Source organism: Rosa chinensis, chromosome 6 (genome assembly GCF_002994745.2).
Source record: "Rosa chinensis cultivar Old Blush chromosome 6, RchiOBHm-V2, whole genome shotgun sequence".
Taxonomy (NCBI): Eukaryota; Viridiplantae; Streptophyta; class Magnoliopsida; order Rosales; family Rosaceae; genus Rosa; species Rosa chinensis.
In genome coordinates this window covers 50,925,639-51,063,405 of record NC_037093.1, presented here as the reverse complement: position 1 = coordinate 51,063,405, position 137,767 = coordinate 50,925,639, and the positions used below count along the sequence as shown (strand labels likewise).

Sequence of the window (137,767 nt, the reverse complement as noted above, 5' to 3'; positions counted from 1 at the left end):
TACCAAAAATGTTGGATTCCAAGTGGTCTCGGACACAAACTTTTAAGCTCATACATAATTGGAAGAGAAAATGTTACAAACAGTACCCGAACTAAGGCCGACTCCTAACTTCAGTACCCAATTATGCAAAACTATCACTTTGGTACCCCAAGTTTGAAGTTCGACCCAAGAATGGTACACGCCGTCCATCACGGCGTTAACTAGCTAACCACGTGACATATTTTGAGGGCCCTCATGGTTTGCCACGTAGCAAAGGCTTAACGTTATGATGGACGGTGTGTACCATTCTCGGGTCGAGCTTCAAACTTGGGGTACCAAAGTGATAGTTTTGCATAGTCGGGTACTGAAGTTAGGAGTTGGCCTTAGTTCGGGTACTGTTTGAAATATTTTCTCTAATTGGAATGAGAAAAGTGTACCATGTCTGTCCGTATTTGCTTACAAATATGGGTGATCTATCACATCATTTGTGTTTCATTTCATAATTTCGCTTCTTTTTTCAAATTTAAATGTATGTCAAAGAATATATTTTAATTATTTTTCATGAAACGAATATCATATTACTGATCTTGCAGATTCTTCGTACCTCATTATTCTCCACCCTACAAAAATTATACGCGCCATGCCAAATACACCATTAAAATTACTCGTATAATATATGCCAATTAGGAATCATCATCTACATTGGTGTGTATGGTATATTTGGCAACATGTATAGTGAAAACTAGCCAATAATGCCCTATATTCTTTATCAGCAATCCGACAAACAACTCAACTCTAGGAGGGTCTGCAATGGAGTTGACAACAGTCCTCTGCTTCCTCTTCTTCTTCATCATCCACACCATCACAGCCTCACCATCACCTCTCCTCCCAAAACAAGCCCTCCCCACCAAGTCAGGCTACCTCCCAGTCAACCCCACCACATCCTCTGCAATATTCTACACCTTCTATGAAGCCCAGAACCCAACTTCACCTCTCTCCCAAACCCCACTCCTCATTTGGCTCCAGGGCGGCCCCGGCTGCTCCTCCATGGTCGGCAACTTCTTCGAGCTCGGTCCCTGGCGCGTCAATTTCCACAAACACCCCTCTGATCCCCTCACCTTGGAACCCAACTCCAGTTCCTGGAACCGCATCTTCGGCTTGGTTTTTCTCGACAATCCCATCGGAACCGAGTTCAGTATAGCTTCCACACCCAAAGAGATTCCGAGAAACCAGTTTGCGGTGGCACAACACCTGTTCGCTGCAATTACCGAGTTCATTGAGCTTGATCCTGTGTTTAGGTCGAGGCCTGTTTACATCACTGGGGAGAGCTATGCAGGCAAGTATATTCCGGCAATTTGGTACTACATTTTGCAGAAGAATATTGATGCTGAGAGTTCTGGGTCCGATCGGCATGTGAATTTAGCTGGGGTTGCTATAGGAAATGGGGAGACAGACCCGGTGATCCAAGTGAAAACTCATGCTGTAAATGCTTACTTTTCGGGTTTGATCAATGAGAGGCAGAAGAGGGAGGTAAAGGAGCTTCAATTTGAGGCAGTGGATTTGTCTAGAGCTGGGAAATAGAGCGAGGCGAAAATTGCAAGAAGCAGAGTGTTGGATAGGTTGCAAGACATGACCGGGTTGCCCACTTTGTATGATATCAGAAGGAATGCTAGCTATGAAACGCATTTGGTTGGGGAGTTATTGAGGAATGAGGAGGTGAGGGAGGCTTTGGGGGTGTCGAATGAGTCCATAGTTTTCGAGGAATGTAGCCATTTAGTAGGGGAGGTATTGCATGAGGATATGATGAAGAGTGTGAAGTACATGGTGGAGGAGTTGGTGAGGAAGAGCAAGGTTTTGTTGTACCAGGGGCAGTTTGATATGAGATGTGGCGTGGTTGCGAATGAGGCTTGGGTGAAGACCATGAAATGGGAGGGGATAGAGAGGTTTCTGTCGGCGGATAGGAGAGTTTGGGGATTGGGTGGAGAGGTTGCTGGTTATGTTCAGAAATGGGGGAGTCTGAGCTTTGTTTTGGTCTCAGGGGCTGGTCATCTTGTGCCTGCTGACCAGCCATTAAGAGCTCAAGCAATGATTGAAGACTGGGTTTTGGGTAAAGGGTTGTTTGCCAATGTGGAGGAGGATAACCTGTCATCAATATGAACCAAAAACAATATTCGTTATTGTTGTATTATACAGTAATCAGGTTAAGCTGTTCAATATCATATATGTTAGTGTTTTTACAAGATGGAACAAATATTGTAGGGTTTGAATGCTGACCCTATTCTAGCACACAATTAGAATAACACAAACACAAAAATTGCTGACGCAGTGTAAACCTCTCCATTGAGGAAACTTCACTGCGTGGCTTTTTACGTAGCCAACATGAATAATCAATCCAATATGAAATAATCAAGTTTACAGTATACAAGTAATGTTTGTTCACAACAAACACTTTCACTTAGCAACAAATGCTAACTTGTTTTACTACTGTTCTAACTTCTAACTTATTCAACATCAACTACTAGCCAATCTGTATTCAATCATCCTCGTACTCAATCTTCTCACTGATCTTGAGAATGAATTATGCAAGTAATTGATTAAGCAATGGAATACATGAAACAAAAATACTGAGAGTTTTCAAAGACCGATTTGAACAACAAAACCAGTAGTTCAAGCAAAAACCAATTTTATGCAAAACAAAACTCTCATCGATAAATCAGTTTGAAAACCTTTTTATAGGAGCAGGACTCCCCCTCAAACAAATCGTATCTTAATCACAGAATAAGATAAACATGGAAAGGTTTTAAAACTGATTTGAACATCTAATCGGATATGCATATATAAAGAGATTTTGAGATCAATTAAAATCAATGCATATCAATTTAGAATCATGTAAATATGATATGTATTAAAGAGACCTTTATCTCAAGATCAGTGAGATAGCTTCCTTGAAATTCTCTTCATGCGATCTTCCTTTATTTCCTTTGTTTCTACGAGCAATTAGGAGAGATACGCTCCTAATTCTTTGCATATCTGTTGTCCTTGAGATCTTGGGAAAGTCATGTGTTGAAGGGAGTAGTCCAAGTACTTACAGTTAGTCCTAGAGTCCTAGATTGATTTTGCTAATTCATTGCTAGAATGATTAGGTTTTCTAGCTAGTTTGGTTTAGTAATATCATTATTATGGTAACCTACATATATGTACACCTCCCATCTAGAAAGCAGAACTTAATGAATACCGAGTTTATTGCCTCTCTCATAATTTCTACGGAATGGAAACTGGAGCTAGTTTTTTGGCTATAGCTGATGAAAGTATTCTAGTAGAAATTCTCTTAAGATTGCCTCTCAAGTCTATATGTAGGTTTAGGTGTGTATCAAAAGAGTGGGATGGTCTCACCAAAACTAGTTATTTCCTGGACAGACATCGTCTTCACAGCTCTCACCGTCTTCTCCTCATCTCCTCGTCCTCTCTTGCTGCCGGAATTAGTAATAAGAAAGGAGTTGGAATCTCATTACTTGCTGACGAAGAAACGGCAGTTTCAAGTTTGAGTGTACCTTTCCTCCCCAACGATGCAAGATGGGGTTTAGAATTTGTGGGATCTAGTAATGGGTTACTTTGTTGCGTTACCCTGCTTAAGGGTACTCGAATAGCCACAGTAGTATGGAACCCAGCAACAGACCAATTTAATTATTTTTCTATTGGTTTGGAGAAAAGAGTTGAGAATGCTACTTACTATCGTCTAATCATAGGTTTTGATTTCATGCATAGCATTAGTGCATATATACAAGTTGGTGACAGTTCACCCTTGTGTTAATCCCATTAATGATCCGAACCAACTTACTTTTCAAGCCAGAGTGTTCAATCCTAGTAGAAATTCTTGGAGAGTAGTTGAACCGGAACTTGAACTTACATCGTGTAGAAGGTTTAATATTCACTCTATTACTGTGAATGGAGTGTTGTATTGGTTGGTAGAGAAACAAACAGCTGGGGTGGCTCTCGTTTCGTTCAGTTTACATGATGAGGCCTTCAAGGATACATGGAAACCACTACCAGGAGAAATAGTACGCTATCTTACTAAGGGTATTTACTCCATACTCATCCAAATTTGTTTATGGCCTTTTCAATTATCATCGTTTATTTAATCATTGGTGAGTAAGTATTAATCCAAAGCCATAAGAAATCCTCACCCACTTTAGCCTAGAGAAGAGTATAAACTGAATAGAGGCATTTACATTCTCGTAACCTTGAAAGTTTTCCATTGGAAGAACATATAGAGCGAAACATAAATGAATTTGATGTGATGGAGTTAAGGACAGTTTGTGCACAATACCAGTTAAAATTACATAAGCTGATTTGGCCTCTTTAGTTACCATTGGATTAATTAAATGTTTAAGATCGATTTTATGAAATTTATATAACTTCACACAATCCTCACTTTTAGAGGAGCCAAATCCTATTTTGCCAGTCTTAGTTATGTTTCCTACTCCTAGATGGATTGGGTTTTCTAGTTTGATCTGGTAATCACTATAACATCTATATATAAACTCCAGACTCGCTCTCTCTTTCTATCTCTCTCTCGCCAACAAGTTGTTTTCTTTCGATTGCCAAAAACCAATCCTCCGGTTCGTTTCAAAAAAAAAATTCTCTGACTTATAAGTCTCGTTTCTTCTCTACAACCTCAAATGGCTACCGGGTGGTGCGATTCTCTTCCGAATTACCTTGTCTCTCTCGGCGAAAGGCTGGCAGTTTTCTGGAACAAGTTTATCACTGCAGTGCGGAAATCATTCGGCGCTGATCAGGTTCCTCTTCTTATGCTTCCAAAGAGGATTGATGCAGCCATGGTTCAGTTTTACACCCTCGCAAAAGGTGAGATCTACAACGCCAATCTCCCAGAAATCAGTGGTAAGGCCTGCTTTGCTTCCCTGGGATGGCTGCTTACTGTAACTAGTGATCAAGGGGAATTGAAATTTAATATGCTCCACCCATCAAATCATCATGCCCAAATTCAACTTCCTGGTTTGCTGCGCTGTCCGCTCGAGAATATTTGGAAGTTTGCTTTGTCGTCCAATCCTCGTTCCACATTGGATTATATAGTCATGTTTCAGACAGCTACTAGTTTGGGATTTTGCAGACCAGGACTGGGCGGCCAAGGTTGGAAACATCTCGGATTTCAGAGCCACAATATCATTAGGGATCTCACACACTATCAAGGAAGTTTCTACGTTGTGGACCAGACTGGCCGTGTTTCTGTTGTTTGTGAAATTGAAGACCCTAAGCGAGCACATTTGAGTGTTGTTGCTCCAGAGATTCCGAGTGAGGAGCAACTTCTAGGTCCTAATAAGGGCATTAAACAGCTATATCTGGTGGAATCTGCAGGGTCCCTATTGGTGGTTTTGTGTACTTCCTACCATAATCATTATGAATCAACTATTGGCTGCAGGGTTTTCAAGGTCCCATTCAGTAATGGCAATTCATGGTCCGACTCAGAGGTGAAGGATTTGGGTAATAGAGCCCTCTTCTTGAGTAACAGCAGTTCTTCATTCTCTATTGAGGGCTCAGGCAATTCCGGATGCAAGCCCAATTGCATATATTTCCTGAACAGCAAAATGGTCTCTCCATTCGTTGACTTAGATGTTGGTATTTTTAATATGGAGGATGGGACAATTGATCGAGACTTCAGCAATTCCTTCAATACCGGGTTTGAAGAAATAAGAGAATCCCATCTGTGGATTCAACCGAGTTTCTGAAGTGATGTCCTCTTGAAAGAACATGGTCCAGAATAGCTATGCTTGTTTTGTAATCTCTTATGCCTTATTTATGCTTTCTTCTTTGGATATCCATCGTTTATGTATAAAATGTTCAATGTAATGTTTGAATGCTCTGAACTATTTCCTGTTGAACTTGTAATGGTGCTGTTTCTCTTATAAATCCAAGTTTATTCATTATGGAAGCAATGGTTGATTCAGCAGTTCTCATTAATTCTATGTTGCAAGTCCGATTGATTATTGGATTTCATGACAGATTTTTATTTTAGGCTTTAGAACAGGATATCACTTGAGCTCATGTGAAACATATCCCTTACAGAACTTATCAAGCTCCCTGGAAAAAAAGACTTGCAATTAATTTAAAAATCACCCTAGTATTTCCAAAAATCAAATGAAATAACAAACAGGGATCTCAGTGGAATTAGGCCCTCTAAAACAACTAGAAAGATGACTAAAATATGAATTGTTTCCTCAATTCCAGTGCAGAAGATAAAGCCATTACTCTCTCTCATTTTACTAGGAAGCTTGTGTGTTTGAGCGAATATATGTGAGCTCCACTAGTCCTAAAGTTCTAGAAGATAATAAGCGAATGATTTAGCAAATTTATAGAAATCAAGACTTTAAAAAACTTGACAACAATAAGCAGTCTGCAACCATCTGTAGTACTACTACTATATTAAAGTGTCCCTAAAGCAAATTTCGATCAAGATAACACGCTATGAAGTGATAGACACTTCCAACTGCCGGGTGAAACACCAAAGACATGAATGCAGCTGACTGGATCAAGCCTGTGAAGTGTTTAATACTTGTCACCAGGGAAGAAGCGGCCAAGCTGTAATTTGATAAAGGAGAACGAATCAAGCAACAAAAAGAACCAGGGACCCTTTTAATGAACTAGTGAGCAGATTAGGGACTCATATCATTAGAGCTAGAGATTCTCATCAGTACACACTTTAATTTTATCTCAAAATTTCAAGTCCATCGACCCAAACAGAAAAAAAAAAAAAATTTAAAAATAATAATAATAAAAGAAACACCATATATATTATGTGGTGCCCATCTCATACATCATTAGATACTCATCTAAAAAGCACTGTCCCACTCACAAACCCACACCAAAGGGACACGTTATAGCATATTCAGATCGATATATATATATATATATATATATATATATACACATACTGTTCAAGTAAACCCTAATTTGTGTTTGACCCAAACTTTAGGTTACTTGACTTAGTGGTAATAGAGTTAAATTAGAAAGATCTAGATTCCTATTCAATGTACGATTACTTTCCTTGTGTGCTTGAGATTCTATACATTGTAATCCTCTATATAAAGATGCCCCTATTATCAATGAGAATACACAGCGATTTCCTCTCAATTTCAGTTTCTCTACAACACGTTATCAGCACGAAGCTCTAACCCTGAAACAAATAGTCAAACCCTGATTAAAGAAGCTAAAAACCTTGAATCCGAATACAAAACCTTGAAACTTTTCTGCCTCCACTGTACACCTTGAAGAACTCGATCCTAGGAGTCCAGAACCGGAGGCCCCACCACAAGAACCGGCCGGAAACCAACTGAACTTGCCACCGAAAGCTCCATGCAACTCGCAGTAAATATTCCACCGGTTCACCATAATCCGGACCTCCAATTTCTACCAACTTTTAGTAGTGGAAGCCTATCAAGCCAAATATTCAGGAACCAGAAGAAAAAGCACAAAAATCGACCTAAAAGTGGGTGAACTGGCCGACTAAATCTTTTACATAAAACCGGCAGAAAAGAGAAGAAAAGAAAGAAAAAAAAAAGGAAAGAAACAAGCCCAAAAGCCCTAAAGCCCAGAGGCCCACTGCCACATCAGCATCAGACCCCTCATGGTTTGCCACGTAGATGGTTAACAAAATGACATAATTACCCCTCATGGTTTGCCACGTAGCAAGAGACTTAACCCTGTGATAGATGGTGTGTACCATTCTTGGGTCGGGCTTCAAACTTGGGGTACCAAAGTGATAGTTTTGCATAGTCGGGTACTGAAGTTAGGAGTCAGCCTAAGTTCGGATACTGTTTGAAATATTTTCTCTTTTGTATTATACGCTAATAAAACACGTACTTACATTTAAAAAAAAAAAAACTTCAGTACTTCATATTTTTGAAAGGACTCGTTAAATTTCCCGTATTTTTGAAACCAAAAGTATTATATACGTACTATACACGATTTTTACCTTTTTCAGTATTTTACACATATTATTGAACAAAAATGAATATAAATTAATAGTTTTAATTAAAAAAAATAATTATTTAATTAATTAAAAATATTTTGCCGAACTTTTCAACGAACTATTTGATAAAATGTCCGAATAATACATGTACGTATTTTTCGCGTACTATACACGTTCCGGTTTTTACTAACTATAATCATGACATAATACTATATGTAATGAAAATAATAGAGAGTTTGAATGTTCGAAGATGATGAGGGTAAGTGATAATCGGAATTGCACATCCGCAGCGTGATTGGGAGCTTTGAAAGTAACTAACTTCTCCAATGGCATCAAATATGATATCGATTTCAATAGACTTTCAAGTTCACATGTGCTTTGGGAGAATGACCTTCAACCTACATCTACCTGTGTTTCTTCACTTCTTGAGTTCTTGGGAACTACCAAAAATGTTGGATTCCAAGTGGACTCGGACACAAACTTTTAAGCTCATACATAATTGGAAGAGAAAATGTTACAAACAGTACCCGAACTAAGGCTCATTCTTAACTTCAGTACCCGACTATGCAAAACTATCACTTTGGTACCCCAAGTTTGAAGTTCGACCCAAGAATGGTACACGCCGTCCATCACGGCGTTAACTAGCTAACCACGTGACATATTTTGAGGGCCCTCATGGTTTGCCACGTAGCAAAAACTTAACGTTGTGATGGACGGCGTGTACCATTCTTGGGTCGAGCTTTAAACTTGGGGTACCAAAGTGATAGTTTTGCATAGTCGGGTACTAAAGTTAGGAGTCGGCCTTAGTTCGGGTACTGTTTGAAATATTTTCTCTAATCGGAATGAGAAAAGTGTACCATTTCTGTCCGTATTTGCTAGGAAAGGGAAATGAAGGGTTTTCATGACTAACTGATACACAATTTGCTTACAAATATGGGTGATCTATCACATCATTTGTGTTTCATTTCATAATTTTGCTTCTTTTTTTAAATTTAAAAAGAATATATTTTAATTATTTTTCATGAAACGAATATCATATTACTGATCTTGCAGATTCTTCGCACCTCATTATTCTCCACCCTACAAAAATTATACACTCCATGCCAAATACACCATTAAAATTACTCGTTAGGTATATGGCAATTAGGAATCATCATCTTCATCTACATTGGTGTGTATGGTATACTTGGCAACATGTATAGTGAAAAGTAGCCAATAATGCCCTCTATAATCTTTATCAGCAATCCGACAAACAACTCAACTCTAGGAGGGTCTGCAATGGAGTCAACAACAGTCCTCTGCTTCCTCTTCTTCTTCATCATCCACACCATCACAGCCTCACCACCACCTCTCCTCCCAAAACAAGCCCTCCCCACCAAGTCAGGCTACCTCCCAGTCAACCCCACCACATCCTCTGCAATATTCTACACCTTCTATGAAGCCCAGAACCCAACTTCACCTCTCTCCCAAACCCCACTCCTCATTTGGCTCCAGGGCGGCCCCGGCTGCTCCTCCATGGTCGGCAACTTCTTCGAGCTCGGTCCCTGGCGCGTTAATTTCCACAAACACCCCTCTGATTCCCTCACCTTGGAACCCAACTCTGGTTCCTGGAACCGCATGTTCGGCTTGGTTTTTCTCGACAATCCCGTCGGAACCGGGTTCAGTATAGCTTCCACACCCGAAGAGATTCCGAGAAACCAGTTTGCGGTTGCACAACACCTGTTCGCTGCAATTACCGAGTTCATTGAGCTTGATCCTGTGTTTAGGTCGAGGCCTCTTTACATCACTGGGGAGAGCTATGCAGGCAAGTATATTCCGGCAATTGGGTACTACATTTTGCAGAGGAATATTGATGCTGAGAGTTCTGGGTCTGATCGGCATGTGAATTTAGCTGGGGTTGCTATAGGAAATGGGGAGACAGACCCGGTGATCCAAGTGAAAACTCATGCTGTAAATGCTTACTTTTCGGGTTTGATCAATGAGAGGCAGAAGAGGGAGGTAGAGGAGCTTCAATTTGAGGCAGTGGATTTGTCTAGAGCTGGGAAATGGAGCGAGGCGAAAATTGCAAGAAGCAGAGTGTTGGATAGGTTGCAAGACATGACCGGGTTGCCCACTTTGTATGATATCAGAAGGAATGCTAGCTATGAAACGCATTTGGTTGGGGAGTTATTGAGGAATGAGGAGGTGAGGAAGGCTTTGGGGGTGTCGAATGAGTCCATAGTTTTCGAGGAATGTAGCCATTTGGTGGGGGAGGTATTGCATGAGGATATGATGAAGAGTGTGAAGTACATGGTGGAAGAGTTGGTGAGGAAGAGCAAGGTTTTGTTGTACCAGGGGCAGTTTGATATGAGATGTGGCGTGGTTGCGAATGAGGCTTGGGTGAAGACCATGAAATGGGAGGGGATAGAGAGGTTTCTGTCGGTGGATAGGAGAGTTTGGAGATTGGGTGGAGAGGTTGCTGGTTATGTTCAGAAATGGGGGAGTCTGAGCTTTGTTTTGGTCTCAGGGGCTGGTCATCTTGTGCCTGCTGACCAGCCATTAAGAGCTCAAGCAATGATTGAAGACTGGGTTTTGGGTAAAGGGTTGTTTGCCAATGTGGAGGAGGATAACCTGTCATCAATATGAACCAAAAACAATATTGTTTATTGTTGTATTAGACAGTAATCAGGTTAAGCTGTTCAGCATATCATATATGTTAGTCCTAGACTCCTAGATTGATTTTGCTAATTCATTGCTGGAATGATTAGGTTTTCTAGCTAGTTTGGATAAGTAAGATCATTATTATGGTAACCTACATATATGTACACCTCCATCTAGAAAGAAAAACTTAATGAACACCGAGTTTATTGCCTCTCTCATAGTTTCTACGGAATGGAAACTGGAGCTAGTTTTTTTGCTATAGCTGATGAAAGTATTCTAGTAGAAATTCTCTTAAGATTGCCTCTCAAGTCTATATGTAGGTTTAGGTGTGTATCAAAAGAGTGGGATTATCTCACCAAAACTAGTAATTTCCTGGACAGACATCGTCTTCACAGCTCTCGCCGTCTTCTCCTCATCTCCTCATCCTCTCTTGCTGCCGGAATTGGTAATAAGAAAGTTGGAATCTCATTACTTGCTGACGAAAAAACGGCAGTTTCAAGTTTGAGTGTACCTTTCCTCCCCAACGATGCAAGATGGGATTTAAAATTTGTGGGATCTAGTAATGGGTTAGTTTGTTGCGTTACCTTGCTTAAGGGTACTCGAATAGCCACAGTAGTATGGAACCCAGCAACAGACCAATTTAATTATTTTCCTATTGTTTTGGAGAAAAGAGTTGAGAATGCTACTTATTACTATCGTCTGATTGTAGGTTTTGATTTCATGCATAGCATTAGTGCATACAAGTTGGTGACAGTTCGCCCTTATGTTAATCCCATTAATGATCCGAACCAACTTACTTTTCAAGCCAGAGTGTTCAATCCTAATAGAAATTCTTGGAGAGTAGTTGAACCGATGAACCGGAACTTGGACTTACATCATGTAAAGGGTTTAATACTCACTCAATAACTGTGAATGGAGTGCTGTATTGGTTGGTAGAGAATAAACCAGTTGGGGTGGCTCTCGTTTCGTTCAGTTTACATGATGAGGCCTTCAAGGATACATGGAAACCATTACCAGGAGAAATACGCCATCTTAGTAAGGATATTTTGTTGCATATGCAATTAAGTCGATGGAAAAATTCACTTACAGTTGTAGGCTACCTTCCGGTGGAGGAGGACGACCAATTAAGTTGTGACTTGGGTGGATACTACTACTGATCAAGAAACTAACACTAGTTCTTGGATTCTACAACTAAGAATCAGACGGCCGGCCATCTTTCTTATTCTACATTGAGTTTGGAAGGATCAACTGTTTTCACCAAAAATGAAGTTGAAGCTGGTGATCTTTTGCGCGGTTCAATTTATGTTTATATATTGCTCATTATTGATGTTCTTGCATAAATTAAACGAAGTGGATCAGATTCGAATGGGTTTCATGCTGACCTCAAGTGGCATACATACTGTATAGTATTCTCTCTTCGACTTGCCCTTTGTATACACTCCGCCCATCGCTCCTACCGATGAAAATTCATTAAATTGAGGGACTGGGTACTACTTATACTCTTTTTACCAGGTATGCATATGGGGAAAAATGAGAGTGGGTTGTTCCTCAAGTGTGTGAATCCATCCATCCGACAATACGTGCGGAGATTCAAAGATGAAATGATATTTTTGAGCCTTGTTTAATGTACTCGAAAGTGGTATGAATTTTAAACCCCTCCCCATATATATGTGTTTGTGTGGATTCCGCTCCTCTAAAATGAGGATTGTATGAAGTTAGTAAATTTCATAAAATCTTAACTCTTTAGGTAATCCAATGGTTACAAGAGTCCACATCATCTTTTTATACCCTAAACTATTTAACATTGCCGTTAATCTAACCTTTTTGGTTTTTCCCGTAAACATAACAGCCTCCTCTCATGAGTTGGGAAGTTTGATCGATCATTTGTGAACAACTCCTAACTATTCTCATTTCCTCCTATCTTCCCCAATATCAGATTTCAATTGTTATTTCAATTTCATTATGAATTATAGTTTTCAGTTTTGGAATCTAGAGGCTTTCACGTGAAGACACTTTCAGTATTGTTGTGAATAGTAAAGGACTATCAGCTGTCTTATTCAGTATTCAAAGACATTGCAAAGTAAATAACTGACCAGGTAATTTCCAACCTCTGCCCTTTGATGAATGGTTGCTTTAATTTACTCCATACTCATCCAATTATGGCCTTTTCAATTATCATCGTTTATTTAATCATTGGTGAGTAATTATTAATCCAAACCCATAAGAAATCCTCACCCACTTTAGCCTAGAGAAGAGTATAAAATGAATATAGAGGCAATATTAACTTATTTGATTTACATTCTCTTAACCTTGAAAGTTTTCCATTGGAAGAACATATAGAGCGAAACATAAATGAATTTGATGTGATGGAGTTAAGGACAGTTTGTGCACAATACCAGTTAAAATTACATGAGCTGATTTGGCCACTTTAGTTACCATTGGATTAATTAAATGATTAAGATTTTATGAAATTTATATAACTTCACACAATCCTCACTTTTAGAGGAGCCAAATCCTATTCTGCCAGTTCTTAGTTCTATGTTTCCTACTCCTAGATGGATTGGGTTTTCTAGTTTGATCTGGTAATCACTATAACATCTATATATAAACTCCAGACTCGCTCTCTCTTTCTATCTCTCTCTCGCCAACAAGTTGTTTTCTTTCGATTGCCAAAAACCAATCCTCTGGTCTGACTTATAAATCTCGTTTCTTCTCTACAACCTCAAATGGCTACCGGGTGGTGCGATTCTCTTCAGAATTACCTTGTCTCTCTCGGCGAAAGGCTGGCAGTTTTCTGGAACAAGTTTATCACTGCAGTGCGGAAATCATTCGGCGCTGATCAAGTTCCTCTTCTTATGCTTCCAAAGAGGATTGATGACGCCATGGTTCAGTTTTACACCCTCGCAAAAGGTGAGATCTACAACGCCAATCTCCCAGAAATCAGTGGTAAGGCCTGCTTTGCTTCCCTGGGATGGCTGCTTACTGTAACTAGTGATCAAGGGGAATTGAAATTCAATATGCTCCACCCATCAAATCATCATGCCCAAATTCAACTTCCTGGTTTGCTGCGCTGTCCGCTCGAGAATATTTGGAAGTTTGCTTTGTCGTCCAATCCTCGTTCCACATTGGATTATATAGTCATGTTTCAGACAGCTACTACTTTGGGATTTTGCAGACCCGGACTGGGCGGCCAAGGTTGGAAACATCTCGGATTTGAGGCCCACAATATCATTAGGGATCTCACACACTATCAAGGAAGTTTCTACGTTGTGGACCAGTCTGGCCGTGTTTCTGTTGTTTGTGAAATTGATGACCCTAAGCGAGCACATCTGAGTGTTGTTGCTCCAGAGATTCCGAGTAAGGAGCAACTTCTAGGTCCTAAGAAGGGCATTAAACAGCTATATCTGGTGGAATCTGCAGGGTCCCTATTGGTGGTTTTGTGTACTTCCTACCATAATCAGTATGAATCAACTATTGGCTGCAGGGTTTTCAAGGTCCCATTCAGTAATGGCAATTCATGGTCCGACTCAGAGGTAAAGGATTTGGGTAATAGAGCCCTCTTCTTGAGTAACAGCAGTTCTTCATTCTCTATTGAGGGCTCAGGCAATTCCGGATGCAAGCCCAATTGCATATATTTCCTGAACAGCAAAAGGGTCTCTCCATTCGTTGACTTAGATGTTGGTATTTTTAATATGGAGGATGGGACAATTAATCGAGACTTCAGCAATTCCTTCAATACCGGGTTTGAAGAAATCAGAGAATCCCATCTGTGGATTCAACCGAGTTTCTGAAGTGATGTCCTCTTGAAAGAACATGGTCCAGAATAGCTATGCTTGTTTTGTAATCGCTTATGCCTTATTTATGCTTTCTTCTTTGGATATCCATCGTTTTATGTATAAAATGTTCAATGTAATGTTTGAATGCTTTGAACTATTTCCTGTTGAACTTGTAATGGTGCTGTTTCTCTTATAAATCCAAGTTTATTCATTATGGAAGCAATGGTTGATTCAGCAGTTTTCATTACCAATTCTATGTTGCAAGTCAGATTGATTATTGGATTTTTATTTTAGGCTTTACCGTGCAGAACTAAATCACAACTGTAACAGGATATCTGTTAAGCTCATGTGCATTTCCCGTTCTCTCACTACAACATAACTGACCGGGATGTACATTGTTTTTTTTCCATCATTGGGAATTACTTTAAAAGCTTCATTTTACTTCACCACAAAAATAGTTAAAAAAAGTTGAAGATGCAATTAATTCGATGGAAAAATTCAGTTGCGGTTGGAGGCTATCTTTCAGTGCAGGAGGGCGACCAATTTGTGATGTGGGTGGATACTACTGCTGATCAATATACTAACACTTGTTCTTGGATTCAACAAATAAGAATCAGACGACCATCTTCGTTATTCTACATCGGAGTTTGGAAGGATCAACTTGTTTTCACCAAAAAAGAAGATGAAGCTGGTGCAGATAATGAACCGGGGGACCTGTTTATGTATGACCCTATAACCCAGGCATTGAGAAAGGTACATGGAGAAAGAAACGATTACTTTCATTCAGTAGTAGGTTATGCAGAGAGCAACGTCCAGCTAGAGTAAACAGTACTTTATTAATATTTAGAAGATCAAAGTTGTGAGTGGATTAAGTGCCCTGGCCAGTTTAATGGAAGTTCAAAATCTTCTTTTCATTGCAGATGTAAATGAAAATCAAACTTTCAACTAGTATTAATTACACTTTCATTTCTCTTATATTGACCTAATTCCAATGCTTTCTATTTTTGTTAGCAGACTTGATTCAAATTTAAACATGCTTCAGATCATTGGATCTCTGGATTTACTCTCACATGCTAAATGTTTAATTATCCTACCATGACATAACTGATTCAAATTGCAGTCGTATATGTATGTTGAAGTGCTCTGGAATATTGAAAGCAGTGCTGTGTTAAACGAGTCTGGAGTGAAGAGATATTGAACTCAAGGTGATGTGTAATGGTTTATACAACGCAATGTATGATCTTCTGCGTGTTTCAATTTATATTTATATGTGCTCAATTATTGATGTTCTTGCATCAATTAAACGAAGTGGATCAGATTCGAATGGTTCTCATGCTGAACTCAAGTGGGATGCATACTGTATGATATTTGGTAAGCAATACCAGTCTATCAATACTAACATTCTTCCAATAAGCAATTCCTAAATGTTCTACTGTCCTAGAGATTACTGTAAATACCAAAGAGAAGCTTGTGTGTTTGAGCGCATATGTAAGCTCCACAAGTCCTAAAGTTGTAGAAGATAATAAGCGAGTGATTTAGCAAATTTATAGAAATCAAGACTTTAAAAGCTTGACAACAATAAGCAGTCTGCAACCATCTTTACTATATTACGGAGTCCCTAAAGCAAATTTCGAACAATATAACACTCTATGAAGTGATAGCTAGACACTTCCAATTGCCGGGTGAAACACCAAAGACATGAATGCAGCTGATCAAGCCTGTGAAGTGTTTAATACTTGTCACCAGGGAAGAAGCGGCCAAGCTGTAATTTAATAAGAACGAAACTAGCAACAAACAGAACCAGGGACCCTCTTAATGAACTAGTGAGAGGATTAAGGAAACATAACATTAGAGCTAGAGAATATCATCAATACACATTCTAATATCATCTCAAATTTCAAGACTTCAAGTCCATATATATTATGGTGCCCATCTCATACATCATTAGATAAAACATCTAAAAAGTGTTGTCCTTCTCACAAGCCCACACCAAAGGGACACATTATAATAGATACACACACACACACACACACACACACACACACACTATCAGGGATTCAATTTGGAAATACGCCTGAAATTATATATATAAATAAGTTCCAGCAAGCAACAAAAGTTTTATTTTGCTACTTCTTGGGTTGAGTATATTATGTTTCCTACTCCTAGATGGAATAGGTTTTCTAGTTTGATATCGAGTTTGGCTGGTAATACCACTATAATATCTAAAAATACAAGAACAGACCAAGTTAATTATTGTTGTGTTTATTGCCTCTCTCATAGTTTCAACAGAATGGATGCTGGAAGCTCTAATTTTCTGGCTGTAGCTGATGAAAGTGTTCTAGTAGAAATTCTCTCAAAACTGCCTCTCAAGTCTATATATAGGTTTAGGTGTGTATCGAAAGAGTGGAATGCTTTCACTAGAACTTCATATTTCCTGGACAGACATCGTCTTCACAGCTCTCGCCGCCTCCTCCTCATCTCCTCCTCTTCTCTTGCTGATCAGAAACCAGCTGGAATCTCATTACTTGCCGACGAAGAAACGGCACTTTCAAGTTTGAATATACCTTTCCTCCCCAACGATGCAAGATGGGATTTAGATTTTGTGGGATCTAGTAATGGGTTAGTTTGCTGTAATAAGTTTCTTGATGGTAATGTATTAGCCATAATAGTATGGAACCCAGCAACAACACAATTTAGTTATCATCGTCATTCCTTTGAGAAGGAACTTGAGAATGCTACTTCCTATCCTCTTATAGGTTTTGATTTCATGCATAGCACCAATGTGTACAAAATGGTGGAAGTTTTCCCATATGGTAGTGATGATCCGGATGATCCCCTAAAACTTGGTTTTGGAGCCGCAGTCTTCACCCAGAATACACCTTCTTGGAGAGTAGTTGAGTCGAGAATTGGACTTGCATCATGTAAAATGTGTTATACAAATCAGTCTACTACCTTGAATGGAGTGCTGTATTGGTTGGTAGAGCATACATCCAATGGATTTGCTGTCGTTTCGTTTAGTTTACATGATGAGGCCTTCAAGGATATATGTAAATCACTACCAGAAGAAATATGCTATGTCAGTGACAATAGCATCCTCCCAACATTAGTTTCATGGAGAAATTCACTTGCAGTTGTAGGTGTGGATCAGGGTGACAACTTAGTGCTTTGGGTGGACAGTACTGCTGATCAGGAATCTGATTGGATTGAACAAATGAGAATCAGATGGCCGTCGCTATGTGAAGGAAGTTGGTTGTTATTGAGAGGAGTTTGGAAGGATCAATTTGTTTTCAGCAAAAAAGGATATGAAGTTGGTGCACATAATGAACCGGACAACCTGTTTTTGTATAACCCTATAACCGAGGCATTGAGAAAGGTACACGGAGAAAGAAACAATTTTTTTAGATTTGCAGTAAGTTATGCAGAGAGCAATGTCCAGCCATAGTAAATAGGTCATGTATAGATGATCGAAGTTGTAAGTGGATCAAGTCAAAATGGTTATCAGTTCAATGAAAGTTCGAAGTCTTCTTTTTGTAACAGATATAAGTCAAAATTAAAGTTTCAACTAGGATTAATGCATCTTCATTGCTCTTATATCAGTCCATTGATCCCGAATCCTACTATTTTTGTTAGACTTGATTCCAATTTAAATATGGTTCAGATCATTCGACCTCTGGACTTGCTCTCACACTCTAGATGTTTAATGATCCTACCATGACCTAATTGGTTGTTGTAACATGCAGAGGTCTGGTATACCGCAGTTGTATATGTAGGCTGCAGATTTCAATCGTTGCTGCAAAAGCATGAGGCCGTTGAAGATGCTTTTGGAATGAGAGCTTCTGGAGTGAAGAGTGGTTGATAGAATGCAATGTATGACCTTCTGCGCGGTCTAATTTGTATATGCATATTCATTGATGATGTTCTTGTTTGAAGGAAACGTACTGTTCTATAAATCTACAAATGGAGTTGAGTACTCTGATATTCCAATTTCTAAATCCCTCAAGTGAACCTGTCTTGTTTGTAGGAAGTAAGGTACTGTACCTTCTGTATGAATTATTATGTTTAACAAGCTAAAAGCCTAGAAGTAGCCCTATCATCCTCATCAAAAACAAGTGACCCCATCATTCCCAAAGTCTGATCAAATGAATCAAATCTCTACATTTCTCAAAAGACATTTCCTATTAGAAGATTCAATTCTGGCGGTTTACCATATGAATGCACCCGTGAGTCTGAGCTCAAATATTATTTAAACCTATAATCCTAGAGATTAGTAGATAAAAACCTAGAGCTTTGCAAAAAGTATTTATGGAATCAAGTACGCTTAAGATAACAACAAGCAGTCTATAACGATCTGTGCTACTACTACATTACAGTCCCAAAAGCAAATGTTCAACAAGATAACATTCCTATCAAGTCATACACAGTTCCAGTTCCAAAGGAAGACTTTTCAGACCGGTGGAAACACCATATAGAAGACATGAATGCAGCTGACCGGCCCCTGTGAAATCTTCAGTATTTGAGAGGAGACTGCTGGGTTGGCAACAATCCAAAGCGCTTCTTCAGAAGATATCTTTGCCTTGAATACTTGTCATCAGGGGAGAAGCGGGCTGCAATTGATAAAGGAGACTGAAGCAGGTTAGAAACAAAAAGGAACCAGGAACCTTTTTCATGAAACAGTCAGCAGATAGAGAACTTTCTCCCTGAGCCAACCATCTCAAATTAAAAAATTAGATCAATGAAAAGAAACAACTATTGTGGCCCAATCCGGTGCCAATCTAAAAACTGTAATGAAAAATCAACTAAATTATCAGCAGTGGAATTCATCTCAAAAGCATTTTCCTTCTAAGAAACCTACACCAAATGTATACAGTATGCAGTCGCTTAGATCATATCATACTACAGGCATTATTTGAACTCCATAAAGAATACAAAGTTCCAGCAACTGTATATGCTGAATTAGACTAGCAACAAACTAAAAAAAGCCCATAGGGAAATTTCAATTTGAAGGATCTAGAAACTTTGAATGGAATAAAAGGTGATCAGCTAGGAATTTAGAACTAGAGTGTGTTTCAGCTGTCTGTAATGATACTGTTAGCAGATTCAGGATCCTACGACTGCATTGTTTACCAAACACGAGGTCATTTTCACACAAAACAGAAGCATAAAAACAAACAGAAACAGAAAAAGGAAAAATATACCTCAATGGACCTTATTATCCAAGAACAGCAGCAAGACACAATAAAAATTCCGGAAAAACCTATTCAGACTACTACATCAACAACAAATGCAGTTGAGCGGAATAAAAACAACTATCTTACCAGGGTGGGCAGATTGCGTAGCAAGCCCCAGTGGTGATTCTTTCTGCATTCAGAAAAAGCAATAAAAGCTAAGTGATAGCAGAAACCAATGGAGAAAAAATCCAAAGGCCAACAACCCAACATATAATCCATGTAAACCAATAATAGTCACATTCAGCCGGTCTTCCCCATTGTACTAAAAATTAAGTACTAGTACATGTTTATTAGCTAATGTGTTATAAAAAGCGCTACAACATTGACAATCATCACAAACCTTGGTGGTGTAGACTTTATCACCATTCTCGTTGATGTAGAACTGAAGATACATGGTAACTCTTTCTTATTCAACCTCCTGAAAAATTCAAACCAATATCACATTAACCCAACACACGATTCTTGCTATGAAACCTCAATAATCCGCCCAACAATTCCATCATCAAACTTATAACCCCTAAACATGAAAATCACATCATTGATTTCAGACCCAGAAAAAACCTTCGCAAACATAATCTTACAGATTTCCACGAATAAAATTCATAAACCCTAAACAAAAAGAAAACCCTAAATTCATACCTGAGAAGCTCAAATGTAGGCGCGGAGGAGGGTTCTCTCTAGGGTTTAAGAAGAGGAATATATACGCCTTTTTTTGGGAAATTCCAAAATTGCCCTAATATCGGATCCTCCAATCGGATCTGAAACCGGCCCAATAGTATAGGGGCAAAAACGTAATAATAGCACAGAGAGAATGTTTTGACATTTCAAGCACCTCTTCTTCTTCAAACCCACGTCTCCTTCACACCTAGCAAAGCAAAGCTGAGACCTTCCCCTCACCTTCTTCCCATTACTTCAAATCCACGTGAAACCCACCTCTAAATTTCAATTCTCTCAGCCTCCGGCCACAATTCAGTTTCCAAAAGCTACATTCTTTCCTTACTAGCTAATTACCAGAGCCACCGCATTTGGTCACCGGAATCCGATAAAGGTCCGAAACGATGTCGTTTGAGGACGAGGAGGAGTCGTTCGAGCACACGCTGCTGGTGGTGCGCGAGGTCGCCGTCTACAAAATCCCGCCGCGGTCGACGTCCGGCGGGTACAAGTGCGGCGAGTGGCTCCAGTCCGACAAGATCTGGACGGGTCGCCTCCGGGTCGTGTCCTGCAAGGACCGCTGCGAGATCCGGCTCGAGGATCCCAACTCCAGCGAGCTCTTCGCCGCCTGCTTCGTCCCGCCGGGGCAGCGCGAGACCTCCGTCGAGACCGTCCTCGACTCCTCCCGCTACTTCGTCCTCAAGATCGAGGACGGCACCGGCAAGCACGCCTTCATCGGCCTCGGGTTCGCCGAGCGCAACGAGGCCTTCGATTTCAACGTCGCGCTCTCCGATCACGACAAGTACGTCAAGCGAGAGACTGATAATGACGTCGGCGGCGGCGGCGACGACGACAGTCACATTGAGGTTCACCCGGCGGTGAATCACAGATTGAAGGTAGCAAAGTTCAAATCTTCCAAACTTCAGTTTTTTGAACATTTTCGTAGGATTAAGAAATTTGGTTGGGATCTGTAGGAAGGTGAGACGATAAGGATAAATGTGAAGCCGAAGCCGACGAGTGGGACCGGGATGCTGTCAGCAGCTGGGCTATCCGGGTCGGCAAAGCCCAAATCGCCGGCTTTAAGCCTGGCCCCGCCACCCGGGTCCGGGAAACTCAGGTCACCTCTGCCGCCGCCTCCAAATGATCCTGTTGCTGCTAGGATCAGCTCTGGTGGTGTCAAACCTCCACAGGATAATGCAAGAAAGAGCTCCGACCCGTTTTCGGATCTTTCTCAAATTGAGGTATGGAAATGTAGCTAACTCTCAGTGTTGCTTTTGAGTTAAGATGCTTGCTAGTTGCTGGAATTGTTAGCTCATAGTGATTAAAGCATGGAGTTTGGAACTTATAGCATGTTTTGATAATCATTAGCTATAGCATGATTGCTTCCATGGGAATTGTGAATCGTGCAGCAATTTTCTGGTGTTTATACATGTTATATTGCATTTAGATCTTAGAATTGGTGTACTATAGTGAATGGAAATCTGGAAGGCTGTTTTTCACACATGCTTACATTTTTTGCCTATATATGGCGTATGCTTATCATCAATGTTTCGGCAAGGAAAAGGATAACCTCTTCTTCTACAAATGAGTGCGGCTGATACACATTTGCTATGCAGTTTCTTAACCTTGTATGCAAATGTGTGATTTATGGTATATTTACTTATTATCATTTTCAGAGGAATCTGCCTCCAGCAAATGGATCAGGATCATCCACAAAGACAAATGCAGTAGGATGGGCAGCTTTCTGATGGAGTGAGCATTTGTTAATTATAATCAAAGTCTTCATTTTATTGGTTTTTTTCTTCTTCTTTTTCTTTTTTTCTGTGAGGAAAAAGGGAGAAAGGAAAATGTGAGAAGAGAAAGAAAGAACAAAGTACCAAATACTTGAGATATGGAAAATTGTTATTCTGCGATGTATTTTCTTTTGTCTTGTTATCAATGTTCTTTTCTGCAGCCGGCACTGCAACTTGAAATTTGAGCTTTTGACTTGTATATAATAGAGAGGTGTTTTATCTGTTTAGTTGCTATTTGCTCTGTGTAGTTATTGTTAGTTGGATGATAATGCACACCTCTTCAAATTTGACTCTGTTGACAAAAAAAAAAGGACGGATTGCCATTTTGTTTTGACTTTTTTGTCTCTTTCTCTTACTATCTTCTTTCTCAACTTATTCACTGGTTAAGGCCAGGGCTTAACTTTTGCCTCATTTTGAATTTTGTATGGCCTCTTAACTTTTGCCATATCTATTGTATTTGCTATTTTCACATATAAAAGTCATAGATGTCCTAAAGTATTAGCATGTTTTCCTCCCCAACCTACTACTAGTTCAAAGGAAGAATGATTCAGATTTCTATGGCTTGGAATTCTAGATATGTTTATTATTTCATAGTTGTTGTGCCTGCATTTTCTGCTAAAGAATCAAGTGTGACACAGACAAGAAGTCATTTTGATATTACTCTCATTCTTGTGTAGATCATATCCCCAACCATGACACGGCCAAAGGAGGGCATGTTACAAAAGTATCGTTGCCTTCCTTTTGGAAACGAAAATAGGCACAAAACCAAAATGCTTTGGTTTGGTCCTGCAGTGCTGATTCATTGCAGGAAGATAAATGTTGATGAGTTTGTATTGGTCAAGCTTTCTCATCCAATCTCCTCCAAAATGGTAGGAGACTTGGCCACCGACCACAAAGTCACCTGCGTAATTGATAACACTGCTAGCTAGGCCAAGGATTTGCTCAGCTACGCTAATTGAACATTAGGTTTTGAACAATTCATATGATAACACTGGTAGCTAGGTCAAGGGTTTGCTCAGCTACGCTAATTGAACATTAGGTTTTGAACAATTCACATGTAACTGAGTTCTTACTCCTTCGTCATTTATTAGTTTAAGCATAAAGAAAAGATTGAAAGAAAGTTGAGTTTATAAATTATGAATTAACTATGCTCGGTTTGTCTATAGTATATTATCGTATTAATACATCAAATAGACTATTGGTAGACTATTTGAGACTATTCTATTTTTGTATTAACTAGTTTACCTCTACCGAATCAAGCCTAATTGATGTACAACGTTCATGCTAAGAGTTGGCAACAAGTAGTGACATTGATCAAGACAGGCAGTGGATATGCATGCAGGGTTGCATTGTGTATGCGGAAGAATCCCTCTAACCAAATAAACAAATTCTCAGTCCTTAACAATGGCAAACATATGAGCTACCGTATTATACTCCCTCGGTTTATGGAAAACTTGAGGGACATTCACTCGAGCTAAGCGGGCATGAACTTAATTGTCTTGAATTGTTGGGTATTCCACTGTTGTTTTCCTACACCTAGCAAACAACGGGAACGATTCCTTTCGTTTCTAAGACGTGATATTTTGTTTGTACCACAGTTGTACTGATTCAGTGTTTTTTTCCATAGTTTGTAGGTTCACTTCAAGCAAGCTTCATTGTTTTATAATGATTTGACGGGCGACCTAAGTTGTAGAAACCAGATGCATTCAATATTTTTTTTTTTTTGAGAACGCATATGCATTCAATATTAAGTACAGTAGTGGCAAAGAAACCTAAATGCAACCCGATCGAATGAACTCTAATAAGAAACCTTCTATCGTGTCATTTATGAAAGAGAAGATTCTCACAGTTTACAAATTCCTGTACAGATAAAATATATCTATTCAGTGTGGTCATGATCAAAATGGTGTCAAAACCCACCAAAGAACTGAGATTCCTTGCCCTACAAAAAGATATTCACAACAATGATTTGACTAAGGAAACTCCAGTTCTTTAAGACTGACTTTGGAGTTTTGTGTGGCTAATAAGCTCTGCAGAACTCAAAATCCACCAACTAATCAGCACTCTCAAGTAATGAATCAATTACTGTTGATGAAACTCTGGCTTTAGAACCCAAACTGATCCGCTCGGGGTTTTCTCTAGCTTTGCTATTTCCTTCAAAAGATTCTTAAACAAGGGAAGATCTTTTGAGGGTATTCTATCCTTAAAATGCTGCACTATTGTGGCAGAATTCGTACTTCCACCTCTTTCTCGGAGGAATGTACAGATCTTACGAATCAGTACTTCAGGTGGCACTCCACCCAAGTTCTGTGACTGCCTAGAAGGCCCAGCATCCACGGCTTTTCCTCTGCTAGAAGAACTAGAAGCCATCCCAAACTGTTGCTCAATTCCAGCTTCAACAGCTTTTTCCTGGTTTCCTCGAATTCTTGCTAGTAATTCAGCAGAAGATAATGCCTTCCCGGCAGACGCCCCAGCCACGAACCCATTTGTTCTACTGTTGGAAACTTCAGCGGAGGGTTTGGTATTACTTATCAATCGGGAATTCACAGTAGAACCAAATTTCCCACGGACAGCTGATGGTGCACCTGCCATTCCTGATTTCCCAGTCCATGTGGGGACAGATACACTGTCACGGCTCCGAAGCATTCGTGACTGGCGCAATGCTTCTGCTGCTCTTTGTGCAACTTGGGAAGCTTGCTCCTCAAGCCTCATCTTCTCTTCATCATGGGCATTCATGATCACATCATGGTTCATAGCACTCTGTAGTGAAAATGAACACCAAGTTAAAGAAAAAACGAAAAGAAACTGTAAGAGGAAGATGGAAGTCTGACTTGAGCATTTAAAAATGTCAATAATTTGGAATATATATTATCTCCAACAAACCAGACTTTATAATACATCTAGATATGTGAAATATATCTCTCTTTCTCCAACAAAACCAGAATCCATACCAATGACAACCAAGACTTATTCCAAAACTCTAGTCACCAAAAAGTGACTGCAATCATTTCAGTATTTTACTGAAGACAACTAAACAACTTCTGGACTATTTCGTAAAGAAAAATGACAATCTCACCTCACAATAAGTACCACAGTTAACAAATACATCCAAATAGGCAAATATTATAATTGAACGATATGTATATAGAAGCACAGAGAAGAAACTTACATGGATCCCTTGCGTGTCAAAAAGACACTTCAGAATATTTGTTTCTTCGTCCACATCGCCCTCACTGTGATCAGCTTTTTCTTTTCCATTTCTCCTTGATGATTCAATCTCAGAGTTCCTTCTTTTGCCAGCAGAAGCATTGGTATATGGTACAGTAACTTTCTTAGACTCTCGCGTACTGTGGTCATCTTTCTGAGCACAAACAACATTGGCATCTTCAGATAACTGCCCAAATATATTAGCTGTTTCAGTAGCCCCACTGTCTCCCTCATCATTCAGAATGAAGAGATCCTTCATATCTCGAGCTTTAAAGAACCTTCTCTGCTGGGGGTTTTTCAATATCTTATTCGTGAGAAAATGTTTGTAAATCTGTCTATGATACACCTTCTCTTCTATAGTTCCACGAGTAATCAATCTATATATAGTTACGTCCCGCTTCTGACCAATACGCCAAGCACGCTCCCTGGCCTATTATTAAGATTACAAAAGTATGTTTCACCAGACAGAAAGATTTCAAGTTTTTCAAACAAGGTTAAAAGAATGCTGTAAATATTATTTTAATCAGAAACACAACAGAAGAATTTGTTCTGCTGAATGCTGATAAGGTCTCACAAGGAAACATATCTATCAAAACTAACAAATATAGTAACCTTTGCAATGGACAAAACTAGTTTAGAAATTCCAACATCTGCATCCAACCTTCAAATTGAAAGAATAATCAAGCCAAAAAGAAAAAATATGAAAAAATACCTGCATGTCAGTTGAAGGGTTCCAGTCAGGGTCAAAGATGAGCACCCTATTTGCACCTGTCAAATTTGTCCCTAGACCTCCTACTTTAGTCGTAAGGATGAAAATAAACACATCATTTGAGTTGTTAAATTCATCTATTAAGGCCATTCTGTGTTTGATGGCAGTCAGACCGTCCATCCTTCTGTAGCTATATTCACCAGCGACCAGAAAACTTTCAATAATGTCAAGCATTTGTTGGGTTTGCATAAATAGAAGAACACGATGACCTTGCTCCTTCCAAGCTTTAAGAACTTGGGCAATAACTTTCATTTTCCCACTGCGCTCAGGATTCCCATAATCAGGATTCTGGCCAGCATGTTCCCTCTCAAGCAGATCAGGGTGGTTGCAAATTTTACGCATCACATCAATTCCATAAAGTGAATTCCTATTGCCGTCCAAAATCTGTTCCACATCAGAGCTGGCAAGAAAAGCTCTATATGCAGATCGTTGCTCAGTGGTGAGGCTGCAAAAGATGACATGTTCAGTCTTCTTAGGAAGATGTGCATTCACATCAGCCTTCATGCGCCGGAGGAGATACGGCATGATCAGATCTCGCAGAACCACAGCACACCTGCACAATATAAAATTGTAGATTATGTATATAACTCTGAACAATTTGGGAAAATAGAGTTAAGAAAAGAGCATTTCACAATTATGTGTAATTTTTTTTTCTTTAATGGCTGAATTCCAAATAACTCAAATAGTCAAAAAATCTTCCAATAATTGTTGCATAAAAGTAATAATTCAGTTCTGCACATTGCACAGTGAAAAAGTAGCCATCGTCTGATCCTTTTCTAAATGTAAAAGATATCAAATGTGAACCTGTAAGCTGTCGATACTTGTAACGGTGAAGCATTCGCATAACCGCCAACAGATATGGGAACGGCAAACTCAGCCTCAAATATGGGCAAAACCCCCAACTTTCCAGGGAAGACAAAATCAAACAAGGACCACAGTTCAGTCAGCTTGTTCTGAATTGGGGCACCCGTCATGATAATACGGTGTACTGTTTGTAACTGTTTACAAACTAGAGTAATTTCTGCGTTTGGATTCCGAATTCGGTGTCCTTCATCCAAAACTGCATAACCCCAGTCAACGTCCAGCAATTTTTCCCCAACGATACGAAGTTGCTCATAAGTTGTAATAAGCAACCCAGATTCTGACCTCAAAACACGATTTATCAAGGCATCCCATTTTCTGGCACCTTTGGATGATACAGGTCTCTCATAATCACTATCCAGTGAACCTTCACTATCAGAATCACTTCCAGAAGATTTATATTGTTTTTTTCTATTACTTGAGTCCTGAGCAGAATCATGAAGTAACTCCACATGAAAGCTTGGGTACCATTTCTTAGCCTCCCTTCTCCATTGTCGCAATAGTGTAACCGGGCATACAATAATGCTTGGTTTGTACATACGACTGAAATGCAGTGCACCAAGGAAAGATAAGACCTGGATGGTTTTACCAAGACCCATCTCATCTCCAATGATTCCACCTGCTTTTTGGCAATGCAATTCCCAGAGCCACTGGACCCCTACTTTTTGATAGTCAAAGAGTTGTTCAAAAATGTACTCAGGGATTTTCAAGCCCCCTTCAAGGGTAACATGAGGATACTCATCATCATCTATATCTCCAGTATCTTCCTGGTTTTCTTCTTCCCTAGGGGTGCTCACCTCTGCAAGTAAAACAACATGTCTCATCATCAAAGTCCACCAACATGTCTGATCTTTAAACCTCAAGCGTTATTTAATTATAAATGTTAAATGCTAAACTGTAGACATGACATAACATACTAATAAATCCAAGTCAAAATGTGTAAAGAAACCCTGTCATACACTGTTATTGACACCAGGCCAAGTCGTAGGCATGCTATAAAATAACTTACTTGTAGAGAATAGATATAACAATGCTACAACAACTTTCTTTTAGAACATTCCTCTCTGTCATACAACTACCAAACACCACAAGTCGTAGGAGATTACTGAACATACCGTTTCCGTTCAAATTCATTTCCTCAAGAGAAATGCGATTTCTCCATCGCTTCTCAGGCAAAGGACGCTTCCTTCTTGTTCCTGATTTTTTGTTCTTCTGTGTATCATTTTCAAGGGATTGGGGGATTTTCAGAGGTTTCCTTAGCCTCTGGAAAGAATAGGTGGCTGCCTCAAGCCTTGGTAGAGCTTCCGAATCAAGTAGCTTTGTAGTTGGGCGGGCTTGTGCAGCCTTTGATATTGATTGGGCTGCTCTAGCAACACTGGCTGAAAATAAATCATCATTTCTGTCTTCTTCTGCGGGATCATTATGCCTCTGAGATGGCCCTCCATCTTGAAGGCGGCGTTCAAAGCCCTTTAGTTTATGGAAAGGAGTTAAGATCCCTTTTCGAACTAATTCATCTCTTTCCTGGCATATCAACAGCTTAAGGTTAGCTATCCTGTTCTCTCTTCCTTTTTTTCAACAATAAACAGTTTAGAACTTATCATTTCTACAAACTTACTAGTAATTCCTTAATTACTCGTATTCCCAGAACAAAATTTTGAACAAGGTAAGGTGAAAAGGATTAAACTGTGTTCAGTTGAACTCACCGTTTCAACAAACCCTGTGGAGGCTGCATCCAACACGGCATCAAAATCATCATCCTCATCAAATGAGACTGTTTTAACCCGCTTTTCTTGTTTTTTGCCAGACTTCTGAACCTGTTTCAACTTCCTCTTGGGTGCAGGCTTTTCCTTGACAATATTAGACAAGACTCTGTCAAGCTCAATACCCTTAGAAGGTCTTTGCTTGCCCAAGTCCGAAAGCTCTTTCTCAAGTTGAGCCTTTGTTTTCTTCAGACTCCGTAGTCTATCAGTGGCCAAAGCATGCTGAAGGTTATCAGAAGCCTCAACATCATCCTCCTTATCCCCCCGTTCCTCGCCATCATCACCATCACGAATGCCATCTTCATTCCCGCCTTGTTCATGCTCGACAGTGGATGCCACCGCATCGATTTCAAACTCAACTGCCCTCAATTTGTTATAGAGTTTGGCGTGGCTGGCCACGGATGGATCAACACTCTCCGGTTTCTCCCCCAACTCCTCCTCCTCATTGCTCCCTCCAGCCTCACCAATGTCACCGGCATTGCCATTATTCTTAACCTACAGTCAAGTACTAACTACAGTCAATTCCTAAACTTCCATTACCAAATCCATTATCTTTTAGCAGCTAAAAATCATGGTTTCGATTAAAGTGGCATACAAAGCAAAGCAATGCAATTGGAATTCGATTATTGGCATACCTCAGATAAAATGTGCCTCTCAATATCTTCGGGATTGGCCGACGTGACGCCCAAACTGCTCAGCAAAATCCTGTCTTCGTCTTCCTCCATGCTACTGTATCATATATTTAATCTTCCAATTAGAGGCGATTAGGGCATCAGTCCAATTCCAATAGAGAATTAAGCGTGAATACCAAAGCAATTAAGGAAAATTCTTACCTTACGATTCACGCTTTGGTGTTTGGGATTCACTGGTTTTGGGGTTTTGAGAAATCGAAATAAAGATTAGTAATTTAATTTGATTGGGGACTCCTTCTGTGTGGAGGGTTTTGCAGCTTCTTATGTTGAAACTTGAACAGAGGGGGTCAGGGATGTTATACTTTCACCGAGACGGTTGTTTCTATGGCGCGCGAGAGGCGCACGCTTACTAACATGCGCACCTTTGACCAGGTGAGTTTGGGCCCAAGTCAATGCGTCTTGTTTGGTAATCTCTCTTTAGATTTTTTTTTTTTTTTTTTGAGAATGGATTCTCTCTTCAGATTGATCTAGATGATTAGATGATATGACTGTGAAGTACAAGTAATCTTGTTTTTTTATCAATTGGGTTCATTATAGTGAATATCGAAAGTACAATTATCCATAAATTACCCATAAAATTATGCTCAATTATCATTGACCGTAAATTTAAGAGTAGAAAAAATATTTTTAATTTGAATTATTTTGTTTTTCCAGTATTATATTCAATGTTCTAAAAAAGGGCCTAGGCGCTAGGTGGTAAGGAACCGATCGGATTTTGGCCTAAGCGGGAACTAGGCGGCCCTAAACCCTAATTTATTCTATATTTTGACTATTTTTATATTTATAATTACTTTTTAGATTTTAAATATTTTTATTTTTATTATTATAGGTCATAAAAATAATTTAAAAATTAAAAAAATAAAAACCGCCTAGGCCCTTAGGCTCTAGTCTCCGGGTCACAGCCCAACTAGTGCCTAGCGTTTTTCAGAACCTTGGTTATATTTACATTCAATGATAATTGAGCATAATTTCTTTGATTAGTTACTGACTAAATATACACAACTGATTGTAAGTAACATAATTGTGGACAAAATATGTTATGCATTTTTCTTTTTAATTCTTCCTTTAAAATGTGTTATCCATTTACAAGCCGAGTTTCAACGAACTAAAATAGAATCGAACTTACAAACTCAAGTTGTATTTTTTTTTTAATCAACGAAATAACTTCATATATTAGAACTCAATAAAGTTGATTACAATCATATCGAAACACGTCCAGAAAACATTATGGAGCATTATCAAACCACAAGGAACGTCCGTTAGCCTCAAGCTAGAATGATTATTGCATACCCTTCCATTGCCATCTACAGATAAAACAAGAAGATGTGATAGTATCCAAAGTGTTACATAGAGATAGGTCCCTCATTGAACATTCAAAGCTCACTTATTAAAAAATAGCTTGAATCATCATTCAGTACTACTCTAGAAGAATCGATAGTGCCACATATGTCAAACATAATCGAATTTTGTTCCCAAATACGAAACCCTAGAGAATTAGTACTTTTGGTCCATAAAAGAGACCGAATCCAACTTAGAACCTGCAGTTGAACCCACTTTCAAACTCATTCTCCAATTAGGCCGCCAATCTGAGTTACGTTTGGACACCCAGATTGGGCAAACTCAAGCTATTGTCGAGTCTATTTACTTATTTGGCCCCCTAACAATAAGAATAAGATTTTTAATCAAAAAGAAGAAGAAGGAGAAGAAAATTCATATCACCTACCCTCCTCAGTTTTTTTTTTGAAAGAAACTACTTGGCTACTTCCATGTTCTTGAACTCTGATGGCCTCATATATGGCCACGTTTCAAAAACTATGTAAGTGGGACTTTCCAACCAGTAATTGACCAAACTCAGTTGGCCCATTACTCCAAGACTCGTGGCCGCTTCTACACCGGATCTCCACCCCGGGTAACCATCTTACGTGGCCTCCTAGTTATCCACCACGTCACCGTCCGCGCCCTATATATTCTTATCCAACTCTGACTCATAATTTGACCGACGAAATCACCATCGTCTCCGTACTACCGGACGAGCAACCATGGCGGAACAAGAAGCAGAGACCTCGAGCGGTATCAGAGTCAGTGGCATGCAATTCGCGTACGACGCGCAACCTCCGCTCTTCTACGACTTCAGCCTCAACATTGCTCCCGGATCACGGTGCCTTCTCGTCGGCGCCAACGGATCCGGTAGCCGAAAACCCTAACCTAATTCATCGACCTAACATTTCTGTTAGGTCCTTTCAGAAGCTAATTGAAAGAGTATTGAGTGGTTTTGCAGGGAAGACTACTCTGCTGAAGATTTTGGCGGGGAAGCAAATGGTGGGAGGGAGGGACGTGGTGCGGGTGTTGAATGGTTCGGCTTTTCATGACACTCATTTGGTCTGTAGCGGCGACTTGGCCTATTTGGGAGGCTCCTGGAGCAAAACTGTTGGCTGTGCTGTGAGTATTCTGCTCCTAATATTATGAAAATCATCTCATTTGTAAATTTATGGTGCAATTTGATTAGGGCTGGCTCATGAATTTAATCATTTTAGGCCTTGTGGCTAGCTGAGTGCACAATGCAAGCTAAGATAGTCATAATGCAATCCAGGTGCTATGAACCAAATGAATTTGAATAGGCTTGTCTTTGAAAACTTTCAGGGAGAGCTGCCCCTCCAAGGAGACTTCTCTGCTGAACATATGATATTTGGAGGTGGGTTATTTTATCTAGCATGCTACATTATCCCAGTTTTATCAGGAAGAAAAGTAAAGTCAGAGCATACTGTATTTAATAATATTTACTGTGCGATTTTTGGAGTGTTTATTCGTGTTGCTACCTTTTTGTCATGTTTGTTTCATTGAATTGGATATATTAGATCTTTCTCATCACAAATATTGTTGAAATTAACTTGTGGCAGTGGAAGGAACTGATCCGGTTAGGAGAGAAAAGTTGATTGAGCTGCTTGATATAGATCTCAAGTGGCGAATGCATAAAGTATCTGATGGGCAGCGACGCCGAGTGCAAATCTGCATGGGACTTCTTCATCCTTTCAAGGTATCATAGGATCTCATATATATGGGTTTGTAATTCAAAAATGAAACGCCCTGCACTCTTAAGAAGATCCTAAGATGATTTTAAATTTTAACTTCATTTTGCATCTTTCTAAGGATAATTGTGTATGGTATAGAATTATATGAGTGCTTCATGTTTCATTCCATGCTTGGGGTACATCCTGCACATTTTAGAATCTCCACCTATTGACTTTATAATTTTGTCCTTGGACTCTGGTAGGCTAAAATGTGGTAGATTTTCTTTTGGCATATTAAAAAGTGGAAGCATTCTCATTTTCTTCCAGGTTCTCTTGCTTGATGAGGTAACAGTCGACTTGGATGTTGTTGCTAGGATGGACTTACTAGATTTCTTCAAGGAAGAATGTGAGCAGGTATGGCTTTGTATCATTTATCTCTTTTTGTTAAAGTTATAACACATATACACACTCCACATCTGAGATCTGGAAGAGCTTTGAATGGGGAAATGACACATGTCATTTGATAACAAAAACTTTTGTTTTCTGGTCAATTAGCATGACTCATATCTATCTCTCTTAATTGGACCCATCTTAATTATGATTCATCCTGCGTTTCATATAGAGAGGAGCTACAATTGTATACGCAACTCATATCTTTGATGGCTTGGAAACATGGGCAACCCATTTAGCTTACATCCAAGATGGTGAGCTAAAGAGAGCTCAGAAGTTATTGGAGGTTGAAGAGTTGAAGAGTTCAGTCAATCTGCTTTCTGTTGTCGAATCCTGGCTTCGTGCTGAAACCAAGCAGGAGAAAAAGAAACCCAAAAATCCTGCCCAAACGTCATCTCCTTTTGGTATGTCATCAAGACACATGGCGTATTACCGCTGATATGTTGATGAAGTTAAGATAAAATCCAAATTCAAGGCAAATTCTTAAATTCATTTTTCACCAATCCTTGGTTTACCCACACATGGAGTGTTTCCCTTCTTAGACTGTAGAAATAAGGATGGCATTAAAATGGGATCCACTAGGTCAAGCATTTGTGTTGTTGGCTATACGGTGAAGCAGCTCCGATGGCCTTTTGTAGGCCAATATGTTATACTGACATTGGTCATATAAGAAAACTTGCAACTAGGTAGTGTGCCATGCCCTTTCCTGGTGGGGGTTATACCATGAAGCACGCGTATGGCTTTTTATAGGATGATAAATTGTACTGACTTGGTTATCTAAGAAGTCTTGCAACAAGAGTAGTCTGCAATCTCTTTCCCACTGTTGCTTTGTTTGATTATATAGAAAAGAAGATTCTTGTGATGAGGGGACCATATGATAGGAGCATCAAACATGTGAATAGCACATGATTTTACATGGCTTGGTTGAGTACATTGAATGAAACAGATTGGAAAAACTTGTAACAGCGAATGTGATGTACAATCCTATATTTTACAGTAACAGAGATAAATTTTCATATGAGCTAGTCTCAGTTCGACTCTGATTTGTTGCTTGTTTCTGCCTTATGTCTGGAACATCATGATCTTGTGCTTTCAAATGGCCTGGAATTATGTACTCTTTTAGGTTTTCCAGATTGCAAAAATAGTCTGCAGAAAATGTTGCCTGTTGCTTCAGTAGTTTCATCTTCGTTTTATGAAAAGATAATGTTGGACCATCTCACGCATTTGATGCCATTTGAATCAAGACTCTTATAGGCTAGGTTTCCATTATGGTTGATATGATGTTACTTGCAGCATCGAGTTACTGTCCTAAGTTGGTAGAGATATCTCCTTTTCATTTGAATTTAGTAGGATTAAGGCACACAATTTCTTTCTTCCTCTTCACTCCAAGGAAGCAGTGCAAGGTTGCAATCACTTTCTGATGGCAATGCTTCTCCAAACTGTCTTCCTCGGACCAAAGCAACAATTTCACTTTAACCGAGTCTGGGTTTGGCTTCATGCGCAGAGGTTGTAAGATAAAGGAGCATTGTCTTAGCTTTTGGAATCTGCTCTTCTTTCTGGTTGATGTATTCTCAAAGGGACTGGGGAGTGGGGATCCATGGTCCCATGATTGCCCTAGATGCAAGAAATCTTCCCTTGTTGAACCTCAGAGTTTATTGCTTTGTGCAAAAGAAATGATCCTAGGCGCAGAAAGATACGCCCGCTATTCCCATTGATAAATAGCTTCTAGATTTATACAATTATACAACATTAGTTTACACTAGGAACAAGAGTTTACCACTAAAAATAATTCACGAAGTCATGCAATTATTTAGTTGCTCCCCTGAGTTTCATTCAATCCAAGTTTAACACCAGATAGAGTGTCGCTGACATGGATTCTATTTCTAGACTCGACAAATAAAAATAATAACAAAAAACATTAACAGCATTGACAATGAAGTTATTGTTAGTCTCACCGAAAATATATCAAAAGAAACTAACTTCAAAACTTGAAAGCAAAAATCTTTACCATCACTTATCACCGATGCAGTCTTGGAATCACAATATCGTAACGCTGAAGATATATACATTGAACAAAACACTTGGAGGTGCTTTGAAAAACAAAACGGATGTGTTGCCAATGTGGAGCGCGCGCGCAAAGGTCAACATCAGAACGTGGAGACCACCGCCCACCCGATTCTTCTCGGATCAATTTCTCGCGAGATCCAACGTGCCAAGAAATAACAAATCTAACGGTCCTATTTTCTTATTTATTTATTTTTTCTTAGGAAAATTCGAAATATATAAAATATAAAATAAAAAAAAGGAGGGAGGGGGTGGTGGTGTGTGTCTCTCCGAGCTGCGCACAACGCATAGAAGGATAGCGAACAAAGCGGATAACACAAAGAAAAGAGGAGTCGTGAGACGTCGGAGTTTGTAACGGAGCTCCAGACCCGAAGCCCAGGCCCAATTCCCCACCGATAATGGCGGACTTTGGTTAAGGGGTACTTTCACGGATCAAATTTTGCGCGGTAATCCGAAATCCTAGGCCCCCCGCTCTCATCTTCCTAAACTTTGTTTCCCACCATGGTTGTTTCTGTCTTCTTCTTCCGACTGTCCTTTTGATTCCGCAATTGCTTGATTTGCACGCAACCCGATCGATTGTGATTCTGTGTATATTTTGATATAACAATAGAAAAAAGAAAAAAAAAATGCAGATGCATTGCTGTTGAATACGGTGCGTTTTGGGGGGCATGGTTTGGGGTGCCACATTGGGGGGGTAGGAAATGGATTCGGCAAGGCAATGGTTCCAGAAGCTTCAGCCGCGCGATAAAGTGAGGAGCTACGGAAGGAAGAAGGACACCGCCGGCGGCGACGACGGCTCCAATACCGACGATGAAGCGCTTTCGAATGTCACCAAGCAGAAGGCCGCCGCGGCCAAGCAGTACATTGAGAACCATTACAAGGAGCAGATGAAGAATCTCCATGAGAGGAGAGAAAGGTAAGAAAAAGATATATCAACTTTGGGTTCCTTAATGAAAAATTTGAATTGGGGTCTCATTTAGTATTGCATTGATCCTGTGGCGGCAGACGAAATATGTTGGAGAAGAAGTTGGCTGATGCTGATGTGTCTGAGGAGGATCAGAACAACCTTCTTAAGTTCTTGGAGAAGAAAGAAACCGAATACATGCGGCTTCAGAGGCATAAAATGGGTGTCGATGATTTTGAGTTGCTGACTATGATTGGCAAGGGTGCATTTGGTGAGGTACGTATTTTTATACAACATTGTGTTTGAATTCAGATCGTTGCATAAAACATGATTTGTAGCTAGGACTTGTCACTTTCCCTGTTCCGCAACCTAGCTGGAATACCAATATGTACCAGACTTAGTTTTGAATTTGTATTTGTATAAGGCTGTATATAGTGGACCAGTATGAAATCATAAAGATATCTTAGGTATTTATTCCTGAAGGTGAATTATAAATTTCAGTTCAGTAAAATGCCTTCATGGTGCAGGTTCGTGTCTGCAGGGAAAAGACAACAGGTTCTGTATATGCCATGAAAAAGCTTAAGAAATCAGAAATGCTTCGTAGAGGCCAGGTATTTCAGTAAACTGGCCTGCTAGTTCATATTACTGAGGTAGATGAAACTTGAAATGTATTTACTGTCAGTTGCCCTATATTCCTTTCAGGTTGAGCATGTAAAAGCTGAAAGGAATCTGCTTGCTGAGGTGGACAGCAATTGCATTGTCAAGCTCTATTGTTCTTTTCAAGACGATGACTATCTTTATCTTATAATGGAATACTTACCTGGAGGAGATATGATGACTTTACTTATGAGAAAGGATATTTTGACCGAAGATGAGGCTAGATTTTATGTCGCTGAAACAGTTTTGGCTATTGAGTCTATCCATAAGCACCATTATATTCATAGGTTAGTGTTACAATTTCATCATTATCAAAGTTCTTTAAACCATATATTAAGTATGCACCTTTGTACTACAAAATAAGGGTTTAACTTGTTTGTTTTGCATAAGACAGGGATATTAAGCCTGATAATTTACTACTCGATAGATATGGACACTTGAGACTGTCAGATTTTGGATTATGCAAACCTTTAGACTGCAGTACAATTCATGAAGACTTTTCAATAAATAATGCCAATGGTTCTGGACACAATGATGAACGTCCGGCAGCTCCAAAACGCACACAACAAGAGCAACTGCAACATTGGCAGAAGAATAGGAGAATGCTTGTGAGTTATATAGTCTATTGTTAATAATCTCTCTCTCTCTCTCTCTCTCTCTCTCTCTCTCTCACTCTCACTCCCTCATGCCATTACTTTGAAGGTAGATAAAAGAGGGACTGCTAGTTTGGTAGGATGGTGTGGTGTAGTGTTTCTCTAACTATTGATATATGGTATTGCAGGCTTATTCAACTGTTGGTACACCTGATTATATTGCTCCAGAAGTTCTACTGAAAAAAGGCTATGGAATGGAATGTGATTGGTGAGTACTTATGCCTTTTAGTGATAGGTACTTGGGTCTGCAATTCAAATGAATAATTCCCCTGCTCTTTGGACATCAATTAAGATCCCTTTACCATAGACTCGGAGTTGAAACGAAAAATATGATCTTAAGTAGTCATTATTTTTTGCACCTTTCATGTTGTAATGGAACTTTGTTTCAAGTACTAGGGGAATCTATGTGCCATAAACTGAAAAACTACCTTGTTTTGGCGAAGTTATGCTTTTATTTTTGGTCTAAGCAAAGTTATGATTTTGATTAATGCACAGGTGGTCACTTGGGGCAATTATGTATGAAATGCTAGTCGGTTACCCGCCCTTCTATTCTGATGATCCAATGTCAACATGCAGGAAGGTAAATTCTAGAACTACTTTAAATTTATTTAAGCATCTTTCTTGTAGGAAGTCTCGGGTGGAGCTGGGTCTCTCGTGGCATCTCATTTCAACATATAAAAGTACATATTTCTGAAAGTAAACCTATCTGCATCCTCCACTTGTAGATTCCACTGCATCAGTCTTTTTCTATTTTAACTCTGAACTGGTTCCTGGATTGTTTCTACAGTTGATAATTTGTGATTAATTACTCTGACATAACAATTTAATCATTGTGATCAATATTACATGCATCCCACGTTGATGTCCATGTTTAAGCTGAAACTTTGATCCTACCACTTGTTTAACTGCACCCAATCATAACTATCCCCAAACCCTCAATAGGGATGACAAGTTGTACTTATTGCTTGATAACATCGTCAATATGGCTTGTCTTGCTTGTTGCAGATAGTAAACTGGAAAACTCATTTGAAATTTCCAGAAGAAGCAAAGCTATCTCCAGAGGCAAAAGATCTTATTAGTAATCTCTTGTGTCATGTCGACCAAAGGTTGGGAACAAATGGCGCAAGTGAAATAAAGGTGTTGTATGGTGTGTCCTGTTCTAAATTGCTTGGATCTGTTAATGAACCTGTTGCATATAATGATAATTACCTTACTGATGATTCCTTTTTCAGGTTCATCCTTGGTTTGAAGGTACTGAATGGGAAAAGCTTTATCAAATGGATGCTGCATTTATTCCTGAGGTCAATGATGATCTGGATACTCAAAATTTCGAAAAGTTTGAAGAGGTATAGATGTTTCTCCATTTTTGTGGATTGCTTGAAGAAAATTTTGTTCAGGATAATATGTTGGTCCTGAGTTTGTTTATGCTAATTTTTGGTCTGCAGGCTGACAACCAAGCTCAGTCTTCAGCCAAAACGGGTCCCTGGAGAAAGGTAAGCTTTGGAATTTAATTGCTACCAAGTTATTTTCACTTATAAAGAAAATTGCTGTCTCCACTGCCAGATTTAAAATCAAAATGAATTGCTGTCTCTGCCATATGGTATAATAGCATTACAAGATATAGTCTGTTTCATTAACTCTATTTTTCTTAATAATATACAATCTTTTCTATGGATAAGCATCTAAGCATTCTTTCTTTGTACTATAAGAGTCTGTTTAATGTGTATTGAGCTGGTTTGGTATTTCAAAGAGTTACTAAGAATCCTCATTCTATATCAAAGAATTTTTGAGAGCAAGTTTTCAGTTTCTTTCTCTTTGTATATCAAACGAGTGGTTGGCTGGGATGTTATTTTTGGCTTATATGTAGTACTGGATTATTTGGTTTTTGTTCTAGTACAAACTAGGGGAAACCTTGTTGATGGGCATTTAATCTTAATAAACTTTGTTGCGTTAGTGTTCAAGGAACTTTTGAATTCTCAGACCTAATAGATCTTATTTTCTTTTGTGTATCTTTGGCATTGAGAGAAATTGGGGGCAACTTTGTAGCAATTACATACATGGCTTTTGAATGCAATAGAGCTCTTTCCAAGGCTTAATAATAAATTGTATACATTCAGGTTTAAAGCTCAAAATTCTGAAATTGAGGTATCTGTTGGTCATAGAAAAGTCTAAGTTCCAGGGTGTAGAACTGAGATTACGTTCCTAAACTTCCTGGAAGCTTAAGTTCATTTATTTTTTAGTAATTGGTTTAGTCAGAGAGTTTCTTTTCATTTTCAATGCTTTTAGGAATTAGTTTGAACTTGAAGTTTTACAAAATTAGAAAGAGAGATATCTAGTAGCTACCCTGCTCTACCCAGCAAATCTTTCCCAGTTTTCACTTATTTTCTCCTCATATTTTCCCTGTTCTTTTGCAGATGCTCTCCTCCAAGGACATCAATTTTGTGGGCTACACATATAAAAACTTTGAAATCGTTAATGATTATCAAGTACCTGGGATGGGTATCTCTCTCTCTCTCTCTCGCTCTCTCCCCCTCCCCCCTTCATGAACTTTTAGAGTTTTATCTTTTATTACGTATTGGTATTGGTTCAAAGTAGGTTTTATCTGCTCTCACACACACCATATGTACATATATAACTAATTTACAGTGAAATCTGAAAACTGTTGATGGTTGTCAGAATAGCAGGTACCATCCAAAGTTGTAGTTTTTCTTGTAGTTACCAGTACTGGTCAACTGGCCAAAGTATCTGGAATACAGAGCAAGTATCTACCAACTAGCTGATTTTGAATTGTTTGGGGGTTATATTATCCTGTTTAGTTTGTATGGATAGATCACCCATCCATTTTGATGTGTTGTTTGGAAGAATAATGTTTAATTAGCTATCTTCCGGTGTCCTTTTTTTCTTTTTTTTTTTCCTATTGTTTTCTCTCTAACGACTGAGTTGGTATCTTCTCTCTGTGTAGCCTCGTTGAAGAAGAAGACCAACACATCAAAACGGCCATCCGTAAAAACTCTTTTTGGTAGGCTTATATCTTTCTCTTAATCAATCTATTATGTGTCTTCAAACGTTTTTTGTGTTCTTATAATAGTACAGTGTATCTTTGTACACATATTGTTAATGTTTCACTATGGATATATAGAGGAGATGTCTTTTACTTCCTAACCTGTTTCTGTTTGCTCGAGACAGATGCTGAGTCAGAATCATCGGAGTCATCTGACACACCTGGAAGTGAACAACCTGTGAAAGGCAGCTTTTTGAACATGTTGCCTCCCGAATTAGAAGTATCTGAACGTCGGAGTGACTCTACCTAATTTGGCCAATCCATCTGATGGACTTGGAGCTTGTCCACCAACTGTATTTCGATTTTCAAGTAATTAGATGCAAGTCTCAATGCTGCCTTCTGTGCCGGTATTTTTTTCATGGTTCTGTCAGCTGGAGAGCTTCGAGGTTTGATGAAAATCCAAGTCTCCAAGGTCTGAAGGAGGGTGGCGGATCTTGACAAAGCAACCAATATTGAGCCTTCTCGGATAAGCTAGCGGCCTGTAATTTTCTCTGCTATCAACATGTTAAAGGGTAATACCAGTTCCTTTACAACCACTAATTTGTAATCTTCTTTCCTTCCTTTCTTGTTGTCCATTGTTGTCAAATACCAAATACTGTACAAAGATACACTCAAACTCATACACTGTATACATGTTAATTCGCTGTATTATTCAAAGCAATACAATTTGTTCACTCTCCTTCTCAATCTCTTTCCAGTTTTTATTTTTTTCTGTTCTTATTTCTTTGGCTACAAGCCAATCGATCAAATTCGTTGTAGTAAGTGATGACAGCTAAACGTCATGCTTACGCGATTTTATATATATCATGCATTGATAATTGAGTAAAACCCACCACTAGGGTCAAAACTTTTCTCCACTGGACAAAATGATACCCAACTTTCAAAAGTGATCAAAATGATACCTAAATTTTTAAAAGTGATCAAAATGATACCTAAATTTTTAAAAACAAATCAACTTGATACCCAACTTTCAAAAGTGATCAAAATGATACCTGAAGTTTTAAAAAACAAATCAATTTGATACCTCAGTTTATTTTTTTTAGGGCTAAATACTGATTACTACTCTGTGGTTTAGGTCCAAAATCAATTCAGTTCCTGGACTTCTAATTTCATAAAAAAACACCCATGTACTTTCAATTTTGATCTAATAGGTCCAATTCATTAATATTCTGTTATGGGTTCAAGTTATAGTTGGATTATTTGTTGAAAAACTATTTATTTGATAGATTTCTAATAGTGGGACTCACTCCAAAATTGATTATGCAGGCCACCTCAACACCACATCATAAAACATAGATCATATATGAGCCACGTCAACAAGTTAAATGACTCAATTGTCAGAAGACTAACAAATTTGACCTATTAGATCAAAATTGAAAGTGCAGGGGTGTTCTTGATGAAATTAGAAGTTTAGGGACTGAATTGATTTTGGACCCAAACTACATAGTATAATGTATTTAGCCCTTTTTTTGTTTTGTTTTACTTCTTTGTTAAATCAAATGCAAAATCAAGCACAAAAATTGAAGTGATTTATGGTCAAAGGGTCATTAATCATCTATAACCCAATCTTCTTCTTCTATAGAATTTATATAAAAAAATATTCCGTTCAATTTCAATTCTACCATCGATCGTAGAAACAAATAAAGTTCGGATGTTTCCTAACTTCTAAAGAAACAAAGAAAAATGGGAAGAGAGAGAGAGAGGCAGAGATAGAAGAAGAAGAAGAGAATTAACAAAGTAAAATAAAAAATAATTGAAAAATAGTTTTTTGTGTAAAATATTATTATAACCCCATAAAATACTGAACCACACGTGATTTGATCACTTTTGAAAGTTGGGTATCAAGTTGATTTGTTTTTAAAAATTTAGGTATCATTTTGATCACTTTTAAAAATTTAGGTATCATTTTGATCACTTTTAAAAGTTGGGTATCATTTTGTCCGGTGGAGAAAAGTTTTGACCCTAGTGGTGGGTTTTACTCTTGATAATTCTAGATAATACATCATCAAGGACACTCAAATCACCAAAATACAAAATGTGTGACTGTGTCATGTATTTTCTTTCTTTTATTTTCCCAGTTGAAAACAGAAGCGAACAAAGATTTTATAGGAATCTGATTGAAGCCAAAGAGACATACCGAATGATCCCAAAGGTATTCTCCGATGTGGGTCTGTGTTTACGATAGAAGTGCCATATGGCATGAAGTTTGGACAATATAGTCTCCATCGATCATTGAGAAATCATTTTCTGTGGGGAAATTTTCATGTTAGTTTAATATAAATTTGGTGATTACATTCTAAATTGACTGGAAAAAATGGCACATATGTTGAAGTATTCAGACAAACGAAGCCTTCTGAATACGGCAAATAAAACTAAAGCTACTACAGTTATTCTTGTCTCCAATACTTCAGCAATTGGACATAAACACTCAACTGTGGACCGGTTAGTTCAAATTCTTTCAGACGTGTAATTTGTTGTGTAGTCAACATCGGACACGAGAAGTGAAAAGCAAATCGTAAAACGAAAGTTCAGTTATCGGTTCTTTCTCAACTAAAGTTTACCGGTGGTTTCTGAGCTTTGATTAGATTCTTAGTGCCGTAACTGCTTAACTAAGCATTCCTTGGACGTCTCCTCAAGTTCTTTTTATCGCTATATATATTGTGGCATATCAACTTCGTTCATACTCTTTATAGAGACAGTTAGGAGCTTTTATGGATGAAACTTTGGTGGGATGACCGGGAAAGATCGAGGGAAAGGTTCGGGGAGGGAAACTTCGGGTTGAAGTGGCTAGTTAGTAGCAAAATGAAATTATGAAAATGCTCATCAATTAAGAAGTTGACAAACTTGAAAACAGAGGAGGCAGAGGCTAGGGGAGATATGAAAACTTCAGACTAAATATATAGTTAGTTAAGCTGATTGTTAAACTTCAAGATAGTCTATGGTGCTTCCTTGCACCAGTGCTTCTCACCCTATGTGCGGTCACAGTACGGTATAACAGCCAAAACTAAAATAATGCCAGTACTTCAGAGCACTAAAGAACTTTCGGATGAACTTAATTTGAGTGTTTTTATTTTTAACCCGGACTTGGACCCTGTTGACAAGTTTGTTTGATTTTGAGTCTTTCATATCGTCCATTGTTAACGTTGTGTGTGGGGAAAGCAAGGTTGACTATTTGACATCAGAAACGAGGTTCTCCAAAACCTGTGGGTTGGCTGAGTTCTAATTCCAAATCTATGCAGCAAAAGCTGGCACCTGGAGGATTAAGTGATTAACTATGCTGGCCAAATTGCTCAAATTATTAAGGCCAGCAATATTATGTTATCATGACCTAATGGATTTGCTAGATCTTAACAAATCACAGGAATGCCTTCCAAATTAGCTGAGTCAAGTTATTAGAAATCGTCCAATTAAGCCACTCGGATTAATTAATTAGCATAGAGATGAATTGATTAGATCAGAAGCAAAGAGCTTGAACCATTCACATTTGGAGGAAGTATTTTATTTTGGTTTGTCGCCAAAAATGTCTTTTCTGATGGGTCAATGATAACAACAACAAACAAAATCTATCAAGCATAACTCCAAATTTCACAAACCTACATTATACATCATCATTATAATTTTTGTATACATAAGCATTTTTAGAAATGAAATGAAAGCAGTTGATATTAATCTCAACTAATTTTTATTCAAAGCAGCCATGCATCACTATGATGTATTTAGTGGATTAGTTGTTCTTTTCTCATCTTCATGAATTCTTATCAATATATACATGGACTTACGTTCTAAGTTCAAAAGATGTGATTATATGTTGATTTCCAATTAATGAAGTTATTACAATACTTTGCCGATTTATTAGGCCACCCTGGCTCAAAATCTTGAGGCAAATTATCGAAAATCTTAGTACGTAGAAATAAGAAAATAATTGATAAGAAATTTGAAACTCAAATTTAAAACGGTGTTGTTACCGGCCTGAAGAAAGAAACGACAGACCCTCTACTTTGATTGAAAGACTAGTTTAGGGTAAGTACTTCGAAATCATAGAGCAAGCTGTTCCTCTTGGGATTTAGGGTTCTTGAGTCTGTTACGTACCTCATTAGATACTACTTAATTTTGTCCAGCCTTAGCTCACTTGCATTTTCCTTAAAGCATTGTAATTTCGTCTATGTTTGGATCATTCGGAGATCTTCCTTCTGATAATTTGATACTAGTTGTTGGTGTATGTTGATGAATTACAACTAAAAATAATTATATAGAGATGCATCCAAAAAAATCTCAAAAATTTGAATATATATTTGTTGAGAATATATACATCCCACATGGGAAAAATGAGACATTGTCTATGTGTTTATAAGGGTTTGATCAATTGGTTGTGAACCCCAAATTACTTTATCAATATTAACAATCGCAAAATCGCTACCTTTCCGACGTGGTATCTTTGGCTTGTAGCATGTTAACTTCTTTTATATGTCCTGGATATGCCGGCCATCCTTCTCTGTAATATCTTAAAAATGCCAAAATTCTATGTCATTCCCTCACCTTTTCCTTAGACATCACTTACCTTTAAAAATGACCTCCACCAACAACTACCTCCCCTCTCCTCTCTCTCTCTCTCAACACCATCTGGTTCTATTCTCTGTCTTAATTCATCTGTGATCATTTCAAATAATGAAAGCAGAATTTGAAATGGTTCATGGGACTGTGAATATGATCCAACCCCATGAAACTAATTGGATTAACAATTCGACCTCCGTTAATCCATTCCCAAAGCCTGTAAGCGATCTCTCTCAGTGGGTAGAGCACATAACGAAGCAACTCATCGATGACTTGCCGGAAACAGCCACCACCACCGCAGACACTTTGCACACTGCAGCAACATCCGGGGATCAGTACTTCATCCCACCGTCACATTCCGGAGAGTTTAGTCCGAGAAAAGCCCCCAGGAAAAACTACGGCGACGACACAAGTGCTGATCGTGCAGATTACGACTTGCAGTGGGGAAATGAGCTGCAACTCCATGCAGAAAACAACAGGAGAGATAGAGGGTTGAGTAAGCTTGACCAGCATGGCTTAACACTAATTACTCTTCTGTTCGAATGTGCGGTTGCAATCTCCGTGGAGAACCCCGGCGAGGCACATCGGATGCTACTCGAGCTCACCCAGATGGCCTCGCCGTATGGGCCATCCTGCGCGGAGCGCGTGGTGGCATATTTTGCCAAGGCCATGTCGAGTAGGGTTTTGAACTCGTGGCTAGGCATTTGCTCTCCTTTGGTCAACTACAAAAGCATTCATGGTGCTTTTCAAGTCTTTAACACTATCTCGCCTTTCATCAAATTCGCTCACTTCACCTCCAACCAAGCCATCCTCGAAGCCTTTCACCGCCGTGACAGGGTGCACATTATCGACCTCGATATCATGCAGGTATAGCCTAAAATTTCGATAGTATCGCAATATTCTCTGTCATTATTTTGAACTAGAGTTTCAAATTTCTAGATGTTAATTACAAGTAATTAATAGTATTGGATTGTTTTTGGCTCGTTGATATACACTTTCTCTGGCAATACATTGTTGTCACTTTCAATTTGCCATTTTGCATTTCAAATTTCATCTTTGTACTCACATGTGTACGTGTAAGATGATGATAAACTATTCTTTCAGTAATTTTGATTTCAAAATGATTCGCGTACGTATTTTTACTCTTGATAGTAATAATCGATCATTATTTTTGGTACCATTTTTAAATACCTGAAAATATTTCTGTTAACATCGATATTGAATTCCTTGCATGCAGGGTTTGCAATGGCCAGCCCTTTTTCACATCCTCGCCACACGCATGGAAGGGCCTCCACACGTACGAATGACCGGTTTCGGCGCCTCATCTGAGGTATTGCTCGAGACCGGAAAGCAACTTTCAAATTTTGCCAGGCGACTGGGCTTGTCATTTGAGTTTCATCCAATCACGAGGAAATTTGGTGACCACCTAGACACTTCAATGGTGCAAGTGCGGAGGGGAGAGACTGTAGCAGTGCATTGGCTACAGCACTCGCTCTACGATGCAACAGGACCCGACTGGAGAACAATGAAACTCATCGAAGAACTATCCCCGAGAATCGTCACATTGGTGGAGCAAGACATGTCGCACAACGGGGGCTCGTTTTTGGACCGTTTTGTCGGGTCTTTGCACTACTATTCAACTATGTTTGATTCTCTTGAAGCCTATTTGCCCAGTGATAACCCTAACAGGCATTTAGTTGAACACAGCTTGATGTATAGGGAAATCAACAACATATTGGCAGTAGGCGGGCCAGCAAGGAGCGGAGAAGACAAGTTTAGGCATTGGAGGAGTGAGCTCGGGGCTAGTAATAGCTTCATGCAAGTAGGTATGAGTGGAAATTCGATGGCTCAAGCGCAGTTGATATTGAACATGTTTCCTCCTAGTAATGGTTATAACCTTGTGCAAGGAGATGGGACGATTAGGCTTGGGTGGAAGGATACTAGTTTGTATGTTGCCTCAGCATGGACTTGTTCTCATGCTTCATCAAGATAAGGATATGTTAATCCGTACACTAATTGTGTGCTTTCTTTTTGGGAGTGAATTGGTCATAGCTAATTGTATTGATTAGGGATTGAATGTTCTATATATAATCCAACCTTAATTTAGCTGTATATTAACGACGGTGATTAATAAGCAAGATAAAATATATAATTGTTGAGCCACATCTTTAGAGACACTATATGTTCTATAATCAAGGTTCCAAGCTATTATGAGGGACAGTATTATGATGTGGTGGATCTTTCTTGCCGTGTTTCAGTTGTTTGTGATATTGAAGACCCTAATCGAGCACAACTGAGGGTTATTGCTCCACAGATTAATCCAAGTGAACTTCTTGGTCCTATGATGCACATCAAGGAACCATACTTGGTGGATTGCGCAGGAGTTCTGTTGGTTTTTTTGTGCCTGTTCGCCAATGAAACCCTGAGAGGCTGAGACCACCACTGGCTGTAGGGTTTTCAAGGTCTTATTTAGTAAGGGCAAATCATGGATCGACTCCGAGGTACATAACTTGGGGAATAGAGCCATCTTCTTGTGTCGAAGTAGTTCTTCCTTCTCTATTGAGGTCGATCAGCAATTATTTCGGATCTAAGGCCAATTGCATAAACTACATTAACAATAAGAGCAGATGCGGGTATTTTTGATATGGAGGATGAGGGAAAATTATAAAATAGTCCCGGATCATAGTACAGGTAGTGGTTTATGGTGATATATATTATTAGTTCATGTGACTCGTAGTGATTTCTGATTGGTCTCTTAAATTAATTTTTCTTTTATTTTTTAGCCCCTGCATGGTTCCCACCACATTCAAGTGTTATTATTGGTTGGGACCACCACATGGCGGGCAATGCCACGTGGTACTTCGGGACCACATAGTAATTCCTCGGGGGATCGATGAGTCCGTACTCGATCGACAGAGACTTTGGCAAATCGTTCAATTATGATTTAAAATATAACAGCGGATCACATTTATGGATTCAGCCGAGTTTTTGAACACGCTCTGCTGTTTCCTCCCTTTATCATTGAACCACCATTTTCATTCTGTACAAGTATGTACAAGCCATAGTTATTGGCCTTGTGCTCTAACGCCGTAAGTTTATTCATCGATGGGCGCTATTATACATTTCTTTCTTGGTCTCCTATTATAATATATAGTCTTTGCTTGGTTTTTACATCTGTGTGTAAACTGGTATATATATACGAATTCGGGAGGGGAAATTACTGGTCACTCCCTGTCACACCCCGAATTTTGAAATAAGGATTCAAACCCGGAACATGACTAATAACAATACAAATAACGTTCTGAATTTTTCTCTCAGAAACAACCACTCCTTACACCTCTTAATATTACATAAACCAAATCCTCAAGCTACTTATTACAGCACACTCTCACCAAATCAAATTGTAAAACTCAAATGAGTATAATTCTCCTCACAAAACAAATGCTTTAAATCCAATACTAATACTCTAAACCGCACGATCACTGCCCTGATTCTCCTGACCTGTGAGATTACCCGCTACACAATTTGAATAGTGTACCGGGAATTGCAACAACACAAAACCCGGTAAGCTTTTGACAGCTCGTGAGTAAACAAGAAAGAACTGTTGATTTATTATGTTACAATTATTATAACTCAGGTAAACAATCAACACACTCACAAGGTAACTCCAAAAATCACATACACATAAAAGTAAGTATTTTTCGATACTCTCTTTTAAAACTCAACCAACAAATATTGCATCATTAATATGTGAAATAACATTAAAGCAATGCATGCTTGATTTTCTTTTTACCAACACCTTCACATATTCAAACTATATCATGGATAGATATTTGATCAATATAACACAAGTACACTTCTCTTTTTAGTGAATTTTCGGATTAACTGGTAACAAATCACAGATCCACGTGTTAGGGTCCATAATACCAAAACACGGGAAAACCAGGTTGACTGGTAACAAATCATAAATCCGCGTGCTAGGGTCCATAATACCAAAGCACGGGAATCCACATGCTAGGGTCCATAATACCAAAGCATGGGTAAGCCGCAGCATACCAAGGACACCCTCCAAAGTATGTATACTCAAAGTACCACCCTTCCTAAGAGTATAATAGTGCACTATCTGAAGGGACTAGGGCCCACAGCTTAATGTCATCATAACATCAAAACACATTTACCAGTAATTCACATAAGCACGGGGTTGTTGTAATCACCCGGCTTCATAATTGTACTTTTCAGACATAATCAATTTCACAACATACAATCTTTATAATTTTTAGATTGTATAAATGTATATGTACACCCATATAAAGAGTCATATTATTTCAAGACAAATCTTTACTTCTTAAAATAATTTCCACATATTCACAATTGGGCATATAAAATAGCTTTCACAGCACATGATCAACATTTCATTATTCAACAATTAAATGGGAGATTAATAGCTTGAATAATATCCAATCCATTCTCAATCATTTCATCATACCAATCACACATCAACCAAAATATATATTCCACGTAAATATATATATACGTAATCATCCGCTCAGGAATGACTACTAATACCAACTATAGTTCAAGTATAAAAACCGTGAAATTCATTTGTATAATAAAATCATTTTACTTACCTATGGACCGTAGTTGATCAAGTCCATATGATTTAAAACAAATATTTGTTCCACAAATATTTTCACATAATTGCGATATTTTCACACAATTGCGACAAAAATAAAGTAATTAAATTTATTCGGTTTGTAATATGAACCACGTGAGGTTTACTCACCTCTAATCCAGCTGCGTCTTCTAAAAAGTCAAATATAACAATATTCCAAACGCTCGTCAACTCAAACCGTCAAGTACCTAATCAAGTACGGTCTTTGCTTAGTAAACGAAACACGAAATAAACTTAAACGACGATCCAAGGGTCAAATTCTAAAATAAAGATGATCCAACGGTCGGATTGAAATTATATGATGATCCAACGGTCGGATCCTCACGGATCGCCCTTAGTATCATCCTCCAAAATTATCACGAAGATCCAACAGTCGGATCTTCCTGAATCGTCCTTACAAACATCTCCACAAAATTTCATGAAAATCCGACGGTCGGATTCTCACGAATCGCCTTCCGAATCACTACTTCACAATTATACGAAGATCCAACGGTCAGATCCTCGCCCGTGACCTCACAAAGTCATCGGGACAGTCATACGATCAACATATTAAAATTTGAAGTAAAACCGATGGTCTGATCTTCACAGATCGTAAACCGAAGATAAAACGTAAAAACGTTAAATAGTAAAGTCAAAACGTAAATCCACTATTTATCAACTTTTTCAAAAATAACCTTGTAATATATCAAAACGCTCGTATGGATGCGTAGATCATCGTCCAGATAATATAAACTCAAAATATGGTCCGACGCGCCGCCACAAGCGGCGGTCAGACGGCGGTCAACGCGGCGGTCAACCACCTCCGATGCAAAAGTTGTCAACTACAAACTTCTTCAAAATGAAGGGTTGATGAACTTTCATACCTGGAGCTAAGTCTGGTTCGGCCTAGATCGTCCTAGATCAAGCTTTGAAGTTGGATTAAATCTCGGACGCACGATCAGATCCTAGATCAAATCAGGGACGTCGAAAAATTCAAACCTTGATCTAGCTTTCTACACACAAAATCGTGATGAAAGACTTACATGGGGATGATCAGAGGGAGGAGGAGATCACGAAAATGGGAAGGATCGGCCCATGCATCGCCGGAAAAGTAGTTTTCCGGCCGGGTCCGATCGCACGAACTGAGCTTCTTCGATCCGGCTTTCGGGGCAGCGCCGGAGCAAAGAGACACCAGAGGGAGGCTGGGCTTGGAGCGGCGATCACGGAGAGGTCCGGGTCGTGGCCGGAGGAGAAGCGACGGCGCCGCTGGGGCAGGGTCGGGTCGGCGAAAACCCGAGGGTTCTGAAGAGAGAGAACAGAGAGAACTAGGGCTGGGCATTTAAGCCCGAAAACCCGCAAACCCGGACCGGCCTGTCAAAGCCCGACCCGTTCGGGCCGGGCCCTATTTTTTTTGCCACCAAAACGGTTCGGGCCGGGCTTGCACTTTCAAAGATACGGTTCGGGCCGGGCCCTGCCATTCAAAGTTAAGAAAGCCCGTTTAGGCCCGTCTAAGTTAAAAGGATACATATGTCCATATATTATTGGACCTCATATAAGGCTCAGAATTTCTACTATAGGATCAGATACACCAAATTCTTCCTCACTCATATACCTAATGTCCAATACGACTAACCTAATCAATCTCAGCCTTTTCTTCAAACCCGATCTGAATCTCTAGGTTAGAGGCCGCCTCCTTCACCTTCAGTCACAGTCCTTCCCAAACGGTCAAACCCGATCCACCAACGCCGAGACAGCGAGACTCACTCTCTCTCTCTCTCTCTCTCCACTTCACTTGCACTGCGAGACGCCGAGAGCCCGCGAACCCAATCTGAACCTAGAGAGTAGAGAGGCCGCCTGATCTGGACCCAGCGCCGAGAGCCCGCAAACCCGATGTGAACCCAGCGCCTCCGCCTCGGCCATATCCACCAACGACGAGACTCACTCTTTCTCTCTCTCTCTCTCCTCTTCACCTGCACTGCGAGACGCCGAGACTCACTCTCTCTCTCTCTGTCTCTCTCTCTCTTTTCACATCAAGCTGTGAGTTTTTGAAGGTGTTCTTCTTCGAACTAGTGGCTCCGGAGGTGTTCTCCTTCGAACTGATAATCTGATTCCTTCTCCTCCGAAGGTAAAAATTCATCTTCCTTCTTCTCGTCCTTTTTCTCAAATATACAAACTTGTTTGTCAATGTATAATAACTATGGCTCGTAAATCTGTAACTCTGTAAGCCTAAGTTCTATGCACACCAAGTGTTTGATGAAATGTCTGAGTAGCTGCTGAACCCTTTTTTTTTTTCCCTGATTTGTTTAGGTCTGATATTGCTTCTGCTGCTGGCTGGGATTCTAGGGTCTGCTTCCAAGTTGGAGATTATATCACTTACTGTATGTGGTCACTACTTCAATGTGTTTCTTGCATTTACTATATTATGTCATTGGAACTCTCTACTTGGCTACTACTTGTCTCTGTTTCCGATTTTTTGTTTAGATGCAAGCATAGAATGTAGCTATGTTAATGAGTTGGGAAAATTGAAGATGATATAACTACATTGGCCAGGATTTGAATAGTATCAAATGCCATAAGGACAGAGAACTGTACTAGCTAATATGGAACTGATGATTTTTCTGAAAAGACGAAAGTGGAAAGTTTCAAGCTGAACCTAAAATGCATACTGGCCAGTTTGAGCTGTTGTTTGTGCATTGGGTTGAGTGTTATTGTGGCTTGTTCTGTGCAAAAGATTCATTCTTTTACAGTGATAACAAAAACTGCACTTTGATGAGTTTGATCTTTATTTTGGAATTTATCCTTTGCTCGAAGCTGTTCATATTGTGACTAATCTAATAACTAATATTCTAAGCATGTATGCGAAGGAGAAATCCAGTGAAATGGCAGATTATGCGAAGGAGAAATCGAGTGAACAATCAGCAAAAAAGGCTGCTAGTAAGGCAAAAAAATCGAAGCTGGCTGAGCAGTCAGGTGATATTATCAATATTCTGACAAACTGATTATTATGTTCTCTGCGATATTATCATAAACTGATGTCAAGATTAATTTGTCTTCACTTTATTTTAAACTTCTGCTCTAGTTCTGGGATGCTCCAGTTTTGATCTGTCTTCACTCTATTGAGTCACTGGTTGATAGTTTTTGACTTTTTGTATATTGGCTGGTGTAGGGATCTTGATTGCCAATTGATGGAAGGCTTTGCTGAATAGCTGCTGAATGCCTAGAAGACTGGAGAAAAGAAAAACTGCTGAATTGCTTCTTCCAATTTGGACTTTCTATTTCAATTGTAACTTTGTATTTGAATTGGGACTTTGTACTTGAATTGGGACATTGTATTTGAATTGGGAATGTGAGTGCTTTGTATTTGAATTGGGACTGTGTGTTGAATTGGGACCGTGTAATTCAATCAATATTCTTGCCTTGTATTTTAATTTGGATAATGAACTCTACATATTTGGATATTTGAATGTGCAGGTTGAATTTTGGATATGGATAGTGTGTTGAACTTCAACTTGTTGAAATCATGAAATTAATGGAATGTGGATTATATATGTGGGCAGAGACTCAGAGAGTAAAGAAAAAACTCAAAAAAGCTGGTATTTGGGCCCGAAAGCCCGGAAACCCGGCCCGAAAGTAAACGGGCCGGTCCCTGTAAGTGTCAAAACGGGCTTTAGGCCCGAACCGTAAAAAACGGGCCGGTTTCGGGCCCAGTGAAATAATAGGTGGGCCCGGCCCGTGCCCAGCCCTAGAGAGAACCGGGGGCCAAAATGCAAAAATCTGATTTTTTTTGTCCTTAATGAAATAAATCTGAATTTTCTGATATTTATAGAAAATTTTCAAATTTCAAATATTCATAACTTATTCATACGAACTCCGAATATTGCGTTCCACATATGCACGCGATCGTATCGACGAGCTCTACAACTTTCATGAATGAAATTTTCCCAAATTCCATACGTATAAAAAGTCACTTTTTGAGATCCCCTAAATAACGTTCGATTTCGAAAATAAAATCGTTCGAACTACTTCCACAACTTCTCCAAGCTTCGTACTCGCTCCTAATACCGAGAAATCAATTCTAAAAATCCACGGAATTTAATTTGGATTTTTCGGGGTATTACACTCCCTATTCTTTTAGGGCGTCAACAGTTAAATCTCTACTATCTTAATTTCAACAAATTACTCCTCAGACATTCAAATCTCACACAATATGGGCCAAAATGACTATTTTACCTCTCACTTTTTTTTCTCTCTCTTTTTTTTATTATGTTTTATGCTTCTTTCTCACGTTTTATGCTTCTTTCTCACCCCCCCCCCCCAATGATAGCTCCCTTCACACCCACAAAGCTCAAGCTTCACCAACCTCCTGCACCCCTTAGCCAAAATCGTCAACCCAATATCCGAAATATGCGCACTGTAAAACCCATCCACGCACTCAATCAACTTCACAATCGGCAAGTTCCTAAACCCACTAATCCTCTTCAACGCCAACTCCCCACAGCAATGCAGCTCCAACTCTTGCAGTGTCTGACACTCCTTTGCAATGCTCAACATCCCATCAACCCCGACATCTATCACCGCAATCCGCCGCAGATTCAGGTTTGCAATCAATCTCAGCCCATCATCCACCACACTTTGCTTCAACACATCCATTTCTTCAATAAACCCACCCGAAGTGAACAGCGAGTCCACATGCACCGACAAACCCCTCCTTGTCACAATAATCCTTGAAATCCTCGACGACCTAATGCAAGCATGAACAATGTCCACCTCAGCCAGATTCGGGAACTGGGAGAAAAAACCTACCCGAGTCCAGAAACCCTTAATCCAACACCTTCAGCGACTGCACCAGCGTGCTATGCAGGTACAGCCAGTGCCGACAGACGAGGGAGTTGAGAAGGTACTACTATTCCAAGAGCTTGGCGAATAGCAACAATAGGAGCTCGTCCGAGAGCAGTGAGGTGGAATTGGGTATAGGGTAAGGGCCCGAAAAGTGGAGAGGTTTGGCTCGGAGATAGGAGTAATGGGTGCAGTGAAAGACAGAGAACAAGAGTCATTGCGAAGATGCATCTTGAAGATAACATGCTTGAGAACTTGGTCTAGGAGGCTCTAAGTTCTTGGCCTCTTCTTCTTCTTCTTCAAAGATGGCGACTTTGGGGAATAGGAGGACAGTCCCTCCGGGGTCGGTGCGAACGAGGAGAGAATGAGGAGATTTAGGGGGGGGGGGGAGAGAGAGAGAGAGAGAGAGAGAGAGAGAGAGAGAGAGAGAGAGAGAGAGAGAGAGAGAGAGAGAGGAAGTGAGGGGTAAAATAGTTATTTTGGATCATATTATGTGAGATTTGAATGTCTGAGGAGTAATATGTTAAAATTAGGATAGTAGGGATTGAACTGTTGACGCCCTAAAGAGAGAGAGAGAGGAAGTGAGGGGTAAAATAGTTATTTTGGACCATATTATGTGAGATTTGAATGTCTGAGGAGTAATATGTTAAAATTAGGATAGTAGGGACTGAACTATTGACGCCCTAAAAGTATAGGAAGTGACCAGTAATTTTCCCTAAGAATAACAAGTTACGTATAAAAGCAAAAGCATAAACTGGTGGCTGGCTCCTTGATTAATTAACAGAATTGGGCACATTGTTAGCTAGATGAGTTATTGTATATTCATCCTTTCACTTGAATTTGGTGTTTGTCAAGTACTGAAGGTTAAAGTCGGCTACTTTTGCTTCCTTTCCTCAAGACATTAAACATTTAACAATGTTTATTTTATTTTTGCTTCCTTCGCTTAAGACATTAACCATTTAATCATGTTTATTTTATTATGTAGTAATTTTTTTCTTTAATAAATCATCACATGAATTTTCATTGATAAAAAGGTTATGTCAGAATAATCATTACATACCCTTCTGCTGCCATCTATAGACAGACAAGAAATTGTTGTGATACCACTGTGGTACATAGGATAGGTATGATATGTCCATTCATTAGACCTGTCTTGCTTACTTATTTAAAGTAAGCCTATTTAACTATGAGCTAGACAATGCATAATAATTGGATAAGTTGAAACAGAGACTAGCAAAAAAATGGTGTAAAAAATCCAATAGTCCTTCTGAATGCAAGACAACAAGGCCCAAAAGCTATCTTCAAGGCTCCATGCCCAGCTATCAGCCCATTCAGGCCATGTAAATATTAATACTTATAACTTTTTATTTTTAAGAAAGTTATAATGCTTGATCAGCATATTTGCCTAGAGATAACGTACCCCAGGCCCGGCCTTGCTGCTGGGCAGCATTGGCGATAGCCCAGGGCCTCAGATCCAAGGGGGCACCAATTTAAAATCCCAATTTATTTGTGTGTGTGTGTGTGTGTGTGTGTGTGTGTGATATGATGCCATTTTTGCAATGACAGAGACATGAAAAACAAAAAAACTGATCAAGAACCAAGGAAACTCTAATTAAAATAGGTTCTCTCTTCTAGGCATTTTTCTTTTTCTTCACAACCTCTTTTTCTCTTCCATAAAATAAGAAAATACTTTCTCTTTTCTCAATTTTTCCCTCCATATCTCTCTCAATCCCTCTTCCCTCACAAGTTCATCGAGTCATTGCCTCATCATATATTCTTTCCTATTGTTTTTTCTTCTGATTTTTTTAATTCTCTCTTTAATGCAATCTCTAGAAATTAGGGTTTTTGAAATAATAATAATAAGAGATATGTCTTCTACTTTTCTAGAAAGAGATTATGTTTTTTTTTTGATGAGTTTGGTTAACCCTCCATACTAATGCACATTTTGTTTATAATTTTGCTGAGTTTTGCAGTAGAGATTTTTTTGGTTGCTGAAATTTTGCAGTAGGGTCTGATACTTCCATTGAAGTATATATTTTCATTTATATATAGTTGTGTTAATCCTCATTAATTTTGAAACATGAATTTATATAGATCTTATTGCGCTCGATTTCTGACAAGTCTTGTTTGTGAATCAAAGACTATTTACAAGACTTATATTAATATGCAAGTTAGGGGCCCCGAGATAATTATCGCCCGAGGTCTTAAAAGACTCAGGACCGGCCCTGACATACCCTAACATGCATTTAATCGAACACTGCTTAATGTATATAGGGAGGTCAACAACTTATTGGCAATAGGCCAGCCGGCGAGGAGTGATTGGAGAAGACAAATTCAGGCATTGGAGTAGTGACTTTAGGACTTTGGTGTCAGAAGAGCTTCATGTAGGGTGAGTAATGAGTGGGAATTCAATGGTTCAGGGCTTCAGACCAGCGCAGTTGAGATCACCTTGTGTAACTATTCTGCATGGACTTGTTTCATCGAGATAACGAATTGATACACTGTGTTTTTTTTTTGGCGGTGAAGTGGCCGGCCGGCCGGTCGGGCATAATAAATTCCAATCGATCAATCCTATATATATTATCTCTCATCAAATGAATAACTAGACATGGTAATAATGACAAAAATATCAAAGATCATGAAAATATCGATAGTTAAAAAAAAAAAAATTCCCAATGGAAATTTTACCAAATTTTAAATAAAAGTTGTATCATCAACTAAAAATAACATATCAGAAAAATGTTAAAATTAATATAAAAAATTACTCATAAGTGTCATTCTAAAACTTTAATTAGCCATAAGGCCACCTAACATTTTTTATCTTCATAAGGCCACTTTAGAGCCTAAAAACGTCAGCTTCTCTTTAGCATATACCTATTTTGCCCTCACCTCTTCCTCTCTCTCTCAGCTTCTTCGGTAGAGCTTATCTGTTTCAAAAACAAATCACATCCTCATCTCCTCTCTCTCTCTCTCTCTCTCTCTCTCTCTCTCTCTCTCTCTCTCTCTCTCTCTCTCTCTCTCTCTCTCTCTCTCTCTCTCTCTCTCTCTCTCTCGAATCTTAACTCAATCTTGTCGAACAACGGCGACCTTCGTCACAGTTCCCGTCGACTCGGTGGACCCGCTCGTCGGTGTTCGTCAAGATGCCGGTTGATTTCTAAAGCACAGCGCCTACCGGAACTGCATCTCCTCTCCTCTCCTCTTCCTTTCTTTTGCGTTGTGAAAAGCTAGGGTTTTTGAAGATGACGACGACAGAGAGCTGAACGGATCTCGTCGAACATTTGAAATCGAAGGAGAAGAGCTACACGTCAGTTTGAACATTCCAGAGCTTTGCGGCGTAGTCGCCGCTACCAATCATGAGGCGTGAGGAGTCTCTGGAGACATCGCAACACCAAACGGCGCCACGGCAGCTGAGGGCCTTCATTGTGGAGCTCGACATCGGCACCGATGGCTCTGTTATTTAGAAGTTTGTGCAGAAGGCTTGGGATGCCTTTGCTAGCGTCGATTTCAGCCGGCAAGGAGAGAGAGATAGTGAGCTATGATGAGCAAGAAAGATAGACTGGAAGGTGAATTTTGAGCTTTGGATTTGAAATTGTGTATGGATTGAAATTGCTTGATTAGGTAAAGCATTTGTAATTTGACGTGGTTGGATATATGGCTTGTTTCTTATCATTGTGGTCAAATTTCATGGTTCTCCAACTCTCTTTCTACTCTCTATTTAAATGAATCACTTTGCTTCTTAATATAGGAATCACATGCATGTGGTTTATTTCCTTTTCCTAATGTATTGATCATGTGTCTCATATTCCTTGTTGGCTTAACAGGTAGAAAAGGCGAAGCTAGATGATGGACTATCAGATTTAAGTTATTTGTTGGGAGAGCTAAAAGATATGGCCTTTGACAGGGGTCTGAAATCGATAGGTGGGTTATGATGATTGATAGGAGCATTTTAATGCGACGTTTTAACTGCATTTCCCTACATTTTCTGCGTTATTTCCTTAATAAAACCCTGTTTAGGAAAGTTTCCATTCTTTGATTGGGAAAATTCCTATTTGTAGAAAGTTTCTATTTTCGGTAGTTTCTATTTTTCATTTTTAGAAAGTTTCCCATTTTCAGTTTAGGAAAGTTGCCATTTTTCATTTTAGGAAAGTTTCTATTTTTCTTACTAGTTTCTATTTTCAGGTCCTTGTCACAAATGAGCTGAAACGAGCTCACAAATGGAGAGAGAAGCTAGCCAACGTTGGAGGGAGACAAGATGAAGTACAAAGGGAAGCACAAATGAGCAGAAATGAAGAAAAGAAGTTTTCCTGGTCCAACCAGGAAACCCTGTCCAAAAAAGGAAAGCTTGCCAAAACAAGACTCTTGAGCTAACCATGAATGGAGATCGAATTAATGAAGTGACATGGCATGAGAGAGGCTTCTTGAAGACTCTAAATGATGACATGGCATAGAGGTGACGCATGGAGGCCCAAAAACTCTCAAGACTTGTTGGATTTTCGGCTAATTGGATAAAAGCCCACAAGAGCCCATGGAACTAGGGTTTGTGACGCAAACCCTAGCCCTAAAGATGTTTTGCCGTGAATTTGCAAGAGAGAAACAAGGAGGTGACGTGGAAAATCAGAAATTAAAAGGAGATTTTCTAGGGAGATTTTCTAGGGCTATTTTTATGGAAATAAATCAAGAGATAAACCCTAGAAGACTCCTAGCCGTCCAAGCCAAGAGGAAAACAAGGGAATGCCGTGCAAACCCTAGGGAATTCGGCCAAGAGATAATGAAGAGAGAAATTAGGGTTTTTGCCGTGAGGAAAAATCAGAAAAATAAAGAGATTTCGTGGAGATTTCTTAGGGAGCTTTTAAAGGAAAGAGAATATGTGTAGAACACAAAAAGCTCTCAAAGGAGTCTAGGTTCATCCCCCTTTATTCTCTAAATATATTGTTGCCGAAATTGGTGTATAAAATCAGAAATTATCTACATATTTCGGCAAGAATTATTTAGGGAATTAATATTGGAATTTTGTGATTGGTTGCACCACTTCATAGGGCTTATCTGGCAAGAATTCATTGGAGGAAAATATGTGGACAAAGCAAGCAATAGCCGTGAGCTTTTCTAGGGTTTTTGACGGCATGGAGACCTAGGGGCCGTCCCCTATATATTCCTCTCTTCTCTCAACGTCAAGGAGTTCCCCACTTTTGCGTTTACACTTTGAAAAAAATCAGAAAAACTCTCTCTAGCTAGCCGTGTTCATCTCCATCCTCTAGGGCAACCACGAAGTGCAATCAAGGCCAAGGAAGAAGAAGACAAGCCGTGCAGTACCTCCATCACCATCCTTGAAGATTGCTTTCGAAATTCAAGAGACCATTCATCACTTCATTCATCTCATCTTCATCACGGTGTAATCCGATTCTCCTTGTACCTTTGCTTTGTATTTTCGTTGGTTTTGCCTTAGTTGACACATATGTATGAACAAGTGTTGTTTTCTGAAATTTTATGATTAATTGTTAATTTTCAGATTCATATATTGCGATTTATGGTTGCTTTTGTGTGAGTGTTTGATTAAATTTGCATGATAGAAATCTTTTGTATGATAATCTTGAATGGTTCGAAACATTTAGGGTTTTTATGTGAATGTTGCTACGAATTCGAGAACATGGATCAACTTTTTGGTTTTGTGTTCTTGAATCGATAAGTAGTAAAGGTTTTGTACAAAAACCGAGTTTAATCAAAGAAGATTGCAATTAGGTGGACTTTTCCATACTAAGTTGCACATTTGGGTTGATAGCCTTTCTAGGTGCTTAATGCATTAAACATGACATGATTGACTAGCTTTCTAGGGTTTGATTGCATGTTTGATAGAATTAATCTAGGTGCTTTCGCTTAGGTTAATTAGCATTGAAAGTAAAATATGGGAAATTGTTTGCTTTTGAACGTTTCACATGATCAACTCCTCTTGCATGACTATGATGAACAATGATGAACTTGAATCAATTTTAATCATGAGTTTCGACTTTGATCTTTGTTCTTGCATCCCATTTATATTTTTTATGTTTTTGCATTTTAATTATTTTCTTAACTTAGTTTAATTTTCGAAAACCAAAAACCAAAAATATTCCCCCCTTTTTCGTAAATATGTCTATATTGTGTAAATAATATACTTTGTTTTAATTTTAATTGTTTAATTGTTTGACAATGACAGGTGTACCCTCAATCCCCGGAATAGAACGATCCCTACTTGCTTATACTACTAATGACATTTCAGGGTTAAATTGGTCGCTTCCCAAAAGCGACATCAATTTTTGGCGCCGTTGCCGGGGACTGAAAAATCATTTGCCATATTGTGAATATTTGTTTTGTATATTGTGACCGAAAAAAAAAAAAAAAAAATTACTTGTTAATTATTTTGTAATTGTCGAAAATTAGTAGATTAATTACTTAGGTTGTTATTTTTATTATTGAATACGAATTTTTATTGTGAGTTGTAAATTAAAGAAGGAATAGGTGAAGTCGTGTTTATTAATATTGGCCTAAACCCCTTATTGGTACCTAGTCCAGGTCCCTTAAGGTTGAGGGCGGCCTTTATTAACATTCATTGAACTGTCTTCACACTTAGGACCTTTTATATCCAAGTAAGTATAGCCTATGTGGGATGGTGTCTAGGAAGGGGACAACGCTCATGACTGGTTCTTGGATTCAGAAGTGCTTACAAAAGGGCGTAAACCTCAATGAGGGAGTAGCCTATGCCAAAATGGATCCTACCTCTTGTGTTCGTCCTCCCCTACCTGGCCATTTCAGTAAGGTTGCCCAAAGGATGTAAGAGGGACTTAGTGTCTTGACGACTATACTTGGGCCGCACGTTCTCTTGATTTACCGCTTGGAATTGAATTTGAAATCAATGATATATATAACAAATGAAAATATTGTGATTCACTAAGGTATATTGGATTAAACATAGTCTTGAAAAGGGTAGCTGTTTCAGTCCCATTGCACATCGAGACTCCCTGTTCCCGTACCTAAGTGTTGAAAATAATTGTAAAGAAAAGGAAGAAAAACAAATATTTGTAAGTATTTTCAAAAAAAAAAAAAAAAAAAAAAAAAAAAAAAGAAGAAGAAGAAGAAAAAAAAAAAAAAAAGTGTACAAAGTGTGACGTTTTGTTGTGTAAAAGTTGTGTTTACAATGTGTCTAATCTTGTTATACAAAAGAAATTTAAAGAATTAATTGTAAATATTGTTAAATTCTTGATTGTTATAAGTGTGTAAAATCGTATGAGTAGATAAGGGCCCTTTTGTTAATATTGGCCTTAACCCTTCATTAGTGCCTCTCTAAGGTCTTTTGAAGTTGAGGGCGGCTTTTATTAACATTTGGAGAACTGTCTAACACATGAGTTCTTTTCAAGCTGAGTAAGGGGCATATAGGTGGTGTCTTAGGTTGAGACCCTGGGTGATGGGTTCAAATTGGATCTCAGAGACACTATAGACTGTGCGTAAACCACAATGTGGGAGTAGCCAATAGGGGCCTAAACCTCAATGAGGGAGTAGCCTCCGTAGTGTCACCAAAATGAGTCCTCCCTCTCACTTACCTCTTAATCTGGCCATCTAGCCTTCTGAAACAAAGGAAAGTGACTTATGTCTAGGCGACTATCCCTAGATCGTATCTCACCAATAGTAGTGGTTTCTATTGGGCTCGACTTACAACTTGTAATCAACTGAGATATTAACTTTATTTTGTAAAGATAATAAGATACTTGAACATGACCTCCACTTGTAAATTGTGTTGTTTTGTACATTTTATACTTGTATAAACTTCTTACGTGGTTTATTTGTGAAAAGATTGTGGATAGTTTGTAATTTATACTCTCTTTATACTTGTATAAATCATTAATAGTAAAGTCGTGAATAGTAACTTGTGAATAGTGACTCGTGAATAGTAACGTTGATGTATAAACCACTAATTTGTAATTAGTTTACTTTATACTTTGCTAACTTCTGTGAATTTTGATGATGTTCAGGAATCCTATGAATGACCGAGCCTTTTAGACCATCTACAATAAAGGAAATTGAAGCAAGGCTCGCTCGTTTGAAGGGTCCTTCACTCCTTGAGTTCACAAGCCCTTCTCCTTCAACATACAAAGAGTACACATTTAACGAGCAAGGGAAGAGGACCTACTGTTCTGAGGAGTCTACATCACCTACACCGAGTCCATCTCCTCCTTCACGTTCACCTTCACCTATGGTTTCGTCCAACTCTACACCACCTTCACCACCACCTGAAGAAGTCGAAGAAGAGAGAATGGCATCTATTAGGGAACTCTCCACCGCAACTGTTGAAGGAGGACCCCCTACAGGCATAGTATACCCTGCCCCTGCAGCTGGAAGACAGGCAGAGTTCGAGCTTAAGAGTGGATTGTTGCACAAGCTCCCTATCTTCCATGGACTTAATATGGAGGATGCTAACAAGCACGTACGAGAATTCCAATCTGTTTGTGCAAACATGCAACCACAAGGAGCGGATGAAAACCTTCTTAAGATGAGAGCATTTCCATTCTCTCTAGCTGATAGAGCCAAGGATTGGCTATATGAACTTCCTGCAGGACGTATCACATCATGGGAAACAATGAGAAAGGCCTTCTTGGAGAAATACTTCCCAGCTTCAAAGGTCATCACACTTAGGAAGAAGCTTAGTGGAATAGAGCAAGCACATGATGAGTCATATGCTACGTACTATGAGAGGTTCAACTCCCTACTTGCACAGTATCCTCAACATCAGATGAAGGATGAGACCCTACTTACATGTTTCTACGAAGGACTCTTACCCTTGGAAAGGCAAATGTTGGATGCTGCAGCTGGTGGAGCTTTTGTGGATAAGTCACCTGCGGTTGGGAGGGAACTTATAGCTAATCGTGCCCTAAACTCCCAACAGTATGAGGGTGTGAGACAACCCACTCGTAGGGTAAATGAGGTGAGCACTAGTCCTGCCATTGCTGATCAATTGAGCAAACTCACCCTTCTTGTGAACAAGGTGGCGACTACTCAAGGCCATGGAGGACCCTCTGCTTGTGGGGTATGCTTTACTCAAGGACATCCTACGGATCAATGTCCTCAACTAAGTGAGAATGGTGGTTGGGAATCTGTGAATGCTATAGGAGGCTATCAAGGGAACCAAGGGGGTCCCCCACGTCCAAGGTATGATCCATATTCGAATACCTATAACCCTGGATGGAGGGACCACCCAACTTCAAGTGGACCAACAATGATCAGAACCCTCTTGGTGGCAGTGTCCAACGTCCTCAAGGACCTCCCTATCAAAGACCTTACATGCCTCCTCAACACAATGTAGGGAATCCCAATTCTCACTATGATAAGACGATAGAGGCATTGACTAATTCCACTCAGGCATTGACTAGTGCCACACAGACTTTGCTTCAAGGACAACAGACCAATGCCAAGGACATTGCAGAGCTCAAGAAGCAAATGGGACAAGTGGTGGACTTCATGACCAAGTTTCATGAGAGTGGTAAGCTTCCGAGCAACACAATTCCAAACCCAAAGGGAGGCTTTGAAGGTTCCACCAACTGAGGAGAAGAGGAAACCACGTCTAGGCTGAGAAGACGTTAAAACCAAGCGCTACTTGGGAGGCAACCCATGCAAATCAGATTTGCTTTCTTTATCCTTATCTTTTATTTTTCGTTTTTGCTTTTTGAATTTAGTATTATTTTCCTAAATTTCATCCCTATATGCTTAAGTGTTTCATTGCATGCTTTTAATTGATTACATTGAGGACAATGCAATATTTAAGTGTGGGGGAAGGGATTTATATTGAGTCATATATTGAAAAATACAAAAAAAAAGTGAAAAATGTCAAAAATTTAAAAATTTTCGTTGCTTTTGTTTTTGTTTTGAGTCTTAGGATGCCCTTTCAACTGTCTAGGATGATTCTATATCTCTGAAATCATGATTAAAAGAGGATCACAAAATTGAGATGAATTTTTAAACATGGTATTCTTTGGTTAATTGAGATATATGAAAAATATGTGCCTTGTAGTGGATATGGATTTCGAAACTTTGGTACAGAGAATATGAGCATGTTAAGATGAGTTTTGATTCATAAAGCCATGTGAGATATTTGAGCCATGTCCCTTTTTCTTGGAGTGAATCGAAAATATATTCTTATTTTCTTGGCGATGTTTTGATGATCTCATTATTCTTTCATCTTGATTGACTCCTTGCCATAGATTAAGTTTGATGGACTAGAGAATGCTAGAATTCGCTCTTGTGCTTGTTGAGACGTATATCAATACATGGCCCTGATTCTGGAAGGGATAGAGGCATCCTAGGAATTACCACCATTGCCATATAAACTTGTGTCCCCATTTGTACCCGTCGTGGGACTCCCCTGGATAAGCCCCTTTGAGCCTACACTAAGCCTTTTCGTTCATCACCCTAAAATCCTTAACCATGAAGCTTAGTATAGTTACAACCCTACCCTTTGTTCTAAGAACTTAGTGGAGCTATCTTTTGAGACATACTACGTGAGTTTGGTGCTAAAGATGAAAATTGAGAAGAGGTGAAAGTTCAAGTGTGGGGGTAGACTTGTCCATAAAGAAAAAAAAATATGTGAAAGCCGTGAAAAATAAAAAGAAAAGAAAATAGTGTACGGCATAAAAAGAAAAGAAAAGAAAGAAATATTTATGGATTTTAGTCCCCCATACTTAGTAATTTTGGAGTCTGCTTTGAAATGAAGGCCCACTAAAAGAAAAATTTGGCCTTTGTCCATTCACTATAGTTCAGGGGAAGTTTACAATGAAGATTGGGCCCAACATGAAGACATTAGGCCCTTTTATGTTACCTCTAGGGAAAGTGACGTTTTTGCAATGCCTTGGTGGATTTCTTGAGGTCTCTACATCTACATATGCTCTACTAGGTTTTTAGGACACATTGATAAATCCTTACCTTTCAGTTCTTTAACCTTGAGCCTTAACCCATTACAACCCTTGAAAAGACCTTCTTGATCCTTAAGATGGGACAGCCCTTGATGTGGAGATGAGTTACAAGAGTTGAACCTATGGCTTGGGTCCATCTGTGCAAGTAGTTGGTATCCTTCATGAGATCTTTAAAGAAAATTATACATGTGCTTTCGTTTATTACATTATGTGATATACTTGCTATCTTTCACATATACTTGAGTGTATAAGCTTTTAAGCATTGCCTTGAATTCTGAGAGAAGAAAGAGTGGATATGCCTTGTGAGGATTGAATCATACTTGTCTGAAACATGCTTAACAGAACCCATCACCATTGTTACAACCAAGTCCTACTTGTGTATGTGAAGATTATGTGTTTCAATTAACTCTCGAATGCCTAAACATTTATTCTTGGTGAAGTGCTAATCTTGGTGTTGTGAAAGTAAGAGATTGCTGAGACAAAAAGTTGAAGGGCTATAGAGTCTGTTTCGTGTCAAGTCTTTAATTTTCGTTGAGTCTTAGTGTGTGTCTTAGTGTGATTTTGCTAAGGGACTAGCAAAAGCTAAGTGTGGGGGAATTTGATAGGAGCATTTTAATGCGACGTTTTAACTGCATTTCCCTACATTTTCTGCGTTATTTCCTTAATAAAACCCTGTTTAGGAAAGTTTCCATTCTTTGATTGGGAAAATTCCTATTTGTAGAAAGTTTCTATTTTCGGTAGTTTCTATTTTTCATTTTTAGAAAGTTTCCCATTTTCAGTTTAGGAAAGTTGCCATTTTTCATTTTAGGAAAGTTTCTATTTTTCTTACTAGTTTCTATTTTCAGGTCCTTGTCACAAATGAGCTGAAACGAGCTCACAAATGGAGAGAGAAGCTAGCCAACGTTGGAGGGAGACAAGATGAAGTACAAAGGGAAGCACAAATGAGCAGAAATGAAGAAAAGAAGTTTTCCTGGTCCAACCAGGAAACCCTGTCCAAAAAAGGAAAGCTTGCCAAAACAAGACTCTTGAGCTAACCATGAATGGAGATCGAATTAATGAAGTGACATGGCATGAGAGAGGCTTCTTGAAGACTCTAAATGATGACATGGCATAGAGGTGACGCATGGAGGCCCAAAAACTCTCAAGACTTGTTGGATTTTCGGCTAATTGGATAAAAGCCCACAAGAGCCCATGGAACTAGGGTTTGTGACGCAAACCCTAGCCCTAAAGATGTTTTGCCGTGAATTTGCAAGAGAGAAACAAGGAGGTGACGTGGAAAATCAGAAATTAAAAGGAGATTTTCTAGGGAGATTTTCTAGGGCTATTTTTATGGAAATAAATCAAGAGATAAACCCTAGAAGACTCCTAGCCGTCCAAGCCAAGAGGAAAACAAGGGAATGCCGTGCAAACCCTAGGGAATTCGGCCAAGAGATAATGAAGAGAGAAATTAGGGTTTTTGCCGTGAGGAAAAATCAGAAAAATAAAGAGATTTCGTGGAGATTTCTTAGGGAGCTTTTAAAGGAAAGAGAATATGTGTAGAACACAAAAAGCTCTCAAAGGAGTCTAGGTTCATCCCCCTTTATTCTCTAAATATATTGTTGCCGAAATTGGTGTATAAAATCAGAAATTATCTACATATTTCGGCAAGAATTATTTAGGGAATTAATATTGGAATTTTGTGATTGGTTGCACCACTTCATAGGGCTTATCTGGCAAGAATTCATTGGAGGAAAATATGTGGACAAAGCAAGCAATAGCCGTGAGCTTTTCTAGGGTTTTTGACGGCATGGAGACCTAGGGGCCGTCCCCTATATATTCCTCTCTTCTCTCAACGTCAAGGAGTTCCCCACTTTTGCGTTTACACTTTGAAAAAAATCAGAAAAACTCTCTCTAGCTAGCCGTGTTCATCTCCATCCTCTAGGGCAACCACGAAGTGCAATCAAGGCCAAGGAAGAAGAAGACAAGCCGTGCAGTACCTCCATCACCATCCTTGAAGATTGCTTTCGAAATTCAAGAGACCATTCATCACTTCATTCATCTCATCTTCATCACGGTGTAATCCGATTCTCCTTGTACCTTTGCTTTGTATTTTCGTTGGTTTTGCCTTAGTTGACACATATGTATGAACAAGTGTTGTTTTCTGAAATTTTATGATTAATTGTTAATTTTCAGATTCATATATTGCGATTTATGGTTGCTTTTGTGTGAGTGTTTGATTAAATTTGCATGATAGAAATCTTTTGTATGATAATCTTGAATGGTTCGAAACATTTAGGGTTTTTATGTGAATGTTGCTACGAATTCGAGAACATGGATCAACTTTTTGGTTTTGTGTTCTTGAATCGATAAGTAGTAAAGGTTTTGTACAAAAACCGAGTTTAATCAAAGAAGATTGCAATTAGGTGGACTTTTCCATACTAAGTTGCACATTTGGGTTGATAGCCTTTCTAGGTGCTTAATGCATTAAACATGACATGATTGACTAGCTTTCTAGGGTTTGATTGCATGTTTGATAGAATTAATCTAGGTGCTTTCGCTTAGGTTAATTAGCATTGAAAGTAAAATATGGGAAATTGTTTGCTTTTGAACGTTTCACATGATCAACTCCTCTTGCATGACTATGATGAACAATGATGAACTTGAATCAATTTTAATCATGAGTTTCGACTTTGATCTTTGTTCTTGCATCCCATTTATATTTTTTATGTTTTTGCATTTTAATTATTTTCTTAACTTAACCAAAAATATTCCCCCCTTTTTCGTAAATATGTCTATATTGTGTAAATAATATACTTTGTTTTAATTTTAATTGTTTAATTGTTTGACAATGACAGGTGTACCCTCAATCCCCGGAATAGAACGATCCCTACTTGCTTATACTACTAATGACATTTCAGGGTTAAATTGGTCGCTTCCCAAAAGCGACATCAATGATTCAGTACTGGTGTGCTAGCATAATTTCACTATGTCAATCTTAACGTGTTTATTGAGTCCTATTATTGTTGGCATAATTATTCATCATAATTTCACTACGCAACATGTTCGTAGCTTGCTCTAGTCTTACCTGGGTCCTTTCTCTTTAAATGCTATAATTTCTGATAAATGAGTTGGGAATCCTTCTACATCAGCAATCATTTCTTGCAGTCTTATTTACATTTCCTACTATCACCTGAAATGTTTTCGTATGAGCCTCAAGCATTTTTTGGAGCATTGGCTCATTTCCTTAGATGAGCTTTCATCCCCACTAATATTCAGAATTTTGTTTGGATTTGGCCTCTTTTAATCTTCGAGAGAGAGAGAAGGCCTTATACTTGCAAGTATAGTGAAGTTGAAAGTAGTGATGAATAAGTATTGTGGATATGTAGAGATGATCAAGTATTGTGAACTTATTTTCATTTTGATTGATCTCAAGTCAATACCTCTCTATAATTATTATAGTGACTTTTCAACACAGTGATAGTAGCTTTATATGCCTATGTTAGTATCTCTTCAAGCTGATGTCAGTAATTTTTCTTTTTTTTTATTTGGATTGATTTCAAGTCTATCTCCATGATTGTTATAGCGGCTTTTCAATACAGAAATAATAGCTCTCTATGGCTACTGTAGTATATTTTTAAGTTGATGCGAGTAGCCTTTTTTTTTTTTCCCTTCGTTTTGATTTATTTCAAGTCAATAGCACTGTTGTAGTTGTTTTTCAACACAGTGATAGTATCTTTCTATTCTTATGTTAGTATCTTTTCAATCTGATGTCAGTAGTTTTTTTGTTTTCATTTTGATTGATTTCAAGTGGTCTTTTGTCATTAGCTTATCAAATTGAAAAAGTATGATCATGAATGAAATTCAATTTTCTTCTTGTTATGATTATATATCTCTAGCATTTCTTATTTGGAATTTGTGTTACACTATCAACATGTATAATAAGCTGGCTTTGTGTAATCAGTATTTATGTTAGTAGCATTGTATATGTGTTATACTAGTTTTCTATACCTACATCAATAGCTTTTTATTACTAATCCAGTAACTTTTGTACATGTGTTATAGTAGTTTTCTATACCTATATCAGTAGCTTTTTATTAATAGTCCAATAGCTTTGTACATGTTTTATAGTAGCTTTCCGTACCTATGGCAGTGGCTACTGGTCTAGTAGCTTTGTACGTGTGTTTTTAGTTTTCATTTCAAATACTAATATTTTGTCCTATCTTTGTCCTTGTAGAATTCTTCCCCTTTGCATTTGTAGTGGTAGATTTCGAAACTCATGTGAATTTGGATATTGAAGTCTCCATTGGCCAAGAGATCATTCGGTTAACCAAGAAATGTGGAAATGCAGTCTCATGCTGAAGATGGCAAAATTATGTCTATGCGATTAGGGTGTCACCATTGAAAAATGACAATAGCATTATAACATTGACAGTAGTTTTATACAACTATTGTAATAGATTTTCATAACTATATTAGTGGCTTTTTACAACTATGGAAGTAGCTTTTTATATAGTTATATTATTGTTGAACCTTGGATACTTTTTATTATTGAATATGATTTCTTTTCTCAATTGTACTAGCATTTTTATTATGGTGATAGTAGCTTTTGTTGCTGGCGACAGTAGATAAGTGTTGGTGGGAGAGAGTAGGTTTTAGTGTTGGTGAGAATATGTTTTGTTGCTGGTGACAGTAGGTTTTGTGACTTTGCCGGAAATCTCACCATAGTAGCTTTTGTTGCTGGTGACAGTAGGTTTTTTTGCTGGTGACAGTAGGGGTGGGCACTTTGAACCGAAAATGCGGTTACCGACCCGAACCGCACCGAAAAAGCGGTTCGGCAACCGCACCGAACTAAAACGGTGTCGTTTTACGGTCACACCGCACCGAACCGCATAAAAGCGGTTCGGTTGCGGTTTCGGGTCATAAACCGCCCGATTTAAACCGACCCGCACCGAATTTATTTTAATTACATTTTATTTATTTATTATTTCTCTATTGATGGAAATGTTGGTTTTTAATATATAAGAAATTCATTTTTGTTCAGGTTTTCAGTTTGTAATAAGTTGCTATGTTTGCTTGATCATTAATATATATATATATATATGTGTGTGTGTGTGTGTGTGGGTTTGTTATGTGTTCAAATATGGTCTTTTTGCAAGTTGCTTGATATTTGGGTGACATTTGCCAATTTGTGTGGACTCTAAATGCATTCAAAATTTATTTATGCCTTATTGAAATTGTTAGGTAAAAATAAGCATGATTTTGGCCCTCTCTTTCTAGTTGAAATTAATAAATTGGTCTAAACCGAAACCGACCCGCACCGCACCGAAAAATGGTGTAACCGAAATAATCGGTTCATCCCTTTTATAATGCAGTTGCGGTTTGATATATAGGCCAACCGGAAAAAGCAGTTTGGTTGCGGTTTGGGCCTTAAACCGAACCGAACCGCACCGTGCCCACCCCTAGGTGACAGTAGTTTTTGCGACCTCGCCAGAGGTTGCCGGAAATCTCATCAGAGTAGCTTTTGTTGCTAGCCACAGTAGCTTTTGGTGTTAGTGATAGTAGCTTTTGTGGTCCTCGGAAGTTGGTCAGAGACCCGCCGGAGTTCGCCAGAGGTCGGCCGGAGTTGACCGGAGACCTCGCCGGAGAGGAGAGAGAGAATGATTGTTGACTTTGTACTATAGTGGCATTTATGTAAATATATTGATTTTTAATATCCAAAATATAACACTATTTTTAATCTAGTGGCCTTATGAGGGAAAAAAACTAATTGGTGGCCTTATAGCTAAAAAAACATTTAAAGATACACTTAGATGTAATTAACCCAAATTAATATCGATGGTAAAAAAGAGAAATTTGGAGAAAATATCGAAAATATTTTGGATATTATATTTTAGTCCTGGGCAATGATCGATGGGGTCTGCGAAGTCATGGCTCGTGAGTCACGCGGTCTATTCTACTGTTGCTTGTCTGCTTAAGCACGGGGGACACAGTACTCACTGCTTAATTAAATAGATCTATAATATTTGACGTACAGCACCGGGAATAATCAACAAAAAGTTTTAGAATTCTAATCGTCTAATTGTAATGATTGAAAATATGAATTCTGTCTTGGATTTTGCGATGGGGATTGATATCAACAGTCCATCTAATGTTTTCCAGCATGCATGATCATGTCTACTAAGGTTCTTTTCATTTTACTGTTCTTTTTAATTAGTGTAAGAATTCAGTATTTTTTAGATCACTAATTTGATCGTGTTAGTGTGGATGCCAAATTAAGGCACAAGTATGATTTTAAAGCAAGCTCTAAATCATATGCACTTCGTAAACCGAAATTGAAAAACTGACGATAAGTGCACTGAACTGTTGAAACTGAATAAAAACTCGAATTGATTTGTTAGTTAGTACTAGAAATTGATTCTTCAGTACAAGTTCTTGGTTAATTATTTCATATGATAAATCTGCAATCTAACCAAACCGTTTGACTTAAGTTTTACAATTTTTGTTGGTTTTTTATTTTCTACCTTAGGTTCACACAAACTGATGATATCCATTAATTCTAAAATATCTTGTGTAAAACTTTGGAAAAAGTTATATATATATATATATATATATATATATATCTTGAACATATGACACACACACATGCACAATAGAATCAATTTCAACATTTTTCGTGCTTTATAAGCTAGGCAAGTCACTAATTTGGTGCATTGATCGATTCATTCATCTTAGCTTTGTATGTTGTTGAATGCTTCTGTTTACATGCGTAAATCATGGTGGTTACGAAGTTGGTTTACTAGTTAATGGGTTAGTTGCTCTAGTATTTTGGAATTTTTATTTCATTATGGTAGTATGTATCCGCAGAAAATGGTGATGAATTCTTCTATTGGCCCTGTCATAAAGTTTTGGTAACTGGCATTCATGACAAGGATGAATATATAATTATCTTAAATTCTTAATCTCTCCAATAAAGAACTAATCAAAATTTCATTGAATCAAACTAAGATGTCGATTTTTTTTAATTTATGGCCATTTGGAACTTTGAATAGAAAAGACCAAATCATTGATGCAGTTTATATTGAAAATCGAACCGATAACATTCAGACTGCTCTAATGACACCAAGACCACCATTTTATGGACTTGACTAGAATAAACCCTAAGGCTAATGTCATCAATGAGATTCATGCAAAAAAAAGAAAAAAGAATTTTTTGAATTGATGACACACCGTCACCAACCCCCCCTTACCATTTCCGTTTTAAGTTACTTAACAAACCCTCAAGGGCAGCCGACCTAAATCAAAAAACTTCGTTGCACATGGACCATATGGGTAATTTGGTTCATGGCAAACGTAGCCAAGGAACGTAGAAAAAGGAGCATCCAACATCCAACATCCAAAATCCAAAATCGGGCCAAGTTTTCCTGACAATGATAAGTCCCTTTCCCGACAAGAACCAACAATTAGTACTACTAACTCTGACCAACAGTCTGTCCCACACCCTAAACAATCGAGACCAAATAAGAGAGGGAATATCCAAGTATTACCAAGTAAAAGAGAATAAGGGCCATAATTAGCAAACAATCCCAATTTGAGAAAAGACAGCCAGAGAAGAAAATGGCATGCACGTTTTTGTATGGAAATTTCTCTTCTTTGCTTCCTTCTTTTCGTTCGTTACACACGGTTTTGTTAAATTAAAAAATTCTCTCTCTTTCTCTCACTCACAGCAAGACAGCCCAAACGTGTTAGGCTGCAGCTCAGAATTAGAGAAGGTATCGCTTCACCCCTCAATATAGTTTTTTCCAAATCCTTATCTTAATTTTTTGATAAAGATTCAATCTTTTTTGGTTTATTAGTTTTTATTACCAAACCAAACCATTTAAAAAAAAAAAAAAAAAAAACCATAAACCAACCTCCTTTTCCCTTCTTCTTCTTCTTCTTCTTTATCTCTCTCTTTCTCCACCCCCAAATCATTTTTCCTCCGCCCAATTTCCCCTATTTTCTGAAGAAACGTTTCGTCGCTTTGTTTCTCTCCGATCCCAATACTGAGCTTGGCCAAAGCTTCAATCTTTATCGGTTTCGGGGCTTGATTCGATGATGGTCAATGCGGGTCAATGATCTTCTGATTAGGGTTCCAGTTCGCCGTCTGCGATCGCCGATTTGGGGTTCGTGGCATTGTTGAATATCTAGTCAGAGGAGGCGGGTCATTGATTTGGAGGATTGTGGGGTTATTATTGAGGAAAAAGTCGGATTCTTTTTCCAATTGGGGGATTGATTTAATGCGTTGATTGTGACCTTTTGGGGTGATTAGGCCAAGTTGTTGGGAGTAAACGTAAGATTTTTGGAGATTTGGGGGTTATTTGTTTGGTGGGTGTGAGGGTTATGCACACAATAAAGGCTTGCATTGGGCAGAAATCTTGGCCATTTTGAGCTTCTGGGTTGAGCTGTGTGTTGGAAGATTGTTGAATCATGGAGCATGTGATTGCTGGAAAGTTTAAGCTGGGGAGGAAGATTGGGAGTGGCTCTTTCGGAGAGCTCTATCTAGGTATGATAATCAGCCCTTCATTATTTTTTTTTTATCCTTTTTGATTACTAATGCATTGTGTTATTGTATGTTTTTTCTTTTTCTTTTAATGAAAATTCACGTGCTGTGGTTGCAGGTGTCAATGTACAAACCGGAGAGGAGGTTGCTGTGAAACTGGTATGTGATTGGTCCTGAAAATGCTTGAATCAGTTTTGATGTGTGGTCTGTGGTCAAATGTTGTTAAGCGTTCTCTAGTTTTGTACCTAAACTGTAATTGGGTAGCTTCTCCTTTTGGTGGCCGTTTGTTTGGTAATTATTGTTGGTTATAAGATTTTCGTGATTGGGTAGTTTTGGCTCTTGAAACCATGTTTGAGAATATTATTGCGTGTCTGATGTTTTTGTATTCTATTCCAAGAGCTTCAGCTCAGGAGGTGTGGCAATCATAGGGATGATGAAGGTGTAGGTCTAGGTTCTAATCTTGATGTAATCAAAAAACAGTTTAGGTACCATAAAAAGAGATGTAGAAGTAAATTCCTATGGTGATGAAGTCATTTTTGGACAAGATGTGTCAGAAGACACTGCTATCACAAGCGTAAATCAAAGGGAAAAATGAACACTAAGGCCCTTCTAAAATCCTTGTTAAAAGAGTAGGTTGAAGTCACAATTGATACTTCTTGATTTAACAATTGATACTTTATCTTTTCCTTTTTGAGTTTGATTGTGGATGGCATTCTGATCTCATAAAAACTTCTGGCCTGGTGCAACTTTTTTATTCCCTAGTTATAACAATTACATGCAACTCTTTAGCTTACAACCTGTATGAGTTATTGGCTAAATTGATTTCTAATATTCCAGGAACCTGTGAAGACCAAGCATCCCCAGCTTCACTATGAGTCCAAATTGTACATGCTTCTTCAGGGAGGAAGTAAGTCTCTTTATCCTTATCTGCATGCGAGTGTATGTGTCTCACCTTCTACCGCAATGAAAATGATTTTTCTTTTCTTTTAATGAAGCGGGAATCCCCCACCTGAAGTGGTTTGGAGTTGAGGGTGACTACAATGTCATGGTTATTGATCTTCTGGGACCAAGTTTGGAAGATTTGTTCAACTATTGTAATAGGAAGTTTACATTGAAAACAGTTTTGATGCTTGCAGATCAATTAGTAAGTACTTTTGGCTATCCTTTACCATATGTTGAAAATGGCCCGGATTATAATTGTTTTTCCTTCTTCCACATTTCATCTTTTCAGATTAACAGAGTCGAGTACATGCACTCAAGAGGTTTCCTTCATCGTGATATAAAACCTGACAACTTCTTAATGGGCCTAGGGCGTAAAGCCAATCAGGTATATTATTATTGTTTTGTTGTAGTTAGTGTTGGGAAAACATAGCATTTGTAGACATATGTTATTAGGGTTGTTGAAAATTCATCTCTCTATGTGAGATCTCAAAAAATATTAGGGTTGTTGGTTTAGATATTACTTAATAAACCTACTGCTTTCTCTTTTTGTTACTGTAATGTAGCTTTCAATTACTTGTCACAGGTATATGCTATTGATTATGGCCTTGCAAAGAAGTATAGGGATCTCCAGACTCACAAACACATACCATACAGGTGAGTTGTTATGTTATGTATTATATATCTTTTGTGTTGTGGGCTAAATTTCTTCCATGCATGAGATGTGTTATATAGTATGGACTTAAATCTTCTCTCTTCCTATTTCCTGCATCCCAGTTTTTTTTTTCTCTAGTTTTTGTGCTTTCAAATTCTGCTGGTAACAAGGTTGTTGTCAAAGCTCATCCTTTTCCCTTTTTTTATTCTTTTCATTTATTAGGGAGAACAAGAACCTCACAGGCACTGCCCGCTATGCAAGTGTTAACACTCATCTTGGAATTGGTGAGAAATATTATCTTTCATGATATGTTACTATCTAATTCTAGGTGCGCTTGCATACCTGACATATCTGACTTTCAATGTTCATTGCGTTTAATTGCACTTACAGAACAAAGCAGAAGGGATGATCTGGAATCACTTGGTTATGTGCTTATGTATTTCCTAAGAGGAAGGTAAAACATATTTTTCTTGCACTTGTGTTCATGTTTTTAGCTGTATTTTATGCCTGATATTAGGCATTTGATGCAGCCTTATCTCTTATGTCTAATTATCTTTTTTTTTTTTCCTCAATCAGCCTTCCCTGGCAAGGATTGAAGGCTGGCACAAAAAAGCAAAAATACGACAAAATCAGTGAAAAGAAAATGTCAACTCCTATAGAGGTATCAACTTCTCTCATGCATTCTTATTACGCTCACAACTTATGCTGCTGATATTGGCTTTCTTTTGGTGCTCTGAATTCTTTTTCTTGTTGCTACATGGATAACATAGCCACAGATATGTTTAACAGGTGCTTTGCAGATCACATCCATCTGAGTTTGTATCCTACTTTCACTACTGCCGATCATTGCGGTTTGAAGACAAGCCGGATTATTCATACCTGAAGAGGCTTTTTCGAGACTTATTTATTCGAGAAGGTAAGCCCAACTCTGGCCATTTTTCATATAATTGTTGTCTTGTATTCAATTTTAATAGGTTCTGGCACTTACTTTTTACTTATTGGGGACTTGGGATATTGACATTGTGATTACATATAGGTTATCAATTTGACTATGTATTTGACTGGACCGTACTGAAGTACCCCCAGATTGGTGGAAGCTCCAGAGGATGGGTAAGTCTTTGGAAAATCTTAGGTTCAAATTCTTAGTTTGCAAGATCATAATTTATTTTGTTCTTTTCTGTTTCAGCATTCCAGTGGAAAAGCAGGTGCAAATGCGGGACCATCTGGGGAAAGACCTGAAAGAGTCTCAGGTACTGTTTTCTCTTGAAAAGACTTTTGAACTAAGGTGCCAGTGATTATTTGCCCTTGATAATTCAATCAAGTTTTGGATTTAGTGTATGCTTTTGACATCAAGGTCCTGTTAGATTCTTAAATCATAGACTTAAAGCTTGATGGTTCTTAGCGTTGAGTTCTCGGCTAGGCGATTCCTTAATCCTTTATGTTTACGATCTATTTAGGATCAGATACCAGATTTTTGTTTCTTTAGTATGACATCCCTTCATAAGCTCTTTATTGAACTTTCCACTACCATTTTACAGTCGACATTTTTCTCTTTGGTTACACAATGCTTAATTCCTGCTATGCAATTTTTTATTCAGTTGGAAAAGAGATTCGAGAAAGATTCTCAGGTGCAGTTGAAGCATTTTCGAGGAGAAATACCACAGCTTCTAGTCCACGTCAAGATCACTACAAGCACAGGTCTTTTGAGGATGCAACTCCACCATCCCGAGACACGGTAAAGTTTAAATGATTGCAGTGTGTCTAGTATTTTGTTAAGTAGCCACTTGTTTCTTTGGACCTGGACAGCTCTGTGTACTTCATGAACTTATTCTCTCTAAGATGCTTAGTAAAAGTCAGCTTCAGGCAGGCCTACCCATCTGAAATTTTATCATTATTCAATCTGAAGTCAACCAAGTGATTGCCCCCTGGGTTAATTTCCATATATAACTTAAAGTAGTTTTTGTTTGTTTTGGTAATTACAATGCCAGTACAGTTCTTTTGGTTCATTGTCATTGGGTGTAATTATTGCTTTTTCCTTTTGGTGCGGTATTACTTCTTTCTCTTCTTTGTTTTATCTTCTTCTCTATTTTTCCTGCAAACTCTTTGTTTTAAAATTTGCCTTGCCAGAGATCAACTTTGATAGGGCCTCAACTCAACACTCAAAATTGGAAATCAAGGGAAAATTAAAAAAATATTCAAAGAATAGAAGATTTGCAAACTAAGGATTTTAATGCTCTATATTGATTCATAGTTAAGTACTACTATTATGATTTCGGATCCTTGTTACTGTAAGTCCCTCTAAATATGTGTCTTCTTTTATCGTCTCCTCACTGGCATTATATGCTTTTCACCTTTAATATTCCATCTTATTTACCACCAGTCAAGTTTAAGTTGTGCATTGGTTTCGTATTAACTCTTATGGAGTACTCTCGCTGCATTTTCAGCCCCATGATTCTGAAAGGGGACGCAATTCCTCCCGATATATTAGCAGTTCAAGGAAGGCTGTGGCCAGCAGTAAGCCAAGTTCCTCAGGTGAGCCCAGTGAAGGTCGCACAAGCCGACTACTCTCAAACAGTAGCCGCCCGTCTACTGGGCACCACCGAGTTCATTCTGGGCATGAATCCAAGCGGCCTGTTGCTACAAGAGGGACCCGCGATGATCCTCTCCGTAGCTTCGAGCTCCTCTCAATCAGGAAGTAATGGAGTTCAATATCTGCCTGGTCATGTAATGGATAATCACTCGTCTATTTGATGAGCACCTGAGAAAGAAAACACAAAACTCGCCTTTGTACATGGGATATTCCCGATGCTCCATCATTACTGATCTTCTTGCATGTCTTATCAGCAATTCCAGACTTCTCCCACTTCTTGTCAAGAGTTTAAGGGCCGCTGTAACTGTGTATTAGAAGAAACATACATTCTTTCTCTCCTTAGCTGTAATAATTACTATGTCCTCACTATACACCTACTTTAAGTTTGAAACCGTTTCTTTGTTATTTGTATGCACCTCTCTATTTAAGAGTTTAATCAAGAGTGCTATAGCTTGAGCTTGGTCCGCCGGAAATTTCTATTTTCACCCCCTTGCAGTTGGCTATATTTGGTAATTTAATCCACAACCTCTCTGAAGTTTGGATTGGTAAATTTTTTATCAATAGCATGTTTCCATTCACATGAGCTTTAGGCCGACTAGCTCGACCATCTGTACTTGGAGATTAATAGGGACTGGTCTGAAGAATGCTAGAACACAAGATTTGGCTCAGTAGTAGTTGGCTAGTTGAATACAATTGATGAAATAGTGGATCTAGTTTTCAACTCTCATTTGTCGACTGAAGTGAAGCCTTCACTTATGATTGAACAATCTTGTTCAACACGGGCACTTGTTATGGCCTCGAAACCTTCAATCAAAGGAAAAACAGTACCTCCCACAACCTTTTACAACTTTCTTTGATTGGATGTTGAACTGAAATTAACCTACTTAGCTAAGCTGCTTTGCGGAGAAGAAAGAAAAAAAAAACCAGAGTTGCTTTCTTTGTAGCCACTTGGGAATTGGCATCGGCAACTATGATCAGAAGGATAGAAGGAAGAAGCAATTCATATGCATATTGAATTAGCTCACATATGTCCCCTCCTAAGTTAAGGAGGGTATATAAAAGCTTAGCTTCTCCGTATGTATAGGCGCTAAGGAGAACATGGGTAACAAAATATTTACAATGAGCAATATTGCAAAAATCCGATATCAAATTCTGGGGAGAACAATAAAATAAAAAATCTTCTGCCCTTGAATCTTAACTCAAGGATTTCTGAGAGCTGCCAATCTTTCCTCCAGCTCGTCAGTGCCAGAACTGTAAGAAGTTGAAACTCCATAGTTAAAAAATAATTAAAAAAAAGGGCAGGGAAACAACAAAAACTATTAGAAGTTCAAAAAGAGAAATTGCAATGAAGAAAGATATTGCAAATAGGATGCATTGATTCGTGTGAGGTGCTGCTAACTGCTAAGTGGCCCATACAGTCACCACTGTAAACTGGCTATTATGTGGTAGGTAATCACGATTTTCAATTTTACTATGAAATCTTCTGGCAGTTTAGTCCCATATGGTGAAGGTGACATCTACTAGGAATCTATGTACAAAGGATTGGAGGCCATACCTGCTAACACCCTGAGAGTTCTTTGCTGCAATTCTTCCTTTTGGAGCTGCTGACAACTGTCAATACATTGACACACAACACATCAGCTTAAAAACAAGGAATCCAGTTCATCCAAACAAATTAAGAAAGAAATGACTGTCGGTACCAACCTGTGAGGCAACATCGACACCAATTTCATCTAGCACCTGTTAAAAAGAAATTCAATCAAAGTTAATCTCGCCAATTCCTCGTTTCAAAGAACAATAGTCAACAACATCTATGAAGAATCAAAATCCTAAACTGCATGTCAATCAATGCTATACAAGAAAGATCTGCAGCATCTAACATTCTAACTTAACCCCTTCTCAATCTTGAAAGGTCCATCACCAGAAAACAACACAATTGCAGATAAGAACCAAACTTCAACTAATAACTTGTTCAGAAAGGTTTTATGGATCATTGGAAATTTAAAGAATTAATCTAATCACAGAGGAGTATCAGGCCTCGCTCAAACATAACGTCTTTTCTTTGTTTTTTGGGTTATCTAAGTAAAAAGGTATTTATCTTAATATGAATGTAAGAAAAGATGCAAATAGTGGGGACGTACCTGGTTTGTCAGCTCCTCAGTTTCCTCTTCTGCCTCATCACTATCTATGGCATCATCTATAGCGTCTGACATCATTTCAGTCTGCATGAACGAGCTTTAAACTGTTATCATTCGCATAAAAACCAAAAGTAGATTAAAATTATTTTGTGCCAAAATCTTACAGTCATATCCATCTGTGCAGACTGCTTCTGAAAGTCACGTATCACTTGTGCTTGCTTTGCAGGATCCATTTGCTGCAACAAGATATAGGCTTGTTACTCAATGAAATTAAATTTCCTCACTAGGACTATGGGAAGCAATATAGAAAAGAATATTCTCTTGGATTTTATTTACAAGGGAAAATTAATTGTTTAACAAAAAGAAAAAAGAAAAAAAAGATAACTGATGGCTTGGCTCAACATGAGTGATGAATGATGACGGGGCTTCTTTTAGACTAATGCTTCTAACTGGAGCCAGTTTTAACATCTTGCAACATATTGTTATGTAAAAGTTATAACAGCAAACTATACCAGTCTAACCTTATTCATAGCTGCCATTGCCTTACTAGCACCTTTCATGCCAACAGCAACTGATGACTGGGCGTGCATTGCCTGCAGGAGGATATAAATTTTACTAAGAGCACAACAACAGACCAGGATAACAAGTTGAATCAGGATAAATCTCATATACAGATACAGAGTTGACAGTCGACCTGTGTATGAGTTGCTATTCCTCTCATTTGAGCCCTACTTCCTTGTAAGTTAGCTATCTGTTGCCTAAGCCTGATTAGCTGCCTGGCCAGTATTTTAGTTGCTGCCTGCAGAATTCAACGAAAAGGGCTTAACCATATACAAATCAACTACGTATGACAAAATGCAATTTGCGGTCATTGAGTATCCCTGGACTGATGATAATAGTCAAACACAACACAGAACATACCTCATTTCCTGTTTTAGCAGTTCTCTTTATCTCAGCAACGAGCTTTTTTTCCTGACAGAACAGTAAAATATATTCAATCTAAAGGCAATTAAACTAAAAAACTGTTAACTAAGTAAGAGTGTCAACTGCAAGTTCTTGACATACTTCTAATTGCAATGCTCCAATTTCCTTCTCTATCCCTGTAGCAAAATGGGGAAAGGAAAAGTAAATAAGAGGATCAAAATGATGCCACATTTAACCACAAAACATTGAACTAAAAGCAGAATCAGGGAAACGCATCATAACAAGCTGATGCTATTCAATCCAGAATATCCACACACACACACACAAACTGGTGTAAACCACTAGTCAGCCGGACAAATTAATATGCTTTAAGTAACAGACCTAACCGCAAATCTAATCCATTCTATTCTAGCAAAATCATGGAAATGCATCATAACAAGCCGACAACATTCAATCCAGACTAGCCATATGCATCTCTACGCACACCGGTCTAGCCAGAAAAAGCAAACTACTTCAAGAAATAAGAGTACTTTCATAGCTCAACCCACCTACCTCACATAATCTAATCCAGTCTATTCAAGCATTGCAATCCCAAAACCAAACCCCAATTCCGCAATCACTCCAAAACCAACATAAATAAGTTCCCTTTAAAATCCACTAATATAATTAACAACCACAAGAAAGACATTACAATTTCCATGCTCTGAATTTAACCTTAAGGATCATGATCAACGATCACCGAAATCAACAAACTTTATTACCTCTAGTAGCATTAGTCATTTCTCTCTTGCTTTCCCGAAGCGCCTCTGCATCAAAAATCGAGAATCACACGCACAATTCAGATCCAATTAGCAAACAAAAAGCTTGAAATTCAGCTCAAATTCGAGAGAATTAGATTGGGGCAAGAACTAGGGCACTGACCTTTGGCGTTTGGCTTCTTGGAGAAGATGTTCATGGCGATCGTACCAGTTGGGATTGGACGCGGACTCAGAGAGACTTGTTCAATAAAGCTTCAAACTTTGAAGAAGAGGTTCAATCAAGGTTTTGAGATTTTCTGTGTTTTTTCCTATTCCTATTTATTGTAATGGGTATAGGGACTTTTAGGTAAATATCATAATTGGTCCTCTGTGATTTCTCAAATTTCAATCGTGGCCCCTGATGAGAGAAGTTTCTTTCTTTTAATCATTGGGAAACATTCTCAATCAATAATAAATGCTTTTTTGGATTTTTTCCCAACCCTTATTTGCCTTATCCTTTCTTTGCACTTGCATTAGAAATTTCTAGTAAACGGCTAGTAGAATCATGACATGATGATACCAGAGTAAGAATGATAGTTATTCCATCGTTAACGACTCCATCCCATTTGCTGAATTTTATAGTCTATGACCCATGAAAAACCGTCGGTGTGTGAATCTAAATAGATAAGTCAATTCTCCTCATCATATTTATCACTCGTCTTATATTTGAAATAAGTTGACATTCTTATTTAATTCATGCTACAAGTCTTGGTCTCTCTTTGATTCATTATGAAAGACACAATCCACCGAAATCATTGCACTAACTAGTTTCTCCTCACTCATTCGTTCGTGTATGTACAAAATACTAATAGTTCTTTTTTGCTATTCAAATTACATACAAAATATTCTATCTCATACATAGAGTACTGTTTTCTTAATTCAACATATATGCAAAGTCCAACCATCTGAAATTGTTTGATCGGTAAACATCATTTTTTGAATAAGTCTCATATTATATCTAGGTTAAATTGTGCATCGCAGATGTTCGTTCTTAAATTGTTTATGACGAGCACGTAGGGTCACGACACAAAGCGCACCGACTGCCAAGGAGGGTGACCGGGCGAATCTGAAGACAAGTAAGGATAGAAGAGTCTTCAATTTTCATCGCACCAAACGCCAAACGAAATGAACAGTGAAATTGACTGCACGTTTTATATTATAGTAGAATTTTCAACTTACCTATTGAAAAAACAAGAAAAAAAAGATACCATTGCTACTCTCCATTCACGTGACAGAGTAGACTTGACAGTGTGAATGTTTCACAGGCGGTTTTTAGATTTGATGACCCCAAAATTTAGTCGTCTCTCCTCCACTCTTGGCCACCAAGTCTCCGTCTCCGGGCGGCAGTTTCCGTTACTCAATCCTACGTGGCTCTTTCTCTCTCCTCCCTCCTTTTCTCTCTCTTCTATTTAACAAATCCCCACACCACTTCTTCTCACCACCACCACCATCGTCATCATCATCCAATCTTTCTCTCTCTGCCCCAAAAACACCCTTCTCACTCTTCTCTCTCGATTCTCGGCGCGTGGCTTCCACCCGCTCAAAACCGCAGGCCTAAGAGAGCGGTATCGGAAAGTTAGAGACTTTTCTTTCTTCTTCTTCTTCTTCTTCGTCGGTGTTTGTTTGGAGCCTAGGGTTTTCAGACGAGGAGGCGTTGAAAGCAAAGCTCAGTGGTTGCTAGGAGTCGAGGGATTAGCGATTGTGATGATTTTAGGGATTGGCGGATTGAAGTTGCGACGATGGATATAGACGCAGTAGTAGGCGGCGATTTTGCTTCACTGGATCCTGAGCTTTTACAGCTCCCGGAATTGTCACCCTATTCTCTCAAAGCCAGTCCCCAAATCGCCGACGATTTGTTTTCTCAGTGGCTTTCGCTTCCTCAGACTGGCAGACTGGTAAAACTTCTAGTTACTCTTTTCTTTCTGTGTAACTTTTTGTTACCATGCCATGGTCAATCAAGCTTAGCTTAGCTTTGTATTTATTGTTGTGGAAAAAGTACATGGCTTTTATTGTTGGTTCATTACTTCAATTACCGTAGAGCTGTCATTTCATTTTGCTAGTAGTAGTTTTCGACTTTAAAAGGGTTTGTACTATGCTGGATGTGATTGCTGGAAGCAAGTGTATTGGAATAAGTGTGTTTTAGCTGATGGTTGATTCACTGTTTGATTTGACAGGTGAAATCTCTGATAGATGATGCATCGTCTGGCATTTCTATCGGTGCCCAAGGGAACTCTCTTAGTGCAAATGCCGCTGGGATCAACTCACTGCCTTCCATGTTTCAGGCTGGTAGTACACCCCCACTTTCACCGCGAAGTTCCTCTGGCTCTCCACGCTCTTCAAAGCCGAAAACCAGCCCCTCTTCGCTGGGCTCTCCGCTAAAATTGGTTAGTGAACCAGTGAGAGAAGCCATTCCCCAGGTTGAACTCAATACTCCTGCAAAATATGAGATTTACTTGTGTAGCTTGAAAAATGGGGTATTGTTATGTTGTCACTTGTCAAGGTCCTTTGATAAATTCTCAAATTGTTGTATGTATGCTTGCAGTTCTATTTTCAAAATGGTCGCCCACCACCTAACGGACTTAAGGAACAATGTCTTTCCAGAATTGATGACCTTTTTAGCAGTCATATGGATGGATTGCAAGTGCAGGGTAAGATGTGTCTCTGATTTGCAGATAAAAGAAACAAAACCTCTCTTTCTATTCTTTGCCAATACACTTTCCAGATATTAAGGAATATAAGTTCATTTTTAGCAAGGGGTTTATTTATTTTTTTTTTTTTGGCTTGTGCAGAGTTTAAGAAGGTTACAAAGGAAGTGTGCAAGCTACCGACATTTTTATCTTCTGCTCTCTTTAGAAAGATAGATACTGGCTGCAGTGGGATAGTGACCAGGTATGCAGTTGATGTCTAGTTATTGTGGTATCTGAACTCGTAAATCAAGAAAAAATAAATATCTATGAAATGATTGTTCTCATGTGTTTCATATGTGACCATTACGTACTGCAATCTCTCTCTCTTAATAATTGAACAAGGAAAATTATGTAAAGTGAAGTAATAGAGCCTCCTAAGAGACGAGCATAGAGAAACATTAGGCTCTGATATTTGCAGCTTACTTCCATTGTAAATATTTGGCGAATGAAAAGATGTTTACTCCGACCCAGCTGCATGTGTGCAATATTTATATCATTTGCAGTCCTTCTGCCTCTTGTTGTATTCCTTTTGTTCAATAACAGATGTAGCTTTGCTACTTACAGAGTCAGGACTCTCATAACACTCCTATGTGTTTACAGTTAATCTATGTGTTTTTATTCATGTCATCATACAACTTTGAACTAGTGACATGGTGCTGATTCACATTTTTTCTTTTTTAGGGAAGCATTCATCAGATATTGGGTTGATGGCAATATGATGACAATGGATACGGCAACTCAAGTATTTAAAATTTTAAAGCAGTCTGATTGCAATTACCTTACTCAGGTTTGATTTGAACTACTTTATTTGTTCTGCCTCGGCTTGCGACTTAATTGATTCCCTTTGTGCTCTGAAGATAATCATATATCACTTATGTGTACATGGTTTTATCTTTCTTCGTCTGCATGCCAATTTGCAATTGTTGATTTGCATTATGCAATGCAGGTAGACTTCAAACCTGTACTTCTAGAGCTTGTGGCAACCCATCCAGGACTGGAATTTCTACATGGAACTCCTGAATTTCAAGAAAGATATGGTATGCGTTTTTATACTGCCAAGTAAAAAAAACAATGTTTATTGTTTTCTAATGTTTTTTTCTTATGGAAGTTTATAATGCCATAGCCTAGCTATTTAGGCTAGTTAAAATGGTTTCATATCTAGGGCAGAATGCGAGTAATCGATTTTACCATAATCTTTATAGCTGGGTACAATCTGGAGTTTGGATGATACACAGTTTTGATCGAATTCATTGTAGAAATGGCTGAACTTTATTCTTTGGTCATAATGGAAAGAAGTTATGCTGAGTTTTTGAATGAATTAACAAACAATATTGTTACATGTTTAAATATTAGGTTTGCTACATAATGAACCAGTGAGGGAAGATAATGCTACTATAGAAAATAATATATTGTTACACAATGCTCACTGTTTAATGATATTGAATATGATGTTTTCTTTTTCTTTCCTAACGCTAAACACCTTTTATTTGCCATACTTAAATTTGCTCACATAAACTTATTTTCAATGGACCAGCTGAAACTGTCATTTACAGAATATTTTACTACATCAGTAGATCGGGAACTGGCCGTCTTACCCTCAGGGAGCTGAAACGAGGAAATCTTATTGCTGCTATGCAACATGCAGATGAGGAAGAGGATATTAATAAAGTTCTGAGGTTTGCTTATGATTTTCAATGGCTTTTTGAGTACAATTAGAGTTGTTGCCTTATGCTTTCGTTGTATAAGCAGTCCAACCTTTACATATTTGTTTGTGTGTCTCTAGTGATTATACTGAAAACTCTGACTTTTAATTAAGGGTTCTAATAGTTCGACTATTAATTTACATGAAACAATATATTGAAATCATGGCATATTCACTTTGCTTAGAATGCTAATGAGGACACGGAAGAAATCTGATTTTTCTTCTTTAAAGTATTTTGTTGAAGTCTGAAGTTCTGTTATTTATATTCTTTATGCCAAATTTCAGGTACTTCTCTTATGAACATTTTTATGTAATATACTGCAAGTTTTGGGAGCTGGATACAGACCATGACTTCTTCATTGACAAAGAGAACCTCATTAGATATGGTAACCATGCCCTTACCTACAGGATCGTTGATAGAATATTTTCACAGGTTGGTTTTTGTTTCATTAAAGGTTCTTCTAACTTCTGAAACAAATGAAGTTGACAAATTATTACCTAAATAGGGTTCCCACATTGATTGTATCTGTTCGATTCCTTTTCAGGTTCCGAGGAAGTTTACTAGCAAGATCGAAGGGAAGATGGGTTATGAAGATTTTGTGTACTTCATGCTGTCAGAGGAGGATAAGTCATGTGAACCTAGCCTTGAATATTGGTATATATCTCTTTGTTTCTTTGTTCTTTCTACACTTTGACACTTGGTATTTTCATATGGTGTGGAATTTGTAGTATTTAAGAAGACGGATCAATCTTTATATTTTTAAGCGGTAGTAGTCATGGTTATACATTATCCCCTAGCATAGGGTAAAACCTATAGTAACCCAAAACTTGGAAGTTGGTGTAATATTCTAACTAGAATATCCTTTCATGCAACATAGGTAGTTAAAACTAATCAAAGTCTAAAATAGGTACTAAAAATTGACTTCCTCACTGTCTGACCATCCTTAAAAGTTATCAGATGTGTCTGAATTATAGGTTATGATTCCCTTTATAAGCAACTGTAAGACTCAATATGGGAGGAGCATTCTTTTTCAATCTCACCCAAAGTGCCTGTTGGTATGCCTGTATTTAGAAATGAGATGTTTAGCTGAGATAAATCTCATGGCATCTTCATTAATATCATGTATTGGCTACCCCGATTTGTGATTCATTTATGGGATTTATTTCTATTAGACAGAGACATTCATTAATAATCTATTTAATGCTAGAGATGTTTTTTCATATACTAGTGAGTAGTCACCATAAACGATGTTGTGATGACAAGCCCGATTTTGATGCTATGCTACCAATGTGTAGTTATGTTTTACTGTGGGGGTTGTTTTCTAGTGTTACTTATTCAATGTTATTTTGGTAGGTTCAAATGTATAGATTTGGATGGAAATGGAGTCCTTACACGGAATGAGTTGCAGTTCTTTTATGAGGAGCAGTTGCATCGTATGGAATGCATGGCCCAAGAACCTGTTCTATTCGAAGATATTTTATGCCAAATAGTCGACATGATTGGACCTGAGGTAAAATATCATTGTCTTTGATATTCTTATTGTTATTGTTGTCTTACTGATGAGATCGTACTCATGTACTCTTTTGAAATGACGAATTTTGACATCCTATTTGCAGAAGGAAGATTATTTCACACTAAAGGACTTGAAAGGTTGCAAACTTTCTGGAAATTTCTTTAACATCCTTTTCAACCTCAATAAGTTCATAGCGTTTGAAAGTCGTGATCCATTTCTTATTCGTCAGGTATTTTCCTATAAGCTGGTATTTAAGGTGTTGTGCATATTTTCAAATTGAAAAATGCATAATAACGGATGCGGGATATTTGGTGTAAGCAGGAACGCGAGGATCCAAGTTTGACAGAGTGGGATCGCTTTGCACACAGAGAGTATATAAGGCTTTCAATGGAAGAAGATGGTGAGAATGCCTCTAATGGAAGTGTAGAAGTTTGGGATGAATCATTGGAGGCTCCTTTTTAAGTAAAATGAGGTGAGTTTTACATTGAGCTCCACTGGAAAAGTGAAAAGTTTTGGGGATACAGGTGTAAATTTCACTTCTATAATGATGTAATGAAATATGTTTTATTTCTAAAGCAGAACAAGGTTTTTAGCATTTCAATTGGAGTCCTTGCTCTAATATAAAGTGGAAAATCCAATACATGATGGGCCTCATTAGGAGAGGCTTAACTGACCCTTTATATTGGTACTTCTAGTTTTTATTTCTAAGGAAAAAAGAAAAATGAAAAACATGTTGTAAAGAGCTAAAGGAGAGGGAAGGTTAGACCCCAGCTTTGGATGTGGTGATAATGCTCACTGCCATCGGAGCTGCAGTATAATTTCATTTATTTTCTTTAAGATCAGAGTGGAATGTGTACTGGTAGCAACGCTTGCTAAACCAAAACATGAAGTGACTGGTGTCTGTACAATCAACATTCTTTTTTTTTTTTTTTCTTTTTTTTTCAAAAGGCTGCAATGATTACTTATTAAAGTTACAGAGATTTAGATTTTTTACAGCAGCAAAATCAAGTGTGCCTAAACTACATTATTTCATCTTTTTCTGTTTCTGCAGCTGCCTATGAAATAGCTTGAGATGTTTTGTTGAGGTTTTCCCCATTCAATGAAGAAACATCTGCTAAATCAAGGAGCTTCATGGTTCATCAGTGAGTATAGTCCTCTTTTAACATTGAATCTGAAGCTTGGTCATGCAGCCTTCATCAAATGATACATTTCAAGCTTTATCATCTACCTTGGCACTCAAAGTTTACGCGATAGGTGCCTTTGATCAAATTCAAGGTCCACCCTGAAAGCTATGTGAATCTCTCCTTTGCAATGGAAGATATAACGCTCCACAGTCCCACATCTCGCTTCACAGTCCACGTTGTTATCATGGGAGTTTGATAAGCTGCTTACTTCTTTTCTTGTGCTCCTCTGTGGTTAAGGTGACCACTGGCAAGTTATGTCTTGTTAAGTTGTGAACTTCAAATGGCTTGTAATATTGCAGGGTTGTCTTCCCTATCATTGTATCTTGTTTATAGGTTCGTTTATTGGATTTGTGATTAAAAGGTATACGTGTGTGGATGTCTATGTATTGTTTCACACTACCTAAATGGCATCCTCCCTCACTGCTCCATTCAATTGAACAAGATTGGACAAGGCCTCCTCAACTCTATTTATTCAAAACATTGTGCACTGTTTGAATCTGTAGACATGGTAGTTTAACTAAATCTATTACCCTGACTCCCTGAGCACAAGGCCTCCTCAACTCTATTTATTCAAAACATTGTGCACTGTTTGAATCTGTAGACATAGTAGTTTAACTAAATCTATTACCCTGACTCCCTGAGCATTGACCAAGCTAACCAAATAAACCATATTTTAATACGCTCAATGTTCTATTATAGATCATTTAGTCGCCCATTGTTATGGCAATACACATTTTAGATTGAAAATGTAACTAAAGTAAAACATTCCAAAATAGATCATAAAATGTAACAATAATATTATAAAAATAACTATCAACTCCTCAAAGAAGTTCCTGGCTTCCATTTCAATTCAAACAAATTCATAAAATTGTGATAACCTGCCAATCATTTCAAATAACGTGCCTCTCACAACTATGACCTAACCAAAATACCAAGATGCTGCTACCACTATGAATCAAAACAGCAGCAACCTAATATCTTGCAACAAGATTGCAAAACTTAAAACAGTTTCAGACTGCACTTGATTTCTTCAGCTTTGTTAGCTCCTGCCTGACGATTCCAGCTTTCTGCACAAACACAAATATAAAGCACATTAGCACTCGATTACATCAACGAAAAGTAGAAACATGGATGCATACAAGATACAACTGATCAGATTATCAAAACTTTTATTCATCTCTACAAGCATCGGTCATGAAGCTCTTTATTTTTGCATAAAGAATAACGAAATGCAAATCTAGTGTAAACCATGCTCAACTAACAGAGGTCAGCTGTCTTGTTTACTTGCAGTTGAAATTGAAGAAACAAATCTCCTGTTAAACAAATTGGAAGGCCGATCCCTACCTAGACTAGTGTCTAACACTAATGAATCATGATATAGCATAGCTCTGCCACCCAAAATAGTGTAGGAAATATAAGTACAAAAATCTAACAGCATACCTTGATCTTGGCTAACATGAGCTTGAACCTATCGAAATCATTAAGTGACGCTCTTCTCTTCTGCACTATCAGCTTCCTTCCCCATGAACTCTGTTCCCATTTGTTCTTAACATCTGCCACCATCAAACAAAAAAACCAAATCAGGTAACCATCAAATAAAGTTATACAACAAAAGACAACTCAAATCAATAGCTTTACACTCACCACCAGCCTCCATGGCAGCAATCAGAGTCTTCTTCTTCGGAACCCTGGGGATCTCAATCTTGATATCAGTAAGCGATAGCCTCTTGAAGTTCATCTGAGTCCTCACCATATCAGGTGCATCAACCAGAGCCTGCCCCAATAGTTAAAAAAAAACAAAACTCAGCACCAAAATTTCAAACCATGATATCACACAAAATGCAAAAACCCAGTATCACACAACATATTTAATCCACAATTACATATATACATGTATTAACTTAATAAACAACAATTTCGCTTCCACCAACTACTTATTGCAAATTAGTCCACTTTTGCATCCCACAAATTCCATCAAATCATGAAACCCTAAAAATCTAATCTTTCAACCCACTTCAATTGTAAAGCATAAAACTTTGACAGCTAAATCGACTGGGAAGAGAGGCATTTACGTAAATAAACACAAAACCGTACCCGATTCTGGTCGATGACATCGACAATCACGACGAGCCTACCGTAGTCCGGCCCGTAGTTGACCAGAGCCACCCGTCCAATCTCCACGTACCTCTTGAACGGCATTTTTCCGGGATCTGAGAGCAGTCGGTCGTCGAAGACAAATGACTAGTGCGTGTGAGGCAGAAGAGCTAGGGTTTCAGAAAGTGAGGAAGATATAAGGGTTTTGTTAAACCTGAGGTCGGATCACCTGTAGTCGAGACTACCGTAAAGCTTCTATATTATTTTTGCTTCTATGCCCTGGAATATTATAGTTTTCACAATAAAAGGATTTTACTTTTACTTATTTCAATAAATGCCCCAATTGTTTTCGTTTTTACTGTCGTACAAACCGTTAAAACAAGAAGGCAGGACCACTCGGTCTGCGATTTTTATGAAGAAAGCTGAAATGGGTTATAGCAATTACAATTCTTAGTTTGGATTTGCGGTAAATGAAGGTACATGTTTTTAATGTTTTGGATTGGATATGTTGTGTTAGAAACAATAGGGTGGGAGATTGGGATGATAGAAGAATCTGGACTTGTTTGTTTTCTGGGAGTTGTGTGATTGGATGAATAGTTATAATGCTTGTGCAATCTCGGGAATGTGAAATTTTTTAATATTGTTTGATTCATGTAAGATTGATGTTGGTAATGAAATGTGAAGATTTGGATTTGGATACAGAGAGAAAGATTGAGATTTTGGGTGTGTGATGGGTTCCTTTTATGTCATTATTATTAAAGTAGATGTTGGATTCGTTTCTGGTTTGTTTTTGGTTAAGGGTTCTGACTCTTTATTTTGTTGTGTGTCCCCAGCCAATGAAGGACCGAAAGTGGGTGAATTGATTGTTCGGGGCTTCGGTTGTGAGGGAAAATGGAGTTTTTTATGAAGAAAGCTTCCACAGCTGAGTTGGATGCTTTCTATCCAGTTAGAGAGGAATGCCGAGTTGAAGTCCCCAAGACCCGATTTAGGCTGAGGGTGAGTGTAGCTCGCTTCTCACTTCATTTTTGTTACTTTATAGTTTTGTTTTTTTTTTTTATAATTCATCACCACTTTATGGAAGACTCGGCCTTACACAATAGTCTAGTGTTGGTTGCTTATCCTTTTTCTGGAAGTACTTTGCATGTTGAAAGTAAGAGACGTTTTGTCCATTGAATAATTTTCAGTTATCCAGCACCGATGTTTTTCTGCAGCATTATTATTAGATATTGAATTCATGATACAAGCACATGATCTATGTTTATTATCAACTTTCACAGGCTGGGAAAACTCTTAGTGCAAGAAGATGGCATGCTGCCTTCTCTGAAGATGGTCATTTGGATATAGCGTCAGTGCTTAGACGAATCCAACGAGGGGTAAGCTCTTCTTTTTGTAACTTCTTTTCTTGGGATTTTGGGAGGTGCTGGTTGGCATTTCTCTATGTGTGCTATTGTGTGTAAAAGTATGTCATTCCCCTCCGCCCGAAGACAAAAGAACACACTGCACTTTTTCTTACAAATGCATCGCCTTCTCCTTGGTGGTGTTGAGTACACCATAGTTTACTAAAGTTAGAACCATATGTGTACGATTTTAGACTTACATCTTTCACTTCATTTATTATGCTAGGGCATCCATCCTGCAATTAAAGGTGTAGTCTGGGAATTCTTGTTAGGTTGTTTTGATCCAAATAGCACCTTTGATGAACGGAATGATCTCAGGCAGCAGCGAAGGTAATACATTTTGTTTAGTTGTGATTTAATCTGTAGAATATGGCTTTAAATTTAAGCACCATGGAGAAGCAACAGATTATCCATGAAAGTCTTCTCTTACTTCCTCCTTCTAATGCCATCTTTTGTGAACCTAATTATAATTTTATGCTGCTGGAAACATGAAAAGAACCTGGCTCTTCAAGTTTTGAATTGCTCTGGAATAACATAATTTGGGGTCGTAGATAAATATGGAAAGGGGTTTTGAATTCTTGTTCTCTTTAAGTGTTGTACCCGTAGTCTGTGCTGTAGTTGTGTCCGGAAGTAGGGGTGCGTCATGCATGTGAATCGTGGGGCAGTGAGGCTCTGGAGAGCAAGTGCTTTATTTTATGTGGTATGACTGGGAAGGATAGATCCTTTCTAGTTAAGATGGTGCCTCTAGATTGTGCCTCATGGCTTTTACGATTATCCAGATATGTCTTGTGACTCTTGCCTTCATCTATCTCGAATCAGAAGCTAATTTTTCTGGGATTATTGGGGCATTTTAGGTTCCTGTGTACTTGGGTTCATGTTTTTTTCTTTCTTCAACTATATTTTATATAACAGAAATCTTCATGCCATCAAGGTGCATAAGATTAATTTTAAGATTTTTAACTATGTGACAACTGTGTTTGCTTAACTTATACATCTTATATCTTTTCTGTCTTGTTCCAGCCTAACCGTATTTTCTGAACCATCTAATATCTGAGATGACATATTAACGCGTCACCATTTGTGCTATGTCTTTTCTTTTCAAATTCTAGTGGCATTTCTATCATTTTGTCATGGTGTCCTTCATGCATTCCTTTATCTTTTAATTGAGTGTAGTGACTTCATGTAAAACATTTGACTATTATAGGGAGATGTATGTCAGATTGAAAGCTGAATGCAATAAGATGGTTCCAGTTATTGGTAGTGGAAAATTTATTACAACACCGCTGGTCACGGATGATGGCGATCCGATAGATGGAGCACCAAATGGAGCAAGGCATGATGTTTCAGACAAGAAAGTGATTCAGTGGAAGCTTTTCTTGCATCAAATTGGTATATTTCTGTTCCCCATGTGTTACAAAACATATATTTTTTGGTTGAGTTGTGAAACTATGACACAAGCATACCCTCTGCGGTTAATATAATTGCAATGGGTAGGCTTGTGGAAAAGGGAAGAAAGCCAAGGTTCTCTGGGGATGCATTGTCCTCGCTGTCTTTTGGGTGCTCTGGTTGGAAAGAAACAGAAGAATTTTTAAAGACTACTCAGGACTGGTTTTTTTATGTAAACGATCAACAAATGCCCTTTATCTCATAAAAGCAAGAAAAACAAAAGACAAACAGTACCAACACTTTTCTTTCTTTCTTTTCTGTAGGAACATGATCACACTTTTTTATTCATTACATGAATATCCAACGCAATTATTAAAATTGTTGTAACTTTTCTCTTAATAATCGTCGTAGTATGTATTTTGAACTATGTCTATTGAATATTTTATGGTAACTGTAACTGTAACTTGTATTCAATATTAGCAGTGGTTAACTCAGCTGGATTTGGCTTGTAGGTTTGGACGTTGTTCGCACTGATCGGACACTTGTATTTTATGAGAGTGAAACTAATCAGGCAAAACTTTGGGAAATTCTTTCAGTTTATGCTTGGATGGACAATGACATTGGTTATGTTCAAGGTGAATTGCTGTGAATTTGGTTAATGTTCTGAAAAAGTTAAACAGTAGCAAGTGACATTTATAATGGGCATTTTTTGAGCAGGAATGAATGATATATGCTCGCCAATTGTCATTCTTATTGAAAATCACGCAGATGCATTTTGGTGTTTCGAACGTGCAATGCGAAAGCTGGTATATATATTATATCTTAGCTTTGTGATACTATTGTTGGATACTTGGATTACTACTTTAATGGAGCTGTGTTGACTACCTGCTTTTTGTATTCTTGTGTATGAACCTTTTATGAGCCACATGTAGGGCTAGCCATTCCTAATTGTTAGTTTATAATGATTGGTCTATACTGGAATAGTTATTTCCTACTAGTACCATTATGAGCAATTGTGGCTGTCTTAATCCTTGGGTAACATGTCAATACATGTTTTCCAATGTGCAATGAAATCCTTATTTCACAAAGATGCAAAGTGACTGCTCAAACTAGCCATGTAAACTAGAATGAACTCCTAACCACCAAAATCAAGAAGTGGATTAGTATTAGAAGGATTTAGGACTATAGAAAGGCCTGTAAGGAAAGACACAGTTACAAAGTCTTGCAAGGATTTAATAGAAAAAATTGCTGGAGATTGAAATGCAGAAATATTCATAAATTCAACCTTGCACCGTGGGAATTTTATCTCGGTGGGGGTTTTCCTCTGGATCATACTTCAGATAGTGATAGTACACAATTTGGGCAGTTTAGAGAATGTATGCAGATGTTAAGGGGAATGATCAGCAGTGTAGGAAGTATCTTTGAGAAGAATTCCTTAGTGATTTTAATAGTGCAGGTGGTCTAGTGCTGGCTAGATGCAAGAATGTGGCGAAGATGAATCTGTCATGCTTTGTATTAGTAAGACAATGACTCACATTGGGGAACTAGATGAGGCGGAAAAGAAGCAAGGGTCTATGGTTATAGACACTTGTAAGCCTACAGTCTAGTTATTTCTTTCAACATGTGGGATGAACTAAGACTGTAGATACTGAAAAAGGAGTTGATCAGAGTACGGTCTCCAGAATAGTTGGGTTGGAGTCCTACATTTATCGAGTAAAAACTCAATTGGTTTTGTCAGTTTGGTGTTTTCAGTTGCATTCTGATAGAGAAGCTGTCAAGTCATTCTTCCTTTGGTGTTTTGAGTTCGTCTGGCTCATTTTTTTCATTGCTTTTGCAAAACTTCTTAAAATAATTTGTGTTACATGATTGGTGCTTGTGATAGCTTTTGTTAGGGTATAATTCAGATTCCTGCTTTTGTTTCAAAAACAGAGAGAAAATTTTAGGTGCACTTCTACTTCGATGGGGGTGCAATCTCAGCTGGCTACGCTCTCCCAAGTAATCAGAACTATTGATCCTAAACTTCATCAACACCTCGGTAGGATTCCTCTATGCATTCCAATAATGCAGCTCGTTATTACCCAGCTAACTCCATTTCCTAATTGACAGAGGAGCTGGATGGTGGGGAGTATTTATTTGCATTCCGCATGCTGATGGTACTGTTCCGAAGAGAGTTTTCCTTTGTGGATTCACTGTATCTTTGGGAGGTGAGGAGGAAACTGGACTTATATTTCCATCCAGGTTCTTTTTGTTATTAATAGCTACTTAATATATTGAACTTTCATTCTTTGCTTTTCTTTCATAAGCTTGATTTAAGACAGTAATATAGATTGGTTTCAGCTGATGTGGGCCATGGAATACAACCCAAACATATTCTCATCTTACGAAACATCAAGCGCTGGTACTACACCACCTAATGCAAGTGACAAAGAACTAAAGGCATTTGGCAAGTTTGAGAGAAATAATGTCAAAACTGGATACGCAGAACAACATGGTGCACTTTCTGTATTTCTTGTTGCCAGTGTTCTTGAGACCAAAAACAAGCTACTTTTAAAAAATGCCAAGGGTCTGGACGATGTTGTCAATGTTGGTCTCTCTCTCTCTCTCTCTCTCTGCATGTTATTTATATATATGTCTCCATTTATCTCATAGTTCAACCTTGTCTCCAGATCTTAGGCGACATAACAGGGAATCTGGATGCTAGAAAGGCATGTAATGAGGCATTGAAGATTCACAAAAAGTACCTGAAGGTATCTATGCGCTTTGTCCTGTATTGCATTATGTCATACTTGTTTCCCAGCATATTCATTATGCATTCTGTAAAAGTATAATCTGCAGCATGGTTAGCATTTCTCTTATATGTTTTGAGCAATCTGTTATGGACATGGTTAGAAACTTGATGATTTATTGGTTAGTTGCACTTGCAGAATGTGAAGTCGTAAACTTTATCCTTGGACAGCAGCTCTGTTTACCCAAATTTTGCAGCCAGGGCCAGGTGATGAAGACTTCGGCAACATCCTGCTACATACTGTGTACTGCCATATTTTCTTTGTAGTTAACTCTTGACTATTCTCTACCTCTCCTAAAAAAAGAAAGAACAAAAGAACAGTAAAACAGTGTAATTTTTGGGCTACGGCCCCCATATACTTGACGAAAACCACAGATGAAGCGTGCGCCATTTTCTATGAAGTGATCAAAACGAGCATACATAAAAACAAGCTTTTAGGCTTAATGTTCCCCACTCCCGCTTGTATTCGATAGTTTCATTAATCAAAGCTTGAGGGCAGCTGCACCAGTCATTTTTTCAAAAAGAAAAAAGCTTTTATGTCCCCAATTACTTGAAGCCATCAAATTTATTCAAATTAAGCTAGCATAACTTGCGAAACAAAATCCTTTCATTATTTCAGACATCAAGTTGGATGGGAGCAGCCTTGGGAGAGAACAGTAATCCTGCTGGTTGTGTCTCATCATCTGCTGGGCAGCATTTTCCACAGACTGGCCTTGACCGAACCACAGTGCACAGGCAACATTTGGTTTGGCATGGACCAGGGTCGCATCCTGTACCCCAAATAATACCACCAGTTTCATGAACTGATAAGAATGTCTTAATACATGCTGAACAAAAGTTACAGTTAGTATATAACATTACCCCAAGGTCCTTCATCAACACTCGGTGAAGACTCAAAGGTTGCTTCTCTGTGCTGGAGACTGGTAGTGAGCAACACTAGGAACAAGCAAAGAAGGATTCTTGAAGATGATGACATTTTGAAGTAGTAGGGGAGTTGTGACTTGTGAGGTTTCTGTTTCCTCTGCGTTTTGGCTTGTGTGTGTGTGTGTATTTTGGCTTAGAATATGATCTTTCTAAAGGGAGGAACCAGGAGGATTCAGGCAAATGGGCGTCATGGTTACTTTGACTGACCTATAATTAGTGGTAAATAGGATTAAATGTTTACATCACATAGCAGTAATTATCGGGCAATGAATATGACTATTTTGAGGAATTTGGTATACAAATGAAGGGACTACATCCTGGTATCATAACGGCTAGTATTTTTACTTCGACGTGTTTAGAAAAACAAAACTTTGAAATTGACATAGTTGCATGTTCTTTCTTATCACTTAATTGATTTCGAGTGGCGTACTCGACATCCAAGTGTTCTACCTCCTCTACATCAAACATATGTCGTTCACATCTTCTGCTCAAACAGTGTTCTTACATTATTAAGCTTGTAATCAACCATTCCTTGCCTCCTGGATTCTGTAGGTCATGTACCTTCATTGAAAGCCAACAGCTACCGACCAGTAGCTCTTGATGTTTGGAGCCAATGTCCATGTAATTTGTACTTCATCTTCATCAATAGCAGAGCAGCAAGTGAACAAATCGATCCCATTTTGCAGTCTAGAGTTTTGCTACCGTTCATTGCTCTTTGATGACAGCAATTCCTGAAATGAAACAAAAGCTGCCTAATATACGCATGAATTGTCAAACAAGTGAAACAACATATAAATTTGAATAGATAAATGACATGCAGGAAGAGTAGCACTTTTTTTTTTCTCCCTAAGGAACAAACCGGCAACTACTACAAAATAAATCCCTCGCGACACTGATAACAGCCGCTCCCATCAAAGTTAAACGCAAATCAAGTTGCTTTGCAATTATGCATAGGGAAAGTTCTCTCACATGGTATTCTGTACATAATGAAAATCTCTTGCTAGCTAGCTTATAAGTTTCCTTCTTAAGATGCATAAGCTTGAGGTCTGCGGCATTCATTCATGCAAAAATTACTACAATAGTGGCAAGAATCATCTTAAAAGAATTGTGTCATGGAGAAACAATCTTTTTTAAAAGAACTGTCCAATGGTTCGTTACTAGTATTATGTCATCGGTCGATCAGATTCTAAGTAGATGACTCAAATTGAATTGGCAATTTCTAGTACGTCTTATTATTCTCTACATCTTCAAAATGACTGATACTTTGTATCCCCAAATTAAAAGCTCTAATTAGAATATACAAACAGATTTGCTGACAGAATTTACCAAGGGAACTTCTATATTTATAAGTGCTTAGGTAAGGTCTTCAGCACAAAGTAATTTCCAAGAAGAGCAGAACATATTGCTCATGTTTGGGTACCAATTAATTGAGGTATCTTGAGCCGTGACAGCTCTTCGCATCTGATTCTTACCTGCTATTCCAATTTGTAGCTGTTGCAGCTTCACTGGATAATCTTTTCTTACCTTCCTACAATTCATTTTTAGAGATTCGTTAGGCAGATTGAACAACAATGAGCGTCCGACTGACTTGAATGAAAACATTGGAAACATTATAGTAATCTCAATATCGGATTCATTAAGCAGACCATAATCTCATCAGGACCAATGATATGAAGAGATTACTACAGCAGTATCGTTATAAGCTAACCCATCCCACATACTCAAAATCTACATGACATTACCTTGTGCAGTCCAGGATGAATATTTGAAATGAGCTTTCCGAGATATTAAATAAAGGCATTTGACTATGAGCATCTCTTTTCACTACACTTTGCGAGAGACTTGGATGGCATGATCTTCCTTAAGAGCTAACAATTCCACTGACTAGGTTTAGACGTCTCCTCACTGCATCTCAGCTTCAATGACATCTTCTATTCTTGTGATATCCCTAGCAACTTCATCAATGAAATCAAAGTCTGGGGAAGACAGCAGGCCAATCCCACACTTCTTCACAGTGGGTTGTTCCAACCAGCCTAGAGGGTAGAACTCAAAGAAAGCCTCCGTGACATTGTAAAAACTAGAGGACCATTTTGCTCCATCTCCCTTTAGGGGATTAAGTTACCACGTAATAATATGATGCGCATTGTCACTTCCAGATCTATGCACACCGCAATCCCAATTATTCAAACAACAATTAAACTCAATGGTTTCACCATTGTTGGTTTTGAAATAGGATTTACATCCAAATCCCAAGTCTGAGTAACCAGGATAACTATTATTTCTGTCGAATGCAACAACGGATAGAGTAAAACCCAAGAAGTTTGTATCAAACCAATCTGGAGGAAGCTTGATATTTATTGAAGATCCTTCAGTTTGATAGCAAAACCACTTTGGAATGTCATTTCCTGGAGATAAAATTGTAATTGAAGCTTTTGCATCACAACGCTCCTGTACCATGAATGCTTGTCGTGATTATTTAACTCATCAAGAAAAAATAGCAGTTGCTCTTAAAGCGTAATTTGTCACAGAGAGAGAGAGAGAGAGAGAGAGAGAGAGAGAGAGACTTACATGACCGCAGTTATGACCAGTTTCTTGTTTAACCTTTGATGACGCGATTGCCATTAGAAAAATTCTGAGCTGTGCATCCAATCTCATCTCGTTCCATGCATTCTGATCCAGATTTAAGCTATTAGAGAACACATGATATTGATCCCAACCTGGTCTGATATTGATCCTCGAACTTGACACTGTCTCCCGTCCGATGCACCCATGGCCATCAAAATGTTGTAGAAGCAATGGGAGCTCCGATAAAGATTGAACTATTGAAGACTCTTGCAATCTCTGAAGTTTAGATACTCCATCCCCGAAACTTGCATGATGCTTGCAGGTAATCTCTCAACCATGTTTCCACTTAGATTTAGCATCCGCAATGATGATAAGCTAATGAGACCATCAGGGATTTCTAAAGCACCGCAATAACTGAGCTCTAGTTGATCTTTTCAAAGAGGGCAAACCGACTGAGAAGACAGGAAAGTTTTTAATTTTCAAACTGTTGAGAACATATATATCCCACATGGGAGAAATGAGACATTGCCTATGAGTTTATAAGGGTTTGGGTCACTCCATCTATTGTCAATTGGTTTTAGATGTGAATCTCATATTAACAATCTACAACTTCTGGGAGGCTTCAAGTCTACGATGAAACTTCTGGGAGGCTTCAAGTGCGTCTTTAAGTTCAACTTCAAGTCTACGTTGAAACTTCTGAAGACGTTCAAGTGCTTCTTGAACTTCCTTCGATGCTTTAACTTCTTGAAGTTTAAGATGTAACTTCTTGCAGGCTTCTTGAAATTCTTCTTGAAGTTTAAGATTTAACTTCTTGCAGGCTTCTTGAAATACTTCTTCTTGAAGTTTAAGAGAGGAGAGAGACTTCCAACACGACGACGGATGACGTAACAGAGACTTCCAACACGACGACGGATGACGTAACTTCTTGAAGGAGAGAGACTTTGATGTACTGGACGACAACGACGTAACTTCTTGAAGTTCAAGAGAGGGGAGAAACTTCAATGTAAGTTCAAGAGCAAAACTTCGATGCAGACGACCTAAGTTCAAGGTCCAATCCAGACGACTTAGATACTCCAGACGACCTAAGTTCAAGAGCCAATCCAGACGTAAGTTCTTTCGCTCCAACTTAAAAAATCTGAGTTTCCAACAACCATCGAGGACCACAGTTTTTAATTTGTAGATACTGCCAGGGACAAACCGGAGGTTTTTGCAGTTAAACAGCTCCAACTTTTTTAGCCCGACTAGATTTTCAGTCGACATGGGTAGCTCTTGAATCGCTGTTTTACTTAGATTTAAAAACTCCAGACGCTCCATAGGCTCCAAGATTTCTGGGAAGTCCTTGAATTTACAGCAACCAAAGAGAGAAAGTCTCTCGAGAGATTTCAACTTACAAATGCTGGTAGGCAGCGTCACAAACTTTTTGCAATTTTCCAGTCGAATTGAAACGAGCCCAGAGACACACCCGATTGATGAGGGTACTTCTTCAATTGCTGTCCCAGTCAAACATAAATGTCTTATATTCCTGGGAAGTTCTGAAAATCTGCCAAGAGTTGAGCAGCCAAAAAGACCAAGAATTTGGAGAGAATCCATATTGCAAGTGCTGCTCGGAAGATTCTTAAGGTCTCGACAGTACGTCAGGTCTAATGATACAAGCTTCTTGTGGGACCAAATTGATGCAGGCAACTCTTCTATTGCAGTTCCATGTAAAGATAAGGTAGTCATATTCACTGGCATATCTGGAAGATGTTTAAGACTTGAGCAGCCACTAAGATTCAGAGAGGTAAGCTTGTCAAGATTTTCAAAATATGTAGGGACTTGAACTAAACTTGTACAGTTCTGAAGTTCTATATCCTCAATCGGACTCTGAGAGAGATCCGGAACTTTAATTAGGTTCTTGGAATGACTAAGATATATCCTTCTCAACTTCCCAAAATTCTGTTGCAAGACAATCAAAGAGAGATGTCAACATTAGCTTATCTACTTTTTCACTGCATTTAAAAACACAAGAACTATATAGTGTACCTGGTCTTCAGTCCAAAGTTGCTCAACTTGGCTATTGGGCATATGCAGTTCAACAAGATTGCCCGGAGAAAATTCTGATGGCAATGATTTCAAAGGGTATCCGTCCCAGTACAGATATCTAAGGGCATCAGGAAGAGACGAAAGGCCTTCGGGAAGGTATATTTTGCAGTGCTTCTCGGGAAATTCATCACCAGAGTTATATATTTTGAGCAATCTTAGATTATGCATGTCTTTGAAGGCTGCACCTCTCACATGCAGCTTTGTAATCTTAGACATATCAAGGAATATGGCTTCAATTGTTCCGGTTCCCTACAAATGAATAGCAGAGTATACATAAGCATGGTATATACAAGTTATACAAAAAACTTAATTACCAAAAGCAACATTTTTATAGGCAGGAAAAACTCCTATGTGGCCTTTCTTTTAAGAAAGTGAAGAATTTGGCTCTTACTGTATTATTTTTGAATACTTGACAGATATCCTCAGCAATCCACAACCTACTGCGTCTTCCACGCTCCTTAGGTTCACGGACAATTGCACGACCCATTTCTTGTATCAATTCATGCATCCACAGGTAGTTGTTTTTGATTGATATGAGAGACATGTCAATCAGATCTTCAATTCCCGCATCAGCACAGAAGCCGCAAGTATCCAACATTCTTTGTGCATAATCTATCTTCTCCCCTTTATAAAAACATGCAATCTCAAGAAATATCTCTTTCTGTTCCGCATCTAATCCATCATAACTTACTCTCAACACATCCGCAATTCTTTTGTTGGGAATCTTTTCCAGTTTAATCAATTCACGTTCCCATTCTCTTTTTCTCTTGCAGTGCAATAGGGAACCCAAAACCTTAAGAGCCAGCGGAATGCCTTCAGCATAACTTACCACCATTCTTGACAATTCTGTATATTCAGATGTAGGACACATATTTTGGAAAGCATTTAAACGAAAAAGCTGAAGGGCTTCATCTTCATTTAATTGCTTAACTTCATATATCTTATCTGCTCCCCCAGTCTTAAGTAGTTGCATATATCTAGTTGTTATAAGGATTCTACTTCCAGGACCAAACTGAGCATCATCTCCAACTAAAACATCTAGTTGCCTTGGATCATTCACATCATCAAGAACAATGAGGACCTTCTTACGGCGGAGCCTCCTTCTATCAAGAGTTGAACTTACAGAAATAGTGCCCATATTCAGATTTTCTTGGTCTAATAAAATACGAAGAAGCTCCTTTTGCAACTGATTTAGTCCATGACTAGTCTCTGATGCTTCTCTAATATCTCCAATGAAGCAACAAGCTTCAAATTTCAAAGAGAGATGGTCAAATACAGCACGAGCAAGGGTGGTCTTACCTACACCACCCATACCCCATATGCCTACAGTCCTGACATCTAGAGAGGCCAAACTCAACAACCTTTCGACTTCCTGAACGCGGCTTTTCATCCCTACCAGGCCCTTCAAAACACTGGATGATCCACGATTCAATTTCACTAAAATAGCTCTAACAATATCCTCAACTAACTTGGACTCAGGCCTGGCATATATATAGAAGAAAGACGAGCATTATTCAAATAAGTATACCTAAATGAGCTCCAAGTATTAGAAATCAATACAAGAAACAAAGAGTCAGTGACGTACCTTATATTTTGAGAATCAAACCCAGATAGATTTGCAGCAGTTGTCAAAGCATCCCTCCACCGGCGCACCATCTCCACCTTATCCTCGAAACGTTGTTCAAGTTGAGCAAACGCAGCTGCATAACTCTCCTCCTGTCTCCGCACATGTGATGGATCTACGTGGTAGAAAACAGGTATAACAGAGAATCCATATTTCTTCTTGCATTCGAGTATATGCACAAGCTCATCCAAGCACCATGTAGAAGAGGCATAATTCTCCGAGAAAATGATTACCGAGAGCTCTGATTCCTCAATTGCTTTGACAAGTGCGGGACCGATTTCGTCTCCTCTCTCGAGTCTGTTATCTATGTAGGTTTCGATTTTACTCCGGAGTAAAGCAGCATGAAGATGACTGGTGAAACCGTCGCGGGTGTCCTCGCCTCGGAAACTGAGAAACACGTCGTGCTTTCCTCGGTGGGGGATAACAGCAGTGGAAGAGGAAGAAGCCGCCATATATACTCCCTGCAATCTGGACTATCCATATTCAAAATCAGTAAGTTGCAGAGATATCAAACTATTACAAATGAGAGAATAACACACCTCAGAATCGATGCAAGAGATCTTTAGAGAAGCTGCAGTGGAGCCTTGATCTGATGGCTTGGTAGCAAGAGAGAGAGGGTATGGCAGGGAAGTCAATCTGAGAGGTTCGGATATTCCAGATGATCAACCACTCCCGACCGACATGAGTATGTTTCTTTTCCAATAACAAATGATGCAGAAACGCGCTGAAGGGAAATCGTTAGATATTGACGAGGAAGTCACTCGAGCACTTTCGGCGAGCTAGTGGAGGACTTGCAGAGAAGCAAACAAGAGAAGACTTGGAAAGATGAATAGGAGTCTGAATCTGGACCCAGGATAAAATGATGGGGCCCGCATGAGTCACGAGTATATGAAAAAGTGACAATTTCGGGAGATGGAATATTACACCACGTCGATAGGCTGAATTTTTGATCCGGATTGAATATTAGATCAGGTTAATGGACCGAATTTTGATCCGGATTGTGGTTACCGGAAGAGTTTGAATTGAAAATTTGATTTGTTGATATGATAATGGTACAGATCTGTTAATCAGTAATCTGATCTAGTAAACGGATTAATAGATCAAACACGGATTTAGGTTGATCTAATTCGTTAATGATCAAGTCCATTTTTATAATTATTTAATGATTTTTTATATATATAATATTTTGCTTACCTTGGAGCATCTTTAGCAATGCTAGCCATTTTAGTCAAATTTTAGTCATAGTAGTCATTTTAGTCAAATTTCATATACTAGTGATATAATACCCCGAAAAATCCAAATTAAATTCCATGGATTTTTAGAAATGATTTCGCAGTAGTGGGAGCGAGTATGAAGCTTGGAGAAGTTGTGGAATTAGTTCGAACGATTTTATTTTTGAAACTGAACATTATTTAGGGTTACGACAAATCGACTTTTGATACGTACAGAATTTGGGAAAACTTCCTTCATGAAAGTTGTAGAGCTCGTCGATACGAGTCCGTGCTTATGCAGAACACAAGGATCGGAATTTGTATGAATTAGTTGTCGCATTTAGAAGAATTTCCAAATTTAGTATATATATTTTTGGAAACTTTCCCCATTTAGGGTTTCCATTTCTGTCAGCCGTTTTCTTCCTCTTCTCTTTCGTTTTCTCTCTCTCTCTCTTGGCCGAAACGAGCTCAAAACAGAGCAATTCTTCACCATCCGATCTCTCCCTCCTCAGGCCACCTCAAGACGTCGGACCACCTCCATTAGCTTCGCCTCGACCTTGCGCAGCTGCCAGTGGCAGCCTTGGGCTGCAACACGGCCGGAAGCGGCGGCGGTTGACTTGGCTCCGTTTTGAGCCGATTTTGAGTCGATCTCGATATCTCGAGCTACAGGCAACAAATTCTCTTGATTTTTAGCTCATTGGACTCGCCTCAACTTCTTGAACAAGCACAAAGAAGGACCAGACCTGGGTAGATCGATTTCACGTTCGTCGGAGCTCAACCCTTCTAGATCGAAAAACAACCTTTCGATCTGATATCTCGAGTTACAGACCACTATTCCTTGTGATTCTTGGCCTGGTGAACTCGCCTTGAGTTTCTGAACATGTATCCAGAAGGGATCGAGGCGAGTGGTGGAAGTTTCTACGTCGAACTGGAGCTCGCCGGTTTCTGGAAAATTTCCAGCCAAACTGGACTATTCTAGGTAATTTTCGACCACTTCCTTTCGTTTTCAGACTTCATGCTAGTTAGGAAAGTTGTTCAAATCAATGAAACGAAGAGGAGCAGCCTGGCCCCTATGCCGTTCGCGGTGGTCGACGGCGGCTCTACCTCTAAATCCGGCGGCAATTTTCAGCCACTTCGGGTCACCCCAAGGGCAGTTTCTGCCCATTTTTATGTTCTACATGTCAATACGATCATTTCTATATATAGCATCTAAATTTTGGTGATCGTATGATTAAGTTATGAATTTTACAATTTCAATCGATTTCGATCGTTCGATTTGTGATCTGTGAAGATCGGATCGTCCAATCGACTTGTAGTTTTGATATATTGATCGTAGGACTGTCCCGATGACTTTGTGTGGTCAAGGGTGAAGATCCGACCGTTGGATCTTCGTATAAGTGCATTTTATGAATTGTGTGCTAAGTTGAGACCGTATTTGATTATGTGATTGACGGTTTGAGTTGGCGGACGATTGTGAATGGTATTTTGAGCTGTTGAGATGACGCAGCAGGATTAGAGGTGAGTAAATCTCACATGGTTCATTTACGAACCGAATTTCCTTATTGCACAATTATTTGTTATGTGTGAGAAAATGGTTTTAAGAAAATGAAATTTAAAGTATATAGGAAAATGAATTTCTTGGTTTTACTACGTGTGAACTATAGTTGGTATTAGTGGTCATTCCTGAGTGGATGATTATATATATATATATACGTATATATATATATATATATTTACGTCATTTTATACGGAATGGTGTGACATTGAGGTGCGAAAGTGTGATAACTTGGGTTATGATATGTTGTTGGTTTTGAGATTTGCCATGATATATTATGTTAAATGACATTGAATGAAAGAATAATGATGATGATTGTTTTAGATTATTATTTAAAACACGTGATGGTTTTGTAATTACAATTTATATGGTAATTGGCTATTGGATTGTGAGAACGCGTATGTGAGAATAGTTATAACATTTGGGTCTGAAGGACCTTTAAATGTTCGATCTAAGGATCATATGCCACTGTAGGGAATGTGGTGATTATATCGTAAAGGTGAACCTAGGCCAAGGTGACACGTTATGATTCAGCTAGAGCTCTAATTTGTCTGCCATTGTATGACATGAAAGTAGCGAGTTGGGTTACTCGTGATTATGAACACGGGTTGGAGAGTTGTCTGCCATTGTGTGACATGAAAGTAGCGAGTTGGGTTACTCGTGATCATGAACACGGGCTGGAGGTTATGAGGTATCGAGGGGTGAGACTTTATTTGAATTGGTTTTGAAATTGGTAATGAATGTTTGATTTGTGTTGAAAATGTTGAGATTGTTGGTTATTTACTTGAGTTAAAAGAATTGTGATTTAATAAATCAATTGTTTATTTCTTATTTACTCACGAGCTTTGCAAAAAGCTTATCGGGTTTTGTGTTGTTACAATCCCGATACACTATTCAAACGGTGTAGTGGATAATCCTGCAGGTCAGGATAATCAGGGTGGAGAGGGAGCTGAGTAGAGCAGCGGGGTTGACGTCAGCACTTAACCTATTTTGGTGTGTTGTAGACTCTTTTGAGCGTAACTTTTATTTATGGTGGTATTGTAATATTTGACTCGAGAGATAGTTTGCTACGAGGTTTGTATTATGGTTTGCGAGACGCTGGTTAAGAAAAAATTCAGGACGTTATTTGTTTTGGTTATTATTCATGTTTCGGATTTGAATTTGTTATTCAAAATTCAGGGTGTGATACGTGACTCGAGCACTTTCGGCGAGCTAGTGGAGGACTTGCAGAGAAGCAAACAAGAGAAGACTTGGAAAGATGAATAGAAGTCTGAATCTGGACCCAGGATAAAATGATGGGGCCCGCATGAGTCACGAGTACATGAAAAAGTGACAATTTCGGGAGATGGAATATTACACCACGTCGATAGGCTGAATTTTTTATCCGGATTGAATATTAGATCAGGTTAATAGACCGAATTTTGATCCGGATTTGTGGTTATTGGAATAGTTTGAATTGAAAATTTGATTTGTTGATATGATAATGGTACATATCTGTTAATCAGTAATCCGATCTGGTAAACGGAAGCCGAAACTGAGGTCAGGGACAAAAACAGCTCCAACTTTCTTAGCCCGACTAGATTTTCAGTCATCCTCTGAGGTCAGGGACAAAAAGTCATCCAAAAATCATCCTCTGAGTCATCCTCTGAGGTCAGCGACAAAAAATCATCCTCTGAGTCATCCTCTGAGGTCAGGGACAAAAACAGCTCCAACTTTCTTAGCCCGACTAGATTTTCAGTCAACCTGGGTAGCTCTCGGAAACTGAGGCCTCGCTCCAACTTAAAAAAACTGTGTTTCCAACAACCATCGAGGACCACAGTTTTTGATTTGCCAGGGACAAACCGGAGGTTTTTGCAGTTAAACAGCTCCAACGTTTTACTTAAATTTAAAAACTCCAGACGCTCCATAGGCTCCAAGGTTTCTGTAATTATTCGGAAGCCGAAACTGAGGTCTCGCTCCAACTTTAAAAAATGGAGTTTCCTACAACCATCGAGGACCACAGATTTAATTTTGTAGATGCTGCTTGGAACAAACCGAAGGTTTTTGCAGTTAGACAGCTCCAACATTTTTAGCCCGACTAGATTTTCAGTCGACATGGGTAGCTCTTCAATCGCTGTTTTACTTAAATTTAAAAACTCCAGACGCTCCATAGGCTCCAAGATTTCTGGGAAGTCCTTGAATTTACAGCAACCAAAGAGAGAAAGTCTCTGAAGAGATTTTAACTTACAAATGCTGGTAGGGAGCCTCATAAACTTTTTGCAATGTTCCAGTTGAATTGAAACGAGGCCAAAGACACACCTGATTGATGAAGGTACTTCTTCAATTGCTGCCTCACTCAAACATAAATGTCTTATATTCCTGGGAAGTTCTGAAAATCTGCCAAGAGTTGAGCAGCCAAGAAGACCAAGAATTGGAGAGAATCCAGATTGCAAGTGCTGCTCGGAAGATTCTTAAGGTCTTGACAGTACATCAGGTCTAATGATACAAGCTTCTTGTGGGACCAAATTGATGCAGGCAACTCTTCTATTGCAGTTCCATGTAAAGATAAGGTTGTCATATTCACTGGCATATCTGGAAGATGTTTAAGACTTGAGCAGCCGCTAAGATTCAGAGAGGTAAGCTTGTCAAGAGTTTGAAAATACGTAGGAACTTGAACTAAACTTGTGCAGTTCTGAAGTTCTATATTCTCAATCGGACTCTCAGAGAGATCCGGAACTTTAGTTAGGTTCTTGGAATGACTAAGATTTATCCTTCTCAACTTCCCAAAATTCTGTTGCAAGACAATCAAAGAGAGATGTCAACATTAGCTTATCTACTTTTTCACTGCATTTAAAACACAAGAACTATATAGTGTACCTGGTCTTCAGTCCAAAGTTGCTCAACTTGGCTATTGGGCATATGAAGCTCAACAAGACTGTCCCGACAAAATTCTGATGGCAATGATTTCAAAGGGTATCCATCCCAGTAGAGATATCTAAGGGCATCAGGGAGAGACGAAAGGCCTTCGGGAAGATACATTTTGCTGCGCTTCTCAGGAAGTTCATCACCAGAATTATAAATTTTGAGCAATCTTAGATTATGCATGTCTTTGAAGGCTGCACCTCTCACATGCAGCTTTGTAATCTTAGACACATCAAGGAATATAGCTTCAATTGTTCCGGTTCCCTACAAATGAATGGCAGAGTATACATAAGCATGGTATATACAAGTTATACAAAAAACTTACCAAAAACAACATTTTTATAGGCAGGAAAAACTCCTATGTGGCCTTTCTTTAAGAAAGTGAAGAATTTGGCTCTTACTGTATTATTTTTGAATACTTGACGGATATCCTCAGCAATCCACAACCTACTGCGTTTTCCACGCTCCTTAGGTTCACGGACAATTGCACGACCCATTTCTTGTATCAAATCATGCATCCACAGGTAGTTATTCTTGATTGATATGAGAGACATATCAGTCAGAACTTCAATTCCCGCATCAGCACAGAAGTTACAAGTATCTAACATTCTTTTTGCATAATCTATCTTCTCCCCTTTATAAAAACATGCAATCTCAAGAAATATCCCTTTCTGATCCTCGTCTAATCCATCATAACTTACTCTCAACACATCCTGAATTCCTTTGTTGGGAATCTTTTTCAGTTTAATCAATTCACTCTCCCATTCTCTTTTTCTCTTGGAGTGCAATAGGGAACCCAAAACCTTAAGAGCCAACGGAATGCCATCAGCATAACTTATCACCATTCTTGGCAAATCTGTATATTCAGATGTAGGACACATATCTTTGAAAGCATTTACATGAAAAAGCTGAAGGGCTTCATCTTCATTTAATTGCTCAACTTTGTATATCTCATCTGCTCCTCCAGTCTTAAGTGGTTGCATATATCTGGTTGTTATAAGGATTCTACTTCCAGGACCAAACTGAGCATCATCTCCAACTAAAACATTCAGTTGCCTTGGATCATTCACATCATCAAGAACAATGAGGACCTTTTTACGGCGGAGCCTCCGTCTATCAAGAGTTGAACTTGCAGATATAGTGCCCATATTCAGATTTTCTTCGTCTAACAAAATACGAAGAAGCTCCTTTTGCAACTGATTAAGTCCATGACTAGTCTCTGATGCTTCCCTAATATCTCCAATAAAGCAACAAGCTTCAAATTCCAAAGAGAGATGGTCAAATACAGCACGAGCAAGGGTGGTCTTACCTACACCACCCATACCCCATATGCCTACAGTCCTGACATCTAGAGAGTCCAAACACATCAACCTTTCAACTTCCCGAACGCGGCTTTTCATCCCTACCAGGCCCTTCAAAACACTGGATGATCCACGATTCAATTTCACTAAAATAGCTTTAACAATATCCTCAACTAACTTGGACTCAGGCCTGGCATATATATAGAAGAAAGACGAGCATTATTCAAATAAGTATACCTAAATGAGCTCCAAGTACTAGAAATCAAAACAAGAAACAAACAGTCAGCGACATACCTTATTTTGTGAGAATCAAACCCAGACAGATTTGCAGCAGTTGTCAAAGCATCCCTCCACCGGCGCACCATCTCCACCTTATCCTCGAAACGTTGTTCAAGTTGAGCAAACGCAGCTGCATAACTCTCCTCCTGTCTCCGCACATGTGATGGATCTACGTGGTAGAAAACAGGTATAACAGAGAATCCATATTTCTTCTTGCATTCGAGTATATGCACAAGCTCATCCAAGCACCATGTAGAAGAGGCATAATTCTCCGAGAAAATGATTACCGAGAGCTCTGATTCCTCTATTGCTTTGACAAGTGCGGGACCGATTTCGTCTCCTCTCTCGAGTCTGTTATCTATGTAGGTTTTGTTGAAGGATATCGACATAATGTGTGCCTCTACAAACTAGGGTTTAAAGTTGTAATAGGAATGTGTTTTAGGTATTCAATTGTAATTGGATTCTATTACCTTTTGGGTACCTTGTAACTCCCTATTTAAAGGGCTCCTATTATCAATGATAACACACAATTCTATTCTCCTACAACACGTTATCAGCACGAGTTCTAACCTAGCCCAAAAGAAAAAAAAAGAAAAATATTAAAAACCAAATCTGCCGCAAGCTTTGCAGCCTCCTACCGAAAACCCTAGCCTCCCCAACGCACAGCTGCTACCCATACAGTCCACCTAGCACTACGCCCAGCTTTGCTGCCCCCTGCAGCCCTGCACCTAGCGCGTGCTAGCCTCCTGCGCAGCAGCAACGTCCCCGCAGCGGCCTCCTGCAGAGCCTGCAATCCTCCCCTGCAGCTTCCAGCCCACCTGCTGCAGCCCTCCTTGCCGCAAACCACAGCAGCCTTCCGCTGCTCTTGCCGCTCACCAGCCCACCGGCCTACTTGCAAGCCCGCGCTGCCCAGCCGCTCCTAGCTTAGCCCGATCGATCACCATCCTGTCGCTGCTTCGGCCTAGTGCCCTCCAGCCACGACCCACCGCCCACCGGCGCAGCCTACCCGTGCAGAACTGCTACCCCAGCCAGCCTCCGAGCCTTGCAGCACAGCCCCGCACAGCCGGTGCTGCCCACACGCGCACAAGCAAGAACCAGAAAACAAGAAGAAAAGAAGACAAGAAAGAAAAGAAGAAGAAAAAAGGAAAGAGGGAGAAGAACCAGAAGAAACTCAGAAAGAAAGAAGAAGAAGACCGAAGAAAAAAGAAAGAAGAAAGAAAAAAAAGGAAAAGAAAAGGGGACCCGGCCGGCCCAGAGAAAAAAAAGAGGGGGAGAAGGGCTTGGCCCGAAAAAAAAAACAGAAAAGGAAGAAAGAAAAAAGGGGGAGAAGGGCTGGGCCCGGAAAGAAAATAAATAAAGAAAAGAAAAAAAGGAGGGAGAAGGGCAACCTACCAACCGCCAATTTCCGACCATATTCCGGCAATCCAAATTTAGCTACACGCCTGCATCAACACGCGCGTGTATAAAGAATTGTGAAGCAAACCTTCAAATTGCCAAGTAAGTTTTTACGATTAAAGTTCCTGCATTTTTTGTCTTTTAAATTCTATTATTTGCTGCAGGTTTTGAAAAATACGAACATAGGTTCGATTAATTGATAAGCGGAATTGTGGGGATTCACGCTAAAACGAACTAAGAGCGTTCGTAATCAATGAACTAAGAGTGTTCATAATAAACGAACTAAGAGCGTTCGTAATCAATGAACTAAGAGTGTTCATAATATTCGGACTAAGAGCGTCCGTAAGCATCAAACTGTGACCATATTAAAACATTAATGTTTCGGTCAAAATCTAAATATTCTTGGAAATCGGTTTCTTGGTAGCATTAAGGCTCGGAAACCTTATATTAGTTGTCGTGGAAGTTTTTACTCCGAAACTAATTTGTTCTCCTTCATCTTTGAATGTCGAATGCAAACATGCAAAAACCCGACTTCACTAAACCGGATTCAATTGACATTTGTTATCACCGATGGATAAATAACGTCAAGAATCACCTCACTACTAATGAGATTCTGTGGAGTAGAGCTCACAGACTATGAATTAATTGAGAAATCCTCTCAACCTTCCCCGTCTCAGCACTAGGCTTGTGTGCAATGCTAGATGGATTACGAGGTTTCATCAACTTATGTCATTTACTGAGTAAGTTGACAACATACTTGTGAAAAACCATAATTCAAAGGCCCGTTGGAACTAAGAGTGTTCACGAGGCAAATTATAATAGCGCACCGAAAAAAGGGCGCAAGGAGCGGAACCCTAAAAGTTAGAGGATAACAAAATGGACTTGTGGGTCCATACAAACCGCCCTACAAAGGAAGGAAAACCTCGAGATACGTAGACACGTGGCAACATTGGCCAACGTGGGATCCATGGAGGATGTCCAAATGCACAAGGTGCATCTCAATTAATGGGTGAGGTAATGCTATAGATATGGATCTTCAGAGCATTGGTTTAAGCACTAAAATGCGAGTGACAAAACAAAAGCTGCATAATACAAAGTGTATAAAAGATATGAGAAAGCATGAGGCTCATCTCGCAGCCGAAGGAGATGATGGAGATGACAATGATGTCAATCTCATCATTACGGACTTCAAATCTAGCGAGGAAAACAACAATGTTGATGCCGCAGATTTTGATTAAATAGTCTTTCATTTTCCAAGAATTATGTAATGGCAATTGTGCCTTAATGAATAAATGACATTTGGTTTGAACTCTTTCTCACTAGAATATGATGTCTAGGAAAGTAATTGAGATTAGTGGTACTTGAGAGAGCCTCGCTCCACCGACATCTCTCTCTACTTCCCTGGTCATATTTGATTGGAATTACCAAAAGGATTGAGTGACTACAATTTGTCTACATTTCATTTTATTTGGATTAGATTTGATCAAGAAACTTTGATGTAATCATTGGCTATTAATAAAGTGTCTATTCTTTAATGTCTTGGACATACCTTAATTTGAACTTTATTATATAAGAGCCAATGATTTTCATGTGGAAACACATTACAAGAATGGACAGAGTTCCTTTGCATCACCTCTAATGACTACGAACATAAATGAGTATTAGAGAAACTTATGTGTCGCTCTAGTGGGTTGTATGCAACCACTATTTGAGTTATTGAATCCAACTATGTCATGAGAAACGACTTATGAGATCTTGGCACATATAGGCTTTGACATGATGATCCGTGTATTAAAGACTTTACACGGACATCCATTTTCAGAATGAAGAAAAGTAAGAACCAAGAATTGGTTCGAGGAGCTGCACATGCGCCTCATGGCGCCATGATTGTGCAAAGACAGGCCATACATGGCCGGTGCCGCCTACCCCCTGCGGCAAATACATGGCATTGACGCCATAAACTCCTCTCTCTACTTCTCAAGTCTATTGTGACATTATGGCTTAACCAAAACCTCCATTGGTTGATTATAAAGCCCATATTTCGTTCTGTAAAGCCTGTTATTTAGGATTGAGACCATCCTATGCAAAGGAGATTGAGGAAATAATTCCATTCTCACAAAGAATCTAAAGGAATTCTATGGATTACTTGCGGACCATATAGATGTTTTATGGTGTTGGTTGATACGCAAACACGCTGTTCACGTGTTGTGCCATTATCCACTCGTAATGCTGCTTATACTACACTCCTAGCACATAACATATGGCTACGGGCTCACTACCCAGATCATCCCATTCAGTCAATTTGACTTGATAATGCTAGAGAGTTTACATCGACAGTTTTCGATGACTATTGCATATCATTGGGTATTGATATCAAGTATCATATTCCCATGTACACACCCAATTGGTCTCGCGGAAAAGCCACCATTAAACGACTACAATGGTAGCCCGGACATTGGTAATGCGCACCAATATTTCCGCTTGGGTTATGCAATAACGCATGCAGCTATGCTAATTCGTCTACAACTCATAGCAGCCACTCAACTTTTATTTGCGTTACAGCTAGTGACTGGGTTCGAGTTTAATATCTCGTATTTATGCATATGTGAGTGTGCAGTTCATGTGCCAATTGCGTCGCCACAGCGCATCAACATGAGTCATTGCAACGAATGCATATATATATTTGTTGGACATGAGTCTCCAACTATAAGTCCGCTATGTAGAACCCTTGACAGGCGATCTCTATTTCGCTGGATTTGCGAATTGTCACTTTGATGAGACAGTCTTCCCATCGTTAGGGGGAGATTAGAACATCAATGTTCAACAGGAACGACAGGAATTGTCGTGATCTGTCCCCACTATGTCTCATCTTGATCCCCTAAAAGTGACGAGATCACATACACATGCTGCAAACATGCCTGCAAGGATTGATGTCCCCACAAGAGGACATGGTGCCACCCAGAGAAGATGGGTACTGCACCACTACCATGGATGGTAGTATGGTGACGCCACAAAAGTGGCATAATGGCGTCATAGGCCATGGGTTCCGCTAGAGAGAGTAGGAGACCCATAGGTTCGATGGATTCTCGCCCTAAGAAGAGAGCGAGTTTGGCACAACTTGATCCATTGATCATTGATACTCAAAATCCGTCTCATGAGAATATTTTGGATTGTGGTTATGTCCAAGAGACATCGTTGGGGGACGCCTCAATGTTAGAACCAATTCCTAAGAATATAGAGATCTCTACGAACTACACTAGTGTACATGAGGACGTGGAATTATTTAGACCAATGACATCGAACCTTACTCCGTTGAAGAATGCCAACGTAGAGAAACTTGGCCTAAATGGAAAGATGCGATCCAGGTTGAATTGGATTCACTAACGAAGAGGAATGATTTCGGGCCTGAGATGCCAACACCTCCTAACATAAAACCTATTGACATTAATAGGTCTTCGTTAGATAGCGTGATGAGAAAAAGAGATGGCAATCTCACCTTATGGCGCAAGGTTTCTCACAACGCCCTGGAATCGACTACGAGAAGACATATTCTCTCGTAATGGATGTCATTGCACTCCACTACCTTGTCAGTTTGGTAGTTTCCAAATAACTGAACATGCAGCTTACGAATGTGGTCACTACGTATCTCTATGGGGATCTAGATACGGAATATAATGAAGGTTCTTGTGGACTTTATTTACCCAAGTCAAGTGGCTCTAGACCACGGAGCGCATTTGCAACGAGGTTGAAATGCTCACTAAAATGACTACTTGATTGGGAAGGGATATGATGAACTATGCCCACGCGTTTCCATGACAAGTTCCGGATTTGCAATTGTCGCGGTTTATGTTGATAAACATAATTGGAACCCTTGAGAGTTAAGGGAAACCGCTGAACACCTGAAATCAGAGTTTGAGAGGAATGACCTTGGGAGAACACGGTTTTGTCTAGATTCAGAACTTGTATACCGTGTCAATAGATGCTTAGGCATTTTGATAAAGTCAAAAATGCACTCCCATGGTCGTCCGTAGTCTTGGCCCTAAAAGGGATCCGTTTCGTCCCAGGGATGATGACGAAGACGTGTTAATAGCAGAAGTGCTTATTTATGTACAATAGGCGCATTATTGTACTTAGCACAATACAAGACCGGACACCTCAATTATTATGAACTTGTTGGCTAGATATAGCCCCGCGCCAACGCAACTTCATTAGAATGGTATAAAGACAATCTTTCGATATTTGAGAGGTACGATTGATATGGGCTTGTTCTACCCCTACAGAGAAAAGAGATGACGGAAGTGTAGGATCGGATCCCACAAGGCAAAATGCCACCTTCCGTGCTCCTCCTCCCCTCTATCAAAATGACAACATGCACTTCTAAATACTGAAGTGAACCAAATCCGATCAGAGGATAATGTAGCGGATTTATTTACTAAGTCGTTACCAAAATCCACATTCGAGAAACATGTGAAGAGCATCGGATTGAGAAAGTTATCCGAACTCCCATGATTGTAGCAATCAGGGGGAGATATTGACATCAGGGGGAGGCATGATGTCTACATGTTCGATCTCGAAGAGTGAAGGACGTGTTGTGCTCTTTTTGTCCTTCGACCAGGGTTATTTTTGTCCCACAGGGTTTTTGTTACCTGGCAAGGTTTTTAACGAGGCAACAATCAAAGCGTCATCACCAAGTTTGAGCGGCACAAGGGGGAGTGTTGAAGGATATCGACATAATGTGTGCCTCTACAAACTAGGGTTTAAAGTTGTAATAGGAATGTGTTTTAGGTATTCAATTGTAATTGGATTCTATTACCTTTTGGGTACCTTGTAACTCCCTATTTAAAGGGCTCCTATTATCAATGATAACACACAATTCTATTCTCCTACAACAGGTTTCGATTTTACTCCGGAGTAAAGCAGCATGAAGATGACTGGTGAAACCGTCGCGGGTGTCCTCGCCTCGGAAACTCAGAAACACGTCGTGCTTTCCTCGGTGGGGGATAACAGCAGTGGAAGAGGAAGAAGCCGCCATATATACTCCCTGCAATCTGGACTATATCCATATTCAAAATCAGTTAGTTGCAGAGATATTAAACTATTACAAATGAGAGAAAAACACACCTCAGAATCGATGCAAGAGATCTTTAGAGAAGCTGCAGTGGAGCCTTGATCTGCTGGCTTGGTAGCAAGAGATCGAGAGGGTATGGCAGGGAAGTCAATCTGAGAGGTTCGGATATTCCAGATGATCAACCACTCCCGACCGACATGAGTATGTTTCTTTTCCAATAACAAATGATCGATGCAGAAACGCGCTGAAGGGAAATCGTTAGATATTGACGAGGAAGTCACTCGAGCACTTCCGGCGAACTAGTGGAGGACTTGCAGAGAAGCAAACTAGAAAAGACTTGGAAAGATGAATAGAAGCCTGAATCTGGACCCCAGGATAAAATGATGGGGCCCGCATGAGTCACGAGTATTTGAAAAAGTGACAATTTCGGGAGATGGAATATTACACCATGTCGATAGGCTGAATTTTGATCCGGATTGAATGTTAGATCAGGTTAATAGAATAATAGACTGAATTTTGATCCGGATTGAATGTTAGATCAGGTTAATAGAATAATAGACTGAATTTTGTTTGAATTGAAAATTTGATTTGTTGATATGATAATGGTACAGATACGTTAATCAGTAATCCGATCTGGTAAACGGATTAATAGATCAAACACGGATTTAGGTTGATCTGATTCGTTAATGATCAAGTTCATTTTTATAATTATTTAATGATTTTTTATATATACAATATTTTGCTTACCTTAGAGCATCTTTAGCAATACTAGCCATTTTTTAGTCAAATTTTAGTCATAGTAGCTAAAAAGTCATTTTGGCTATCCACAATATAAATACATCTGCATCAATGCTCTCTATTATAGCTAGTTTTGAATTCATATTATTTTTTAAAGGAAGGTTACATAGTTTAAATGTATTTAAAAATTACATAAAATAACTCAAAAGGAATGTTATAAATTATAGAGAGTCTCATCTCGCTCTTTATTTTTGTGAAGGCGAAATAACTAAAAGTTATAATGGAAAGTCACTTAGGAGTCTGGTGCAGCTGTTAAAATATAAAAAAAGCTAAACATGCTCTCCAAAATAGCTAAGGGATCAAAATAGAGAGTCTGCTAAGAGCATATTTAGCAATGCTAGTTATTTTTTAGTCAAATTTTAGCTAGCCACTTTAGAATTACGTCTGCATCAATGCTCTCTATTTTAACTAGTTTTGAATTTATATTATTTTTTAAATGAATATTAAATAGTTTAAATGTATTTATAAATTACATAAAATAACTTAAAATGAATGTTTTAAATTATAGAGAACCTCATCCCGCTCTCTATATTTAAGAGCGAGATAGCTAAAAGTTATAATAGATAACCACTTAGGAGTCTGGTGCAGCTGCTAAAATAGATAAAAAGCTAAACATGCTCTCCAAAATAGCTAAGGAGCAACAATAGAGAGTCTGCCAAAGATGCCCTTAGTGGCTTAGTGTATTGTTTTAAGAAGTATTTGGTTAGATGTGTTCTTTCTGCTTCTTTGGACCATTTGGTCTGAAAGAAATAAATTGTTGTGGAATGGGGGGTCCTTTAATCCCATCCATGCAGTCAGTTGGGCCATGCATTTATTGGCTGAGTACCAACGCCTCCACCCACTGAAGACTCCTAACAGAACCATTAGAAGAGCGGCGCTGAAATGGATGTTCCCACCTCGAGGGAGGCTCAAACTTAATATTGACGGTGCTTATAGAAGCTCTGATGTAGTGGGGGTATTGGGGTTATTGCCCGTGATGATACTTGTAGCTTCAAAGGAGCCTGGTCCAAAATGATTCCTCATTTAAGCTCTACACTTCATAGTGAAGCCGAGGCTTACAGAGCGGGTTTGCTTCTAGCAATCTATGGAAGGAGATTGAAATTGAGAGTGATTGTGCTCTCTTAGTTGCTGCAATGAATCAACACGTGGAGGATAACTCAGAGGTTAGTCGAATTCTTGAAGATTGTAAAGTTTATATGTAAGCATTTGATTATGTAAGAGTTTGACATGTTTTTCGTGAAGCAAATAGTGTGGCACATCGATGAGCTCACTTTGCTAATTTAGATCATGTTGTGGATCATTCTATAGTTGAGGCTCCTGCTTTCTTACAAGACGTCCTCTATGAGGATATATTTAATGCAACTATGTCTGCTTGGGGTACAGGTATTACGTCCCCCCCACCCCAGTGCGACAAAATATTATAAATAATAACATGGGCGTGGGGATGAGCCTCCCGGCTTGATTGGGTTCCAAACCCCTTTATTCAAAAAGAAGAAGAAGAAGAAGTATTTGGTTACTTAATTCAACATTAAGTGAAACTCTTCATTCGATGAAGAGAAGTCCGAAACAAAATTGTGAAATGAGATTTGAAAATAAATTTCTATCATTATTAATCTTTTTTTTTTTTTGAAAAGATCATTATTAATCTTTTGACAGAGAGAGATTTTTTTTCTCAATAATTCATTGTTTGTAAGATTCATTTTATACGAGGGAAAATAAGTCATTTAATACGAGGCATTGTGCTGCAATGCACAGTTGAAGCATTTCACATGCGCTGAAGGGGTGTTTATCTTGGACTTAAGAAGCCTTTAGATTCCCCTTGACAAAGTCAAAAAAAAAAAAAAATCATTTAATAATTTAAAAATGAGGTAGGTCTAATTTTTTGTTTTTTTTTTTAAAAACCGTTTTTTGTTTTTTACTTTTTTTTGTTAGGATGAAATGTCATCAATTATTTTATTTATTTAACTACTTGATGGGTTAAATCTTATAAGAAAATGTGCAAGTTAAATTCAACAACAGCTTCTTTGTTGAAATTTTTATCACTAATTTACACCCCAATTTTATTCTGTTTTATCACTTATCACTAATTATGAGCCGAACGGATGACGTCTCACTTAAAATAATAATAATAATAATAATAATAAATAACCTAATGCACTAGACATACCAAATTTATAGTGGGCTTACGTCACATATTTGAGTACTTTTTCCTTTTTAATTTTTCACAAGGTATGAGATCTTTATCGGTGAATTTAAGAAGTGAAAATGAGAGGACGTAAAAATCTTGAAACTTACGTAACTGCCTTTCCATCTTCGTCTTCTATTGTAACACAATTCGAATTACCAGAACCAAATTCGAACCTTCACGTTTGTTTTTGTGCATGTGGTTTTCCCCGGTTTGTGTCTCAACTTTGCGTGCTTCTCTTTCTGTGTCTTTTTCCTTATCATTTTTCCATCATATATGTTTCGGATATCCCCATCAGATTCACATTGATTCCATTTCTTCAGACTTCTAGTTCTACTTTCGTGTATCTTTCAATGTAATCCTATCTGATTTTTTCTACTTTTTCAATAAGCATGTTTTTTTCTTGCACGCAATATTGAATAGTGCAACTATTAATGTTATTGTGATTGGCAACTCTGGCTCTTGCGTGATATTCTATTTAATCATGCAGAGTATATCACAAGAATGGCGGGATCTGTTTTCACTTCTGCTTTGGAAGGAATGAAGCATGTTAAATCTGAAAATGGAGAGATGCTCACCAAGCATTTCTTGGATGTATGCAAACAGTTACTACCCGTTTTAGGTAATCATATCTCGATTTTTAAGTTACCCTATAAATCTTTTGAATTCGCTGCATTTCGATGAATCATGGATGCTCTTTCGGTTTTCACCTGGCTAATTAGCTCTAGCTTGTTTATATTATGCCAGATAAGTTTGGAGCAGCACTTTCACCCGTCAAATCTGATGTTGCTAACAATATATCGGTATGGCACTTTTTCTTAATGCAACTTTTTTCAGAAGTAACTTCGATCTTTTGCTTCCTTCTGTTTGTAAAGTTTGCAAGATTAAGTTTTCATGTTGTTGTTCAAAATTGCAGAGGCTGGAAACCAAGTACTCTTCCAACCCATCAGAATTCAATCTATTGTACAGTCTAGTTCGGCCTGAGATTGAAGCCAAAACCGCTAAATCCTCATCCAGTTGCACAAATGCGCTACTCTGGCTAACTAGGCATGTTTGTGTCATTTTTTTTTTCCTTTGCAACGGATTAATTAATCCTTGTGTTTTCTCTGAGAATTCATGAATGTTGTTATGTGGTTGTTTAGGGGTATGGACTACTTGGTGGAGCTGTTTCGAAATCTACATGATAATCCAGACTGGCCACTGTCAAAAGCTTGCACAGAAGCCTACAACAAGACATTGAAAAAATGGCATAATTGGATAGCTAGCTCTGGTTTTAGTGTAAGGAATCACAATCTCTTTTGAACTATCATTTGATACTATTTAATTATAAGTAAAATAGCCAGTTTTTTTTTTAATTCCATAGATTTCTCAAGCCAGAGTATAGGCATTGAATTTGAGGCAGATCAAAATAGAATTGAGTTGTTTCAGTGAAAGTTCTTAACTTGAGATGCAAGCTATCATGCCCTTAAACATAAACCCCAGAAAAGATTACTGATGGAAAAAGAAATGTGTTCATACATCATATCATTACCCATATGTTCAATTGCGGAGACCATCTAGCGTATCCAATTTTGAAAGACGAATAAGTGATCTTATGTGATCAGTAAATTTGATACGTAGATCAGTAACTATGACACATGCATACTTGTTACCACTTTTTTGGTTTCCCTGATGTACTAGGAAAAAGAAAATCACATTGTTCTAATCTTTGATTGACATGCAGGTTGGAATTAAGCTTGCTCCTGAGAGGAAGAAATTCATGGAGATAATAGGCGAAACGGCTGATTTGACTTCTGACATTCAGAAGTTCTGCACAAATTTCTCTCCACTTCTCGAAGAGAATCATAAGTTCCTTGTAAGTTTCTTCATCTATTCATGGTTTATGGTTTCGGTTCAATTTGTCACATGGTTCTGTTTCTAATCAAATTTTGTGTTTTATATTCCTGTTTCAGGACTCTGTGGGAATGGACAATCTCAAAGCCTGATACCACTAAACCAGATTGTGGATATATAATTAGTTTGATCACTTTATGTTTCCAGTTTCCTTCCATATGTATTCTTTCTCTTTTTTTTTTTGGTGGGGGGGGGCGGGGCGCGAGGTGGGAGAAGAGGAGAGGAAGTGTAACTACATTGGTGATGTTGTAAGCATTGTATGATAATTTGCTACTACATATAGTGTCGTTAACTAATTTACTCATCCAATTCTTTCTTTTTCCTGCTTTCAATATAGTTTGTTATTAACTAATTCTGGCTTCCAACTGCCTATTTTCATAAAGATTAGCCAACAAAAAATGAATACAAGTTGTCTTAAAAGTTAATTAATTGGTTCTTTCGTAAGAGCATTTATCACACACATTACAGTTAAGAGCCTTGCTAGTTCTACGATCACCAAATTTACATACCAAATAATGTAACACTACGTATGATTCATTATATATACGCCTCTTTCATGTCAAGTCTTGAGCGTCATAGCTAATTACAAAAAAAAGAGTTAGATCTTCCCGTCACTAATTAAGCTAAGAAACCTATGCGAGTTGCTTCTATACTAATATGTCCATTTTCGTTTAGAATCATGCTTTATGACAACCTATTTTCATATCAACCTCACATAACTATAGTTTGAGGTGAATTTCATTTTGAACTCTGTTCTTAAAAAAAAAAAACGTAATAAGGACAGTAAAACCAAATTAAAATTGAGTTTAACACTTAACTTTGACTCAATAGACTCGCAAGGTGGACACATATTTTCTGTCAACAAGAGAATAGCCAACAAACCATTGAAACTCATATATATGCATCTACCAGTCATTACGGCCTGTAAAATGACCGTTACAGAACTTGCCATCTAAATTTAGCAAAGCCAAAGATCTTCACTGTCATTTCTTCCTATATTTTCACACCGGAAAGTTCGATCCACGTCTGGTGATCAACAATGTGGTTAGGGAAAAAACACAATGCATTACCATCGGATTGACGAGATAAACGATAGCTTTACTTTAATTAAGCATGATTTGTTTTATCAGTTCATCCCTTTTCTCATCACTCCCCCCCCCCCCCTCTCATACACATTTGTCAAAAGCTGTTATTAGTTTTTGAACACCTTTTTTTTTTTTTTCCTTTTCTTCCAAAGTCTTCTTCCTCATCTTGCCAAAATTTATAGAAAAAAGAAAAAGAAAAAAAAAGGGGGTCATTGTATGTATTGTTTGCATGCCCTGTTGAATTTTCTGGGAATTTTTAGTTTCTCAGAAGATATAGCTTGAATGCTGCGGCCTCTCATATGGGGTTGTAAATTATGGCCTAGCAGCAAGGTCTTCCTTCAAAGGTTAGCCAGAGTTATTTCCATCTTAATTTGACAATCGTTATTCAAGAAAATTCTACCATGTTCATCACATATGTATATATTTTCAATCTTTAGATTCGCGAATTATTCTTTTTTTTTTAGAGTAATGGTCGTTTTTCACTATCAAATTTCATACTGATCGTTACAATAGAAGGGTTCGACCATTCATCACTAACTTTCTTCTTGTTATCATTGTGACAGAATTGGAGGGCAAATTTTGGTTTCCATATGTACTAGCTAGGGACTTCACAGGAATAGATTATTATCATTAAGAATTACTCATGTCGAATAAAGAAAATAGCAGTAAGATGAAGGGCCTCTTAAAAGGCCTGAGATACATTTCTCAAATGTTTGGTATGTTACATATTGAAAAGCCTATGCTCTAATTGATGATATTTATTTACACACACATATTGAGGCCTGAGGGAAATTGTCACACTCATTTGTCAGATGATGACAAAGAACAAGAAATACAGATTGGGTTTCCTACAGACGTAAAGCATGTGGCTCATATAGGCTGGGATGGTCCATCAACGGCAAGTAGTTCTCCAAGCTGGGTACTTAATTAACTAGAATTTTTTTTTTTTTTTTTTTTGCAGTTTCTACTTGCTGAAGTTGTTGATCATTGCAGATGAATGAGTTTCAATCTCCACCAGGATTTGCATCAGCACCTTTAAGTCAGAATGGCGAGATGACCGACAATAATATGGTCAAATGTATCTCTGAAGGTAATGCCTCATTTTTGTTTATATATAATAACATAGAGTTGTTATTCGCACTCTCAAAAAGTTATTAAGTAATAAGCGACTCTTTATCAAGTATTAGCAAAATTTTGTTCGGAAATAGCTGATGATCAATGTTATGTATTATCTCAATGTAGATTCAAGCCGGAGAAGTTCAAAGAGTTCAATGTCTCCGACACATGACCCTGAATTGCCCAAGTCATCGAGAAGGCAATCATCACGGGGGCATGAAGGAGGTGGTGGTGGAACTGAATCCCCAAGGGAAAAATCAGATAAACCTAGGCAAACAAGAAGGCCTTCTAGGAGGGACTTATCGGAGGGTAATAGAGGCAGCCCTCAGGAAGCCACAGATACAAGTAGCGAATCCTCCCTACCGGATATCCCCAAGAAATCACGGCGGAAGAAATCAAAAGAATCGGCGATTGGGGGGTCCAAAAAAAAAAAAATCCTGGCACCCCATCTACAGCAAAGTCCAATAGCATTGAGCTATCTCAGAATTCTTTTCAAGAGGGGGAAGACAAGGGGTTTATATGAAGTTATTCAAAGAATTGATTACTATCAATGTTGTAGCAGCTAGAAGCATCTTCAATCAGGCTAGCTATATCAAATGTATCATCAGGGGAGTGATGCCAAACAACTGTAATATCAGTTTTAATTAAAGGTTATTTCATTTTTGGAACACTTTCTCCTTTCCTATCCTTGTATAATTGCAAATACATTTCTGCTTTTTAGGTTTGCATAAAAGGGCTGGAGAAGCAGGTGCTTCTTCAAAAAGCACTTTTTACTGGGTATCATCCAGCTTTAAAAAAGCCTATCCCTGTCTAACTGTGCAAGGGTGATTTGCTTTTGTCTCTGTCTTCATGATTTGAGATCAATTTTGCTTCATATCACACAACAAGCCAGAACATCCCCTTGGTCCTAGACTATGCTAGTTACCATAAAAATGCTAAATTGCCAAGCTGGTTTCATCAAAAACCCCACTTCAGAATTTCAGATACATTTCCAATTCTTTCACTATCAGACAGAATCTCTGTAAATTTTGGGTAAATGTGAAAAAGCTAAACCAAAGTACCAAACACAGAATCAGTAATGAACACAAGGCCCCTTAGAGACCGAAAGCACTGAAACACTGCAAATAACACAGCACCAAAGAAATCAATTTCTTGTTTGAGACTCAATCCCCATAAGCAGGATAGTAATAAAGAAACTATTACCATAACCAAAAGATAATGCTATCATTTATATCCACTTCCCATTGACAAAAGTGCATAATTACATAGTTAATTTCCTTGTATCCACATCCACCTTCACTACACATCCCCAAATTCCCAAAACTCATTTCTAGTCAAGACTACAAAATCCTGTTCCTTTCTCTGTTAGAAGGCCTACTAAACTTCCTAAACCTCAACCTCTAATGGCTCTCTAATCCTAATTAAGCATAAGCACAATCATACCCAAAAACCCACAAACCATAACCATGGATGGAACAACAACCTGCACTGCTGAAGAAGAAGAAGAATCCATTGTGAAATGGGCAGAATTGGGTTTCTGCTGTTTGCTGCACACCTTCAACTCCTCAAACCCTAAACCCTTTGCAAACCTTAAACCCTTATCATCAACACAGAGCTGTGGGTTTCCATACAACTTCATCTTGTGCCCAAATTTAGCTGAAGAAAATGAGACCCTCCCACTTAAGCTATTGTTCTCCAAATTAATCTCATTCACAGATTCCAAAAGACCAAACTCCTGAGGCACTGTCCCTTCCAGTTTGTTATTGTCAAGCCCAAGGTACCTCACATTTCTCAAATACACCCCCATTGAAGCTGGGATTTTCCCAACCAGTCCCATCCCAGAAAGCCCAATTCCCAAAATGCCCCCGAGCTTGCTCCATATTTCCGGAATCTGCCCTCCTAGCAAATTCCCACTCAGAGACACCGTTCTCAGCTGTGTCATCTCCGACAAGAACAGAGGCACGCCGGAGTTGTTGAACCGGTTGTAGCTCAGGTCCAACAGCTCCAGCCTCCGCAAGTTTTTGAGGCTCTCCGGGATTTTGCCGGAAAACCCATTGGAGCTCAGGTCAAGCTTCAACAGCTCCGAGAGGCTCCCCACCGAGTCCGGCACTTTTCCGGCGAAGGAGTTCCCGCCCAGGTCGAGAACCTTCAGCTTCTTCAGTTTTTCAAAACTCACCGGAATCTCTCCACCGAGTTGGTTTCCGGAGAGAGTCAATTCTTCCAGGTGGACCATCTCGGCAACGGAATCCGGTACGTTGCCGTAAAACCCGTTCCCGGTCAGAACTGCCCTTCTTAAGCTGGTGAAATTACGGAGAATGCCACTGAGCGGGGAAACAAGAGAGGGGTTGTCTATAAAGACGAGCTCCTCCAGACCCGACCCGAAACTCGCCGGAATATCAGGGACCGAAACGACTGTCGTTTCGTTGAAGCAGCGGTAGAAGAAGAGCTTGCGGAGGTAAGGGAAGGAAGTGAAGAGGAGAGGGCTGAGAGTGGCGGTGGAGGAGCAGGGCGGGTTGGGGGTGTAGTCGGAGACGTACCCGAAGCTGAGCTCGGAGACGTGGACGGTTACGACGCTGGGATCAGTGTCGTTGGCGAAGAAGTCGCAGACGACACCGTGGGGGCCGTAGGAGCAGAGGTCGTCGGGGAAGAGGGTGCGCCAGGGGACGTGGGGGTTGAGGGAGTCGAGGACGCGGTAGACGGAGGCCTGCTCGGCCGGGCTGAGGAGGGGCTGGGAGTGGGAAATGACGAAAGAGGACAGGAGGGTTGTGAGGAAGAGGAGGGTGAATGTGGAAATTGGGTGGAGCTGAGCCATTGAGGTCTGTTTCTCTCTGTTCTGATTTCTGAAAGAGCAAGAGCAAGTGTGGAGGTGAGAACTGTGGAGTAGTTGGGTCATGGGGTTTAAGTGGGAGGGAAGCACAGAGGTCGATGAATTACGAAAATGCCCTTGTCTTTTGGACTGGAGTTTTTACAGTGTGATCAGGAGTCTAAGGGTCGGAGTGACAACTGGCCAAGACCAAGCAAGGGACCAAGTTGGATTATTATTGAGCTTATGTTGGGACATATTTTTTCTTTTCTTTGTATGTGCATTTAAATTATGTACATCCAATAATCTAAAGTCTAAAACATAATTGAGCTCGATCATTGCGATGTGGTCCGTTCGGGCTATCGAAACTGCGACGACCAGATGTGGTTTGGGGGGACCAATTTGTTTTGGTTCATGTGTTTACAGTGTTAGGTGTGTTTCTTATCTTGATGTTAATAAAGAACGTGAGTGTTTATATCTGACAATCATAATCACAAAACTAGAATGATAAGAATAGATCGTTGCGTGTGCTAGTTAAAAAGTTCAAAGTATTATTGGGCTGAAGTTTCTCTAGGGGTGGGCTCAGTGCGGATCAGGCCGGTTTGGGCCTGATATCGCATCTGGACCGGGAAATTTGGTAAGCTCAAAATTCAAACTGCAACCGATGTTAAATTCTTTCGACCAGATTTCTGGTGTCACTGTAAGTGCAGGCAGGTGCAGTTTCAGCCCAAACCGCAATGGAAAACATGCAATCTAAAATGGGAAAGTTGATAACCTGCAGACTTGAAAAAGAAGGAAAAAAAAAACAACTAAAATCAAATGCAAACCATGTCACTCAGTCTAAAATAAATTAGTCATTACACCTTCACAAACCATTCAAATGAACTAAACGCATAAATAAAATGGGAGTTCATACAGTTGTTAAACAATAAACACAAATCTTTCCTAAAGCCTAATTTCACCAAATGTAGAAAAGAAAATTGCAGTTCATCTAATTGCAAATTAACCAAATCTAAAATGCAGATTTGGTCCACCACCCTCTTTCCAAGACTGAATGAAGATTCAGACGCCATAGTTGAGGCAGGTACAGCAAACATGTCTTTGGTGATTTGGGACAGAATGGGGTATCCTGGAGCATTCTCTTTCCACCAAGCCAAAATTTCAAATTTGTGGTTCAAAGGGTCTTTTGAAGCTTCCAATAGGTACTTGTCCTGCTCATTCTTGATCACCGTACCACAACATCTTTCTCCTACCACAAAAGCTTGAACTGATGCAGGTTTGCTGCATGATTATCCTCCTCAACTCGATGATCATCCCTAGACTCGATCCTAGGCTTTGGCACACTCCCAGAACCTATTGCTACAGCAAGATCTTCGTCTGCAACTCAAATAAAAACATAAAGTAGTGAAAAACGAAAACAAATAGATTCTACAAAGAAAAGAAAAAAGAAAGTTGTGAAACTGATTACCTGCATAACAATCAAATAGTGAGCTCAAAGTTTTCTTTACTTCATCGGTCATCACTTGCACGCCTGCTTCTCCTTGGTCGGCCTGCACCTTTGGGAAGAAGAATTCAAGGTACAACAGCCTGTATCTTGGATCTAAAATGACATCAATAAGCTGAATTTGATTTAAATCTTCAAGCTGCAGCCAATACTTGTCAAACTTCTTTTTCATCGAGGTGTCAATGCTAACAAGAAGAGGATCATCACTAGCCATGCACTTATCAAGCTCACCAACAATTGTGCACATCCAAAGTAGAGGATCATTAGCAGTTACATGCTTAGTGACACTAAACTTCAAGGTTTCTTCATAAAAAATCTTGAGAAATTTGACGAGTCTTGCCACCTTTTCCCAATATGTAATTATACCTTTTCCCAATCTGCAGTTCTAGGATTCCACCCACTATCTTTTGGAAGTAACCTTCAAATTGTTGATCTTCATCCTCAAGCCTCAAAAAAGCCTTCTTGTACTTGCATGCAAGATCCAACATAAAGTATGTTGAATTCCGTTGTGTGCAAACATCTAAAGGGACAATTCCTCCCTTGTGCTCAATCTTTTCTTGAGCTGCACACTTCCTAAACTTCTCTAATCTTTCTGGACTTGATCTAATATACTTAACACAATTCCTAATGCCATCAATGGAGGAGTCAAGCTCATCCATTCCATCCCTAACAATGAGGTTCAGAATATTGCAGCAGCATCTCAAATGCAAAAAACTACCTCCCAACACCAACTTATTCCAGTTTCCTATCTTCTTTTTCATGTAGTGTAAAGCCACCTAATTTGGACTCGCATTATCGACAACGATTGTAAAAACCTTATCAATCCCCACTTAATCAAACAAGATTCAACCAATTTGCCTATTGCTTTACCTTGGTGATTTGGAATCACACAAAAGTTTAAAATCCTTTTGTGCAGCTTCCAACTAGCATCTACGAAATGAGCAGTCAACACCATGTAATTAATGTTTTGGATATTGTCCAAGTATCCGTTGTGTGTGAAACCCTTTGCTGATTAACAGATATCCACCCTGTAATCCTCTTATTCCCAGCCTCATAAAGCTTCCAAATATCTCTAGCTATTGTTCTCCTAGAAGGTGACTTAAATTGAGGCTGAGTCACCGTCATGAACTCTTTAAACCCTTCATTCTCAACAAAAGAAAATGACAGTTCATTACGAACCATCATTTTCACATAAGCTAGCCTAGAAGTGGTCTTATCATAAGCAACAACAATTAATTTACCTCCACTTTCAGCCAAATCGAAAGTCAGGAACTTCTGCCTCTTATTTGGGACATAAATCAGCGACTTCCTGCACTGGTACATCACATATGCCCTCATTGCTAATGTGCCATTGCTTCTCTGGCAGCTTGCGTAGGTTTAGGGGTAGCACTTGCACCTTGAATGCGTTGGCTTTATGTAACTCCCATCCGGATTCTTTAGCTTCTCGAAATGTTGCCACACAATTGAAGAGTTCTTCCTTTTGCTTGTTCCATCTTCATCTTCAAGAAGTGGTAGAAGCGGTGGTACTGGAGTAAAACTTTGAATAACTGCAACTATAGGACTTAGTGTGGGGGTCGTCCTGATGCTAGAATCTATAGTTCTAGTTGGGGTAGAGGTCGGAATTGAAGATATCCCTTCCATAATCTACAAATAGCCAATTACAATTTCAAAACAATGAAACAAAATTCCCAACTATGAGATCAGAAAGCTAATAAGTTGAGATCAGAAAGCCCTAAAGCTAAACTATGAAATCAGAAAGCCCCAAGTGGTTTTCGAAAACCCTAACACAATTTTGAAAGAGAGAAGCCCCAAACCAACAAACTACCAGACATCTTCTTTAAACCAGAACACGCACATTACAATTTCAGTATTTCACAACCAGAACACCCATCAAAGATCAAACTATCACACCAATTTGGACTCCCATCAAACAATAATCTAAAATTCTAAATGATTTGAACACCCATCAAACGATAATCTAAAATTCTAAATGATTTGAACACCCATCAAAGATCAAAATACTAGATGTTTGCCTTCATAAACGATTCATCTTGATTTAAACTGGAAAAAAAGAAGAAGAGAAAAGATAGAGCTGAGAGAACAAATTAATCGTACCGACGATGAGAATCTGGCCGACAATAGAAGAAGAGAGAAGCGAGAGAGAACGACGGTCGACGGTGAGAGTCATTATGGTAGATAGGACAGAATGAGAGATCGGAGAGTGACGGTCTAAGACTGAGAGAGAGCATGAAATGAGAAATGAGAGTTATGCGGTTGAGTTAGAACCCTCGAGCATTAGGGTTTGGAGAAAATTTTCTCCAATCAGAACTTGAGGAATAATATAAAAAATTAAGAAAATATTAAAAATAAATTATATATATATATATATATAAATTATGAATCGGGTCGGGCGGTTTAATCCGAGCGGTTCGTGACTAAAAACCGAGCCCGCACCAGAGTGAATCGGGTTCGTGCTATGTGAATGCAAAACGACACAGTTTTTTCCCTCAGTGCGGTTTCCGACCCGTTTTATTCAGGTCAGTTCGGGCGGTACCCGATTTCTCCCCACATTATGCCCACTTCTAAGTTTCTCAATGAATAGTTCGTTTTGAATTCTTAATAATGAATTTTGCACATTGAGTAAGAACAATTCCCATGCACAGCAACAATGGCAGACCCGGATTTTAATCTTGTGGGGGCAAAGGGTGTTTTTATTATTTTTTATTTTTTATTAAGGGATGTGAAAACACCGAGATAATAAAAAACGTGTATGAAATTATGAATGCATATACAATATAAGCAGAGCTAGGACAAAAAGGACGGGATTGTAGTTATTAACTACAAATGCATATAGAACAATAGAACATGATTGTAGCTATCAAAGGCAGAATACGCACAAAATTTAATTTTAAGTGTGGGTTGACCTTGGTTTTTTTTTTTTTTTTTGGAACTTTTCCATATCATTCCCTAAACAAAACCATGAAAGGGACTGATTGATGGATTGATGGCATCCAGTTCACAAGTAACAGGAGAAAACATGGTTTGGTCCAAAAGGTGAACAACTGCAGGGGTATTATCGACCTTTATAACGTGGCCCGTATTATCTTCACCAAAACTATGTAAACCGCAGGATGTCGGACTCGGAGATGTCAGAACACCTCTGTTCCTTCTGGCTTTAGATTCCACTATATTTTCAAAGCCGTATAATCCTCGAGCACCGATACCACATCTCTCTCCAAATATTGTCCATGGTTTCCCAAACACATCCATCTCAATTTTCCATTTTTTTTTTCTTGCAGAGTTGCTTATAGTATTTTAGAATATTAAATTTTTTAAAGTTAAAACTGTTAGATTAGAACGTTGCAAATAATTTGCAGTCTAATAGTTTTTGGATGTGGAGTTTTAATACTCTGGGATACTATAGAATTTGTAATTTTTTCTTTCTTTCTTTTCATTGGTGAAACTCACATCGTGTGCTAATACGTGAAAACATTAGTTGCAACCATTGAAAATGATATCGAGGGGTATTTAGAAGATTTTCAAAAAATAAATCATGTAATATCATGAATCCGTCAAAATGGTATCTCCGTCCATACTCCATATTTTGTGACACGTGCATAAACTTTTCTCAAATAGAAACCTCAAATTGGAACCATGTGCATCAGAATGTCTATGCTTAACAAAACATAATCGAAAGTTTCAATGTGGCTGCAGACGAAATCTTAAAAGATGCAGATTTATCTCTAAATTTTGTTTAGGTACCGATTGGATCTATGGATTACAATAAGTAACCGTTCTAAAACAATGTGTACATTATTACTGTGTAAAGTTGATTCATAAGCCAAATAATTCACCAAAAGCATCAAAATCCGTTGGAACTTTATGCGGCAAAAGCACTTCTACGCTCGGCTCGGGTGAGCAGAAAAAGAACGGCAGGCCAGGAACAGCGACGCGCCGTTTCCGCCGACTTGCTGTCTGTCGTCTCTTGCCCCCATTGTGTCAGCCCATGTCGTACCACCCTAATCCCGAAAGCGACGCCAAACTGATTCCCAGCGACGACCACCATCCACCGCCACGTGGAGACGCACAGAGCGAGCGAGCACGCGAGGACCATTCCCCGGCTCCGGTCCCGGAGGGCCCCATCCGGGGGGTTCTGATTTTAACGTGCGCACCGAAAAAAGGAGTCGTTCTGGTTTTTACTTTTCACTCTTTGACGCTTTGTATGGTTCTTGGAGGAGAAGCAAACAGAGAGAGAGAGAGAGCCAGAGAGGAGCCATTGGTACGTACTGTGTGTCCAGGGCCAGGCATTAAAAATTTGCAGAGGGAGAAGAGAGGAGGTGGGGATAACAAGTAAGATACTGAACCTGGTAAAGACAAGATATGGAGATGGTGACTGGCCATGATCTGGTACTACTGGTCATGAGGTCGTTTTATTTTTACATTTACTGCACTCTCCCCCTCATATGGGCTTAAGCTAGAAATGGCACTACAATGGACGTCCAAGATTCAAAGCAACAGTCTGTAACCTCCATTTCCATACTACAATACTCTCAGCTCCAATAATGAAAACAAAATCCAAAGCTTGTGTATGAATTAATGTGGCAGATATGATGTGATACAACTCATGCAAGTCAACAAATTATACATATGAGGTTATGAAGAAGTCAGCCCAATTTTTTCAACTGTTAATTCAAGATCTTACTGTCGTCCTCCGGGACTATAAATTCTATGAAAGATTTATACATATAATTTTTGTAATGGTAGATCGACCACCTTTTACTTTTGTTTGGAAATAGAAAAGCAAACCGAGGCGAAAAGAAGGACAAACCTAAGAGAATGAAAGAGTTGGTAGACTCTCATATAACCAGTATTTTTTTTTTTTTTCAAAGTTACACTCACTAAGCTTCAAAATATAAACCAAATGAGACCTTTGATTTTTTTTAGGACTGCAATAGCTTATGACATGTGGTGATCGCTAAGATTTTGATTATGAGATTACAAGTTTGAGATAGAAAAGAGAGACTAAAAAATGTTGAAGTTTTTAGCGTTCCTCTTCTACATTAACGCAACAATATTAACTAGGGGAAGATAGGTAAACTGTCTGGTGAGCTCCACATACATTATCTAGAGATGGCACTAAAATGGACATGATCAGATTTGACCATTTGAGGTTAAGAATCAGTAACCATAATTTCAACTGTTGATTAAAGAAGGGAAAACAAACATTATGAAATCGAGGCATCTTAAGAAATCTTATTCATATTCAATTGTGGAAGTGACTCGCCTAACTGAACTCAAATTTAATGGTTGTTAGGTGTGATAGTTAATTAATTAAGCAGATACTTCTTCATCTTTTTTTTTTTTTCGATTGAATTAAGCAGATATTTGTTTCCTTTCTGCCTTTTTTCGAATCAAATATTTGGAAACGCTCAAAGAGCTAGCAAACCGAGGCGGAAGGAAGTACCCAAAGGGAATGAGACCCAAAAGTGGGCGTTCGTGATTTATTCTTACTCGACGTGTATCATTTTCTTAAATAATCTCATCACATCTCAAATACGCAAGTGATTGGGGGGGGGGGGGGGGGGGGGGGATTTTCATTCTTATTCGACATGATATTCATTTTCTTAAAATGATATTTTCACAAACAGTGTATGAAGTGTGGATGATTCTACACTTTGGTGTATGAACTTTGAAAACTATCAGATTGGTGTATGAACTTTGCATTTCAACATCATTTTGGTATATTAGGTTAACAACGTTCAGTTTGCATGCAAAAGTTAACGGTGTACAGTAAAGTGAAAGATTTGAGCAAACTTGGTATACCATTGTGATATATATGAAAGTTGCATGGTATACCAAAGTGTAGAAATGCCAATAGTTGGTGCATGATTTGTGATGTTTTCCCTTCTTAAATTATACTTATCCAAAGGGTATGACCTTTGAAACTAAAAGCAACGTGGAAGTTGTTGTGTAGAAAGGTATGTCCTTTCAAATAGATGCATTAGACTCCTATATATAAAGAAGAAATCCCACCACTTTGGATTCAACTTTTGCATCAGAAAATTTATCTAGTGTTCAAATAGTTAATAGTTTATGCATTCCATAGTAGACTTTAATAGATTGAGAGAGAAAAACACAATCTGTGTTTGTTAGCCCTCAAGATTGTAGTGCTTCTTTTAGAGGAAAGTTTGATTATTGTACTCCTGGTGAAAATACCAGATGGAACAAATATGCAAGAGTATGAACAATAAAAGTAGATCTCAAAGCTATAACTCATATGAACAGAACACAAGACCTGCTGACGCAGTGTAAACCTCACAATTGAGGAAACATCACTGCGAGGTTGTTTACGTAGCCTACACGAGAAATCAATCCAATATGAATTCAAGTCTTTACAACTCACAAGTAGTGGTATTCAACCCAACCACTTTACAAGCAATATTACTAACTTGTTCACAATTTCAAAGACCTATTCTCTACATGGTTGAATCAATCTATTTTGATGACAGAACCTTGATAGTCCTTCCTTTCACTCTTGATTCAACGTCTCACTGATCTCAAGTACTATGCAAGTGAAGAATGCAGTGATACACACACAGAGAACAAATGATATAAAGAGAGAGTTTTTGTAAAACAATTTATGCAGACTATGCGGCACTTAGAAATTTCACAATAAAAATATCTCTCTTAAGTTTAGTTTCAAAACCTTTTATAGAACATAAAGACTCTCCCTCAATCTGATCATCTTGATCACAGATTGAGATAGACATGGAAAGGTTTTTCAAACTGATTTAAGATACTAAATCAATCCTTACTAACAATCAAGGTTCTAAAAAACGCTATGTGCTAGTCGGGCGGTGGCCCGAGGACTAGAGCCTTGGGGCCTAGGCGGGAGTCTAGGTGGGGATTAGGCGGTTTTTACTTTTTATAATTTTTAATTATTTTTATGATATAAAATAGATAAATAATAATGTTTATGAATTTATAATCATATTTATTATTACTTTGTTAGCAAAAACAAAAAGAAAATGTAATATATGTCACCTCTTTATTGGGTCTCTATGCAATTCTATTAGTGTTATTGTAGGCTTGATCACATACTATCCTATAATCTAATAAAACCCAACAAATGAGTCGAAGACATCATCTATAGCTCTATCTCATCAGGGGCCAAACTCAGAAAATCCCCAATTTTCCATTTAGAACCCTAAAGTCCTTAACTTTCAATTCGATAGCTTGCACAACTCAATCATCAACGTCAGTGAAATGACTGACTCTCCATTTCTCCTTGACTGAATCCCTTCATCAACCTAATCTCCAACTTCAATTCCCTAAATCTGTCATTGCCACAATCAAAAGTCAAAATCCTACTTCTCGAATGAGATGATCAGTTTCCCCCGACCCTATTCTTGTGAGAAAATTCGTCGAACAATTTCCATGCATCATCGCACCTGTCATACATGTCTATGAGAGCAGAGGAGACGAATAGATCTGACTCAAAGCTAAAGACCAAGGTATGTTCATGAGCTTGCATGTCAGAGTGAAGATCCAACAGAGTCGACCAGGATTTGATAGCACAAGAAAAGGAGGATCAGTTGGGTCTCAGAGAGAGAGCTTTCACATTGACGGAAAGGCACGGAGAGGTTTGACAGAGCTACCGCTTCGGTTTGCAATAACTTAGTTCCAGGAATTTCTGTGCAAGCCGCTCATCGCCCACCGCCCAGCCTAACGCCTAGACCTCCCAATGCCAGCTTATCCCGCCTAGGCGCCTGTTGAAACCCAACCCAATTTCCCTTGTCGCCTAGCCTAAAATCTAGACGGGCTCCCAGACCGTTTTATAGAACATTGCTAACAATATGCAATCACAATGTTTATTTGATATATATTCAAAAACACTTTAATGCAGATAAAATTTCAAAAGCTTTTCCAAAACCATTGATAGAATTGCATAACAGTTTAGATCCACGATATATACAACAATTACAGGCAAATTGATATGATATTTAAACTACCTTTATCTTGAGATTAGTGAGCCTGATTTTCGCTTCATTGCCCGATCGTTCAATCTCCTAGGACCACCGGGAAAATAGAAAGATGCTTTGTTTTTCTCATCCTTCGGTGTTCAAGTCTCCTAGTATACTTAGGAGTTCTTGTGTTGAATGGAAAGAGCCCAAAATACTTACACCTGGGAGACATTTGCTGATAACCCTTCAAGCACCGACGATGAGACAATTTCGTTTTAAGGGGATAGAACCAAGTTCTAGCCTCGATCACAATCTGTTAAAGGTTTTTCTAAATTTTATTCTTTGTTCTTCTATATCATATTTGATTTGAATTGACAGTGGTTTTTCATACATATATTGATTTTCAATATAGCAATTACCTATTTAATTTTCTAACAATCTTAAGACAAAATAAAGTTCTTGTTATGGCGAGCTCTTCATAATATCCTTCCAACTAAAGAAGCTCTTTTTAGTTGTCATATTGCTCGCAGTCCCCTTTGCCCTATTCGTAATTCATTCCCTGAATCAATAGAACACGTGTTGTTTTCGTGTCCTTGGGTAGTGGCTGCTTGGTTTGCACACCCTTTTAGCTATAAAGTTTCTCTGCAATCTCTCAGCTCTTTGGCTTCATGGATTGATCTCATTCGAAATTCTCAGGTGCCTAAAGAATTCTTTACCCACTTATCCTTCTTTCTTTGGCTCATTTGGAAGCATAGGTGTAGGTGTTTGTTTAATCATGAGTCTCCTAACCCAATAAAAATTGCAATGGCCTCCTATTCTGCTTCCATTGAATTTCTGGAAGCTGTTCCGGCCAAAGGTGTTCAACAGATTCCTAATCCCTCTGTTTCATTGCCAAGTAACCTTGATGTTTGGTCCCCCCCTGTGGCTCCTTACTTCAAAGTCAATCTTGATGCGTCTTGGAATGCTGTCTCTAATTGTGGGGGTTTGGCTGCTGTTATTCGTGATCATGTGGGTAAGTTAGTCGATGGCTTCGCTGGAGTGTTGCATGCTCTTTCGCCGATGGCAGCAGAGCTTATGGCTATTTGTGAGGGGCTTATC

The 137,767-nt window shown here is 38.7% G+C and overlaps 18 protein-coding genes and 1 pseudogene across 35 annotated transcripts; 12 read left to right on the top strand and 7 right to left on the bottom strand.

The window, feature by feature from the left end:
* Positions 1–684: 684 nt before the first annotated feature.
* Positions 685–2,145, top strand: LOC112171521 (serine carboxypeptidase-like 50). Its single transcript, XM_040509699.1, is given in 1 exon segment — positions 685–2,145. A coding segment is annotated over 1 exon segment (1,347 nt). The 5' UTR covers positions 685–789; the 3' UTR covers positions 2,137–2,145.
* Positions 2,146–9,146: 7,001 nt separating this feature from the next.
* LOC112172785 (serine carboxypeptidase-like 50) lies at positions 9,147–10,819 on the top strand. Its single transcript, XM_024310260.2, has one exon. The coding sequence runs from the start codon at positions 9,182–9,184 to the stop codon at positions 10,586–10,588; it is 1,407 nt and encodes a 468-aa protein (XP_024166028.1). The 5' UTR covers positions 9,147–9,181; the 3' UTR covers positions 10,589–10,819.
* Positions 10,820–17,256: 6,437 nt separating this feature from the next.
* LOC112171520 lies at positions 17,257–18,343 on the top strand. The gene is made up of 2 exons (XM_040509048.1): positions 17,257–17,752; positions 18,120–18,343. The coding sequence occupies exons 1-2, from the start codon at positions 17,306–17,308 to the stop codon at positions 18,147–18,149; spliced, it is 477 nt and encodes a 158-aa protein (XP_040364982.1). The 5' UTR covers positions 17,257–17,305; the 3' UTR covers positions 18,150–18,343.
* A 236-nt stretch (positions 18,344–18,579) lies between these two features.
* LOC112174321 (H/ACA ribonucleoprotein complex subunit 3-like protein) lies at positions 18,580–20,328 on the bottom strand. Its single transcript, XM_024312065.2, has 4 exons — positions 20,247–20,328; positions 19,948–20,025; positions 19,695–19,737; positions 18,580–18,983 (listed from the first exon to the last, which is right to left on the bottom strand). The coding sequence occupies exons 2-4, from the start codon at positions 19,999–20,001 to the stop codon at positions 18,886–18,888; spliced, it is 195 nt and encodes a 64-aa protein (XP_024167833.1). The 5' UTR covers positions 20,002–20,025; positions 20,247–20,328; the 3' UTR covers positions 18,580–18,885.
* Positions 20,329–20,458: 130 nt separating this feature from the next.
* LOC112174320 (uncharacterized protein At1g03900) lies at positions 20,459–22,278 on the top strand. Its single transcript, XM_024312064.2, has 3 exons — positions 20,459–21,154; positions 21,233–21,499; positions 21,935–22,278. Exons 1-3 carry the CDS (start codon positions 20,666–20,668, stop codon positions 22,004–22,006), a joined length of 828 nt encoding a protein of 275 aa, XP_024167832.1. The 5' UTR covers positions 20,459–20,665; the 3' UTR covers positions 22,007–22,278.
* A 1,812-nt stretch (positions 22,279–24,090) lies between these two features.
* LOC112174319 (protein CHROMATIN REMODELING 8) lies at positions 24,091–29,642 on the bottom strand. 4 transcript variants are annotated; one of them, XM_024312059.2, is made up of 8 exons: positions 29,482–29,642; positions 29,284–29,377; positions 28,592–29,143; positions 28,004–28,409; positions 26,832–27,687; positions 25,971–26,580; positions 25,221–25,688; positions 24,091–24,811 (listed from the first exon to the last, which is right to left on the bottom strand). In XM_024312059.2, the coding sequence occupies exons 2-8, from the start codon at positions 29,371–29,373 to the stop codon at positions 24,134–24,136; spliced, it is 3,660 nt and encodes a 1,219-aa protein (XP_024167827.1). In that variant the 5' UTR covers positions 29,374–29,377; positions 29,482–29,642; the 3' UTR covers positions 24,091–24,133. The 4 variants fall into 4 exon arrangements, with proteins under 4 accessions (XP_024167827.1, XP_024167830.1, XP_024167829.1 ...); XM_024312062.2 differs by having other exon boundaries at positions 29,284–29,374; positions 29,482–29,637; XM_024312061.2 differs by having other exon boundaries at positions 29,284–29,395; positions 29,482–29,630.
* Positions 29,643–31,319: 1,677 nt separating this feature from the next.
* Positions 31,320–33,829, top strand: LOC112170002 (ABC transporter I family member 19). 2 transcript variants are annotated; one of them, XM_024307145.2, is made up of 6 exons: positions 31,320–31,527; positions 31,619–31,779; positions 31,981–32,032; positions 32,238–32,374; positions 32,676–32,762; positions 32,971–33,829. In XM_024307145.2, the coding sequence occupies exons 1-6, from the start codon at positions 31,380–31,382 to the stop codon at positions 33,235–33,237; spliced, it is 852 nt and encodes a 283-aa protein (XP_024162913.1). In that variant the 5' UTR covers positions 31,320–31,379; the 3' UTR covers positions 33,238–33,829. The 2 variants fall into 2 exon arrangements, with proteins under 2 accessions (XP_024162913.1, XP_024162914.1); XM_024307146.2 differs by having other exon boundaries at positions 31,386–31,527; positions 31,926–32,032.
* A 1,272-nt stretch (positions 33,830–35,101) lies between these two features.
* On the top strand, positions 35,102–40,826 carry LOC112169999 (serine/threonine-protein kinase tricornered). The gene is made up of 13 exons (XM_024307142.2): positions 35,102–35,778; positions 35,868–36,042; positions 36,294–36,377; positions 36,469–36,710; positions 36,818–37,031; positions 37,205–37,284; positions 37,572–37,656; positions 38,082–38,213; positions 38,309–38,422; positions 38,522–38,569; positions 39,491–39,575; positions 40,039–40,095; positions 40,263–40,826. The coding sequence occupies exons 1-13, from the start codon at positions 35,564–35,566 to the stop codon at positions 40,385–40,387; spliced, it is 1,656 nt and encodes a 551-aa protein (XP_024162910.1). The 5' UTR covers positions 35,102–35,563; the 3' UTR covers positions 40,388–40,826.
* Positions 40,827–44,757: 3,931 nt separating this feature from the next.
* LOC112170000 (protein SCARECROW 1) lies at positions 44,758–46,776 on the top strand. Its single transcript, XM_024307144.2, has 2 exons — positions 44,758–45,555; positions 45,926–46,776. The coding sequence occupies exons 1-2, from the start codon at positions 44,803–44,805 to the stop codon at positions 46,679–46,681; spliced, it is 1,509 nt and encodes a 502-aa protein (XP_024162912.1). The 5' UTR covers positions 44,758–44,802; the 3' UTR covers positions 46,682–46,776.
* A 26,051-nt stretch (positions 46,777–72,827) lies between these two features.
* On the top strand, positions 72,828–78,281 carry LOC112171979 (casein kinase 1-like protein 7). Its single transcript, XM_024309120.2, has 14 exons — positions 72,828–73,627; positions 73,743–73,783; positions 74,462–74,531; positions 74,620–74,768; positions 74,856–74,951; positions 75,150–75,220; positions 75,441–75,502; positions 75,609–75,672; positions 75,795–75,879; positions 76,008–76,134; positions 76,255–76,328; positions 76,405–76,468; positions 76,817–76,953; positions 77,663–78,281. Exons 1-14 carry the CDS (start codon positions 73,552–73,554, stop codon positions 77,915–77,917), a joined length of 1,371 nt encoding a protein of 456 aa, XP_024164888.1. The 5' UTR covers positions 72,828–73,551; the 3' UTR covers positions 77,918–78,281.
* A 510-nt stretch (positions 78,282–78,791) lies between these two features.
* Positions 78,792–81,953, bottom strand: LOC112169122 (vacuolar protein sorting-associated protein 2 homolog 3). Its single transcript, XM_024306095.2, has 11 exons — positions 81,792–81,953; positions 81,632–81,676; positions 81,012–81,046; positions 80,868–80,918; positions 80,641–80,745; positions 80,468–80,539; positions 80,111–80,182; positions 79,950–80,030; positions 79,513–79,548; positions 79,364–79,419; positions 78,792–79,059 (listed from the first exon to the last, which is right to left on the bottom strand). The coding sequence occupies exons 1-11, from the start codon at positions 81,823–81,825 to the stop codon at positions 79,008–79,010; spliced, it is 639 nt and encodes a 212-aa protein (XP_024161863.1). The 5' UTR covers positions 81,826–81,953; the 3' UTR covers positions 78,792–79,007.
* Positions 81,954–82,931: 978 nt separating this feature from the next.
* On the top strand, positions 82,932–89,209 carry LOC112172421 (probable serine/threonine protein phosphatase 2A regulatory subunit B''epsilon). Of its 2 annotated transcripts, none has more exons than XM_024309754.2 (13): positions 82,932–83,562; positions 83,842–84,051; positions 84,210–84,315; positions 84,457–84,556; positions 85,036–85,141; positions 85,301–85,391; positions 85,889–86,030; positions 86,342–86,489; positions 86,602–86,711; positions 87,411–87,567; positions 87,674–87,799; positions 87,892–88,042; positions 88,622–89,209. In XM_024309754.2, the coding sequence occupies exons 1-12, from the start codon at positions 83,407–83,409 to the stop codon at positions 88,030–88,032; spliced, it is 1,593 nt and encodes a 530-aa protein (XP_024165522.1). In that variant the 5' UTR covers positions 82,932–83,406; the 3' UTR covers positions 88,033–88,042; positions 88,622–89,209. The 2 variants fall into 2 exon arrangements, with proteins under 2 accessions (XP_024165522.1, XP_024165521.1); XM_024309753.2 differs by having other exon boundaries at positions 82,934–83,562; positions 83,842–84,084.
* Positions 89,210–89,527: 318 nt separating this feature from the next.
* LOC112172424 (60S ribosomal protein L14-2) lies at positions 89,528–91,033 on the bottom strand. The gene is made up of 4 exons (XM_024309765.2): positions 90,849–91,033; positions 90,399–90,528; positions 90,195–90,307; positions 89,528–89,821 (listed from the first exon to the last, which is right to left on the bottom strand). The coding sequence occupies exons 1-4, from the start codon at positions 90,951–90,953 to the stop codon at positions 89,765–89,767; spliced, it is 405 nt and encodes a 134-aa protein (XP_024165533.1). The 5' UTR covers positions 90,954–91,033; the 3' UTR covers positions 89,528–89,764.
* Positions 91,034–91,167: 134 nt separating this feature from the next.
* LOC112172422 (TBC1 domain family member 15) lies at positions 91,168–96,806 on the top strand. Of its 7 annotated transcripts, none has more exons than XM_024309759.2 (12): positions 91,168–91,324; positions 91,682–91,844; positions 92,126–92,221; positions 92,472–92,575; positions 93,450–93,634; positions 94,144–94,266; positions 94,349–94,437; positions 95,561–95,666; positions 95,738–95,869; positions 95,958–96,218; positions 96,298–96,378; positions 96,556–96,806. In XM_024309759.2, exons 2-11 carry the CDS (start codon positions 91,740–91,742, stop codon positions 96,330–96,332), a joined length of 1,236 nt encoding a protein of 411 aa, XP_024165527.1. In that variant the 5' UTR covers positions 91,168–91,324; positions 91,682–91,739; the 3' UTR covers positions 96,333–96,378; positions 96,556–96,806. The 7 variants fall into 7 exon arrangements, with proteins under 7 accessions (XP_024165527.1, XP_024165528.1, XP_024165526.1 ...); XM_024309760.2 differs by having other exon boundaries at positions 96,544–96,806; XM_024309758.2 differs by having other exon boundaries at positions 91,169–91,324; positions 95,738–95,835; positions 95,969–96,214; positions 96,544–96,806.
* Positions 96,807–97,596: 790 nt separating this feature from the next.
* LOC112172420 (disease resistance protein RPV1) lies at positions 97,597–104,549 on the bottom strand. 5 transcript variants are annotated; one of them, XR_005802106.1, is made up of 8 exons: positions 104,151–104,547; positions 103,573–104,079; positions 102,379–103,468; positions 101,928–102,236; positions 99,909–101,840; positions 99,083–99,788; positions 98,813–98,868; positions 97,597–98,071 (listed from the first exon to the last, which is right to left on the bottom strand). XR_005802106.1 is itself a non-coding variant. In XM_040509291.1 (5 exons), the coding sequence occupies exons 2-5, from the start codon at positions 104,061–104,063 to the stop codon at positions 100,509–100,511; spliced, it is 3,222 nt and encodes a 1,073-aa protein (XP_040365225.1). In that variant the 5' UTR covers positions 104,064–104,079; positions 104,151–104,547; the 3' UTR covers positions 98,662–100,508. The 5 variants fall into 5 exon arrangements, 1 of the variants encoding a protein (XP_040365225.1); XR_005802105.1 differs by having other exon boundaries at positions 98,813–99,788; XR_005802107.1 differs by lacking the exon at positions 97,597–98,071 and having other exon boundaries at positions 98,662–99,788; positions 103,573–104,084; positions 104,151–104,549.
* A 3,275-nt stretch (positions 104,550–107,824) lies between these two features.
* LOC112171519 lies at positions 107,825–112,065 on the bottom strand (annotated as a pseudogene).
* Positions 112,066–120,356: 8,291 nt separating this feature from the next.
* LOC112174147 (glycolipid transfer protein 1) lies at positions 120,357–122,411 on the top strand. Of its 2 annotated transcripts, none has more exons than XM_024311863.2 (7): positions 120,357–120,515; positions 120,795–120,926; positions 121,052–121,107; positions 121,221–121,351; positions 121,447–121,582; positions 122,028–122,159; positions 122,257–122,411. In XM_024311863.2, the coding sequence occupies exons 2-7, from the start codon at positions 120,809–120,811 to the stop codon at positions 122,287–122,289; spliced, it is 606 nt and encodes a 201-aa protein (XP_024167631.1). In that variant the 5' UTR covers positions 120,357–120,515; positions 120,795–120,808; the 3' UTR covers positions 122,290–122,411. The 2 variants fall into 2 exon arrangements, with proteins under 2 accessions (XP_024167631.1, XP_040365480.1); XM_040509546.1 differs by lacking the exon at positions 120,357–120,515 and adding an exon at positions 120,524–120,659.
* Positions 122,412–123,343: 932 nt separating this feature from the next.
* LOC112173572 (CRIB domain-containing protein RIC6) lies at positions 123,344–125,095 on the top strand. 2 transcript variants are annotated; one of them, XM_024311225.2, is made up of 5 exons: positions 123,344–123,626; positions 123,846–123,998; positions 124,095–124,180; positions 124,276–124,372; positions 124,525–125,095. In XM_024311225.2, exons 2-5 carry the CDS (start codon positions 123,926–123,928, stop codon positions 124,962–124,964), a joined length of 696 nt encoding a protein of 231 aa, XP_024166993.2. In that variant the 5' UTR covers positions 123,344–123,626; positions 123,846–123,925; the 3' UTR covers positions 124,965–125,095. The 2 variants fall into 2 exon arrangements, with proteins under 2 accessions (XP_024166993.2, XP_040363918.1); XM_040507984.1 differs by having other exon boundaries at positions 123,345–123,626; positions 124,095–124,201; positions 124,525–125,094.
* Positions 125,096–125,603: 508 nt separating this feature from the next.
* On the bottom strand, positions 125,604–127,497 carry LOC112173571 (piriformospora indica-insensitive protein 2). The gene has a single exon (XM_024311224.2). It carries the CDS (start codon positions 127,289–127,291, stop codon positions 125,816–125,818), a length of 1,476 nt encoding a protein of 491 aa, XP_024166992.1. The 5' UTR covers positions 127,292–127,497; the 3' UTR covers positions 125,604–125,815.
* Positions 127,498–137,767: the final 10,270 nt, after the last annotated feature.

Excerpts from the sequence above, each read along its gene's own strand:
- LOC112172785 (XM_024310260.2), top strand. The coding sequence starts at position 9,182 with ATGCCCTCTATAATCTTTATCAGCAATCCGACAAACAACTCAACTCTA.
- LOC112171520 (XM_040509048.1), top strand. The coding sequence starts at position 17,306 with ATGTGTTATACAAATCAGTCTACTACCTTGAATGGAGTGCTGTATTGG. Across the intron at positions 17,753-18,119 it reads TAACCGAGGCATTGAGAAAG|AGGTCTGGTATACCGCAGTT; the intron begins GTACACGGAGAA and ends TGTAACATGCAG.
- LOC112174321 (XM_024312065.2), bottom strand. The coding sequence starts at position 20,001 with ATGTATCTTCAGTTCTACATCAACGAGAATGGTGATAAAGTCTACACC. Across the intron at positions 19,738-19,947 it reads ATAAAGTCTACACCACCAAG|AAAGAATCACCACTGGGGCT; the intron begins GTTTGTGATGAT and ends TTCTGAATGCAG. Across the intron at positions 18,984-19,694 it reads TACGCAATCTGCCCACCCTG|CCCGCTTCTCCCCTGATGAC; the intron begins GTAAGATAGTTG and ends TATCAATTGCAG.
- LOC112174320 (XM_024312064.2), top strand. The coding sequence starts at position 20,666 with ATGTCGTTTGAGGACGAGGAGGAGTCGTTCGAGCACACGCTGCTGGTG. Across the intron at positions 21,155-21,232 it reads CGGTGAATCACAGATTGAAG|GAAGGTGAGACGATAAGGAT; the intron begins GTAGCAAAGTTC and ends TGGGATCTGTAG. Across the intron at positions 21,500-21,934 it reads CGGATCTTTCTCAAATTGAG|AGGAATCTGCCTCCAGCAAA; the intron begins GTATGGAAATGT and ends TATCATTTTCAG.
- LOC112174319 (XM_024312059.2), bottom strand. The coding sequence starts at position 29,373 with ATGGAGGAAGACGAAGACAGGATTTTGCTGAGCAGTTTGGGCGTCACG. Across the intron at positions 29,144-29,283 it reads AGAGGCACATTTTATCTGAG|GTTAAGAATAATGGCAATGC; the intron begins GTATGCCAATAA and ends ACTTGACTGTAG. Across the intron at positions 25,689-25,970 it reads ACCCTTCAACTGACATGCAG|GCCAGGGAGCGTGCTTGGCG; the intron begins GTATTTTTTCAT and ends TCTTAATAATAG.
- LOC112170002 (XM_024307145.2), top strand. The coding sequence starts at position 31,380 with ATGGCGGAACAAGAAGCAGAGACCTCGAGCGGTATCAGAGTCAGTGGC. Across the intron at positions 31,528-31,618 it reads CGTCGGCGCCAACGGATCCG|GGAAGACTACTCTGCTGAAG; the intron begins GTAGCCGAAAAC and ends GTGGTTTTGCAG. Across the intron at positions 32,763-32,970 it reads TCAAGGAAGAATGTGAGCAG|AGAGGAGCTACAATTGTATA; the intron begins GTATGGCTTTGT and ends CGTTTCATATAG.
- LOC112169999 (XM_024307142.2), top strand. The coding sequence starts at position 35,564 with ATGGATTCGGCAAGGCAATGGTTCCAGAAGCTTCAGCCGCGCGATAAA. Across the intron at positions 35,779-35,867 it reads CTCCATGAGAGGAGAGAAAG|ACGAAATATGTTGGAGAAGA; the intron begins GTAAGAAAAAGA and ends CTGTGGCGGCAG. Across the intron at positions 36,043-36,293 it reads GCAAGGGTGCATTTGGTGAG|GTTCGTGTCTGCAGGGAAAA; the intron begins GTACGTATTTTT and ends TTCATGGTGCAG.
- LOC112170000 (XM_024307144.2), top strand. The coding sequence starts at position 44,803 with ATGAAAGCAGAATTTGAAATGGTTCATGGGACTGTGAATATGATCCAA. Across the intron at positions 45,556-45,925 it reads TCGACCTCGATATCATGCAG|GGTTTGCAATGGCCAGCCCT; the intron begins GTATAGCCTAAA and ends CCTTGCATGCAG.
- LOC112171979 (XM_024309120.2), top strand. The coding sequence starts at position 73,552 with ATGGAGCATGTGATTGCTGGAAAGTTTAAGCTGGGGAGGAAGATTGGG. Across the intron at positions 73,784-74,461 it reads AGGAGGTTGCTGTGAAACTG|GAACCTGTGAAGACCAAGCA; the intron begins GTATGTGATTGG and ends CTAATATTCCAG. Across the intron at positions 75,503-75,608 it reads TAACACTCATCTTGGAATTG|AACAAAGCAGAAGGGATGAT; the intron begins GTGAGAAATATT and ends TTGCACTTACAG.
- LOC112169122 (XM_024306095.2), bottom strand. The coding sequence starts at position 81,825 with ATGAACATCTTCTCCAAGAAGCCAAACGCCAAAG. Across the intron at positions 80,919-81,011 it reads TTGGAGCATTGCAATTAGAA|GAAAAAAAGCTCGTTGCTGA; the intron begins GTATGTCAAGAA and ends CTGTTCTGTCAG. Across the intron at positions 80,540-80,640 it reads GAATAGCAACTCATACACAG|GCAATGCACGCCCAGTCATC; the intron begins GTCGACTGTCAA and ends ATCCTCCTGCAG.
- LOC112172421 (XM_024309753.2), top strand. The coding sequence starts at position 83,407 with ATGGATATAGACGCAGTAGTAGGCGGCGATTTTGCTTCACTGGATCCT. Across the intron at positions 85,392-85,888 it reads TGAATTTCAAGAAAGATATG|CTGAAACTGTCATTTACAGA; the intron begins GTATGCGTTTTT and ends TCAATGGACCAG. Across the intron at positions 87,568-87,673 it reads TCGACATGATTGGACCTGAG|AAGGAAGATTATTTCACACT; the intron begins GTAAAATATCAT and ends TCCTATTTGCAG.
- LOC112172424 (XM_024309765.2), bottom strand. The coding sequence starts at position 90,953 with ATGCCGTTCAAGAGGTACGTGGAGATTGGACGGGTGGCTCTGGTCAAC. Across the intron at positions 90,529-90,848 it reads ATGTCATCGACCAGAATCGG|GCTCTGGTTGATGCACCTGA; the intron begins GTACGGTTTTGT and ends CTATTGGGGCAG. Across the intron at positions 89,822-90,194 it reads TCATGTTAGCCAAGATCAAG|AAAGCTGGAATCGTCAGGCA; the intron begins GTATGCTGTTAG and ends GTGTTTGTGCAG.
- LOC112172422 (XM_024309755.2), top strand. The coding sequence starts at position 91,740 with ATGGAGTTTTTTATGAAGAAAGCTTCCACAGCTGAGTTGGATGCTTTC. Across the intron at positions 92,576-93,449 it reads GATCTCAGGCAGCAGCGAAG|GGAGATGTATGTCAGATTGA; the intron begins GTAATACATTTT and ends TGACTATTATAG. Across the intron at positions 95,667-95,737 it reads TAAACTTCATCAACACCTCG|AGGAGCTGGATGGTGGGGAG; the intron begins GTAGGATTCCTC and ends CCTAATTGACAG.
- LOC112172420 (XM_040509291.1), bottom strand. The coding sequence starts at position 104,063 with ATGGCGGCTTCTTCCTCTTCCACTGCTGTTATCCCCCACCGAGGAAAG. Across the intron at positions 103,469-103,572 it reads TTTGATTCTCAAAATATAAG|GCCTGAGTCCAAGTTAGTTG; the intron begins GTACGTCACTGA and ends TATATATGCCAG. Across the intron at positions 101,841-101,927 it reads AACTTTGGACTGAAGACCAG|AATTTTGGGAAGTTGAGAAG; the intron begins GTACACTATATA and ends GTCTTGCAACAG.
- LOC112174147 (XM_024311863.2), top strand. The coding sequence starts at position 120,809 with ATGGCGGGATCTGTTTTCACTTCTGCTTTGGAAGGAATGAAGCATGTT. Across the intron at positions 121,108-121,220 it reads ATGTTGCTAACAATATATCG|AGGCTGGAAACCAAGTACTC; the intron begins GTATGGCACTTT and ends TCAAAATTGCAG. Across the intron at positions 122,160-122,256 it reads AAGAGAATCATAAGTTCCTT|GACTCTGTGGGAATGGACAA; the intron begins GTAAGTTTCTTC and ends TTCCTGTTTCAG.
- LOC112173572 (XM_040507984.1), top strand. The coding sequence starts at position 123,926 with ATGTCGAATAAAGAAAATAGCAGTAAGATGAAGGGCCTCTTAAAAGGC. Across the intron at positions 124,202-124,275 it reads CAAGTAGTTCTCCAAGCTGG|ATGAATGAGTTTCAATCTCC; the intron begins GTACTTAATTAA and ends TGATCATTGCAG. Across the intron at positions 124,373-124,524 it reads GGTCAAATGTATCTCTGAAG|ATTCAAGCCGGAGAAGTTCA; the intron begins GTAATGCCTCAT and ends ATCTCAATGTAG.
- LOC112173571 (XM_024311224.2), bottom strand. The coding sequence starts at position 127,291 with ATGACCCAACTACTCCACAGTTCTCACCTCCACACTTGCTCTTGCTCT.